A 144,179-nucleotide genomic window follows, 5' to 3' on the forward strand; every position below is an offset into this window, starting at 1 on the left:
GACCATTTTATCAGCTCTGCATTCCATACAATACATCAATCCATTTTCTATACTGCTTATCCTACTGGGTCGCAGGGAAACTGGAGTCTATCCCAGGGGGCATCGGGCACAAGGTGGGGTATACCCTGGACGGGGTGCCAACCCATCACAGGGCACACTCACATACACATTCACACACCCTGCCAATCAGCCTACCATGCATGTCTTCGGACTGGGGGAGGAAGCCGGCGTACCAGGAATAAACCCCCGCAGCACAAGGAGAACATGCAAGCTCCGCACACACGGAGGGAATTGACCCCCAACTCTGGAGGTGTGAGACGAACATGCTAACCACTGTGCGCCCCATACAATATATATTGAATAAAGAATAGAACCTAAAGAATAAACTCTAATCAACTTTATTGTTATTTAGAATAACAATTATAATATTAAATGTTTAATGAGACATAAAATATCACAATAAATGTGTGTGTGTGTGTGTGTGTGTGTGTGTGTGTCTTAACCACTTGCTAGACATTGTGTACTTTTTTATGTCGTAGAAAATTTGCACCTACAATCAGGAGTGACAGTAGTATCACAGACAGGCCATGGTAATATCTACTTCACAATAAGTTGTGAAGTAAATTTTCTAATTGGTGAAAGGCGCTTATACCTCTTTTTTACTTTCCATATTAAAAATTTTACACTTTACAAAACAGTGGGTTGGATTAAATATTATTTTATTTATTTATTTATTTATTTTCAATAACATTAAATATTCTTTAAAATACACAAAAATAGTGAGTATGGTACATATGTATAAACATCTAATATAGCCTAATGAGATTTTTTTAAAAGTTATTTTTACTTTTTTATTAAAATTAAAAGTTGAACGTAATACCCAGTTTCCTTTTTAAAATACATAAGCAATGAATATTTAAAAAATTATGTATAATTTTTTTTTGCCAATTTTTGCCAAGATTTTAATTTTTCATTACCATTACAAAAAAGTCATTCGAACCGTGGATGAGGTTTTAATTTTTACATTTATGTATAAAATAATCATATTGCTTACAAAAAAAAATCCTTATTTTTTTCCCCACATTTAATCGTGCAAAAGTCAAAATTAGCGACAACTTCCCTGCAGAATCCGGGCGTCGCTTCTGCGAGATTTGATTGGCTCAACTGGCCTGTCCATCATTTTATACATGCCCCTGATTTAAATAAGGGGGCGTGGTTATTGTGCTTCATGCTACTAAAAGTTCTCAACATGGCGTCGCAGAGCATCGACGGAGTGAATACGATGGAAAACGCGAGTGCAATTTCATCTCATCCCGGTTTTAGCAGCGAGAAATATTCTTTACTGGTCGTTGTCGGGGAACACACCGCTGCCGGCTCTGTGGAGTATCTAGTTTCGGAGATTGAACGAGGTAAAGTTTGTGTTTTTTCCTGATAAATCGTTGCAGTGAATCAGGAGGCAGCAGGGCTTCCTTCGTATTTAGGGTCTGATCCGATTTACAGATGATGAATAGTGAAGAGTTTAAGCTCACTTTAAGATAAAATCGGCTACATTTTCCACTTATAATAGGATGTGACAGCTTTTTCGCTGCACACAAACATCCTTTAACAATAACAAGAGTTCTGTGATCACTGGCTGAATCTGAAATGCTTCTTTACTTTAGTCTAGGGCACGAAAGAAGAAGCACTCCCTCATGGCACACTATGTAGTGCACATACTGTATACATCCTACGCCCTAGTGAGTGGGGAGCTGTAGACATAATCCATTAGTTTTCGTAGAATATAGTAGTCATTGTTTTTAGCTTATGTGGTGTATTTGGGATTTAGCCCATGGTAAGAAATCAAGTGCACTGGCTGGACTTCTCTATTTCAGAATAGATTGAATGAAGTGACTTGACTTCAAGTGAATGAAGTGATATTTGTCAGTGTAAAATGTACCTGATTTTACGGTAGGCTTTTTTTTTAAAGGATGTTTTAAGCTGTCCCTGAAATCAAACTTGCTGTTTCAGAGCTTTTTGTGCCTGTCCCTTCATGTTATGGACACCAAATATGATGGTGCATTTAGGAACAACACATGGTTTTGCTGTGTGTCTTCTCCCACATCATTCCCTTTTCCAGCCATCACTTGCTGGAGAATAAAGAGTTGGAGGTAGTCTCTCTTTATCTACCACTCTGACACATCACATGTCTCTTGGTGATGGCCCTGTGGCTGTTTGTCACCACACTGCTGATGCTCGACCTTGGCTCAAACATGTACAGCCTAACTCCAAAAACATCTCATCATCTAGGATATCATCCTGGTTTGAGTATACGGGCGTGGGTGAAGGTGGCGATGAGAAATCCTGCAAAGCTGAAAAAAGACTTGTTAATCTTGTCGTGGTTCTCCATATTTAGCTAGTTCATTAAACTGTCAGGATTATTTAAATTCATCGCAGGGTATGAAGTATCTCAAATGTTATTGGCTGTTGTGACAACAAGCACTTCAGCACCCTATCACTCTGACTTCCTGTTTCAACTGGAAATGTTGATCAAATCATGGCTCTCAAACCACTTTAAACAGTTTGTATGAGTATTGTATGTAATGTATGTATATGAGCACTTGTCTTCAAACACTGGGGCTAATTTTCCTTTTATAGACCCTTTTAAGGATGCTAGAAAATATATCTAGGCCTAATGGCACACAGTGTACATCTGCAACCATAAGTTATATATGCAGTGCATCAATTTACACTCTCAGATCTGACAGGAAACTGCTGAGTCGACGTGTCCTCTCCATGACTGCACAGTTCTAATAATGAACAGCAGAAACGCTGAAGCTGGGCCACTTGAAAATAATTATAACCATGTGGTAGAACACGGCCTTCGTACAGAACAATTCTGAAATGCAATCATACCATTTCTGTGGTTTGTGTTATTTTCTAGTGAAATTGGCTGGAAATAAATCATTTAAACCACTGCAACCCTCACCAGGATAAACAAGATGAGGACAGTTAATGAATGAAGGCAGTGAACATTCACACTAGCAGGTGATGGATTGTCTGTTGCTTGTTGTTTGCTTCTCTGGGCGTGGCCTGTCCAGTGTCTTTTATTTTGTGATCGTTGTGGCCAAAAATGTTTGATTTTGCTGCGACTTTTTTCAAAAATTGTAATGCAATTTGCAGATCATTTTGTGCTTTCTTTTTGCGGAAAGCTACTTGAATTGGTGAAATTGCAGTTGCACGAAATGGTCTTTCGCAGTGATGTTTGGTAAATGAGGTCTTTTAGCTGTACTCATGTTTGATGCACGTGAATCGAAGAGGGCTTTGACTGAAGTGTCTTGTGATGGCACATGACGCTTCTTGGCCTGAATCTGTGGAATGTTTTTATTTTTATATATATATATATAATTTGTGTTGTCTGTCTGTTTTTGAAATATTGCGGCGTTTCTGAAGTCCCAATGCTTTGCCGAGTTTTCTTCCATACTGTTTCTGACGAGGGGAACTAAATCATCAGATCACATGCTCTGCAGAATTGGTTTGAGGATTCGTTTGAGCTGATTGTTTAGATTTAATGCTTTACAGCATCATATCTACCTGAGCAATAATGTTACTGTTGCTGAAATCATGCATGTACATGGAATGTAATAACTCATGGTGAGGTAGTTGACTAGTTAACTGCACTAATACAGACTAAAGAAAATGAATGAGTTCGTGATTGTTATCCTCTTTCTAACAAAGTTTATGACCTTGAAAAAGTCATCATTTTATTGGTGAATGTTTTGGCTATGAGATGTAGTGTTCTGTCTTCCTGTCTCTCTAAATAAATAAAACAAATTCTGTCTGTTTAACTGCGTGTAGACTGTGTATTATAAACATGATTTATATGACTGCTTTGCATCAGCCTTTATTTTTCATCAGTTCATGTGCATCACACCACTGTGAAATCTGTGAAGTTTGAACATGCATCAAGCTCTGAATTTCTTTTGCCTAACCCGAGAAGCTAGTGAACAGTGGTGAAATAATGTCATTTACTGTTTTTAAAATCTTATTACATGAGCTGGAGTGATTATTCTACACTCATGTTAAATATATAAAGGGAGGGAGGGAGGCAGAGAGAGGAAAAGGGGGGGAAATGATGGAGAGCAAGTGAGAGACGAGGGTGAGCTGTAAAGATGGAAAGGAAAAGAGATTAAAGAAATGGAGGAAGAGGCAGAGTGAAAGAAGATGGAGCCGGAGAGATTAGAGGGAAGAGAAAGGGCAATGAGAGATGGCTATAGAGGAAAAGAGGAGGGGGAGATAATCACAAAGATATGCAGAGAGAAGGGAGTGAGAGGAATGGGAGAGAAGAAGAAAACGATTGGAGGAAAGCAAGAGAAAGGGATGGAGAGGGATTGAGGGGAAAAGATTGGGGGAAAGGGAAGAGAGATTTGAGAGGGTAGGATAGAAAGATGGAAGGAGGAGAGAGGAATGGGAGAGAAGAAGAAAACGATTGGAGGAAAGCAAGAGAAAGGGATGGAGAGGGATTGAGGGGGAAAGATTGGGGGAAAGGGAAGAGAGATTTGAGAGGGTAGGATAGAAAGATGGAAGGAGGAGAGAGAAATGGGAGAGAAGAGACAGGTAAGGAGAGGGAGAGATATTTGGAGGAGAGCTGTTGCTATAAATACTGCAGCTGGTTTGCGTCATTCTGGCTGATGTGAACGAGAGAACACTACTTTGTCCTCCATGTTTAGTGAAGCTCCGCCTCCCGCACTACACCCTGCTCTTGAGACGAGTACCACATTCAGGCGTTCTGAATTATAAATTGGGACCATTTCCTCAACTGGTGCTGGGGAGTTTGTTTGCCACTGATTTTGTTTTCAGGGTACTTTAATGGGGAGGTAACGTCTGTAAGGGTTCTACAAAGACAACACCACCTTTTGTGACCTCACTAGGTCAGTGTGTACGAGTGCTCCAATACTGCAGGGGGCGCTATTGAAATGGTGTGAATTGCTTGGCTGTGCCTCTTTTGTAGTGACCCGTCACCGGCTTGGTTTATAGTGTGTTCATCCACAGACTTCACCCAGCTGCCGTGTGTGACATGGAACCAAAGTCTCCACATGATGGCTGTTTACGTGTACATGATTAAGTCACGTTGTTGAACAATTACGGCGTCTTGTTTACGCAGATACGTCATATTGTGGCATATTACTTGCACAATAATGTCATTTTGTTTACTCAATTGTCATTTGTTTACACAGTTACATAATTGTTTATGTAGTTGTCATATTTTTACACACGTACAGTGTATTGTTTACACATTTACAATGATATTGTTCACACAGTAACATCACAATTTTTTTGCGATAACATCGTCTTGTTGGTGGAAGATCTCCAAACGAAGCGTGCGGGGGTGTTAAGGGTGCAACGTGCAGGGGATTCGGCTTCCTCATTGTGCTTCTTTTATCAGCTCAAAGTCCAGCAGCATGTGTAAAGAGGAAGCTGTGTGTGTGTGTGTTAGCATGGCTGTGTATCACACCTCAGTCATGTCTTCAGATTATTGTACATCGTCTCTGTCGTGCCCATTCCTTCCTCCATCCTCTGATTCTCAGTTTTTATCTCTCGAGACCCATGTAACTGGCAGTAAGACACCTCTTCTTTATTTGTTTGTTTATTTGTTTATTTATTTATTTATTTATTTATTTATCTTAACACACTGACCACCATTTCCTCCTTTTCCTGGTCAGACGACTCTGTTGCACAGATCACAAACCGAAATCAGTCACTGGCATGTGACTGCAAGTGCACAGCAGGACTGCAAGATTTTTAAAAATAAATAAATAATACTTTCCTGAAAGAAAATTATAGGAAGCCTGCTTTCATGCTTTGCATGGCTGACTCTTTAAAGCCATCTGAGGTTTTCAGCGGCATGCTCGAGAAAAAGGATGAAGGTGAACTGGCTGGGCTGTTAGCTTGTTTCGCTCAGCTGTGTGTTTGCATTGTGAAAACGGATGCTAATGAGCAGTGGCGTCTCATTTGTGCAGCACCCAGGCTACAATTCTTCCTCTGGTTTCAGAATCAGTTGCTGTTGGTGTTTTTAATTGAATCCTTTCGCTTCTCTACCTTCCTCCTCCATGGACTGTTCATCTTTTTTTCCTTCTTACCGATTTTGTTTATTGTTCTACCTTTTTCTTATTTACTGTTTGGTTCTGCTGTGTTTTATAACGATTCAGGTTCTCTTACAGCTTCAGTGATCTGAATGTCAGCTTGTTCTATTCATATATTTATGGTAAAAATATTATGAAATTAATTCTTTGAGTGGCCTCTACTTGAGTCTCAGGGGAAGTGGGTGTGGCTTCTGTGCCAAAGAAGGGGGTGTGGCCTTTGTATGTGATGAAGGCGTGGCCACTGTCATTCCCAGTGAAGTAGGCACAGCATCTGTGCTGGTCAATTCTAGTTGATGAGGTGTGTCGACTATAGCTGTACCTCCTAATGAAGGAGGCATGGCCTCTGTCTTTCATTCCTAGTAAAGGAGGCGTGGTCTCTAGCTGTCAGTTATAATGAAAGGAGGTATGGTGTCTGTGCTCATCAGTGAGCGTGAAAAAGGTGTGGCTCCTGTGCCTGTCCGATATAATAACGGAGGCGTAGCTGTCCTCTCGCTGGGGTCCTACTGAAAGATGTGGTTTGTCTTTAATTCCCAATAATGAAGGTGTGGTCTGTGTGCTTCAGTCTCAAAGATGAATTCATGGCCGCTCTGCCTGTCCGTATTAATGAACGGAGGTGTGGCCCCTGTGCTGATTTAAGGATTTGTGTCCTCTGTAGCTGTCAGTTCCCGTGAAGGAGGCGTGTTCTTTGTGCAGATCAAAATCCTAATGATTGAGGCGTGTCATGTGCCAGTCAGAGTGAAGGAGGCATGGCCTATGGGCCTGTCGTCGCAATGAAGGAGGCTTGGTCTCTGTGCCAGTCATTCCCAGAAGAGGAGGTTAGCCCCAGTGTTTGAGGACAAGTGCTCATATTTTTTGAGTTTTATACAGACACTGGTATGTAGATGTGGTATAAGTAAAATAACCATGCTGAAGTGTTGTGGTGGTCTTTAGTTCTGTCAGATGATGTGACATTTTTCCAATATAGCGCAACATCGTTTGTTTTACAGTACAATAAACTTTTATCAAAGTTCAGCTCTTTTCACATCTTGAAAAATTGTTTATTCGCATTAATCCAGACAGATGCCATCTAAATGCATTCTGCATGATTCTCAGTATTCTGCAGGTTTGCTTTCATTCAGCTTGGGAATGAAACAAGTAACTTTATCCTTTGGGAAGCGTTTTGTCTGTTTTCTCCGGAGTCGCTCTGAATTGCTGGTTGTCCAGCCGCAGCCTGGTGGTCGAGTGTGTGTACAGACAGTCAGGTTCAGGCTGACTTATTTATTTATTTTATTTTTATTTTTTAAAAAGACTTATCTTCTGTGCATTGCTGTGTTGGAAATCAGCAGAACTCCTCTTGTTGTTGCTTCTCTCACCACTGAGACAGCAGGTGACCTCATCAGGAAGTGAATAAATAGAAAATTCTGTCACTGTTGCGGGGTGTGTTTGCCAGACACGACTTTGCTGAATACTTTCAATCAAACTGCCCTATATCTGGCAAAGCTGACTGGTTTAAAAAACTGAGGTCAAGTCTGTGTTTGTCCCATGTAGACTGAAGCCTCCACATTCACACGTTGGGGAACTGTTTTCAAAGATTTTCCACAAACGGCATTGGAAATAAATTTAAATGCGAGTTAACGTGTCTGTGTCTTCTATATTAGTTATATTTGTGTCTAGGGCGGGTTTAACTCACATTGCCTTGCAGTAACTCGGTGCAGAAAGTTTTACAGCACATCGCTGTTGCTTTCTGGATGACTTGATTTAGTTTTTAATAATGGCAACTCTGACAGAAGTGCAGCTGCTAACGTGCTTGTGCTAATATGTTGGCGTTTCTGTAGCAATGGCTCATGCACAGGGACTTGTACCGCAGACGCAACACACACACCTTTTAAAAGCATGTTTAATCGTTTACATGTCAGTAAACTGAGATTTTTGCAGATCGTGTATGGTGAAAATAGGATGCATTTCCTGATTAATATTATGCTTTCTTTGAGGAAATTGTTGACTCACTTAGCTTTGCTGTGCTTTATTAGCATAATCAAGTATGCTTGATTTTGTTTTTCTGAGCTACACATGTTTAAACATGGATGTTTGGAATTAAATATTAGTGTTTTTCCCTCCTCAGTGAACAGTTTCTCAGTCCTACACAAAAGCGGTTTAAGAGCGGTGGTTATAATGGCGGTCTTTGTGCTTTGAGACCCCTGGTTAACTCATTTATACAGCTTCTGCTTTATTCAGAGGACAAATGTTTACTGTGGAGGATAAAAGCTCTGTGATTATGGCTGTGTGCTCCACCCGCTACCCTGCCAATGTAATTACTCTGCACTCCGAGGTCACATTGACAATTACATTTCATTATTGCATGCTGAGAGCCAAGGGCCACGGTCTGGCAGGATATAGAAACGTCCAAAACACGAGTCCACAGCGTCCTGGAGCTAATTTTACCCAGCCGAAAGATGAGCATACTGTACCTTTTTCCTCTTCTGAGAGGAAAGAAATCCATCAACACTGAGAAGTGCAAGCTTTTTAATATTGGTGGGTTATTTTTTATAACAACACATTTATCAGTGTGATGGACTTCATTTATTTTCTCAGGTTCTGTTTTTCCTCTCGGTTCCTTCCTTGAATCGTGTGTTTATAGGAGATGCACTGATCCACTGACAAAAATATTCATGTTCTATAAATAACCTTAGCATATCCAGTAGCTAGGTTTTGATGTATTAAATAAGGAATAAAATACTCGGTGTCATCTTCAAGGAAAACCATCAACGACAGGAAGATATTGTTACCTCCCCAAAGTTATTTTCCCATTACAGCATGTCCTGAAGTGTCTTATTCCTCTTTTAAAAAAAATTGCCAACAATTATTCTTTTTTTTAACAAATGACATCATACATTTTATCCGTATATAGTTGCATTTAATATTAACAAGTTAATTTGTGTTCTCACATGCGGTATAGCAGCTATAAACAGTTATTCCCTCACCAATCTCTCCAGCTAAATTCCAGCTTTGACACTGGAGACTCCTTCCATAAAGGTTTCATCAACGTCTACTTACAGAACAAGTCACCACCTCAACGTATTTATTCAAATCTTTTTATTGACATGCTGCCTGTAATAAAGTGTCCTCTCGGTAATAAAATGAACACACCGTTGAGTTTGAAATTTTCACTGCTTCATGTTATCGGAGTATGAATTTATTTACAGAATTTTCATGATTTTGTGTAAATTATAAAGTGAGGTCCTCATCCTCTAGCTGTCATAATAGCGTTTATCATTTAACCACTTTTTAAATATTTTCCTTGTGATGCATCCTGTAGCTACTAAATATTTGAAGCTTTTTCAATTCATTCGCCGTTTTGTATTTACTACTTCAGTAAATGAGTCTCTTAATGTGCATGTAAAGATGAGCAAGCACAGTGCTGGTACACGCTTTCCAATGCAAGAGCCAAACATTTGCTGAAAATTAGAGATGTCTGTCTGGACAGGACTGAAATAAACATGAGGTATTTTGGGAATTTCTTCACAGCAACACTGCAGATCTGGACGAAAATAAAATGACACATTAGTAGATGGGAAGATTTGTGCCTCAGTATGAGAGTACCCCATGGCCAAATCTTCAACCTTAATAAAAGGCGCATGAAGTGTGTCGCAGCCGTTCTTCTGCTCTGTTTGGGACACGCCCGGCCCTATATTTGGTGTTTCTGCATGTGAAGGCTGCTCTGTCTGTGGGAAAGTGAACTTTGAGCGTGAATAATTGACCTCGGCATGCTTGATGTGCTCTAACAGACCTGTCTCTGTCTCTCTCTTATCTCTGTTCTTGATGTAGGGATTCGCTCCTGGGATGTTGACCTGTCCTCCTGTAATTTGGATGAGCAGCTCAAACTCTTCGTCTCCAGACACTCCGCTTTCTTCTCCGAGGAACTCAAAGGTACGAGCTAAACCATGTGACTTGACAACTATGCCCCCCCCCCCTTGTGTCTATGTAGGGGTACGCCGCCAAGAGTTATCACTTAAATATGCTTAATCATAATGTCTTGAGCCAATTGCGTTGACGCAGCGTCCTTGCTTTTTGTAGCAGTAAATGGAGAATGTCTCGAGTTTCACTTTTCTGTGAAATAAAATCTATCAATGTTTGTCTTTGCTAACATTAGACAAGAATGTGGTTAATATCAGTTAACTAGGGGTGTGTTTAAAAAAAATAAATAAATAAAATTTTTTATAAAGGTTAAAAAAAAAAAAAAAGATAAAAATGGCACATGAGACAAAAAAAAGCTGAACTTTTGACAGAAGAGGATTAATTGAGTGGACATGTCAAATCTAACACTTTACCATTCAGCTTATTTGCAATTATAATTAGAAAGCTATGTAAATGCTCCTGTTCTCCTGTGCCAGTGCAAACGTGTTTAAATGGCGGAGTAGAGAACTGAGTGATTTGTGAGAGGATTATATCCAAAATGTACTGCGTTTTGATCCTTGCTTGGGGAGACTAAACGTTATTCCTTTGGCAGGTGTGGTAATAACTTCTTCGTCTGACTATAGTTTTAAATTATTAGATTTAACCTGAGTCCTGAGTGGTTTTGTTTTAATTATAATTTATACTGTGTTTAATGTTGTTCATGTAAGAAGCCTGGGCTGCTTGTGGTGGTGTCACAATGACGACTCCACCCTTGTCTTGAATTTTTTTGTTTCCACCAAAACGAACCGTTTCTTGACCACCAAATACAAGACCAAGAACAACAAAATTGGACTTGCGTCCTTGTGATGTATGTTCGTGGCAAGTAGCCTTGTGAGAATGAACATGCAAGGACTCAAGTGTTTCTCAGGGGTAGTCTATGCTTTGATTCAGGTCCCCCCCCCTAACCCCCCCCCACAAGCCAGTGCTGGACAAAAAAACCCCAAGATGAACAAGTACATATTCTGAATCATTTACAAACCATAGCACCATTGGCCAAAAACAGTTTAGTGCTAGTTATCAAAGCAGGGTTGTATATCTAACGGGCCTCGTCTTTATGAAACATCAGAATGAACTTTGTGTTTGTACCAAGCATGCAAAGATTTGACCACTTTATTACAAATCTCTTGCCTCATTACATGTCCGTATAGGATTTACCGCACTGTTTAATGTTGCTGGTGTAAAAACCAGGAAGCGGTGTTGTCAAAGGCTTGGAGCCGGAACAATTTTGTTGCCATGGCAATTGGTAATTGGCATAACCATTATTAAAATAAGAACAATGTGGCTTAATATGATTGAAAATGACCATTTTATTGGTGTGATGCTAGCAAAACTTTAACTTTGCTCTTTAATCTCTGATGGTTTTGTGTTTTGAAGAATGTGATGTTGAAATGGTTCTTAGAGCCAGAAGGAAAATTTGCACAGCCTTCCATGGGGTGTTATTTTTACACTGCACTTCAGTCATCACCCACAGTTGATGTAATGGTTAGATTTTAGACAGCAGGAAATGTGGGTACTTTTTACAAAAGTCTTGTTTTTCCCCTGGTTCCCTGATGCAACCCTGCGATGGTTTTAATGGCGAAATGCGAAGACTATGACTAGAACTGGATGAACTTGTTAATTGGGTTGCATCATGTTTCAGAATATGGGGATTTATCATGGCTTCTTCCTAGGTTGCTAGGTTGAAATGGGGATGGGCGATACATCAAAAATGTATAACAATACTGGATAACATGTCTATGATGTGCTGTGTATCATGATATACACTGTAGGTTTTCTAACAACCTGCCAGCACAACAGTAGTGTTGGAGGAATAATAATAATAATAATAATAATAATAATAATAATAATAGTAAAAAATGATAATCCTGTGGAAAATTGTTAATTTTTTTTTATTACTACAAATACCTATATAAAATTACAGTAAAGGAGGGAAAATCTGTAGAAACTGTTACTGTTTTGCAATTTTTAGGATTTAGTGCAAAATAACCTCAACCAACTGCTTCCAATAAGTTTGGGGGTGTGTGTGTGTGTGGTATTGCGCGCTAGGGATGTCACGATACCAAAAATCTAGCTGACAGGACACGGGCTGAATGGCGATGCATGGTGGCCCATTAGGAAGTAGTTTATAACATTGCAATGCGTTAACGTCTTTAACAAATAACTGTCTATCGCAAACATTACATGGAGCATAACGTTAGCTGGTTTCACGGCCACAATGCCAGGTGCCTCAAACAAACATAATATAGGACCATCTTATAGGTGCTTCGCCAAATTCCAGGCGTTTCCTCGCTTTGTTTGAAATGAACGATAGCATCGGTTGCACACTGGAAACCGATACTAGCTTTCCTCTCAACGAGTCGGGGCGGGGCTTAAGCTTGTTAAGTGGAGCTAAGCTTGTTAAGCTAAGCTAAACTTCTGTAGTTTTTCCTGTGTGCTTGTAGGCATTCCTCTTCTTCACCACTTGTGGACTGCCTAAAACACTTGTGCATATTTGCTGCCCCCTTCAGGTCTGGAAGAATCGCAACCTCATTACTTTCGTTACAAACGGTGCTAATGCTACTGCAAAAAAACAAGTACAGTCACGTTTTAAGAATGTTGGTACCGAAGTATTCGTTCTCGTGACATCCCTAATATATGCAGTATCTCACAAAAGTGAGTACTCCCCTCACAGTTTTGTAAATATTTGATTATATCGTTTCATGTGTCGACACTGAAGAAATGACACTTTGCTACAATGTAAAGTAGTGAGTGTACAGCTTGTGTAACAGTGTAAATTTGTTGTCCCCTCAAAATAACTCAACACACAGCCATTTATATCTTAATCGCTGGCAACAAAAGTGAGTACACTAAGTGAAAATGTCCAAATTGGGCCCGAAGTGTCAATATTTTGTGTGGCCACCATTATTTTCCAGCACTGCCTTAACCCTCTTGGGCATGGAGTTCACCACATTTTACAAAAATGAGAGGGGTGTACTCACTTTTGTGAGATACTGTGTATGTATGTGTGTGAGTGATAGATATATAGGGATGCAACAACTAATCGATCACTAAAATAATCGAATTTCATGATGGGTTAGTTGGGTCTGTGATGTCACTGTGGCTAGCCCCCGTCAGTGACGTCACTTCACAATGGTGAAAAACGCATTTCTATGAATAAAACACATCTGAAAAACAGCGGAGGTCACAGAATGTGCTGCTGCTGCGGGAAAAGTGCGCGATCCACATCATCCAAAACATGAGTATTTTATATTAAGCGCGTCAAACCTGTAAGTGTATTAACGTGGCTTGTGTGGGATGCTGTGACAGATGCGTGTGCTGTTTAATGTGTTCCACTCATGTTTTCTTCAGCTCAGTAATGACATTTTTACCTTTATATCCTTATCTGTAAATGTTAGAAATTCACGCCAGTATTTCCATTTTACATAAAGTCTCGTCCTGACAGCAAGCGAGTCTCCATTAAACCTCACTGAATGAGTCCACACATGCGTGTCAAACAGCGTGCCATAGAAAGGAAACGCAATAACTGTCTAAAATATACATTTTGATCAAATATGATGTTTGACGCTGTATTTAGCGATATTTGTGTTTGTGCGCAGTAACCATAATGGGGTTTTAACCTGTCATTGTATATAAATGTAAGATGTGTGTTATATTAAAATAACATGTTACTGTGTTCAGATGAGTGAATGTGTTACTGCAGAACATTCAACCTCTTATCAGTTATCACTTAGTTTGTGCTTTTGTTTTTCTTTTTCTTTTTTATAGTATTTTAATATAGTGATTTTAGCGTCTGCTTTAAAGCTTGTGGACAATCAGTTTTGCTTTTTTTTCTTGTTCTTCTACTTCTAATTATTTATTTTATTTTTTAAACCCTTTGTACATGATCCACATAGATAAATTTAATACACTTTTTTTCATAGCATTCAATTTGCGCAATGTTTTGAAGGACAACATCGGCAGAATGTAAAATAGCTTTCACATTTTTTTTTTTTTCTTTTTAAAAAAAAATAATAAATACAGCAAATAAAAATGGGCCTTTTAATCCCACTAACCGATTAATCTGAGAAATAATCTACGGATTATCAAAATAATCATTATTTGCAGGCCTAATTTTTTTTTTTTTTTTTTTTTTTTTTTTTTTTTTTTTGATACTGTGATCCCTCTGAAATGTTTATTGTGACACAATTTCACACTATTTATCTTGTCTTCATCGGGAAAACGCGTGAAGTGGATGGGAAAGGTTGAGAAGTACGAGGCATGGTTTGGAAGACTGGAATGGAATTCTAGACGAGACCGGAAGAGAAGATCTGAGCAGCTGATGGTGCAGCTGTTCTTCCCCACCTTTAAATCACCATCTAATGCTGGATTGTGAACACGTGGCACACGACTCAAATTCTCCATCATGATGAGATGACCGATTATCAGCTGCTAAAGGAAGGAGGATGTTGGAGAGCAAAATAATAAAAGTCCCCATACAAAGTGCAGAAAGACAACATCCACTGCAGCATTCATACTGATGCCCTGTTCACCTGTTATTAACATCAGTCTCAACTGATCTGATCACAAGTGAACAGCTGAAATGCATAGCCGTGTACACCTGGCATTTTTAATGTGTCTCCAGTGGCCGCTTTTGATCGGATTTCATGCGTCGTTTCCATTGGAGGAAGGGTGTCTCACATTTGTCAGTCTTCCGCTCAGTCTTGTTTTCCGGCAGAAATGTCCTGTGAATCCTATCTCATTTACCGTTTACAGGCTGTTTTAAACTTTTAGATCACGTGGTCTGTTGACAAAACTAATAAATGATCAGGAGCTGAGACTAAAGAAGCTATGAAAGCAGCTGCTTTCGTGTGTATACCGTTCAGTGCGATTTTCAGATGGTCTCGCAATGATTATGTATTTTTTGGGTAGGACAATGATGCAGATCAGGTTCTTTCCTTACTGTCCAGGATGTATTGAGACGCTTTTGTGTTCACACTGAAAATTATATATGTGGTCCTGTGCATCCCAGTCCAACTCTGAAGGTGGTTTGAGTGATTGGATCACTACACGTCTCTGACACGCATTGCAACTTGTTCACACCTGTACTTGGTGTCGATGGGGCAATATTCACTTGTGTAACAAAGACACCCATAAAAATCTAACAAAAACAATACCAATCATTGAGGCAGAACTGTTCACATCCATCATGTCATCTTCTACCAGGTGTGACATGAATGTCAAATCTAGAGTCGTTCTCAGACTTCAGGACAGTACAGAAAATCCAACATTTTTCACTTTTTCAAAGTGATATCTCAAAGTGATATAACTCAAGCTATACACGTCACATTTCTTGTTTAGGAATAAACTGGGGGCGGGGGGGGTGCTGTTATATGAATTGTTGATTTATTTTCCTATAAGTGAAGTCTTTTTATTTGTTGTTCCTTTTGTACCACAATTTTCCAATGATTAGTTTTTACTTATTAAGGAATGACCTGTTGTACTCGTGGAACATCCACAAGGATTTAGTTGGCATTCTCTCACAACTCGCGCTCTCTCACTCTCTCTCTCACACACACACACACACACACACACACAGACACACACACACACACTCGCACAAAGTTGAAGATGAGACCAAACAAATATGCAGCTTTCGCAAAGTCCTGAAGATTTACCACAGCTGTTCCTCTGGCTGTTACAAAGAGCTGACACTGGAGACTCCATACATACAGGCCCTTGTGAACAAGCTGTTATAGAAACATATATTAGAATGTGTGCTTTTAAATTTAATTGATACCTTTTGACCAATCAGATTGCAGGATAGAATGTGGTAGAAAGGTATAAATATAATCTTAAATGACCTAACAACCGCAAATTAATGAATTAATTATTTATTTTGCTTTTAAAGCAGTGCGGACTTGAAGAAAGGGCCTTAATTCTGGTTCACTGACTCAAAAGTGAAATAGTCCTAAAAAGATGTCATGCATTAAATCATGTACTATGCAGTGGTTTAACCGGTTTATTACTATTAATGGAGAAATTAAGAAATTTTTACATTTGCATAGTTAACCAAGCTGCAGGGAAATGCTGCTCTCCTCTCACCTGTGAAATGTAGCAATGTTTTTTTTTCATTCAAATATTAACACTGAGTAACCTTCACTTTGTGTGTGTCTTTCAGGGATGAGTCATATGATTTCCACTTCAAGCAACAGAACAGGGTTCTTTTAGCTTACAGCTATTGACCTTTTACTTATAATAAGATCAGCTGGTAGGATTCCCTTCTGTGGCTAGACATGCCAATTACTGTTGGGTTATGTCTCAAATTGTGCATTATCAATAGTGCACAAATGGTCATTAGCTTCGCCCACAGGGTCAATTAACTGAAACCTAATTAATCAGGCTGAAAAGTCATAGTTAATGTAATGTGACCTGTAGAATATAAACATGCAAAATGGAAATGATGGAACATCAAATGGTGCAATTTTAATACTCTAAGTGGCTACTTTAAACTTTTTGCATTTAGAGGATAGCATTTTTCTGGTACAGAGCTAGCTTTCTGGACAAGAAACATGCTACTTATCCAGTCGCTAGCTAATACTAACTAGCCAGTGTTGGAAACTCAAAAACGAAGACCAGGAGACTCGCTAAAGCTTCAGCAGGATTCTTTGTTGTAGAACATCAGGAGAATCAGTCTACAGGTCAGAACGTGCTTTCTTGTGCTACAGTCAAGTCTAAAACAAACTTTACATTGTAGTTTTAAAGCTATTTAGAGGACGGTCCTTCCATGAAAAGACAAAGAACTCAGTTGATTACTGTAAACAAAGTGTACAAAGGAAGTTAGCAGTTGTAGGAACCCTCCCCAGACCATGGAGTTTCACCAGCCCTTAATCCAGTCATCATAACTATATCACTGTCTATTTGATTACCATACAGCTAAAAGAAGGTCCACATCTAAGACCTTATATTTACATTTGACTCTGACAATGATTACATCATGAACGATGGTCGTCAATTCAGTGACTGAGACAGAGGCACCAAGAGCCAATACATACCAAAGGTGATGGCTTCAGTAAGCCATTCTAGTTTGACTCGCACAAAGGTGAACAGGATCTGGCTGAGATCTCCACTTAGCAACTCTGTTTAAGAGTGTAATACAGCTGATTCTTTTGCTTCTCTAAACTTGTGTGTCTGATACACGCACAGTTACATAGTTAGTTTTTTACGCTGGTCCAACACTGCTTGTAGAAAACGAATTGAGCTAGTCGTGGATTGTCTCTAGTTAAGGGATGAACATCGTCACACATTTTATTACGCTTCACGTCGCTGCCTGGTCTCTACCACACCTGCGTCATTTCACATCTCATCACCTTTTTTTGTGCAAAGGAAGTTTTTAAATATTTCTTTAGATCCATCCTGAAAACAATTAAAACGGCTTTTCTTTAAAAAGTGTATAGAGTTTCAGAGTAAAATAAGTAGGTGGTGCTTTGTCAAAATTATTTAATTCAAAAGAAAAATTCTGTATGGTATAAAGAAATTTGGCAATTAAAACTACACCAAAGGGAAAATGTTTAACTGTAGAGTTTTAGCTTGAGTTGTGTAAATATTAAAATTTGAAGAATAAAATAAGTTTTGACACCCTTAATTATTAAATGATGGATGGCTTACTAGACTACATTATTCATTGCACTATATTATTCATTTATATTTTTTAGAGCTTTTGTGGTTGGAATGCGTCCTCAGACACACTCTCTGTGTGTGTGTGTGTGTGTGTGTGTGTGTGTGTGTGTGTGTGTGTGTGTGTGGACACTGTCCTAGTCACTTCCAGGCAGGAGGCTGAGTAACAGACGAGCAGCTGCTGAGGAATGCATAACGTCAGAGACATTACTTACTCTCCACTCTGCACACACCATCTGTCTCTCTGTCTTTCATTTACTCTCTCTTCCATGAACCTGCATTGTTCCTTTTTTTACACACAGTCTTGCTTGCATTTTTTTTTTTGTGTTTATTTCAAGGCAGTTATATCAATTGCTTCAGATCCTTTGTCAATATTTTAATATGTAGTGTGGTGTGTGGGTTTTTTTTTTTTTTTTTTTTTTTTTTTTTTTTGGTCTGCCAAACTGAACTATAAATTCTCACCTGGTCTACAAAATTCTTAGTATGTACGTGTGCTGGTATGGCTAAATCAGCCATAAATTACCAAGCATTTTGCCAGCACAGCTGATTTACATTTAGCCACGCCCTTAAAACTCCATAAATGGTCAAACATCAAAATGGCGATTAAGTGTGTTATGCTGTCCTGTAGTGCAGCGTGAGCAGCAGTTTGAAACCGTGTGTTGGTCTGTCTTCACGTGTCTCAGAGGAAACGTGTGTTAACCTTCTCTTTCCCTTGTTGGGAGCTATTCTATGAATTGGCCAGTACCAAATTATGGAGAAAATGAGGAATTTTTGTTTTAAATCAAATAATCAGAATGAAAGCTAAAGCGTTTCTGTAAACATGGGCTATGGCAAGCCAAGTGTAACTGCACACACTTCTACAGCATATAGAACCATTTCTGTTTTAAGGTTACTGCAAAGAGTACATTACTTTTAAGGTTTTTGTAATTAGCCAGAGTGCATATTAGCCAGAGGGACTCGAACTCACTCTGGTGTATAGAAATGGGCAAACATGCCTTTCCTCCTTCTCCCCCAACCCCCTGCAAATCCCAATAATCCCCCCCCAAAAAATCTTTCCTGTGTTCCAAGAGGTGAACTTGTCTCACAGGCTTTCATTTTTCTAATCCACCCATTTATTGGTTTACGGTCAGACCCTGTTGGAAAACTCAATAAAAAAAATTAAATATTCAGCAGACATCAATAGATAATCACTCGGAGCCTAGTCATGAGTCTCTGTGTGAGTGTGCTGACTGTGTTTATTGAGCTGGCATTAGCAGTGTATACACTGATGCACTACACACAGCTAATCACAGTGCCCTAATATGGACTTTTAAGTGTCTGTTCATTCATTCCCTTGTTTATTCAGTTTAATCTTTTATCACTTAATTCACTCCTACTTTTGAACTCCTGCTTATTTTTGGCTATGTGTGTGTTAGTTGGAGTGTCCTGTTCCACGTTGGAGGTTGGTCGCCCTTGTAAAAACTTCCTGTGCTGCTTAATAAAAACAGCTGTGACTGCATTTTTCCCACCATTACATCCAATATTAATGCTGTTATAGGAACTTAATCAGTGACCGGCTGGTGTGATGAAGCAGAGTTAATGTTACTGCCTTCCTATGACATGTCCCAAAGTTGTTTTTTTTATTCCTCTTGTATCTCAGCGATTACAGTTTTATAGCAATTAAAGAACAGCATGTCGTTCTTTTTTTTTTTCCCGTTAATAGTTGCATTTAATGTTGTGGAACATCTGCTAAATAGGTTCTTATTTACATTATAGCAGCCGTAAACAATCTTTTTTTTTTTCACCAACCTTTCTTCTTTTTTCTCTTTTGAAGTTAAGACATTCATGCAGTTATTCATTTTAGCGAGAAATCGAAAACTAAAACTTCACTGTTTCACCAATTTATAAAACGAATCAATGCTGTGACAACAGTCAAGCACTGGGGTATGAATTGTCATAATAAATATGCACATAATCCATAAATACTTCCTATTTCATATAAAAAGCCTCATCATAAGCCTAATATTGTACTTGGCACTTTTTAACAAAGATTTTTTCTGTGTTTGGCTAATACTAAAATCCATAAACTAGACATTAACAATGAAAACCTGCTGTCTTTGTTTTCTAAAATGTGTTTACTGGAGACAAATTGCATTGATCAGCAGAATCCGCATGAGAATATGCCATGCATGCAGATAAAGTCCTACAAATATGGGTTCATTTGATCCGACACCTTAATAAAGCTGACTCCTTTTATACTAATTCACTGACTTTAATGGTAAACACCTTATGAACTTGATTATATTTGCATTGTAGCATAGGTTGTCTGTTTTTTTTTTTTCTTCTCTCTCTTTTTTTAAATTTTATTGAATATGAAGTATTCGAACGAAGAAAGCACTAAACCACAGCCAACATGTTAGTTATTTTATTTATTTACATATAAATAAATAAAATAACTGGGGCATGCTGGCTGTAGTTTTGTGCTTTCCTCGTTCGAGTACTTCATATTCAAAAGAAAGAAAGAAAACCCCACATTTAAATAGTTGAGATCTCAGTCACACTTTTAATCCAGGCATCTAAAAAGTAAACTTTTTTTTTTTTTTTTTTTCTTTGGTAAGAAATTCATTCCAGGCTTAAATACATGACACGTTTCTGACTCGCACAGTTGTTGTAACAGCAGAGTGTCTGTGTACAGGAAGGATGAAGTTCCTTCCTATCATGTCTGCTGTCATGTTCAAGGTTACATTCAACAGTTCAAGATCACTTTTTTTCACACTGGCAAACAGCAAAGTGACAGCTGACTGACTGACTTTATTTTCAGTGGACAGGACTCGGGTGAATTGAAAAGACCAATCATAAATGTGTTAGCGAGCATGTTTACAAATGTTTGTTTCCTCGGAAACCGGGGCTAAAATGTCAAAACTAATACAATTCAAGTCAAAAGTATGTGAGGCTATTTAACTGCACACTTTAAAAAAATAATAATAATTGAATGCGGATTACCCAACATAAAAGTCCCTGTGAATGAGCTGTTACTGTAGAAACGATAACGTATTAGAATGAGTGTGTTAATATAAACTTGCCATTTGTAGTCGCACTACTGTCAGAGGTGCTGTTCTAGAAAATTTGACAGAGCTTTGGTATAAAATGGGCTGTAATAGAAGAATTTCAGTGTTTCAGTTTTGCCTGCTGCATTAAGGCAGAACATGGACAGCATTATTACTTTCCATTTCAGCATTTTGCCTCTAGGTAACATAGATCTCATCAATGCAAATGTTCAGCATCAAGAACTGTTTACTTGCATCCGTTAGAACCTTAGGAGGCTGGTTAAATAGGGGAAATGGTGCTACCGTGTAAAGCTCTAGTGTGTTTCTGCAAGCACTCTTGTGCATTCCTGAAGTGGTTTGTTTCACAGCAATAGAGGGGACAAAATTACAATCTAAACACAATCATGGTCAAAATCGGTCCTCCACAAGCGGGTTATTCAGGACACAGCTTGGCTTAATTTTCTGCTTCCAGTAATATAAATATAGTCTCTTTTTTCCCTCTGACATAAAAGTGATGTTCCTTTTCTATACTTGAATAGTTCATTTCATTTAGTAATGAAATAAATATATTATGTTTATAGTACTGGAAGCATTTATGTGCTCGCATAGTTATTTAAAAAAAAATAAAAAATTCTTTATGCTAATTTCAGGGAGGGTTGTTGCATGTTATAAGTAAGGCTACAACTAAGGTTTTTGTTAATCAGTTAATCGACGAATTCCCCCACCCTAACCCTACTCTCTCTGTCCAGGCCAGAGGACACTGCAGCACAGTGGAGATGTTCTGGAGACCCAGGTGGTTGTGAATCCATCCCACAGTTTGGTGTGTTCAGAGGTCAGACATCACCAGTGCTGTGTTTTGTTTAATTATGAGGTTTTCTTAACTAACAAGCATTACAAAACTGCTTTGCTTAAAATAGTTTGATAGATCACTTAATTAATCCCTGAAGGAAATTCACAAAATAGTGGTGTCCTTTTGATTTGATCTGCAATAACTCAGATATTTTTCACTTCCTTACCAGTGTAAAGTGTTCAGCTAATTGAAGTGTAAACGTAATTTTTCCGCATCCTCTTGACATTCTCAGTCCAACTCCATTTGGTGGAGGTCTGGGAAAACGTTCAGATATCGCTGTGACTGAATTCTGGGGGGGACGGCAAAAATAAATCTGACTTTAACGACAATAAAACGACTTTTTTAAAATTATTATTTATTTACTTTCAAACCTTGCCTGGGCATCCGCCTGCAAAGATCACATTGTATAATGACATAACAAGCATAGTGGTAAAACAGCCTGATTAAAGTTGTCTAAAACACGGTGTGCGATTTGATCAAGTTGTTGGATGTGCTGGAGCAAAACTGACACAACCCTCAGTTTTTAATCGGCTAGTGTGTGTCAATGTCCTGCACCATCAACTCATTTATCAAAATGGAGATCTTTAAAATATTTGAACTTCTGGTTGAGATGCAAGCATTACACAAACATCTTTCAGTTCAGGAAATTCTGTTTTCAGGACCTCTTATGTAGAAAATGTCAATTTCACCATGTGAAGAGTTTTTCCAGGCCATCACACAATTATTTAAAATATTCATAATGTAACATTTTTGTGTGGTAATACTTTGTATGGTAAGTTAACCTCTATTGGTTTCCTGTTTTGTTTTGCTTCTTCCATTTCAAAGGTCCGTCGGCTTATTACCGACGTGTCTCGTCACAAGCTGCTGATTCTCGCCGGACAGTGTGTGGAAGACTCTGGTGACCTTGTATTACAAACTGGGTGCTTTTCACTTAATGACTTCATCCAGATATTTGCTCATGAAGAGGTGAGGAACTGGAAATAATATCCATTTTGTAATACCCCACTGATTTCTGTGTCAAAATTGCCACGCAGCATAACATTTTTATTTTTAATTCTAATGCAGATAGGTGAGATGTTAAGCTCTGCAGACCCTACACACAAAGCAAGCCTCACACTGAGTTGCCCTGTATCTGGATCATGGAAGAGCTCTATGTTGGAAAAGCACAATTTGCAAGACTTTATTGAAATCAAGACCAACCCGCCACCAGTGCTACCCGAGATGGAAGGTCTGCAGGAGTTTACGGAGTATCTTTCTGAGTCTCTCGAACCTCGGTTGGCTTTTGAGCTCCTTGAGCCTCCTAGCACGGTTGGCTTTCTAAAACTGTCGCGTCCTTGCTGCTATGTGTTTCCTGGTGGTAGAGGGGATTCTGCCTTCTTTGCCGTGAATGGTTTTAACGTCTTGGTCAACGGTGGGTCTAATCCACGCTCATGTTTTTGGAAACTGGTGAGACATTTGGACAGAGTGGACTCCATACTGATGACGCACATTGGTGCAGATAACTTGCCGGGTATGAACAGCTTCCTCCGGAGAAAAATGGCAGAGCAAGAAGAAGAGGATTCGGCTGGCTCTCAGAGCAATGAAGATTGGCAAAGGAACTTAATATCTCCAGAAATCGGGGTTGTGTTCCTTAATGCTCCAGAAAGACTTAAGACACTCCTATGTGATCCTAAGGTCTTGCGTGGCTGTGATCAGGTTTCACTTACACTACAACATCTAGACAGGTTATCTATCTCTCCAGAATCCCTCAGTCGTCCTAACAGTCCAAATGTTGAACCGCTGATCCTCTTTCAGAAGATGGGAGTTGGTCGTTTGGAACTGTATGTTCTTAATCCAGTCAAAGGTAGTAAAGAACTAGAAACGTTTATGCAAAAGTGGCCCAGTAGTGCCTCTGGTGTGAAGGGTTCAGAGATTCCTTTACCCTGCCTGGTTTCAATATGTGCACTGTTGGTATGGCATCCTGCTAGCCCTCAGGAAAAAATTGTTCGTGCTCTCTTCCCTGGTTGCACACCACAGGCAAAGATATTTGATGGGTTGGAGAGGTTGAAACATCTAGACTTCCTTAAGCACCCAGTGGTGAGTTTAAAGGATCTTGAATCATCAAAACCTGATAAGCAACCAAAGCGAACAGAGAGCAAAGAGAGTCTTAAGTCTCTCACCAAAGACTCAAGACCCGGAAGTGCCTACCTCACCAAAGACAAGGTAAGCAGAATTGACGTAAAGAAACAAGACACTAAACTCAAAGCCAAATCTATAAGTGAAACAGGCCAAAAAGAGAGTAAAGAAGTGGAAGAAAAAGCAAAGCCCAAAGATGAGGTGAAACAGAGAATCTCTAAGCCTGAAAAGCAATTGGCTAAAAAGGAGCCTGTTAAAGAAGAGAAAAAAGAAGTGAAGAAGAAAGAGGAACGACCCTCTACAAGTCTTTCTAAGAAAGACGAAAATGTTGAGAAAAAGAAGGAACCCATGAAGAAAGAGTTGGGATCCAAACCTAAAAAAGATATTAAACCTGAAATAAAGAAAGAGATTAAGAAGGAGGTTAAACCAGAAGAGAAGAAAATGACTACTAAACCAGTTGTTAAGGATGCAAAGAAAACCCCTGGAGGCGTGTCCGCAGATGCGAGGAAACAATCAGGCAGGAATGGGTCATTAAAGAAAGACTTGACAATCACTAAAAAGGAAAGTTTATCTAAAGGGATGAAGTCAAAAGCAGAGAATAATGAAGGGCACAATCTGAAACCAAACTCTGATCAACAGTTGTCTGAGGATATTGGTGCAGACTTTGAGAAGTTAAAACTAGAAAATCGAGTATTGGATGAGGAAGGGAATTGTTTAGGTTCTGTCGTTAAAGGCACTGAGCAAGCTGAGAAAGATCAACATCAGTTGAATGGAGCACAAAGTGGAACAAACTTGTCGGAAACTCCAGAGAAATTTCGATGTACAGAGACATTGTCTGCCTCTCATTCTGCACTGGGAACTCCTTCACCACTTGCAAAGACTCCAAAAAGTGAGAAGAGTGTCAATTTTGAGCTCACACCAATGGAGAACAGGTTAATAGATGGAGTCCTTGAAACAGGGTCTCTAGCAAACTGTGCAGGACAGGCGTCTTTCTGTCAATATCCTGAAAATGATCAAGGCATTGGTCCTGAAGATACTCATGAGGCAATTAGTTCAAAAAGTCATGTGACTGCCAACTCCACATCATTTAAGGACATACTCCCAGATGCCTCCTCCACAGTCACGTCCCTGCTTGCTGAGGAAGGTTCTCCACACTCAACTGAAGTTGATAATTCTTTATCAGTTTCTTTCGACCAAGTAGTCCCCCCTGTTGGACAAACTGAAGACAGTGTATACACCAATGGACATTTGGTGGAAAGTGACTCAAAAGCGCATATGTCGTTACCTTTAAGGACATTCCATAATAGTGACAAGAACTATAACGGGCCTGAGACACATCTCTCTGGCCCGCAAGGTCTTCTCCCTGATATGCCACCTCATGATGTCGATCTTTGTTTGGTATCTCCATGTGAATTTGAGCATCACAAATCTCCAGACAACCAAACAGGGTTAACTTGCCCAGGCGCCCACAACTTCTTGCCTGAGAGTGACAAGTCTCAAGAGCCTGCTAAATCACTTTCGCAGTGTAACAGTAACAGTGTTTGCTATTCTGCACAAGGCCAAGAGACCACGCCAACCTCCATCAGCGACTCCCTTCCTACAGTCTCAGACTCTGATGTCCCGCCAGCTACCGGAGAGTGTCCTTCAATTAGTGAAGATTTGGATTCTGATGAGGAGTCTGCTGACCTCTTCCAACCCCATCATCCACATGATCATCCCAGCAGTCACTCATTCCACATGGATGTGGCACATTCTTCTCCAGATCCCCCTCCACCACCAATGAAGGACTTGCCCCCCCTCCCACCCCAGCCTGGCGCCTGTATGGTTGACCCTGAAGCCGATTCGCTAGGCAAGTCTTCAAAGAATGTAGCTGCAAAGGCCAAAAAACCAGCAACTTCTGGCACACAGAAGATGGCAGCTGCAAATACCTCAGCACAAAGTAGCAAGACAAAGGCCGGTTCTCAGGCAACAGCAAGTGGTACAATTAGGTCTTCATCAAGCTTGGATGCAAAGTCAGCTTCTCGTAGTACCATTGGTAACACAAGACCAATGTCAGGAAGTTCTAAACCACAATCAGGTGTGCACAACTCTGATTTTATTTTACAGTATGGGTCAGGTTTTTGAATGGTAATCTTATAGGCCCGTCCTGGAGGTTCTCCAGCTTCCCTGCAGAGTTTTAAGCTTTCTGTTCTTCTTCTAATTCTTTAAGCACTTCCCCTTACACTAATCTCTGGGAGAAATGGTGGCTCAGATGTGTTAAGGCTCTGGGCTATTGATCAGAAGGTTGTGAATTTGAATCCCAACACTACCAATTTGCCACAGTTGGGTCCTTGAGCGAGGCCCTTAACCCAAAGATGTATCCTGTCTCAGTTGTAAGTTGCTTTTTATGAAAGTGTTAACCAATATAAATTAACAAACGAGGGTTTGATAATCAGATGAGCCAAATCAGGTGTTGGGAGTACAGAGAAACTTGAAACTCTGTGGGGCAGTGGATGTCCAGGAAAGTAAGCAATCTAATCGTAGAACTTCATCAATTTCTTTAAAAGACCCAATCAACCCAAAATATCATTAGCATCTCCTCTCTTTGCAGGTACAGTGGGTAACAAGTCAAATGCTGCATCAGTTTGTCTGGACCTAGCATACCTACCCTCTGGCTTTGCGGCATCTACGGTTGACGTGGAGTTTTTCCGCCATGTGCGCTCATCCTGCTATATAATAAGTGGGGAAGAATCGTACAAGGACTCTGTCATGAAGCCCATTCTTGAATCTCTGTTAGAAGGCAAGGTGGCTTGGCCAGACATACAGGTCAGTTATAATTCAACTTATGCTAATGTGTCTTCATTTTATTTCAGGCATGTTTCTAAAAAAAACAGAATCATAAAACTCAGTCCATTTGCAAATTTTATCACTACATCCAACCATGTTTATGGCATGTTTATCAGCCTTGCCTTGGGGGAGCTAAAATTCATTTTGCTAGCTTGACCAGTCTCACTAGCAAAATGTCTAGCTAGCATTAGCATGTAGCCTATTAAACTTCATATTTAGGTTTTGTAACTTATTTGTTTTGTGTCCAGTAACAAAGAAATCAAGGAGTTCCTTTGTATGATATTTAAGAGCGAATTATTGAAACTTTTCCTGCTTTGGTTTGTTGATTAATCACTTTTAACCCACTCATGTGGCTGAACATGGAAAGTTGGGCTTTTGCCAATTTATTGAATCTTATTGTAGCTTCTCCTCTTTTTCAGGTCACTCTGATCCCCACTTTTGATTCACTGACGATGCACGACTGGTACCAAGAGACACATGAAAGACAAAAAGAGCTAGCGATAACTGTGTTGGGGAGCAACAGTACTGTGGCCATGCAGGATGAAACATTCCCTGCCTGCAAAGTGGAGTTTTGAGCGGGAAGTGTGGGGGGAAATCTTACAAAGAAATCACTCCAGTTTTAATCACTTGAGCACTTAGGCCAATTCAGCTGTAACTTTCATAGAAATTTTTGTTCAAAGCTTAGTAGCAGTTATGTAACAGCTCAGATATCTATTAATTAGTACTGAGCTCTGTGAATTAGCTTAAAAAAAAAAAAACTGTGAATCTCCATTAATGAAGATTTACAGAAGTTAATGGTAGTATGTAATGGATCTTGTGTGAACAAAAAGAGTAAACAAAAGTTTGGGTTTTTTGTTTGTTTGTATGTTTTTTGTTTTGTTTTGTTTTTTGTGTTGGTGGCAGTTATTGTTTTAACAGTCCCAAGCTGTATAGACTTTATAGATCACAATTATATGTTTATTTCCCTCATTACTACAGTCTGTTGCATGGTTGCACAGTTTGGATTTTCAGCACAAATGGGGAAACACAAAACACAGTGGACTTTGTGATGCACAGGAGGAGGCTAGATGGTCATTGCACCGGTCCCACAGGGTTATTTTTATTATCTCTAAATGACAAATGTTTTGCTTTGGCTGTTGGTTATAATCAAGCATGTAATTTTTTCATGTTACCCATTTCCTGAACCGAATGATTGATTTACTGTGTAGAGATGAGATCACGATTGCATGTTTGAACAATTTTGATGTCAGTATTTCTTTTATTTTTTTATTATTTTTTTTTAGTTTTTTAGTTTTCACATTTGCTGTTGATGTTGATCATGCATCACACAATCGCCAGTGTTCAGCAACTACTTGTTTTCTGCAGCTGTGGATTTATGCTGTGTTCGACTAAAGCTTGTAACTTGTCATTTGCAACCTCACACCAGGAAAAAACAAAGAAAATGCCCCTTAACTCGCAAGTCCTACTTTCAAAGTCAGGAAGGTCTCCTGAACTCAGCAGATGACGTCATGTCAACAGTAAATAAAAATAATTCTTTAAAATTACTTTAGATTAATCAACATGGACAACTTGGTTAACTGTAAGTGACCATGCAGTTTGCTGTTTTGAGGAAGTAAATACTACATAAGCTGATGAGCAATTTTCTGTTAGCTGGTTAGATTGTTGTTAACAAAACATGTCCATGTTTTATCCCTGATCTCTAGCCGGAATGCAACAAGCTTAAATATTACGCAATTCCGACTTCAGTCTTCCCATTTCCGAGTTCGGTCGAACGCAACGTAAGTGTAGTCCAGGATTAATTTGATGTAGTGACGGTACACTGTGAGCCAATTGTTTTATGAAACCATTATGTACATGTTTTTTATTTTTGCAATTCAGAAACATGTTCTGTATGTTTTGATGCATGGTAACGAAACACTAACCCAAGGATTCTTTCATTACTGTTTCCTGGATTAAAAATTCCAGATTTTGGTTCAGAAATAGTATGGGAAAGTTGCTTGAAGTTTTTTCAACATCCTTAAAAGGTTTCTTTTCTCCAAAAATAAAATGTAATAAAAAGCTAATGTGAACAACAAATTGGCAATGCAGTCACAGTTTTGCTGAGTTACGGTAAACACCCGACTCAGCTCGACTAGTTTGCGATCTAGGAGATGATGAGTGAGTATTGATGGTTGTATTAACATAAAAGTTGAAGCTTTCCAAGCTGATCTGTTTCAGCAGGTTATACAGAGGAAGAGTCAAGAGAACTGGACAGACTAAAGGATTAAAGTGCTGTTATATAGCTTTCTCTTTCAGCAGGTGAATGTGGAAATAGACCAACATGTAGTCTAATTGAAGGATTAAACCAAGACTCAGAATTTCATTGTAAAATAAGCCTTTGACACCAGGATTTATCAGGTGTTAATTATAAAGATTAATATGAATGTCGTTCGGTGTGAATTTGTCTTCAATTCAGAAAAGAATAAAACAAATAACACAATGCCACATAATAGTTGAGAATTGCAGATTTTGCAGTGTTAATCAAAAACTAATTTGGAGATTAAACTAATTACTTAAGTGTAGAGGGGTTTTTTTTTGTGCTAGTGTACCATTTGGCACACCACGGAGAAAAGGTGGTACACTGTAAAAGATCATTGTATGGCTGTCTGATTATGGCTAACGGAGGACTAAGGAATGTGGATACATTGAGCTTTCTAAGTAGTACACTTTTAGAGGAGACACTTACAAATCTGACAGCTTGATTATTTTTTTTTCTTCTTCTTTACACCTTCCACCCCCCACCCCTCAAAGCGTGTGATGTTAGTTAAGTCCACAAGCCTTAAACACTATCAACTCCAATTTGGCTGAACAAATCAAATGCTTCAGATTGATGATTTGCATATTTGCAAACTGGGTCATGTGAGTGAAAATCCATTTGCATTAAAGCAGTCTGCACTATTTAAACTTATGCTCTTGTATCTCCTTTTTTTAAAAAAAATACAATTTCTTCACCCTAATCTTGTCATTATCACATCAGATGTAGTTATTGTGTGTTCAAGGGAAATCAAAGGAACTAAACTTTACAGCTGTCAACTCCAAGCCCAGGATTAGCCTAGGTCAACACCCTATCTTAAGGGGAACGAGTCAGTGAGTGAAGATTGAGACCAAAAACCATGCAATCCTTTTCGAGGGTAAGTTTTTACATCATTTATTTGGTTTTTGGACAAGGCATTTCGGTCTCCACGTATGTTGTTTGGACTCTCGGCTGAGACAGTAATTTGGACTAATCATTTAGTGAGACCAATACACAAGATTGAGACCGTTCCAAGTACAAATGTCAAATGTCTGTGACTGGTCCAAGACCAGGACTAGCCGTGTTCAAGTCGATACAAGAGTCTTCGGGGGGCTGAGACCAAGACCATATTTAACGAGACCAATAGCCAAGATTGAGACAAATTCAAGTACTAATACCATTTATTCCAAGCCAACTCAGAAAATGTCTTCCAACGGACGCAAGTCCTACAGCCCTATCTATAACAATACAGTAACATCTCCAAAATGTACATACATGGAGAGTTAGATACATATATCAATAAAGGTTTGCAAAGTTTTTCAGTAGATCAGTTACTAATGGTTTTAGAAATAGGTTTACCAACAATAAATTCAAAACCAGTCAGTAAATAATTCTGATGAAGATGGGAAGATGATTAACACATGTTGTACACGGAACAGATTTAGTCTGCAGCTGAACAGCTACAAGGTGGCCAATAAGGTAGGCGTGTGTAATAAAATGCAAGGTGATTAAATTATTGTGGTCACATTTAGCCCTTTTTAAACTTTCTTTTTAGTAACATTTTTATGTGGTTTCTTTGCTTCACTTTGGTCTTAAAAGGATAACAGGGTTGAGGCTTTTTAACATTGAATTCGCATTAGGGAGTTAAGTTATTAGAATGTCCTTAATTCCCTAATGCTAATTCTATTTAAATTTACTTTCAGTCTATATTTTGGGTAATAGATTGCGTCATTCCGATTCGTCCCAAAGTTCTGGTCAGGTGTTTACATACTTTTGGTCATATAGTGTACATTATAGCAGATATAAACAGTTGTTTCCTCATCAACTTCTCTTTCTTTCTCTTGAAAAAAACAACAGCTTGTCATGTTACAGAGACACTGCAATATACTGCTACAAAGCACTGACACTACAGACCCTTTCAATAAATGTTATATAAACATCTCCTAACAGAAAATTTCACCAAATCAACGGTTATAGATTTTCTTTGTTAAATGTTTTATCCTTAGTTTATGTGGAGTGTCTGCCGTACAAGTCCCTGCAAAAGAACTGTTACTATAAACATCATAACATGATAGAAGGAGTGCATTAATATACACCTGTGATTTGTTTCAGCCAGAAACACTGTCAGAGCTGTGCTGTAATAGAAAAACAATCCACACCTTCTGATCTGGAAATTTAAAAGGTGCTGTGGTATAAAATGGTTTCATTTATTTTGTCTGATTTAGAAAACATTCAAATGCTTCATAGTCTTTAGCACTATAACATTTTGCCCTGTGAGGGATCATGAAGTCATTTTTCTCCACTCTTTAGCCCACTTGAGCCCTCTGGTGGACAGAAACAGTTGTTCAGGGGAGCATTTTTGCTCTCAGAGACTTTAGATTTCCTTTGTTGACTCCACATCTCCATATAAAGCTCACTCCCATAACTTTATAAGTGTTGTTTGGTTTGAATAGTGGTTCACAGCCACCTGGTCTGAGACACATCTGTCCGACACATTCCAGCATTTCCTTGCTTCCACAAACTCAACGACTCAGGAAGTGTCTGTTAGTGTTCGAGCTGATGAGCTAATGAGCTGCACAAGGGGACACCAGCATCGTGACAGATGACTGTTCATAAGCGATTTAATTAATATTAGTAATATGAATTAATTTTTGAGCACTTCTAGCTTTGAATTTTGGTGAAAAGAGGACTGCATTCAAGAAAAATCCCCAAGCCCACGGTAAAATCTGGTGCTGGATTATCACTGCTTTAGGTCTGTTTTGCAACTGTTGGTCCATGAACTCTTGTGAAGAGCATCATGAATTCTGCAAAGTATCAGGACATGTTAACCAAACCCTGGTTACCTCTGTCAAGAGGATAATACTCTGCTTTAGATGGGGCTTTCAAAAATCAAATCAAATCAAATTCAAAACATAAAATAAAATATAATTAAGATAAAATTATAATCACAAAAAAGAAAGAATATAATACAATAGAGAATAAAACTAGAATATATGAATACATTTTTTTTTTTACAATTATATATAGTAAGATTACAAAACTGAAAAGAAAAATGTACAATTATAATATACTAAAATGGGGTTGAAAAACTGTACATGTGCAAATGAGGCGTGCAGATTTTAATGAGTGCAAAGTACGATGTGAGTGAATGTAAAGATGTTAAAATGTAATAACAGGCAAGATGAGGTAGGGGATGTTGTTTGTGTGATAATGAAGAAGATAATGACCCCAAGCATACACTGAAATCAATCCAGAAAATATTCCTGTGTTTTGCAGTGATTTTCAGTCTCAGGATTTGAAACCTCTTTAAAAACCTGTAGCCTAAATAGAAGAAGATGTCTGCAAAAGATGAAAATGTTTTGCTTGAAGGGGGGTCCATATCCTCGTTAGTCATTAAAGGAAGAGACACATGGTCATGGTATTGTCACTGTTACAGATTTAACCAAGTACTGTGTCTGTATATTAATTAATCTAAAGTCAATACTGCTACAAACTAATTTAAAAGTACATAAGGGACATTTTACACTGTGCATTTCACAGTTTGCACAGCCATGTTGTTGTCAATGCCACTCTGTAAACAGGGAAGGAATTGTTGAGAAGTTGATGAGTTGAAATTACAGATTGAGGGGCCTTTTTTTGTTTTAAAGTGAGGAATTACAAGTTGTAACTTTGCCTTGCACGTAGCATCAGAACAGACAACACGTTGGACATCGATGCAGATGGAGTACAGCAGCTGAAGACCACACTGAGTTCCAGTCAGAGAACAGGAACCTGGGTTCAATCTGGGTACAGTATGCACAGGCTCACCCAAACTGGATAGTTTTAGATTGAAAAAGATCCCTTTTTTCCCCATTATAGTTTCTTCAGTTATGTAATGAGTATTATTATTATATTTCTATTAAATTACAATCCTGGAGTTGAGTTATTCTTCTTCATATAAACTAAAAGTTCTATCTGCTCTCTTCCACATACATGAGTTCACAGAGGCTCAGCTGACTAGGGTCAGACAGAGAGTAACACCATCAGTTTTGCTCTCTTGGACTCCGGGCCACTGATGATTGTAGCATCATGGCATCACAATATTCTAAGGATTAATTGAACAATGCACAGATGTTTTTTTTTTTTTTCGACAATAGTGGATTAATAAAAAGAAAGTGTTGGAGAGGGGTTTCATCATTTTATCCTTTTATTAGTCTGTATTTCACTCAAAAGGCAAAGAGGATCACTGTCCAATCACAGGCCTCCACGGAAAGGGGGGGCGTGGTTAAGTCACAGGACAGACCTGAATATCAAACATAACGTTTCAGTTTCGTTTCCTCACTCGAGCTGTGAGACTTTATTTCGGTCTTTAATCTCTCTCGGTTCTGAACTTTCACTGAGGTTGGAGTATTATACATTTCTAATGATATATTTAGTTTTACTCACTATCGCAGCTCAATACTAGAGTAGCAAGTTCCTGAATAGATTTGCTTTTATTTACTTTACTGCATGGTTTAAACGTTGTTAATGTTTTTTTTTTCCTTCTGCAGTTTCTAGAAGAGTTGATGTACATATTTGCTCATCATGAATAGTAGGTCAGGTTTTGCACAACTTCTGAATCAAGCAAAAGAAACAAACGAGAAGCCAACACCAAGCTTTAGTTTATCAGGTATGATTTTTATTTGTTCTACACTATATTTCATAAGTTTAGCTACTTGAATTTATCTTTTAAAGAGATCCGGCTATAATAATCACCTACAACTGTATATTGAACATTTCTTCTTATTATGTGCAGTGCTTTATTATTTCTTATTATAATAAACAATATGAAAAAATATCATGTGGTAAAAAATCATCTTCATATATATATATATATTTTTAACTAAACATAAACCCTAAGGACCAGTGTCCTAAAGAACTATTGACACCCTTCTTAAAAATGAACAACAATGACTGTATGTACTAAATATAACACAATAATAAAAAAAATTTCTACATATATACACATATTTTCAGAAACGCATATGGAAACACTGTTGATGCCCTTATGGACAACAATATAAACACTTTTGGCATGTTTGGAAAAAAAAAAAGAAAGAAGTTAATCGTGATAGAAGTTCTGCCCATACCTGCACTCTTTTTCTGTGATTAAAAAACTATCCAGGTGCAAGTGTATTATTATCCAGACCAAGTATAATAATGTAGCGGTGTTCCAAGTGTACCTATATTTAGTATAAATGCACTGGGACGCTTCCCTGTTTGTATCAATCTGCTCCTATGTGCTCTCCATGCAAAATTTGAATTCTACCTACAATCCCACTGAAACAGTTACTACAGTATAGTTAGTGACATCATGAGCAGATATGGCAAACGATACATTTTCATGAATATAACTTCTGACGCTCGGCATTTAAAGAGGAAATGGAAGAAGGACAGCCAATTTCACCGAATACCTTTTAACAGGCATTGTGAGCTAGCTAACCATCTAGCCAAAGGGCGGTCAGTGAGCGTGGCTTCTTTGCGGTCTATTTCCACTAGTGGAACAAAAATAAACAAATTATTTGGACACTGTGTCAGAAATGTCACTTACTCAATATTAATTTCTTATTGACAAAACTGTTAAAACTGATCAAAGCAATATCACACTCGCAACCGTGGTGTTGTAATGAATATGTACTGAATATGAAGCTGTGATTACCTGCAGCCTTGTGTCAATGGTCGAATCACACTCCTGCTGATATTCAGTTAAAATCACAATTTTATTCGTGATATATTGCTCAAATAAGATACATAAAAGTAAAATAATCACATGGATACTTTTGTTTACACTTTTGTTGCAACATCACCAAATACAGCACAGCAAAATACACCTAAATATCTATTCAAACACATGGCATATAGAAATAGTTTCTTAATTTAATTACTGATATTTAACATTTTTTTATGATTATTTTAAGTATAAATTGATGAAACAGAATTATTGTTACTGCCCCAGAGTTCATTATTTTCCTCTAACAGCACTTCTTAAAGTGTTTTATTACTCTTATTTTGCTAAAGATTACAACTTTTATTAATAAAAGGACGATACATCATACTCTTTATCCAGTTATAGATACTTTTAATGTTGTTGAACGTCCACAATAAAAGTTCATGTTAGTTCCTATTCTCACTTATGTTATAGCAGCTATAAAGATTAATTCCCTCACCGTCCTCTCTTTTTTTTTTTATCTCTCTTGAAGTTGATAACTTGTTATATAGTGCTGACTCTGACTCCTTCCATAAATATTAAACAAACTTTTCTTACAGAAAACTTCACCATATGAATGTTTACACATTTGTTTGTCATTGCATTTATGTGATGCATGTACTGTACAAGTCCCTGTGAATGGACTGATACTGTAGAAATGAGTGCATTAACATAACACTGCGATTTAAAGCTGCACTATGGTCAGAGCTGCTTTTATAGAAAATAATCAACAAATTCTGACCAATCAAAATCCAGAATTTAACAGTACTGGGGTATAAATAATTTTATTTACTGGTTATTACTTAATATGACTGAATAAATTACAGTGGTAGCAGGAGCAGTTGTAGGTAGCCTCCATTTTGTTTTCTGTCTAAATATTTAGATTTAATAAAAGAATTATAATTTATATTTTAATTTTTTTGTCCACCCCAGTGTGAAATTTTTGATGTCATGTTAATCTTTCAACATTTTTGTGTGTATGCTGTTACTTATCGACACTGTAGTGGAGCCGAACACAGGACTTTTTACTATCGGAAAACCAACAGATGATAAGCCCCAGGAGAAAAATAAGGACGGCACTCCCAAAGGCATAAACAAAGACAGAGTTGTGGGCAAAGGTAAGACATAAAATAGTCTTGTTTTGTTCCAAAGGTTTATTTATCTGATGGAAACTTGGCTTAAAGCATACAATGTGGAAAAAAAATTTTGTGAAGCACAGTCACTTTTACCATCCTGATTATTTTTTTATAACAGCACATCTTGAAGTGCTTTATTCCACTTCTACTACAGCAATTTGCCAACAGTTACACTTTTTAGTAATTAAAGAATGGCACTGTACATTTTTATCAGTTTATAGTTACGTTCAATTTTGTGGAATGTCCAAGAAACATGTTAGTTCCTGTCTGACGTACATTATAGCAGCTATAAACAGATATTCCCTCACCAGACTCTTTCTTTTCTCTCTCTTTTGAAGTTAACTTTAAAGTGACAGTTTAAAACTTAATGTTACAGCTTTATCTCCATCTGTTACAAAGATCTGACACTGGAGACTCCTTCCATAAATGTTAAATAAACATCCAGCCAAACTTTTTTGTGTTAAATAACACATTTTAAAATCAGTTTATTATTAGACTTCGGTTATGTTATGTGGCCTGTCCCTGTAAATGAGTTGTTACTATAAAAACAATAAAGTCTTATTAACGTCAAGAGAGAGACAAAGAGAGCCTGGTAAGGAAATGACTGTTTATAGCTGTTATAATTTCAGGGAGAACAGCAACTAACTTGTTTCATAGACTATACTGGAATTGTGCTGGAACACAAACTTCTTATCACTAGCCCAGAGCATTGACCACTTAGCCCCATCTGCCTCTGTTGGTGTATTTAAATGTAATTATAAACATAAAAAAATACAATTTATCATTCTGGAATAAAAATTTTTCATTGTTGGGAAATTACTGTGGTGTAAGAGAAATAAAACACTTCAGAACAAGCTGTTATAGGATCATAATCAACGTAACAGTAACTTCACTTTGTCACATTGCGCCATTGTTGATTATTTTCCTATAACCATATGCCCTGTCATTTGTTTGTTTCTTACATATTGTATTACTAATTCACTTTGCAGATTCGTGGCCAGCTTTTAATCTACTCGAGACTCCATGGAGATCAGTGAACTGGACCTCTGAGTCAGTATAACAGCAGCTTTACTACATACTCATGTCAAATACAGTGCATCTGGAAAGTATTCACAGCGCTTCACTTTTTCCACATTTTGTTATGTTGCAGCCTTATTCCAGAATGGATTAAATTCATTATTTTCCTCAAAATTCTACAAACAATACCCCATAATGACAACGTGAGAGAAGTTTGTGTGAAATCTTTGCAAATTTATTAAAAATATTTGCACCCTGTGTCCACTGATCATCCTTGAGATGTTTCTACAACTTGATTGGAGTCCACCTGTGGTAAATTCAGTTGATTGGACATGATTTGGAAAGGCACACACCTGTCTATATAAGGTCCCACAGTTAACAATGCATGTCAGAGCACAAACCAAGCCATGAAGTCCAAGGAATTGTCTGTAGACCTCCGAGACAGGATTGTATCGAGGCACAGATCTGGGGAAGGGTACAGAAACATTTTTGCAGCTTTGAAGGTCCCAATGAGCACAGTGGCCTCCATCATCGTAAATGGAAGGAGTTTGGAACCAGCAGGACTCTTCCTCGAGCTGGCCGCCTGGCCAAACTGAGCGATCGGGGGAGAAGTGCCTTAGTCAGGGAGGTGACCAAAAACCCGATGGTCACTGACAGAGCTCCAGCATGTCTCTGTGGAGAGAGGAGAACCTTCCAGAAGAACAACCATCTCTGCAGCACTCCACCAATTAGGCCTGTATTGGAGAGTGTCCAGAAGGTAGTCACCCCTCAGTAAAAGGCACATGACAGCCCACCTGGGGTTTACCAAAAGGCACCTGAAGGTCTCTCAGACTAAGACCTAGACAAAGATTGTACTCTTTGGCCTGAATGGCAAGCATCATGTCTGGAAGAAACCACTCATCACCTGGCCAATACCATCCCTACAGTGAAGCATGGTGGTGGCAGCATCATGCTGTGGGAATGTTTTTAGGCGGCAGGAACTGGGAGACTAGTCAGGATCAAGGGAAAGATGGATGAAGCAATGTACAGAGACATCCTTGATGAAAACCTGCTCCAGCACACTCTGGACCTCAGACTGGGGCGAAGGTTCATCTTGCAACAGGACAACGACCCTAAGCACACAGCCAAAAAGGAGTGGCTACCGGACAACTCTGTGAATGTCCTTGAGTGGCCCAGCCAGAGCCCAGACTTGAACCCGATTGAACATCTCTGAGATCTGAAAATGGCTGTGCACCGACGCTCCCCATCCAACCTGATGGAGCTTGAGAGGTCCTGCAAAGAAGAATGGGAGAAACTTCCCAAAAATAGGTGTGCCAAGCTTGTAGCATCATACTCAAAAAGATTTGAGGCTGTAATTGGTACCAAAGGTGCTTCAACAAAGTATCGAGCAAAGGCTGTGAATACCTGTGTAGATGTGCTTTTTTGTTTTTTATTTTTAATAAATTTGCAAAGATTTCAAACAAACTTATTTCACGTTGTCATTATTGGGTATTGTTTTTAGAATTTTGAGGAAAATAATGAATTTAATCCATTTTGGAATAAGGCTGTAACATAACAAAATGTGGAAAAATTGAAGCGCTGTGAATACTTTCGGGATGCACTGTATTTGTGTACACAGAATGTTTAAAAGGTGTTCTGTATTGTGCAATTAGATCCAGGAAGGAACTGATGGAGATGGTCGAGTCATACAAACCGGCCAGTGGGGCTGTGTCTGAGGCCAGAGTCCTGCTTCTGGGTCCCGTTGGTGCGGGAAAGTCCAGTTTCATTAGCTCTGTGCAGTCAGTCTTTTCTGGACGTGTCCTTAACCGGGCCATGGTGGGCTCATCTACTTCTGCAAGCTTCACAAAAAAGGTATAGAAGTCAAGAAAACTGTATCATGGAAGTGTGCTTATTAGAGCTAATCTGAGAATTGTCAGTACACTAGGGATTGTGATACAGGTAGACAAAAACAGAGCAGAATAATGGATAATTTAAAAAAAAAAAAAGGTTTTGTCATGTCCATTTATTAATCCATTTATAGATATGTTTAATGTTGTGTTATATCTGCAAAACAAGTTATTTCCTGTTCTCCTTTACATTATAGCACCTATAAACAGTCGTTCCCTCACCATATTCTCTTTTTTCTCTTGAAGTTAATAAGACAAAAAAAATGCTAAGCTTGCTGTGTTAATGAGAAGCTGCAAAGTGTAAAGTCCTGATGACTTTCCTGTGTTGGAATAGTTACAGCTTTATCTCTGACTGTTACAAAGCTCTGACACTGGAGACACCTTTCGTAGATGTTAAATGTCTCCTTACCAGCAATTGCTTATACTTTTTAATCTGTTTATGTGGCATATCCCTGTGAATGAGCTGTTACTACAGAAACAATAACGCATTAGAACGAGCGCATTAATATAAATCTGTGATTTGCAGCTGCACTACTGTCAGAACTGCTGTAATAGAAAATTAATCAACGCCTTCTGACCAATTAGAACCCAGAATTCAAAAGCTCTCTGGTATATTTATTGCATGAAAATTGTTAAAATAAAATGTCCTATCTCGCAGCTTCAGTCATTCCCCATCAGACGGAGTGGAGAGAATTCAGACCCCACAGCTCTGGTCCTGTGTGATATTATGGGGATTGGAGACGGAGACTCGACGGGACTGAGCCTTTATGATGCGCTGTGCGTTATTAAAGGACATGTGATAGAGGGACATCAGGTATGACTTTTAAAACTGTATCGAATAATTGCGCACTGGGTTGTGATGATATATCAGTGTAATGGTATACAGTGATAATGGAATCTTAAATAGTTATACTTTTAACACGTTGGAACATGTACAGATAATGTAGAAAGATGTCGCACATACAGCATCATTCCCAGTGAGCAAAGTGTGGCCTCTGTGTGTGTCAGTTCCATTTAAGGAGCCATGGCTTTTGTGTATATCAGTCCTATTGAAGGAGGTGTGGCCTTTGTGTGTATCAGTCCTAGTGAAGGAAGGATGAGTTGTCTCCCAAATGACATACTATACTCTATGCACTTATACTATGCATTATGTCCTTTGCGATCAAGAATATGAATTTTAGAAGGGTAGTATTGTCTCAACACTAATGTTTTTTTACTAAACAGAAGTATAAGCAGTCGATGGCAAATGACGTCAAACACACGTAATGCGACGCCACTAGCTTTAGAGTAAATGAAAATGAATTTCTTCATTTTATTGTTTATGTCAGTGTTACCTTTTACCATTTGTAAGATGTCTTGTGTCGTTGGTCATCTTCAGTTTTTTTTCTCATCCACCTGGAAGCCCCTCCCTTCATCCGCTATGTAAACATAGCTACTTACCGTTAAATGCATGAAGTGTCCAGACTTCGTTTTTTCAGGTTGAATAAGTGAATCATCTGGGTACTTGAAGTGCACTTCTTCTTGTTGGAATTTTCAGTGTGAACACACTACTCCCACTATTTATACTACAAAATGGTGTAGAATAGTGCATAAGTATGCGATTTGGTATGCACTTTTGGCTCTGTGTGTGTCAGTTCTATTGAAGGAGGTGTGGCCCTGTGCGTGTTAGTTTTACTGCAGGAGGAATGGCCTGTGTGTTTCATTTCCAGTGAAAGAGGTGTGACCTCAGTGTGTGTGTCAGTTTCATTAAATGAGAAGTGTCTTCTGTTTTTTAGTAGTCCCCATTAAGGAAGTATGGCTTTTGTGTCTGTCAGTTCCAGTGAAGGCTGTGACGCATTTGGTACTGTGCTGCAACCGCTGTTCATCAAATAAAATAAGTGAAATAAAACTCTGTTAACAAATGAGCTTTACGGACAACCAACAACACACACGTCTCTGTATTTCCAAATATCTTACTTTTGTATATATATATATATATATCAACTATACTAAGTGTCACATCAGTGGCCTGGCCTGTGTTATTACAGGAATCCTATTTTCCTGAACCAATTCCAAATTCCAGCAAAAAAAATAGGTAAATCTAGTGCTAGTGTTTATAATCTTTTTATTCGTCGCAGTTCAGTGCAGAAGAGCCAGTCAGATCTGACATGGGCTTCATAAAGAAACCGAGCCTCAAAGACAAGATTCACTGTGTGGTGTTTGTGGTGGATGCGTCAAAAATCAACACCTACGCCAAAGGACTGAGCACCACGTTCCAGCAGCTCCGAGAAAACATCAGCAGCCTGGGTGAGGATTTCATCGCCTAAATCAGCAAACATTTTTTCATAAATCTCAGATCAACAAACATGTAGTAATAACCCAGACATGAGGGTTAGACTAAAAAGATTCACTGGTAAACCTATTCTTGATGTTCCTGCTTTATAGCACCGCACTGCTGAATTTGTGATTTTGATTGTTAAGACGGTGTTGATTAATTTACTATAACAGCATCTCTGACAGTAGTGCAGGTTTTTCTAATAGCTACGATATTATATAGTAACAGACTCATACAGCAGACACGCCACATAAATGTATTTTTTTAAAAACGTGTGTAATGGTTGATATGGTGACGTTTTCTCTAAGGAGGTGTTTATTTAACATTTATGGAAGGAGTCTCTAGTGTTAGCACTTTGTAACAGTCAGAAGTAAAGCTGTAACAACAGCTTAAGATAGGTCAAGCTTTTCTGCCATCTTCAGGACAGAGGAGTGTATGCTTCATTTTCTAGGTAACATGACAAGCTTTGTTGTTTTTTTTTGGTCTTAATAACTGGAAGAGAGAAAAAAAGAGAGCTGAAAGAAAAACAACAATAAATGTAACTAAACGTGGATAAAAAATCATGCTGTGTTCTTTAAAAAAATATCAATTTTTAGTATAGGCAAATTGCTGTGGTATAAGAGGAATAAAACATTTCGGGACAGGCTGTTTTAGGAATGTAATCAACTTCGGGGTGGTAATAATAACTCCACTTCATCACACCACCCTGCTGCTGATTATTTACCTCTAACAGCATGCCCCCAAGTGTTTTAGCCTTTACTTAAGGGAAATTGCATTCCATAAAGGGAATATAAATCCCATTAGCATACACATGAACATAAACAACAACTCTGTCTTTATTGCAGGTGTGCACCAGGTAGCGCTGCTGACTCACGTGGATGAAGTGTGCACAGTCACATGTCGAGATGCCAGCCAGGTGTACATAAGCCGCAATGTTCAGCAGCTGGTATGTGCACAATAGTGTGTGTGTGTGTGTGTGTGTGTGTGTGTTTCTAGATTTCATATCATGTATGTGTCAGCATCCCTGCTCTGTGCTGTAATGTGTAGATGGTGAAGGCCGGAGAACTTCTTGGAATGGCCACATCCTATATCATACCTGTGAGAAACTACTCCTCCCAGCTGGACCTTGATGAGAGCACAGACATCTTACTGCTCAAAGCTGTCGATCACATCCTGCAGTACGCTGATCTGTATTTCCGGGACAGTGCTGTGGATTATAAAGTTACCAACTAGAAATGCAGAATTCAATGCATTGATACGCCGTTTATTTCTTATTTTTTCTTCTTCAAAGTAGTTACTGTTATCTAGTTGACTAATAGCTAATGTTATAGTTGGGGTCTATTCTGTGCAATATATAATTTTGTGTATTTCAGTTTAAAAATCACATATACAAAAAATGTCTGAAGGTGAATTGGTGAAGCTAAATTGCCTATAGGTGTGAGTAAGTGTGTGAATGAGTGTGTACTAGACATCCCAACCACTCTGTATTCCTGTCTCACACCCAGTGTTTCCAGGATAAGCCAAAAATGATTTTTTTAAAAATGGAAACTGAGATAAATAGTTAGATAGATAGAAAGATAAATTAGAGTTTCCCAACCTTTTCTCAGTCATGGCACCCTTTGAAAATTAAAAAAACATTTGTAGCACCCTACACAAACACTAATGCTAGACAGCGTTAACCCTGATTTATATTTGACGCGTCTGCAATAGCGTGAGGGAGCACACGGCAAAAATGACGTCATCGCGGAGTGGGCGATCGAGCGCATTGAGTGCGTGAGGCTTCATTCCACGTGGTAGTTGGCACGCCATTTTTTGAAACTTGCCGTGTGGCACCAAATCTGGAAATGAATGACTTTGAGGTGACTCTTGCCGAAAGATACGATTGTACAGGCATCTCTATGATCCATCCATGCGGGACCAAAGAGATAGAGATGATCCATCCATGCGGGACCAAAGAGATAGAGATGATCCATCCATGCGGGACCATAGAGATAGAGATGATCCATCCATGCGGGACCAAAGAGATAGAGATGATCCATCCATGCGGGACCATAGAGATAGCCAGATGGCACAAAAATCATGGAAAGGTTTTTAAAAATAGTGATTTTGATTTGCTTTGTACATACTGCTGAAAGAGTAAAGCCAAAGCTGAAAGTGTATTTGGGGTGCACCATGGTTTCATTCATCAGTGTCTTCACAAATAAACACAGTCACTACACAGTCAGACAGTGATTAAACCTCATTCTCTTGTCTTTATACATAGAGAATTTACACTGATAGGTGAACACACAGAGTGATCATTCTATAATAACTTTCTTTTGTCTCTATACCTAAAGAAACATTTACACTGATGGGTGAACAATCACCTGATTTTGTAAATGTGAGAAATGACATTTGCAGGAAGCTCCCACTTTTTGCTGATGTCTACAGTAATTTCTAACATTTACAAAATGGGCCTACAATAAATAATAAGTCTATTTAATGAAAGCAAAGGTCCATGTTTAATAAAAATCTTAATGAAATTAATAAAAATAAAAATCGAGGTTATTCAATTTAGTTTTATACATGTTCTTATATTTAGAGCTGTATTTTGTTGTAATGTGACAAGTGATAATCTCAAGGTTTACTGAGTTTTATATGATTCTTATATGAGTCTTTGCTCTTTTTTGCATACTGTAGTTTTTTGTGAAGTTTACTGAAAACAAACATCAACAACAACAAACACAACAATTCCTCCTCAGCATTCAGCATCTCCACGCGAGACTCCTTGTTTTTAAGCGTTGCTATAGTTGTCCCTTCGAACTACTTCTTCTCTCAGCTACTTTCTGTTGGTTTATAGGACGATTACTCCGAGTCGCCCCCTTTCGTTTCAAAGAATATTACAACCTCGAGCGCGTCAATCGTAAACGTCTGGTCCGTTTGTGGAGGTGCGCGCGCAGTCAGTGGTGGCTCGCGCTGCGGAGCCAGGCGGAAGTATAAACAAGGCTTTAGCTACATGAGGATGAAGTTAATAAGTTTTCTTTTAGGAAATCTGTCCATATTCTTTTGCACTACACACGCATCGTCACGCGCTAATTATTAGGATAAAACACACGCACACTGATGTTGATGTGCTGCTGACAGGTCAGCGAGGGGGAGGGAATTATTATTATATTTTTGATATATATTTTTTTATTATTATTGTTATGCGTGTGTGTGTCTGTCTTATTGTTTATGTGTCTGTGTTATTATTTCAGACATCAGATATTTGTTATATATATTAAATGTTTTATACACATTTGAACCTTTTAGAAATGTTTGAAGGATTGTTACACCCGCCCGTGCTCTCTCTCCCCCGCACCCCCCAATAATGTTTAAATTCTTTTATTTAGATTACTTTCTAACTTTGTCTTGATTTCAATCTAAGACTGACTTTGTAATAGATTTCTGAGTAGGTTTTTAGTTTAAACCGAAGAAAAGAGGTGACTGTGGGCTTATCTAAAATACAGCACCAACCAAGAAATTAACATTAGAATCGCTAAACACATCAAAAATATTTCAACGTAAACATGTTTAATGTCTTTCAGAGAGGAGATTTCCTGTAAACGAAGTTTTCCATCTTTCTTTAAAATGCTAGAACTTTACTTCAGTTGGAAAAACATGAAATACGAAGCATAATTTATTATATAATAGAACTAAATGTGGTCATTTGAAGGGCTTGCCCAGGCTGATACAGATTTACTGCAAGGAAATAAAAAAGACATCAATTTTAATAAATAAAAAATGAAAATAGATGATGCGTTGGCCGGGAATCGAACCCGGGTCAACTGCTTGGAAGGCAGCTATGCTAACCACTATACCACCAACGCTTACAGGAAGCGTACCCTGATACTTTTATAAAAATGAAACTCTTCACACTTGAATGTAAAATGTTACTAAATAACGTCGGATGTTCCTTTTCTGTTCAATCTGCCGCAGTGTTAAACTTTTACAACTTAAACTTCCCCCCAAAAAAGTAACGATTTCGGACGCACCCCTCTACATCGAATGATGTTGACGTCATCACGTACACCCACCCGTATCGTGTGATGTTACGCCAAAACGTCACGGCGTATAGCTCGTGTTTTTTTGCCAAGATGGCGGCGGTGTGTCCGACTGAATGGGCGACGCGAGGTGTAAAACTGTAAAAAAAGATGTTCGCCGCACGTTTACAGGATCCTTCTTTTTAATGTATTCTCATTGAAACCGTGAAAAAAACTGAAATCAACTAGGATGGTTATATCATGACACAGAGCAAAAAGAAGAAACGGGTGAATCGCAGTCTCCTGCTGGCCAAGAAAATCATCATCAAGGATGGCGGAACGGTGAGTTCACTAAATAATACAAAAATAAACTCAGTATAATATCTCACGACACAGAGTCTCGTCTTTCTACTTATTTATTTAATTGTTAAACGATACATACCTGTCGCACTCTGAATGTTATCAGCTTAAGAAGTTAGTAATGGCAACTTCCTCTGTTTTGGCAAAGCAGCATCGTTCACCTGTACTGCTAATTCATTAAAATGAACGACGTTACATATTTTTTATTATATACATTGTAAATACTGTCGTCATATTACTGTCAATAGTAATCATATTAGTGCTATTATTTTAGTATTTATTGCATTAGTATAATCACACAATGATAAGCATAAATGTATTAGTAATAAAACAGGCTGTAGTTATACGTGAAGATATTTTCAAATGCACACTATGGATCTACATATTACTACCCACTATAACAGGCCACTATAATAGGAACACCTATGTGACAATCCCAGGAGATGAGCAGTTTTGTAAATATTTAACCATACTGTCTGGCACCAACAACCATTTTATCCCCATTCTGAGAACCCCATATTTGAACATTAACTGAAGCTCTTGACCTGTGTCTGCCTGATTTTCTACTTTGAGCTGCTGCTACATGATTTGCTGATTAGATCATTTCATGAATGAACAGGTGCACAGGTGTTCTTATTAAAGTGGCCAGTGAGTGTATATATACAGCTAACAAAGCAAAACAGTAATGTGTTCTAAAATAAAAATATCTACAATAAAAATAAACACAAAAAGACCCTCAATACTCTCAAAATATATATACAGTTGCAATCAAAATTATTCAACCCCATTGCAAATCCAGTTTATACTTTCAGCTGTTTGCAATGAACAAATCAAAGAAATCAAAGCAATTGAAATAGTTCAACACAAGTATCCTTCAAGTGGTTTCCTCAAATTCAACTGAAATGCAACTTATAATGACTTGTCCAGTTTCAAAATTATTCAACCCCCTGAGTAGAATCCCTTACAACAGCACAAATATGCAAAACGGTTGTTGTCTCAAGCACACCGTATGCAACTAATTGAGGGCTTCATTAGTTGCACCAGGTGTGCTTGAGCTGGAACACATGAAATACCTGAAATGGCTTGGGGCAGAAATACAAGATATATCTGGATGGGGCGGAAAAACTAAGCTATCTGTGGTTGCAACCAGATTTCTGAGAAGGCAAGTTGTGAAAAACCCTCGAGTGACTGCAAATGACCTGCAGCAAGACATGGTGGCAACAGGCATGGAGGTGACAGTTCGCGCAGTAAGGAGCGTACTAAATGCAGAAGGTTGCCATGCCAGATCTCCAAGACGTACACCACTACTGACCCAAAAGCACAAGAAAAGCATGAGTCAAAATCATATGAATAAGCCACAAAAGTTTTGGGATTCTGTTCTGTGGACTGATGAAACAAAACGAACATTTTGGCACCATGACTCATTGGTATGTCTGGAAAAAGAAGAATTAAGAAAAAACACAATGTTCACAGTCAAGCATGGTGGTGGCTCGGTGATGCTCTGGGGCTGCTTTGCATCCTCTGGCACTGGAAACCTGCAGCGTGTGGAAGGCAAAATGGATTCATTTGATGTATCAGGAAATCCCAGGAGAAAACGTCATGACGTCTGTGAGGAAGCTGAAGCTTGGGCGTCAGTGGACCTTCCAACAGGACAAGGATCCCTAGCATACCTCAAATTCCACCAAGGCTTGGTTGCAGAAGAAGTCCTGGAAGATTCTACAGGGCCATCACAGTCACCTGACTTGTACCCCATAGAAAATCTCTGGTGGGGTTTGAAGAAGGCGGTTACAGCACACAAACTCAAGAATATTACTGAAGTGGAGGACGTTGCTTATGAGGAATGGGCTAAGATTCCTCAGGAACGCTGCCAGAAGCTGGTGTCTGGCTTCGCATCTCGTTTGCAGCAGGTCATAACAGCAAAAGCGTGCTCTACTAAATACTAAAGATGCTTGCCATGAAGGGGTTGAATAATTTTGAAACTGGAGCAGTCATAAGTTTCAGTTGAATTTGGGGAAACCACTCGAAGCATTTGTTATGTTGAACTATTTTAATTGCTTTTGTTTGATTTGTTCATTGCAAACAGCTGAAAGTCCTGTAAATTTTGACAATAAACCTGTAATTTGCAATCAGGGTTGAATAATGTTGATTGCAACAGTGTATATATACAAAAAAAATCTTAACATTTGTTACAGGCACTGGTAAACCTATACATGACACTAGTGAGATTGTGATATTAAACAATCTGTTTAAGTTCCTGCTTTTTGACACTAGCGCAATCGGTGAAACTCAGCACCATGAACTTGGATGGAAAAACATTTTTCATTTGAGTATTGCAAATGAAATGAAAGTGATGAAGATGTGCTTATGAAATAATGTGACTGCATTCTAGGCTAACTGTCAAAATAAATCATAGTTTTTATGATGCAATAATGCAGAAAAAAATGATAAAGCAAGTTGAGTGATGAAGCAGAGTTACTGTTACCACCTTGAAGCTGATTAATTTACCAGAAACTACACATTTGGAAGGGTTTATCCTTAATAAACCATAGCAAAATTGCCAATTATGGCAAGTTATTTCCTCTTATCACTTATGTTACAGCAGCTATAAACAGTCATTCCCACACCAGTCTCTCTCTCTCTTTCTCTCTCTCTCTCTCTCTCTCTTTTTACAAATGAATAAGACAACAGCAGCTTGTTTTACAGAGAATAATATTAGGGGATAATGCTTGCATTACTTGGGCAACATTTGGCTGCTTTGCAAAAGTAATAATAACTTCAGTGTTGCTTAATTGGTTTTGATGGTTTCCAAAGGTGCAACAAATAAAAAAAAAACAGAAACATTTTAATTCACATTTTCATGCATGATTGTTTGGGAGCTCTCATATAAGTAATCCATAGTGACTTGAACCTTATAAAGACATTTTGCAAATCATCCAAGGACCTTCACCAGTTACTGAATGGTGGGAAAATAGCCACTGTTTAAAACAGTGCATGTAAGTCACTCTGGTGAATATTTCACGATGGCATGTTAGTAGATAGATTGTCTCAGAGATGATTTATTTCATCATACCCATTTACACGGTTTAAAATTTTGGTCCTTGGTCTTAGACTTAATCCGTGGATCCAAATTCAATTGGGATTCAATTCACCATTGGTCGTTTTTGGTGGTTTGTTCCTCAAGGATGCCAAATCTGTCCTCAAGGACTGGCTTTTCACCTACCATTCATTTATTCTTTCTTTTTTTTTTTTTTTACATCTCTATTTTTTTGGACTGAAAATATTTGTGGTCATGTTTTTCCCCTATTTCCAGCCTTATCCGCTCCTTTTTCAAACCTGTTTATTTTTGTGTAGTGAATGTCGTGATCAGATGAATTTGACCTCATGTTCAGATGAAATGGTTGTTTTGTTTCACACACATACATGCCTGTGTGTATATGATGTAACTCTGATTCAGTTTTGTTGTCTCATGGATATCTACAGGTTTCTGTGTGAGTGTGTCACTAGTACTAAATTTCCTCCTGAGCTTTCAGATATGATATCCTTCCTTCCATTTTTTCTTCAGAACGTCAGGAACTTTTTCTCTGTACTTTATGCACACACATGATAGAACTATAGCTAATGTATGTTTAGTCAGAGGCGGCATAACATTTATAGATAGGGGTTGTCAGCTGGTATATTGCAAAGAATTTGAGCAGAGCAGACCAAGTAATTGGGAAAAAATAGCGTAGAAGTGCTGACAAAACACAAAAAAAAAAAAAATTTTTTTTAAAACCGTGTAGTTTGCGACTCCAGAACCAGGTCATCTTCTGTAGTAGATCCACTATTGTAACCAGTCACCTGCACTAATGTCAATTATTTATCTAAAAACTTTTTTCACTTTTATACAAAATTTAATTATCACCTTAGATCACACTTTTAAAAAACTGTTTATACTTTGCAGTTGGAGAATCAGAGAATCTTTGTTTAGCTTTTCACCTACCATTCATTTATTCTTTGTTTTTTGTATTTAAAATATTTCTTGGGACGTCATGGTCATCACACTGTTCTGAGATATCTTTTTTGATAGTTTTTTAAAATTATTATTATTCCTTTGACTAAATTTAATTATAAACTGATTGGGATCAGCTTTTAAAATGTTGTACTTAATCATAACATCTCTGAGGAAAGATTGTCCAATGAGGTCCAAAAAAAGAAAAATCTCAGTAGTGTGTCCATGTGCAGAGCTGCTTTGCCAAAACTAGCCTGGTGTTTGGTTTAGTTATGGTCAGTAATACCAGGGATGCTCCTATTGATAATCATATTCTATGACTCGATCGGTAGTCTCTAAATTTGGCCGATGTCACGGACCCATCACAATTTGATGACGTAAAACACATGATGACGTTAAACTTTAGCGCTGCAGTCATGTCATCAGCAGTGTGGAATTATCATGAGGTCTCAAGAAATAATGGAAAATTTGCCATATGGCATGTATTTTTAAAATGTTCATTATAAAATGAATATTTGTTGTGTTTATCTATTTGATTCTCAGTTAAAACAACAATCTACAACATTACTGTAAATAATATATCCAAGGCAACATCTGTGGTATTACTTTATCTAGGGTAAAGAAAATTAACAGTGACTGTCAACAGAAAGCTTACATATCACTTATATAAAGCTCGAACGATCAGGATTAGTATCAGCTAATTGTGATGACAAGAAATTGGTATCAGTAATACTGTGGTGTTCTGTGTGTTTGATATCCGTCATAGAAGATAAAGTTACAGGGTTTTCCCTAGGTTTTCAGAAGGTTTAGGTGCCATCTGGGTTATTTTAATTTGGTGTTGTTTTTTCATGTTGTTTTTGACCCTTATCCTTACCATATTTGTGAAAGAAAGATAGGAACACTTATTGTACTTAGTCAAAAGTCTAATAATTTCACCAAAAGACATGTTTAAGTTTTAATGAAAATATATGTGGATTACCTTAAGTTGTACACTTAGGAAGAATAAACATGTTGAAATACACATGTAATTTTTATTTGTATTTTTTTTTTTAAATGTATCCAAAGGACAAGATGAAGACAAACAGAGAATTTCTATCAGCCCTCATTGTTGAGGCTTGTAACTTGCTTATCCAAGTCGATGGTTGTAACTACCAACCGAAGTTGACAGTACAGAGAAATAGCCAATCAGCTGTTTAATTATCTTGGCGATGAGCATCAGTTGCACACCAATCACACAAACATTCATCCAAACACTGGTTGGCAGCTCATTCCTGTTGCCGGCTAACCTTTCCGTTTAAGGTCAAGCCACCTCTCAGTTTTTTTGGGGGTGGTTAGCACATGGAACATAGAAATGGATTAAACACAGTCAAACAGGTTTCAGTGCTGTCTCGTCCCTGTGCTGGGAAACAGAGTATAGGTGTAGTAAATGCACATTGCCTTTTCAGCCGTAACCATGTTATTTTACAGCCTGCCAGAAACGAGGTGGTGGTCTCTGTAGATAAAGCAGACTTGTTGCAAACTCGAGTTTGTTTCCTTTTACATACAGCTGCTGTGGTGATTATCTTCACTTCTGTTAATTCTGTCAGGGCTCTCTCTCTCTCTCTCTCTCTCTCTCTCTCTCTCTCTCACACACACACACACACACACACACACGTTTATAAAACTTCAGAGGACCTTCAAACTAGATTAACTGGATAATTTTCAACGTAGAAATGTATTACAACCTAGAAATATTTGTGCACCCTCACAAGCACTTTTATTATTATTGAACCGCACACCACTGTTGAATTCTCGATTCTGATTGGTCAAAAGGTTTTGATTAATTTTCTAGGACATCGCTGACTGTAGTTCCAGTCTTAATTCAAATCACAGGTTAATATTAATGCGCTTGTTCTAATACGTTATTGTTTATATATAAACAGCTCAGCAATACTTGGAATGCAGTATACTCTACAATAATGTATTTTAAAATATGTGTAATCACCGATATGGTGAATTTTTGCAAGATGTTCATTTAAAAATTGATAGAATGAGTCTCACGAGGTGTCAGAGGTGAAGCGGTAACTTTAAGTTTTCTGACATCTTTAGAATGGAGTTGCTTTACGCTTTGTGTTATTCACTTTATGAATGGGGGAAAAAAGGAGAGGCTGGTTTATAACTATATTTGAGAAGCGGAACTTGTTTCTGGACGGTCCACAACATTGATGTGACTATAAATGGATAAATAGTATGATGTATCATTGTTTAATCAATAAAAATATAATCATTGGCAAATTGCTGTGTTATAAGTGGAATAAAACACATGAGAACCTGCTTTTATCTGAAATGAATCAAGTTTGTAGTAGTAACAATTAACCCAGTTGTTGGTTATTTTCCTATAACAGCACACCCTGAAATGTTTTCTTTTTTTTGCTACCAGGTATTTAACAGTTGTATGTGTGTCTCCTCACAGCCGCAGGGTTTTGGGTCCCCCAGTGTTTACCATGCTGTCATAGTCATATTTTTGGAGTTCTTCGCTTGGGGATTGTTGACTGCACCCACACTAGTGGTAAGTCAGGATGTGGTACTTATGTTTTTTATCATAGTGACTATAAAATATATCTGAACTTAAGTGATCTATGAAAATAAATATTATGCATAATAGTCAAACTATTAAAAACATTTCAGTGGAGTTGGGCATACAGCTTTATTTAAAAATGTGAAATGTAATTACTTTGTTCTGGAAATGACTTAATCACCCAAAACAAAAAAACCTGCTGTGAAAGAAAAATATATTTTTTTAATGAAAAAATGGTTTGGTGACAATTTCTACAAAAAATGTTCTTTTACTTTTTATATTAAATCTATCTTTTGTTTGTGTGTGTGTGTTGCAGTTTAAAAGATAAAGATTAACATCAGCTACTTCTAGACAGTAAATATTTATTTTAAAAAATGAAAAATATTATCTTTTTATTTATTTATTTTTTAAATATTTATTTATATTTATTTTTTATATTTATTTATTAAAGCATCTGCTAAATGAATAAATGTAATTTATTATATATTATAAATAAAAAGATATATTATCAGTTATATCACCCATTGCTTTGGTATTTCTGAAGTTTGGTTCCAGAAAACAAAGGCGATGCAACATTAACTCAGTAGAAAATAAAAGTAAACCAAATAGCAAACAAATCAAAAGAATGAATTTTATTCTGATTCAGATTAAGCAAAAGTTCTAAAGGGTGTCAAAGTGCTCTTGAAATGCAAACAGCTCTTGGTGTTGGTTTGGTTTTTGTACCCGACTGTATTTTCTTGTAAAACCCCATACTGTGCTAAATCATAATCCGTGTTGATCCATATTATTGTTTTTGATTGTCCAGGTTCTTCATGAAACCTTTCCGAAGCACACGTTTTTGATGAATGGCCTCATACAGGGAGTAAAGGTGCAGTATTTAATCTGTTGATTGACTGATTGATTAATGGACTGTAAATAAAACATGACTGGAGTAGTAAACACTTGATTCTTGATGATCACAGGGTTTGCTGTCGTTTCTGAGCGCCCCTCTGATCGGCGCTCTGTCTGATGTCTGGGGCAGGAAGTCATTTCTCCTCCTCACCGTTTTCTTCACATGTGCTCCCATCCCTCTGATGAGGATTAGCCCATGGTATGTCGGCAGCGTTCACTACTATTTCCACTCTGTTTCAGTCCCAGTACTGTTTCATGGCCCTTCCCATTTATTTAACATCAGCATAGACTTCAAAATTATTTAGATATAATGTAGTTGAAAAAATGGGCATATGAAGCTGTTTTATAAGTGCAAACACATTCAACAAATTATTTAGGTAGGATTAGAAGGTTCACTCCAAGTCAGAATTATAGTAATTACAAGATGACGACTTGGACATTAACCTCAGAGCTGGTTATCTCTTCAAACTGGGAAATCCGTCATTTCTATGGTAACATTGACACTTAACTAGCAGTTAGCTAAGCCATATTTTAAGGTCTTTCAGTGGTTCAATTAAGTCAAATCCTATTATTATGCTCTTAATGTCCTTTTTTAGGAGTATTTGTTTACAACATGACATCACACACTATGGGGTTTTGAACTTCCAAAAGTTTTCTTCGTCTCCAACTACTAATTATGATTTTAGTATCTACAAGTTTATAATTATTGTTATTTAGACATGACTTTAGTGTATTATTAACTACCAAGCCAGATATTAAAAAAATCTTTTTGACTCTGTTAAAGAGTGAATATCATGATCGTGCTTCAGTCACGTTTATTTATACCACAGAGATGTTAAATTCTCAAATCTGATTGGTCAGAAGGTATTTATTTATTTCACAGAAACAATAATACGTAATTGTTTCTGTAGTAACAGCTCAGTCACAGGGACTTGTACATCTGATGGTCCACATAAACCGAATGATTAATGCTGCATTCGACTTAGAAATCCCAGTCTCCAACCAGGAAAAGCCAAAGAAACACCCCCTCAACTTAAGGTAGTCTTCTGAACTATGAGCTCTTCCAAGTTTTTGGAATGATGTTAAAACGACATGACTCTGCAAAGCATCAGAAGTAAACAAAGTAGAACTTCTTACCTTTAAATGAGTTATACTGTGTATATACAAGTATATACTGTGTATACATTTGCTTTAGATTAATCAACATACAGACATATTCACTTGTTAAATCTATAGACTGACTAAACAGTTAGCTGTTTTGAGGAGGTAAATCCATATCACTCATCATACTTAGCTGGCTAATTTGTTGCTGATAAAAGATGAACATAGAGGCGTCCATGTTTTTTCCCCCACTTTGTATGTTGAAAGCGTTGAGGTAAAAAAGAAATGAAGTCATTCTGGCCTGCAAATTATCACTTATGAGGTAAGCCAAATACGGCATAAAAATGTATGTAATCATTGATATGGCCATGTTTTCTGTAAGGTGATTATTTACCATTTATGAAAGGAGTCTCCAGTATCAGTGCTTTGTAACCGTCAGAGGTAAAGCTGTAACTTTTAGTTTTCCCACATCTCCAGGACACTGCAGTTTATACTTTGCAGTGTCCCGGTAACTTGACAAGAAGAATAAAACCTTTTGGGTGGTAACAGTAACTCCATTTCATCACACCACCTGTCACTGTTTATTTTTCAATAAGCACACAACACGCTACACTTTCCTAGGTACCCTAATGTCTCATTTTTAATCATTGTAACTGATGAGATGTTAATGTCCTTTTACTTTCTTTTTTTGTACCAGTTGTTTAATTTTTCATCTTTTTCTTCATTGGACATCAGTGTTTAACTTCTCATACTGTATTCTGTATTACTGTATTATTAAAAATGATTTTAAGTATTGCAACATGATCTCTTTGATATCAGTGACTGGCACACTGTGGTGATGTTGAGAAGCCATGCATTAAGATCAGTACGGGAGCAAATTTCTTTGCGAATGAGTGATTTTAATTTGAAGATTCAGATTTAATTAGACATGGATTCATGTTTGGTTGTACTGTAATCCTGACCTTTGCTTCTGTTTCAGGTGGTATTTTGCGGTTATTTCTGTGTCGGGGGTGTTTGCTGTGACGTTCTCAGTGGTTTTTGCATATGTGGCCGACATCACACAGGAGCATGAACGCAGCATGGCATACGGCCTGGTGTGTACCATTATTACAAATATTCATGTTAAATATACAGTGGGAATGAATGGAAATAAAATTTGTTCTGTAATATATTGTTTGTTATGCCAGACTGCATTTACTGATACTATGTTAATTTAAAAAAAAATTTTTTAGTGAGCCAGTTATACAGAAATCTGTTAGTATTTAACTAGTATTCCAGCTCCAGTGTATGCCATATTAAGTGTAAATAAGCTATATATCTGCTTATTCATTTAGCCTCCCAGGACTTTTACTATATTTCCATATATTTTATCTTTGTTTGTTTGTTTTCTAATGTAATAGTTCCTACTTTTATGTTGTCTTCCAATGGTTCCCATTAGGTTTCAGCCACTTTTGCGGCAAGCCTGGTGACCAGCCCAGCCATTGGTGCCTACCTCAGCCGAGCGTACGGAGACAGTCTAGTAGTAGTTTTAGCATCAGCGATCGCCATGCTGGACATCTGCTTCATCCTGGTGGCTGTTCCTGAATCGCTACCGGAGAAAATGAGACCGGCGTCATGGGGAGCGCCGATCTCCTGGGAACAGGCCGACCCCTTTGCAGTGAGTGTGCTTTTCTGTGTTGTAATTTGTCGTGCTTTAAGGGTTTCGGGGATTTTGAGGATTTTGCAGCAGAGTAGAATGGACATTTTGTTGGTATAGTTCATTTGGTGTGGTCGCAGGAAAATTTTAAACTGCTTGGAGGAAGAACATATGTGCGCAAAGGACCACAACACAGTTCTAGATGAATGGGTGGATGGCTTTACAGATGGATGAACGGATGTTTGGGTGGACAAATAAATGGTTGGTTGGACAGCTGGACGGACGAATGGTTAGATGGATGGTAGATAAATGTATTTTTGTTTGGATGGACTGATTAATAAATGTAGAGTGGATGGACAAATGAATGGATAGTTAGACTGACATAAAAAGGGATGTTTGGAGGGACCGATGCATGGATGGTTGGACAAACTGATGGATGATTGTTGAGTGGATGGTTGGATATAGATTCATCCATATGATTGGATGGATGAATGGTCGGATGGATGAATGATTAAATAAATGGTTTTTGGAAGCAATAATATACAGATGGCAGAATGGATGGTTGAACTGACAGCTGAATGGATGGTTGGACAAATGAATCTACAGATTAATGGTTTGTTGGATAGATAGACAGATAAATGGACAGTTGGATGGATCAACGGATGTGTGGATCATTGGATGGACAAACGGATAGATATGAGGCTGGTTGGACGTATGGCTGAATTCATTGTTGAACCGACAGATGAATGAATAGTTGGATGAATGGGTAGTTGGACAAATGGATGGTCAGATGAATGGGTGGCTGGACAGACTGATGAATAAATGGATGGTCGGATGGACAGACCAATGAACGTATGGTTGGAGGGACCGACAGGGCAGATGGACAGATGGATGGATAGGATGAATACATAAATAAATTGATGATTAGGATGGCTGGACGACTTGGTAGATTGACACATGGTGGAGACAAAAGAATGAATGGATGTTTGATAGAAGGATGGATGGACTGATAATGGATAGAGCCTAGGTTGAACAGGCAGATGTAAGAATGACATATAATGACGATATATAACTAGATAGAAATGTATATAAATTGTGGTTGGTTAGTTAGACAGACAGACAGATGGATGGATGGACGAATCCTTGTGCATGAAGTACAGATATAAAGGTAGTAAAATAGAAGATAAATACACTCTAACATAAGTGATCAATTGAGTCTATAGAGTTGTACTGTATTGTTGTGCAATACACATTCTAAAATAGCTCTAATGCTGGATAATGGGAACAGTGATGTATTGCGTATTCAAGATCTTGAAATATCACACGCTCACTGAACATCCATCTGTTCTCCGTGAGTCACAATTAGCAGGTTTCAGCTCTCTGTGAGAGTAGAGCATGTTCAGCACAGTGGCTGTGTTAGTGTTATTGTTCTCTGTATAAAGAGAGATCAGCACAGAACGCAGTGTGAACAGGGGTATGCACAGGACTCGACTCTTACATCCCGATTTCCTCTAGAATATTATTAAAGCTGCCACTTCTGTGTGGACAGACTCAAGAAGTGGTAAAAAGTCTAGGAGAAACGAGATTTACAAGACCTGCATTAAAATATTATATGTAAGGAATGAAACAGCTGCTGTAATAGTGATGTGATGAAGTGAAGTAACTTTTACCACCACAAAGTTACTGTTATTCTAGAAACAATAACATATCATTCTGTTTCTATGTTACTTTCCTTACTCTGTGCAGCACTTTGGTCAGCTTTGCTGTGTGAAACGTGCTATATAAATAAATTTTACTTACTTACTTACTATCATGAGCGCATTAATATACACCTGTGATTTGCAGCAGCACAATGGTCAGAGCTGCTGTTATAGAAAATTAATTAACACCTGCCAATTTGAGAACTGTGTTATAAGCTCAGACATTTTTCCTGTGTTTGAGTCAAAGTAGTTCAGTAAGGTGTAGTGAATGTAGTGTAGAGTGATTATTTATTATTCTAGATTGGGAATGCTGTTCAGAGGGCTCATTGGCAAGAGGTACCGCACAATGATCTGTCTTTTCTGTTTAGTGCCAAAGAAACCTCCAAGAACCAAAACGTCCAGTACATACTTCTCTCTCTCTCTCTCTCTCTCTCTCTCTCTCTCCCTCTCTCTCTCTCTCTCTCTCTCTCTCTCTCTCTCTCTCTCTCTCTCTCTCTATATATATCTAGTCGCTGAAGAAGGTGGGTCAGGACTCGACAGTGCTCCTCATCTGTATTACAGTATTCCTGTCGTACCTCCCCGAGGCTGGCCAGTACTCCAGCTTCTTTCTCTACCTGCGACAGGTCTGATTATGAAATCATTATTGTTATATGCATGTCATAAGTAAGGAATAAAACACTCTATGCCATGCTGTTACAGGAAAATCATTAATGACAGGCCGGTGTGATGAAACTGAGTTAATGTTAACACCCTGAAGTTAATTTTTTCTATTTTCCCTATGGCTTTTTTTCCCTCTTATATTATACCATTTGATCATTAATCACTCAATCAGTTATTAATCACTTACTTTTATACGTAATTATATTTATAATTACATTTATTATATATAGTATTTGCTGCCAAAATCCAGCCAATAATGTTATTTACATTCTCTGGTCTACTCTGCCTATGCGTTTAACCAGAAACATGTATTTCATTTTTAAACATTTTCTAAAAATCATTCTATTTTGCGGTGTTTTTTTTTTTCCCCTCTTGTAGAATCATTGGATTTTTCTGTCTGTAAACAAACACAAGATATTTATTACAGCCTTTCTCTTCTATAAGCCACATTCAAGATAATTAATTGATTTATTGTCAATTAATTTATAACTATAATTGACTGAGATTTTTTGTAGTCCTTCTTAAATGCACTTTTTTTTTTTGCAATTAAAAACTAAAATGCATTTTTTCTGAGGTTTACTTTTGGGAAATGTTTAAAAATAGTTTAATTTGTAACCGTTATAAAGGCTAAATGGCAGTGCAGTCATGTAATCACACTAATGCTGTTTAAATTAATGTTTTGTAGCATTAGTGTTTGAATAAAGAATTAATTGTTAATTTTTTCTACAGATAATGGGCTTTTCATCAGAAAGTGTTGCTGCATTCATAGCTGTACTAGGATTACTTTCAATTGTTGCACAGGTTTGTGCTTTTAATTATTCCTTTTTTATACTCAACATATTTTTTTGAAGAATTAAAGCTCTGTGTGTTTGTGTTTAAAGCTCTGTGTGTTTTTGTTTTCTCCCCTTCAGACTGTAGTGTTAAGTTTACTGATGCGTTCCATCGGGAACAAGAACACGATCTTGCTGGGTTTGGGGTTCCAGATCCTACAGCTGGCATGGTATGGGTTCGGTTCAGAGCCGTGGTGAGTGAGAGGGTGGGGCTTATGGTCATGTGACTTTACAGAAGGGATTTTTGAGATGTAATTTTGAGTGTTTTTTTTTTTTTTTTTACATCGTTCTTCTTTGTCTTGTTAGGATGATGTGGGCTGCAGGTGCTGTAGCGGCCATGTCCAGCATCACCTTCCCTGCTGTTAGTGCACTAGTGTCCCGCACTGCAGACCCAGACCAGCAAGGTGAGACTATTGCTCTTAGATTTATCAGTATGGCAAAATGACAGTACATTTTATAGACCTAGGGAAACGATTACAATTTTTATCACTAGTAAATTAAGAATCTTTTATAGAGTCCTCGTGTTGTACAGACATGTCTGGCTTTTTAAGCTGAATTTTATTGAATGTTTTGATTAATATCTGTATTTTCAATGAAATTTGCCATTGTAGCTGGTATGGCAGCAAACTCTAATACAAACAAACACAGCACATTTATATAGGGCTTGTGAATATCATAATAAAACAGTAAAAAAAAAAATTTAATGCAGCTTTCCATGTTTCGACAAAGTGAAAACTCCTGTCTTGAAGATGTCGGAAAACTTAACGTTATAACTTTTACGAACAATTCATCACATAAAACGATTCCAAACTATTTTTAATCGGTTTATGTGGAGCGTCCGCCAAACATGTCCCCCGGCTGTTACTATAGAAACGATAGCGTATTAGAACGAGCTGCTCTAGAAGATTAATCAACACCTTCTGACCAATCCGAATCCAGAATTCAACAGTGTTGTCATACGGGTAATGTTTGGAGGTTTAACGTGTGTGTGTGTGTTTACGTACAGGTGTGGGTCAGGGAATGATAACGGGGATCCGTGGTCTGTGTAATGGACTCGGTCCAGCTCTCTACGGCTTCATCTTCTACATCTTTCACGTGGAGCTGGATGAGGTTCCTGATGGAGGTGAAGATGTTGAGCGTCACACTCAGCTCCACCAGCAGGTCAGCCACTTCACACACTTTACACACTCCCTCACATCTGAAACTCATCTCTGTTCTGTTCTGTTCTGTCTGGATTAAAGTCTAATAAACTAATGAGCAGTTACATCAATTGCATAATATAATATGAAGCACATTTTATGATTATACAGTTATGATTATTCCATGACTGGAACACTTTTAAACTTACACCTTTTAATCATTTATTTATTTATTTATTACTATGCTGATTTTCTCACTCCGTCTCCTTCCAGAGTGCTATAATTCCTGGTCCTCCATTTCTTTTCGGAGCGTGCTCGGTGCTACTGGCACTGCTTGTGGCTTTGTTCATCCCTGAACACACACAGGTGGGTAGCCGAGCGGGCAGCTGGAAGAAACACGCCTCGGCTCACGGGCACCAGCACAGCGCTCAGCCTCCAGAAGCCAAGGAGCCACTGCTGCAGGACACCAACGTGTGAAAGAAAACCCTGAACCAGAGATGTGACAAATGCCAATCTATATCAAACCCAGAGCTTTTTAAAAAACATGAACAAACAAACATCAAAAAAACCCAAAAAAAACTTTAAAAAACAAAAACTGTGTACATAGAGGAACATATGTTTAATGACGGTTCTGTCCAGTGGCACCGTTGCAGTGGCTTGTATTTATTCATTTTATAGTTCTTTATCTTTTGCTGTTTTTTTTTTTTTTTTCGTTTCTTTTTTTCTTCTTCTTAAAATTGCATTCCCATTTAAAACAGGGCTCACTCAGGGACCCGAAGCTCGGTCAGGAGCATTTCTGAACGCAGCATGCTAACCCATACTCGCCCCACATTAATGGAATAGTTCAGTGAAGGAAAAAAAAAGTCACAAGTACCCAGTGTTTCTCTCCGTGCGCTTTTGCACCCATTAGTCTGTTTATGGAGTTTGAATCAGAGTGTAATTGATTCTTTTGGTTCATTTGCTATTCGGTTTGGTTTGCACATAATTAAATGAACCAAATAGCAGAAAAAATGCTGTCTGAAATGTAAGTAGGGCTGAGAACATCCTCATAAAACCCTTTCACTTGTCCTTTAGGAAATACCATGATGGAAAATGAAACCATTATGAAATCCGTGTATAAATCACAAAAATCGCCTGAGCATGGCCAACACGGAGCCAGTGCTGAATAAATTATTCGATAATTATACAGCAAAAATAACCAATATAATATATTTCTCTTTTTGTTTGTTTCGTCAGTCTTACAGTTCTGTCCTTTTGGCTCAGACTAGCAGCTCACATCTATAGAAAAAAAAAAATAGCTGCAACCCAAAATCAGCATGTTTCATTCAGAATCGAATCGCTTTCTCACTCAAGTTCAGCTGGAAGTGGACTGAACATCCCGCTTAAACGCTCGGACAGAGCGATCGCCGTGTTCTCACCTGCCTAAAGAACCGCACCGAGGGGAGAATGCACTAAACATTGCATATATGAAATATGTCATTGTTTAGGTGTCTTGAACTTTCCATCATTCCAGATTCATTAGTCATTTTGCACATCTGTCCTGTTTATTGTCAGGGGAAAAAGAAGGCTGTTTTTGTGTATTTTTGAGTGCTACCTTGTCCTCTTAAAATGTACCCCACATTAAAAAAACGCACAACAGTTGGCAGGTTAAAGATGACCGGAATCAAACTGTCTTAAACCATGTCTAGGTGTGGTTTGAGGCGAATATTTACGCACGAGGTTTTTGGAGGCGATTCATTAAATGATTGCTACATTATCCTTTTAAACTCGAGCAACAAACACGTCTTCTCTGATCGACTACATTAGATGTTAGATTTATTTTTGGGGGTTTCTTTTGGGACAAATATTTCCTTTAATGCGTGGTCAACAGATGAGCCATTTTGATGCCTATATATTTCCTTACACGGCTTTTCCAGCTTGGCTTCAGTGTGAAACAGAAGTTTCTGCATCTTCAGTTTCATTTTACAGATCCATTATCTACACAGATGATGTGTAGTAGACATACCACTTCAGAGTTATTGGTGCCTTCACTCACTACCCCCTAACCCCGAATCCCACACACACTGCATGTTTTGTTTCTCCTGTTATAATCTTGATTGAACTCACCCAGTGATGAGAACAGTTCAGTGTATCAGAGCAGGAAATACTAGCATGCAGAGCTTTAGGAATGTTCTGGACGGGACCGGTGTGTGTGTGTGTATGTAGGAAGTGTGCGCATTTAGAAGGAGCAGGAGCTCGGTGAGGAGAGGAACTTCAGTGGCCTTGTATACTTTTCAGGTCTTTTTTTATTTTATTTTATTTTTTTTTATTTTTTTTTTAATAGACAAAACCATTTTGACCAAATAAAGCAGAAGTTTTTATTGAATGATGACGTGTGAATTAGCCATGTTCTGGTTATTTATGATTTCCGCATGCTTTTTTCTATGTTCTCTCGTCATGTTTTGCTGCCTTTTTATTATTAATTTTAACATACAGTAAAACTGTAAACAGCTAAGCGTGTAAATATGACACGACGTATACTAAAACATTTCAATAAAAGTATTTTTGACATTCAAAGTTGAATTTGCTAATGATGTGGGGGTTTTTTTTGCTAATGATGATTGATTGTTTTTGCCTCTCAGTCCTAGTGAAGAAGGCATGGCCTATGTGTAAGTCCCATTAAAGGAGACATGGCTTCTGACTGTCAGTCCTATTGAAGCAGGTGTAGCCTGTGTGTCAGTCCCAGTGATGGAATCATGGCTTCTGACACTCACTCCTAATGAAGGAGACATCGCCTCTGTGTCTATTTCAATGAAAGAGGTGTGGCCTGTGTGTCTGTCAGTCTGAGTGAAGGTAGGGCCTGTGTATCAGTCCCAGTAAGGGAGGCTTGGCATATGGCAGATACTCCTGATATTGGAAGTATGGCTATTGGCCAACACTCCTAATGAAGGAGGCCTATGTGTCTGTCACACTAAAGGATGCGTTCAAGCCATGTCGGAATTAACGTAATTACTAGATGACAACCCGGTTCTACTCTGAGCTGTTCATGTCCTCGGACTTAAATGGATTTGTGAGATGCTGTAGACAACTGCAAAATTACATTAAACTATTGTTTTTCATTTATTTTCAGATTGATCTTTCATTATTAAGACATTAATAATTGTGCAATTTATTGTATAGAAATTATTACACAGAAATATGAGCTAACTACTTAACTACATTTTAGAAAATTCCAAGTTTTCCAAGTCGTAGAAAGCGTAAGAACTCGTAAGTACAAGATGGATTCTCTTAATTATGGTAATTACCGCATGGTGTGAACGCAGCTTCGGTTCCCAGTGAAGGTGTGACCTGTGTCACTCCATATGAAGGCGGCGTGGCTTCTGGGTTACACTCCCACTGAAGGTAGCGTGGCCTTTGCCAGTTCCAGTAAAAGCGCTGTAGCTTCTGGCGATCACTGCAATTAAAGGAGGCATAAGGTGTGCTCGACTTCGGGTGTAGCTGGATATAACCGATCGGCGAGAGTTTCAGCTTGCAGTCGGGGGAGGAGCTGAAAATGGTGCCGGCGAGTCAGACACTTTCTGCTTCCCGTAGTGAAGCTCGCGCGGTGTTTGCTGTCTTTACTGCAGAGGAAGTGGATTAGATGTACTATTTCTCAGATAAACAGACGTCTGAATTTTACATGTAGTAACCAGAAACACTTTTTATTGAATAGGTTAATACACTGCCTGTATGTACAAGAACATAAGACTGTATTATTAAAAAAAAACAAAAAAAACAAAAAAAACAAAGTTGGTCTGTATTTATTTTTTTTTTTTGCAGTTTTATTTTGATAGACATGACACAATATAAGATTAAGATTACATGAAAAGGGTTTTTACTCTTATGAAAATGTGGATTTGTGAGCCTTAGTGGAACTGAAGGTGTCGGAATGAACATAAAGCTTGTCATAGTTGTTGTCTGGCCAATTGTGAAATAGCCGTGTCGTCATCAGAGCTCGTGATGCGCTGGCTGAGGGAGCCGGCTGCTCTCGTATCGCTATCGCTGTACTTCGATGACATACGTCACAGTGACGTGGCATCAGCGCCGTCTCAAGTCGTCCGCCGGTCGGTCAGGGCGATACAGCATGAAGTCGAACACACCTGTAGCCTCTGCTTTAGCCCCAATGAATTAGGTGTGATGTCAGTAAAGGAGGCGTGGCCTGTTTTCCTAATACAGTTTTAAATGATAATTTAATGCAGTATTGGCTGCTTTAAATGCTTCCTCTGGACAACAGATTCCTCAAACAGTTGTTAAAATGGTTTTTAAAAAATATTTATTAAATCAAGGATCTAAGTACATCACTGTTTTACTGTGTATATACACAAACTTATGGCGATTCTCCTGTAGACTTTATATACAACTTATTAATATACAATCACAACAGCACACTCATGCTGATGTAAAACTCATGACTCACCAGTAGAAAATAGGCATGTTCCGATATTAACCTTTCATACTATTTTGTCTACCATGTCTCCTCCACTCTACAGCACTGTATGACATGAGATGTTCCTTCAAATTTGCTGCTTTAAATGACTAAGAAGAAAAATCCACTTTCTAGACAGCCTGCATAGATTAATGAAAATCTGATTATCGGCACACGCCTACTGGAAATGCATTATACCAAACACGTTTAATTCTCATTGCGATCTGGATGGTCTTTCTTCCGTCCATTTGCTCACAGCACGTCAGTTGTGTTCATCTACTCGCATATTTTTAGCACCATAGATAATTCAGCACCTATAAAGCTTTTTATTCAAACAAAAAATTACTGTGTGCACAACCACTCAACGGTTAAAAAAACAGTGTTTAATAAATAATTTGAGAAGCATAATACACTTAACACATGACACAGATGTGTAGAAGCTCCGAGATTCGAAGATGATCATCCTGGGAAATACGCTGATAGAGCTGTGGGTTTTGCACCGGCCATGTTCGAGGAGGGTTTAGCAATTTCTGCAAACAGATACAGAGCAGGTTAGGTGTTTATTGTTTGCTGATTCGCTTAAAAAGCAGTGTTATGTTTTTGTCTGATATCTTCACCTTTGTTCAGGTGCATGCTGGGTACCAGGCCACGTAGAGGGATGCTCTCATCTCGTCTCTCAAAGTATTTTGAGTCCAACCCGAGTGGCTCCCCGCTATCAGACATGGAAAACAGCATTAACGCATGTGCAGTCTGGTTACACGGTTTTGGTCAGAATGTTACTGCTTTCAAACTATAAAGAGTATTAAGAGGACTATCTGGTGTTAAATGACAACAAAACAGCAACAGTCTGGTGTGAGAATCGTTTTCTGAACCTGTCACAAAGCTAAACACTGGATTTGTTGAATGCTGTGAATAATTGTGGATTATGAATAAGAATGTATTGTTACACACCGCGAGCTGACTAGATCAGGTCTGGGATTACCCTTTCTAAAAACCTGCTCCCAATTAAGGGTTTTTTTTTTTTTTTTGCCTCTAAAGATGACACAATCTGTTTTTCTTTTCTGATACCAATATCAGCCAATATCCATAACCCATCCATGATTTTTTTTCTTTTTAAAATCTTTAAAATGCTTTTTTCGAATTTTGACTTGGAAAAATAAATAAATCACTAAGTAGTGGAGGCAGTGTGTTTTCAGGTCTGTCTGAGATTCTAATTAGTGCGATATCTCAAGAACGAGTGGTTGAATGCTTCTAGGATTTATAAGGAATTATCACTGTAACCAGCACATGAACTATCAAATTTTGGAACTGGGCCAAACAGACTCAAGGTCATGTGGTGTGTTGAGATCAGGATCTTTCAACACAGAGTTCAGCTTGTTTCTATTTGGAAACAGGAACAGATCGAATTCATCCTTTTTTTTTGTCCGATATCCAAGCTGCTGTCAGAGCGATACCTATCCTGGGTATCGGATCAGTGCCATCTGTAGTTGCTACAAAATCTTACTATATGTACAGGGTTGGGTAAAAAAAAAAAAAAAAAAAAAAAAAAAAAAAACACATCAATGAAAACACACACAGAAAACAACCTGGTATGCTGGACCCAACTAAATCACATTTGAGGTATTAAAAGGGATATAGGTGTGCTGTATGCTCAGCCAATCACGTTACCTGCGTAGTTTATATTCATCATGCCACAGAGGTCCCCCATCCTTACGTCACTTAATAAATCCAAGATAACGTAAACCAAATACCATGCAGGCTAACAACTGATTCTAAGCACTGGATAAATTTAGCCAGATTGTGTTATCTGAGATAACTATATCGAGTGACGTACCTACCAACGTGTGAAACCGAGATCAGCGATATTAGCAATGGTACGAATGGTACGAAGACCTGGAGAGGATATTAAGAGTGTTTTTATCCAATATAGAGTCAGGTTTATGTTGCATAAACCGCTCCTGTGCAGGTTTGAGCTTATGGAATTACAGCTATGAAGTACGGACCAATCCAGAATTATGTTGAGTCACTGATCCCAGGTTTAGATTCTGATTTATCGGGTTTAACTCCACAAGGGTAAGTGATGAAGAAAAAACAGGGTTTTTTTCGGTAGTGAACATGTGAGAAACTAACAGATGACTCACTTCTCCTTATTAGAGGATGACTGTGGTGCTGTTGGGTTTCCAGTCCCTTCTACTGGAGACATGCTGGCTTTGGCACTCATCGGGTTAAACTGGACCTGTGAGTGAGTACCGAGCACAAATACATCAGTTTATAATCACAGCACTGAAGGTGTTGATTGATTAATTAATTACATGTTTATTTTAATGTGCTTGTTCTAATACGTTATCGTTACTATAGTAACAGAGGGACTCGTCAGGCAGATGCTCCACATAAGCAGATTAAAAAGACCTGTGTAATCGTTGACTTGGTGAATCAATGACATGGGGAGGCGTTTATACTGTGTTTTCTCTGGAACACGACAAGCTGTTTTTGTCATTAACTTAAAAAGAGGGAGCGAGGAAATGTCTGTTTATACCTGCAGACCTCTTGTATGCTATAGCAGGTATAAAACAGTCATTCCTTCACCAGTCTCTCTCTTTTCAGGATCTAACTTGTCTCGCAGATGTTTCACAGCAGTAAGTGTAACTATAAAAGGATTCAAAATGTATGAAAGTCATTCTTTAATAAATTGAAAATTGTAATCACTTTGAAATTACTGTGATTTAAGAGGGATAAAACACTTCAGGATGTTATAGGAAAATAATCTTTATAAACTTCATACCACCCTGTGACTGATTATTTTTCAATAAAAGCATGACATGGAATGGTTTATTTATTTCATGGTGAACTACTGACTCAAGTGCATGCAAACTACAAAGAAAGTGCGTGCCAATCGTTGGTGGATGAAAGAAAGATTGTGAAAACAGATAAAAGGATGGAAGAGAAAAAAGGAGCCTGCCTTTGGTCCTGGGTTGGGATTGTGTAAAGTGAGGACGGAACGCGGCCCGGTGCTCACACACGACAGAGGGAACGAGTGCTTGGAGTTTAACGTGGAGGTCACAGGATATGGCTGACCCAGAGAGGAGAAAGTCTTACTATCAAGCTAGAGAAAGAAGAAAAGGATATCAGGTAGCACACACACACATCTAATAAAGTCACAGCCACATGTGACTTTATTCATGACAAACTGATTAATGAGATGAACAGAAATCAGACAGAGTGTGTGTGTGTGTGTGTGTGTGTGTTAGTGTTACCATGTTGTGAGAAGCAGGTGCATGTCTCAGTCCAGCACCAGGCTGTGGTGTCTCAAACACACCAACAGTGTCCTGCTTTCTGGACAGCTGGTTTTCATTCAGCTGCTTATTCAGCCACGTTATCACTGCAGGTTAACAGAAAAAAAAACACTTGATAGTTCAACAGGTCAAATGTTATGAAGCACGTGATGGTACACCGACACTTCACACCACAATTAGTGAACCTATTTGAATCAGTCAGACTTGCGTGCATTTCAAGCACTGATTGGTTTAATTCTAGCGAGTCAAATTCAAAATAAAGGCCAATGACCTCTAATAACCTATAAATGTGATTCATACATTCATTCTGCTTGAATGAAAGTGTTTGCAAAAGGTCAATTATTTTCTTGATGTACACAATGAATATTTTAAATATATGTTCTGTATCAATCCTGCTTTCAATTCTCAGAGGTGCTGGGAGTCAATCCCAAAGAGTTGATCAGGCACAGAAAACTAAAGATTTGAAGTCGACTACATACTGAAAGCTATTTGCATCGTGCAGACACTGAAACGAATTGAATTTAGCATCCAAGTGTTTCATTTAGGAACATATTGCAAAGTTGTGTAGTAGTGTTAGCTGACTGAAATGCTGGGGGAAATATGTAAGTAATTCAGTGATTTATTGAAAAAAAATCGTTAGATTAATTGACTACAAAAAATAATTATCACTAAGAACACAAAGAGAAAAACCATCATGCACACGGATGCATACCATTTTCGTTAGTTTTCAGCACCTCTCTGCTCTCGTCCAGTTTTTTAACTGTGGCCTCCAACTGCTCTTTTAACTTCGATACCTGTAAGAACAGGGAAACTAAAGCAATCAGATTTGTAGTTGCAAAATCAAACGTGCTAATGAAATCCCACAATGCACTGCAATAGGTGATTCGAGCAAATAAAGAAATCACAGATATGACAAAACAATTTTTGTTTTGAACATTTTGGCTTTGTGAAACACCTCAAACATGTCAAATTAAATTGTTCCAATTAATGGCATATTTTTTCCAGATCAAGTAGTGGACAAAAGTAAAAAAGCCGGGCGAGTATCCTCCAAGTGTGGTGATTCCATCATTTTTACCAGGGCTTGTATAAAAACGTTAAACATACATTGGTAGAGTTTTAAGTCACGGGCATGATGTCGAAACATTTGCCATTCACTGAAAGTCAAGTAAAGACAAAAGCACTGGCGAAAACATTACTAACTTGATATATGGGGGGGGGGCATAGGGTCAGTTAATATTGACGAGTTCAAAACACCTGCGCAACCTTTGGCTCATCTGCTCATCTTCCCTAAAGAACAAATTCAGATTATTGATAGAAAAAACTGTTCACCTCGTCCTCTTTGAGCCTCAGTCTGTGCTGTGTGTCCTGCAGCTCCCTCTGCTCCCTCTGCAGTCTTTCCGTCGTCTCCTGCAGCACTTTCTCCTGAGACACAGTCACCGTGTTCTTCACCTTAATCTTCCCCACCAGAGCCTTCAGATCGCCCTGCAGCTTTTTAATGATGCCATTTGCCTGAAGCACACCCATGGCTCAGGTCAGTACTTCAAGCATTTCCATTAATATTAATATCAAGTTGAACAATCAGCTTCTCAGATTTACTAATAAATCAAACTGATCATGCCAACCGGACTAATTCAGAAACCTGGAGAGGGCATTAAAAGATTTCTTTCAAAATCAGCTATTAACTGCTCATCTAAATGGTTCTGATAAAGCATAGAACATTAACTGTAATATTGGAGTGTGTATTTATCATACAGTCCAAACCTGATACACAGCCAATTCACACAGACGTACATATCTTTACTCAGACCCATAACATTTATGTATTAGTATCTTTATGAATAAATATCTGCTCAATTAATATACTTGGACAATTTGTCAAATCCAACCACACTAAAGTTACATGTAACTACCATTAATAAACTGAGACACCATCAATTGCTGATCAATTAAATCCTGCAGAAAATAAGCCTGGTATCACTTTATAAATCTCTGACAAACCTTTATGAGCTCCTCAGATAAAGATTTCACTGTTGACTCCAACTTCCCAATCTGTAGCTGTTTACTCTCAACAGTTTCATCAACGGAGGTCTAACCAGGACAAAAAAGAAAGTAGTGAATATATATTATACCACAGCACTTATGATTCTTCACTCCGACTGTACAGAAAGGGTTGATTAATTTTCTATAAACAACAGCTCTGACAATAGTGCAGGTGTATATTAATGCGCTCGTTCTCATTCAAAATGTGTTGATACGGTCAAGAATTTTTGTGGGGAGAAATGTGTTTATTTAACATTTATGGAAGAAGTCTCCAGTGTCAGAGCTTCAGAGCAGTCAGACATTTCAGAACAGAAGATTTTACGCTTTGTGGTTTCTCAGTAGCATACTTTTTTGTTTGGTTTTTTTTTTTTGCTTTTCATTAACTTTATAAAAATAAATTAATAAAAAATTTAAAAAAAAAAGAAAAAAATGAAAAGAGACTGATGAAGGAAAGACTGTTTATAGCTGCTATAACGCAAGTGAGAACTTTTTTGAAGACATTGCACAGCTTTGTGATGGTAACATTAACTCTGCTTCATCACACCACCTAACTGTTGATAATTCTACTTAACAGCATGACACTCAGTAATTTTTATTCTGTACTCAATAAACTTTTATATTTATAGTGTCTTATATGGAATAAAATCCCAAGATGATGTGAAGGAATTCCAACGATCGTGAAATAAAATATATGATATACCATTATGTACCATAATTTTTGGTCATTTTGATAAAAAGGTGCCAATCATTTTTGCGGGCTCTATATGCATCTACAAAATATTATAGATATTGTATTAAATGTTAAAAACAAAGAAAAAAATATCACGTTACCTTTTGCTGCTGCGTGGCCTCGAGCACCTCTTTGGTTCGGAGTACGAGTTGATCTTTGTCTTTAATCTCCTGCTCAAACACGGCTACTCGAGTCTGCAGCTGATTAACTAGTCGCTCTTTTTCATGACATTCTGCATCGAGGGTGCTGTTTTCCCTCCGGAGAGACGCCACCTGCTGCTTTGCCCTCTGAGACTCCTGCAGAGAAAACAATACAAAAAACACAATTAGACAATGCAGAGCAGCTCTAACACTCTACAGAGATTTATACAAAGAATAAAAACACTCATAGCACTTTTCCACCAGGGCTGGAGTCGGAGCCCAATCTCAAACCGGCTGCGCTTTTCCACACAAAAACCCCTGAACCTGGACCTGAAATGGTACCCAATTCCTGGACCGGAACTGGCCCTGAAACCTTGCTGGTCTCGAACTAGGGCACCTGACGTTTTTAGGTAGAGCTTTTTCACTACAGACCGCAGTTTGAATGGCACCATTTTAAAAAGCTTTATTCAGAGTTGCGGTAAACATTAACAACTAGAGATTAAACATATCGGTTCAACAGTGGTCAGCAGAAGAGACCAACGCTCTCCTTGCCATCCGGTCGACGAGAGAAATTCAAGACAAAAAGTAGCATCAGAAAAAAGCGTATATGAGGAGATAGCAGAGGAAATGGCCACCTTAGGATTTAGCCGTTCCACTGATCAAGTGGTCAACCAATTTAAAAAAAATTTAATAAGGAATACAGGGGCCAAAAAAAAGAGATGAACATTGTTGATGACGTAGTGGGTTCAGCTCGCTTGTCAGTGTAAACGAGGGCGGGTTCGAGTGAGTGCCACCCTCTGGCCGAGCACCGGCTCCAGCTCCTCCACCAGCCCTGGTGTCATACTGTTACAGAAAAATAATCAAGGACGGTGTGGTGTGACGTAGTGGAGTTACTGTTACCACCCTGAAGTTGATTATTTTCCTATAACAGTGCATTCTGAAGTGTTTAATTTCGCTTATACCAAAGCAATTTGCTGACTATTACAATTTTTCTTTAGTTAAAAAAAAAAAAAAAAAAAAAAAGTAAAGAATATCAAATGTTTAACCATTTATAGTAACATTTATATTGTGGAACATCCATGAAACAAGTTAGTTCCTGTTCTCACTTACTAGCAGCTATAAACAACCATTTGCTCACCAGTTAATACTACAAAAAAAACGTAAACTCCACCCCATGTCAGACAATTAAAGTTACAGCTTTAACTCTGACTGTTACAGAGCTGACACTGGAGACACCTTCCATAAATGTTAAACACATTTGTCCTGACAGAAAACTTCACTATATCAACTATTATACACAGTTTTTAATAGGTTTATGTGGAGCATCTGTCTGTGAACGAGCCGTTACTTTACAAGTCCCTGTGAATGAGCCGTTACTATAGAAACGATAACGTATTAGAATGGATGCATTATTGTCAGAGCTGCTGTTAAAGCACATTAATCACCATCAACAGCACTATGGTATGAAATAAAATCTAAACATAAATAAACCTCACCTCCTCGAGGCCGAGCAGTTTGGCCTTCAGGTCTCGGATAGTGGAGTCGCTTTTGTACTTTTTCTCTGTGAGCTCCCTGTTGGAGGTCTCCAGTTCAGAGAGTCGGGTTTGAAGCTGCTGAGTGCTGCGCTGATGAGTCGCCTCCAGCTCACGCCTCAGCTGTTCATTCTGCTGCTGCAGCCTGGTCTGGATCTGTACATGTACAAATACACTGAGGTTATAGGTGTATTAAAATATGGTCCAACAGTGACACTACTAAGAACAGGACGTCTCTCTAAAATTGATGAGAAAATCAGGAGAAAACTGGTCAGGGAGACTGCAAAGAGGCCTACTGCAGCAGTACTGTTTGCTCCAAACATATGATAATCTCCCAAATTCCTTATATTTTTGGGCTGTGGGTAGGGTGGCAAGATGGAGCACTTTTTTAAATCAAAAAATAAATAAATAAATAAATAAATAAACATCCAATCTCCCAAACCCTTGTGGAATAATGTGTTAGGTCTGATGAGACCAAAGTTGAACTTCTTGGCCATAATACTAAAAGACGTTTGGCATTAAAAAAAAATTTTTCTTTAATAATTAATTAAAACATAACTAGAAGAACACCATCCCTACAGTGAAGCATGGTGGCGGCAGCATCATACTTTGGTGCTGTTTGTCTTCAGCTGGAGCTGGGGCTTTAATCAGGATGGATGGAATAAATAATAGATCCAAATATTAGTCAATTTTGGTGCAAGACCTTAAAGCTTCTGCTAAAACACATAAGATAAAGAGGAACTTCACCTTTCAGCATGACAAGCAAACCTCCAAATCAACAAAGGAATGACTTCACCAAAACAAGATCAAGGTTTTGGAATAGCCCAGTCAGAGTCCAGACCTAAATCCAATCAAAGATCTGTGAGGTGACCTAAAGAGGGCTGTGCACAGGAGATGCCAAACCAATCTGACAGAGCTAGAATGCTTCTGCAAGGAAGAATGGCAAAATATTGCTATGTCAAGAAATGCCAAACTGACTGACTCTTACCCAAAAAGATCGAATTCTGTGATAAAATCTAAAGGTGCTTGAACTAAGTTTTAGTTAGGGGTGTGCACACTTCTACAACCAGGTTATCATACTTTTTTTCCCTGTAAAATTTTTCTTATTGTTTTTCACTTTAATTAATAGGTTAAACTCTCACAATAAAGGTGTGAAAGTTTCCGACATGATTTATCTTGGTTTCATTTTTTTTTTTTTTTTACATCACCTGTCATTTTTACAGAGGTGTGTAGACTTTTTTACATCGCAACAACCTGTCATTTTTACAGAGGTGTGTAGACTTTTTTACATCGCAACAACCTGTCATTTTTACAGAGGTGTGTAGACTTTTTTACATCCACTGTACATTGGTTTGTCCATCTCTCCCACACTACTACCTGCACTCCCACACATCTTTAACACATCCCTCAGTTCTGGGTCCACTGCTCTTTTCTATTTATACTACGTCTCTGCGGCCTATGACTGAGTCTCATGGCTTCTCATATCACTGCTATGCTGATGACACACAGCTCTATTTGTCCTTCCAGCCTGATGATCGATCCATCTCAGCACGCATTTCTGCCTGCCTGTCTGACATCTCAAACTGGAGGAAGGAACACCACCTTAAGCTCAACTTGGCGAAAACTGAGCTTCTGCCCCTCAAATCAACCACAACCTCACCGTACAGCTCGGCTCAAACACACACAAGCCAACCAGGACAGCCAGAAACGTTGGGGTGACTTTCGATGACAACTTGACCTTTACAGACCACATTTCAACAGCTGCACGATCTTGTAGGTTCAATCTGTACAACATCAAGAAAATCAGACCCTATCTCACCGAACAGGCTACACAGCTACTAGTCCAGGCTCGTTATCTCAAAACTGGACTACTGGAACTCACTGCTCCCAGGCCTCCCACCCAGCTCCATCAAACCCCTTCAGATGATTCAGAATGCAGCAGCACACCATGTCTTCAATCAGCCCAAAAGAACCCATGTCACACACCCCTTAGAGCTGCACGATTATGGCCAAAATGATAATCACGATTATTTATCACAATTATTCATTGATTTTAGGGACAACATATTTTTATGCACATTTAATAAACAGACCACTGCTTTCACCTCCATGTTGTGCTACATTCCTGCTAATATACAAATCTTTGCATCAAATTAGACTGGTCCTTAAAGTACCTCATCTTGTAGAAGCAAATTATAAATAAAATTGTACCCAAAATATAGGATAATTAAAATAAAAATGCTATCAACCAAACGAAAATATGCAACCAGATATAAACTATTCAGGCGTCTGCAGAAAAGGCAAAAAGTGTTTACAGATGGAGAGACGCAGACAAATCACCCAATAGAGCGGCGCATGTCATTCTGTACCGGAACCTGGAAGTTATCATCACACTGGTTCCCTCGACAAAAACCCAATAGCATTTTCACATAGGCATTTGGATTATCGCAAAAAAATAAAAATGTAACATTTTTCCTAAGACAAGCTTTGTTTTATAATTTTTACCTCCAGAGCTTTTTCACGCTCTGCTGTGAGGTCTTGCGTATGTCTGCTGGACAAAGTCGTCGTTTGTGATGTCCATTCAGAGCGCAGTTTGTCCAGCTCCCGGCTCTTCTCAGACAACGTCTAAAACAACACCAAAGGTCTGTTTAGAAAGTTGAATCAAAGTGATACTTCTGTCTTTCTTTCTTGTTTTTTTAATTCCAAGCTATATAGCCAGTTGTACCTGCTGTGCATAGTTTAGCTGCCTAGTCAGATCCTCTTCGGTCTTCTTTAGTTTTTGTTGGAGTTGCTCCTTTTCCTCCTGAGAAAAACAACATTTACTCATTAACCTTCCATTTACTCATTAACCTTCCGTTTCCTCAGAGTTTACAGTGGTGTAGCTCAACTGAAGAACAGACACCAACATTATGGAATTTAGGACTGTTTATAAAAAAAAAAAAAGAAAAGAAAAAAAAAGAAGAAGACTAAAATACAATACATCATCAAATACAATATATCATCACATCAAATGACAAAATAGTGAAGGTGTTGTATGTCTTCAACTGTTGTTTGTTTTTTTTAAACAAACATTGATATTAACACTAAGCCCTGGACAATATGATGCCATATCAATACAGCGATAAATTGTGCCACAATACCCTTTTCTTCACAATATCTTTTATAACATCTTTATTGGTTCTTTAATATGTTACAAACTTTCCAAATACATTTTTACAGTTTTGTGGGCGTGGCTAAACGTAAATCAGCTGTGTTGCGAACCTGCTTGGATATTTATTGCTGATTTGCGTTTATCAACATAAAGACATGGCATGTTTAGCTTTCTTTGTGCGTCTCTCTTCCTCTACTACGTGTTGAAGATTTCTCAGAAGAGAGCCAGCTCCAATGCAGGGAGTGACAGAGTGGGTGAATGGGAATTACACCATCACATTTGAAGAATATAAACGAGAGAATGTCTGCATACAACACTTAGCTTTATCCTAGATTCATACTTTGTAGACTGTTTGTTTAATGTTATTTTTTTAGCATACACTACTATATGCCAGCCCTTGTAGAGCCCTGCCTCCTTATGCTAGTTTCGTAAAATTGTGTATACAATTTTACACTCTGTACATACGGGATAATAGTGCCCTTTACAGGTAAATCTTTAAAAATAGATAAATAAGTAAATAAATAAATAAATGGGAAAAGTCTCCCCCCCAATTTAATTTAAAAAGTGGGACTTTAATATATTCTAGATTCAAGCCCATTTCATATTTAAAGACTTTTTTTGTTATAATCTTGATTACGGCTTACAGCTCATGGAAATCAAAAATCCAGTATCTCAAAATATAAGAATAAAGAATTTATAATACAGAAATGTCAACCTGAGAAGAGCTCTGATCTGCTAATAAACACCTACAAAGGTGTTTCCTGAGGCTTTAATCTCGGTGAAGATGAAAGTACTTTATGGAGATGCTGATTTCCATTTCCAGCAGGACTTAGCACCTGCCCACAGTGCCAAGACTTCTAGTAACTGACCATGGTATTACTGTGCTTGATTGGCCAGTCAACTTGCCTGACCTGAACTCCATAGAGAATCTGAGTGACACCAGACCTAACAATAAAGACGAGCTGAAGGCTGCTATCAAAGTAACCTGGGCTTCCAGAAGACCTCAGCACAGCCACAGGCTGATTGCCTCCGTGCCACACCGCATTCATGCAGTAATTCATGCAAAAGGATTAAAGCCCCGACCAAGTATTGAGTACATAAATTAACATACTCTTCAGAAGTTTGACATTTCTGTGTTATAAATTCTTTATTCTAATATTTTAATACTGGATTTTTTATTTCCATGAGCTATAAGCCGTAATCATCAAGATTTTAACAAAAAAGGCTTGCAATATTTCACTTTATGTGTAATGAATATGGAATATATGAAACTCCACTTTTTGACTGAAATTATGGGGGGCGGGGGTGACCTTTTCCACGATATTTTAATTTTTTGAGATGCACCTGTATATATGCCTGGACACTGTATGGGGTGCCATTTCTTTTAGCGATTATGTTTTTGTTTTGATGAGGAGAAAGGGAAGATCTTTTTTCCTTTTGTTTTATTAGGGACAATGAAAATACTTTAAAACATTTTCAGTTGTTTATTATTTTGCCATTACTCACTCTGATGCTAATTCTCCAGCAGCTTATATTCCTTTATTCTTTAATACAGGGACATCAAAATAACAACTCTGGTGTCTGTTCTCTTCCAACTTATTTTACATCCTTCGCTTCATACTGGCACAACAAACTTGGTGTTCACTTGGTTTTTTTTTTCAATAGTAATACATTTTTATTACAAGAATTGTAAATAAATATTTGCCTACATGTGGGACAACAGTTCAGGACACAATGAAAGAAGATATTTACGCTTCTCCTCATCTCCTGTACCTTCATCGCTGCCAAACAGGTAGCCAGATATTTCTTTATTTCCACATCTGAGCCAGGGAGCAGTTTGAGAGACAGGTGTGTGAGGTGCTTGAAGGCGTTGGTCTCCACAATGTTCAGATTAGCGATGCCATGGTTTAGTGCAGACGACGGGGAGGTAAGCTGCAGTAGGAACCTACAAGAAAAAAAATAAATAAACAATACAGTTCTTACTAATCTTTTGCCTAAGGTAGAAACTGGAGTATGTGTATATACACACAGGGTTTTATGGCAACCACCAGGCGTTTGGAAGAAAAAACGCTGCTGCTTGTTTGTTTTAGTTATGATGTAGTAGCAGTGTACTCAAATGCTAAAATGTGGAGCTCCTACGCAAAATACATAAAGCTTGGCTGGTCTGCACTCTGCATTATCATGTGCAGGTGGCTTTAACACCATACAGAATCAAGGCATCATTTTGAGAAACGTCCGGTCACCTCGGATTTTCTTTGCTCTGCTCGGAGATGCACTGCTCCAACAAGTCTATGAACTTCTGAGGGAATGCGGTGAAGTCTATCAGGAGACCCTGCTGGACTTTTAGGCTGTTTCAATTATAAAAAGAAAAGCAGGTCTATTTGAAATATTGTCATCACACAGAGTCAATACAAAAGTTGTACAGCTGCAATTTTCTGACTATTCTTCTACAAATTCACACAGCCTTAAAGCCAAAAGAGTGCAAAAACATTTTCTGAACAAAATCAGCATACCTTTGAAAATCCTCCTCTGATATGACGAGATTATACAGGAAGTAGAGATCAGCATCATCAGTCAGCCTCACAACCAAATCCTAGAAAATAAAAATACATTTAAAAAAAAAAAATTTTTAAAGTCAAGATTTTTAGATTAACTTCAAGAGAAAGGAAAGGGTTTTTTTTAGCTGCTATAACACAAGTGAGAACAGGAACTAACTTGTTTCATAGGATTTTCAATTTTCATAGGAAAATTGCTGTGGTATAAGCTGAATAAAACACTTCAGGACGTTGTGTTACAAGAAAAGAGTCAACTTTAGTGTGGTAAAAATAATTCTGCTTCATCACACCACCATGTGAGTGATTCATTTTCTATAACAGCATGACAGCGAGTGTTTTATTCCTTACATACAATAGACATGATCCAAACACTGTGTAATTTGATTTAGAAACACATACCCGTCTGTGGATGGGGTTTGAAACGAGCTGTAGTTCAATACTGACTCTGATAACTGCTCGCCTACAAGAAATAATTCAAACGATTAACAACACAAATGCCAGAGATTCATAAAGAACAAAAAGGGGACAGAAATTCGAGATGGCTGCACACTACAAGCAGTAAATCCTACTGATCTTACGACAGTTTCCTTTTACAACTTCCATAGAAATAAAATTGTATAATTTACTTTTTAGAACTGATTTTTTAAAAACATTTATTTATGCACTTTAATTATAAATAATAATAATAATAATAATTATATATATATATATATATATATATATATATATATATATATATATATATATATATATATAATATATATATTTTTTTAATACCTTGATCACAATTTAAACATAAATATACATCCTTTTATTTTATATATTTCCCCCAAGGTTAAATTCTACATTATTCTATTCTATACTGAATAATATAGCACTAGAAATCTTATTTACTAAACTGCAATGTTATCCATGCCCATGTCTTTCCATAGATGACGTAATGATTTGTATTTCCGGAATTTTGTAGGTTTAATGACGTCATGTTGACCATACTTAACGATTTCAGAAATGTAAAATAACTCATTGATTCAATTATAATTGGTCTCAAATATACTCACTATAACATTGTGTCATATTTATGAAAAATTATGCATCAGACATGTGAATTAAATGTTACGTTAAACATTAAATAAGTATTACATTTTAGCCAAATATTAAAAATTTTGTGTTAATATGCAAATAGTTAAAGACTTCATTTGCATATGTAACGGTTTTTAAAACACTTGTGGTACAAAAAAATGAAGTTATCGTTTAAAAGGTGTGGCCTCAAAATAATAAACATTTAATACTCTTTATTTTAATCCGGACCGCCCGCGAACAGCTGCGCTAATTGTTTAGTTCGTTGTTAGCGAGAGTTAGCATTAGCATAAACATGGCATTGGCATCAACATCGACATAGCATTAGCATTAGCATTAGCATGAACATGGCAGCAAGAAAAAAACAGATTTGTTTACCTGTCATCGCAGTCTTTACACTTCACGTGCACTTGCAACGTCTTGTTAAAAAGCAACTCCGTCATTTCTGTTTTGCATCAAAAAATAAAAAACAATAAAATATTTACCAACGTGTTTCTGGTTCAACTTTAAGCAACAGATTTTAAGCAGCAACGGTAGATTTCGAGTTTGGCGCTTCGCCTCCCGCTAATGGCCGCTAAAGCCGGAAATGATGATACTGTCAACATGAACATGGAAGTGTTCCAATCCGCTTTCTATTGTCCTAGAACACTTCGCTCTGCTAATTCCTATTATAAAGCAGAGTACGCGATTTGAGCCACATATTCTGACTAGTGTTATACTGAAATACTCGTATTATATGTGTGGGGAAAATATGTTATCGGTACTTTTTCAATTAACCAGGCTATCCTGACTAGTAGCTATATATGCTATACGTGCTATATGGATATAATTGAGCAAAAACAGAACAGTGAGGTTGTAGTGAGGCAGCTTTGTGAACTGACGACTAAAAGGCTAAATTAATTAATTCTATATATATTACACACATGCATACTCAGGTATAGCCAGTGTTCTAAAATGTACTAGATAGTACCTAGTGCAGTAGGTAACATAACTCCAGTATAATTGAAACATAAACTAGAGTTCTGTGTACGAATCTATAAGAGCTCGAGAATTAAAAAAAACGAAGTCGTTTATCTACACATACAGGCGATAGTATTTCATAATTCATTAATTGTTTTTTTTTAAGTAATAATAAATACATAAATAAAATCCCAGGAGAAGGGGTTGGACAAACCAAATTGTGATTGGTGGAACGTCAGGGGTCAAAGGTGACACACATAGAGGCGGCGCAGGAAGAAGTTTGAACATGGCGGTGAGTAGCATGTTCGCTTTCTATTTTTGTTCAAGTTGCGTTTAACTGTGTAAACGTTCTGCATTTATAAACCAAGACTGTGGTAAAGGAAAACAAAAATACGTATGTTTAATCAAAAAATTTTAATTTAATGTTACGCTACTTGTTTTTAAATTTAAAGACGTTAAGCCAATTTAGTATGTTAGCCAACTAGCTAACAGTGTATTGTGTGTAACTGTAATGTTATTTTTTTAAATCACGTTTTTCTTTTTTAAGCACATTTACTGTGCTTCTTCCTAGAACATGAATTGGTTTGGTATTTAAATACTTGTAAGTTTTGAGAATGTTAAGTGAAGATGCTGTATTTTAAAAAAAATTAAGATCCACTTAATAAGCCAACCGGTCACGATTTTTAATCGATGCACGATAAGTATAAGGGGTTTTATTATTATTTGTGACGTTTCTTACAAATTGATGATGATATTATTATTATTATTATTATTATTATTATTATTACTATTATTATTAATAATATAATAATTATTGTTAAGTTCTCAGGGCTCTGAGCGTGGGCGGCTGGTATAAATGTGCTAGCAGGGCTTTTAAAGATAAGAAGAAATTGGTGTAAGGTTTATGTTTTGGCTCCACGTCAGATTATTTGCTGTTAAATATCTTAAAGTGGATTGTTTTGGACGCTTATGGAACTGACCTCAACTTTACCACTGGCTGGGGCTGATTTCTTTCTAACACAGACTGTAGGTTCATCAGTGACAGTTGTGTCATGCTTGGTGTTATTGATGCAGCAGCAACTTCATTTCACACTTCACAGAGCACAGATTGCAGTCATTAATTCATGAACTATGTCCAGATTACTGTCATGTCATGTTGACTGTCAGTACTGTGACAGCTACACTGCGATTACATCACATAGTATCGTATGTCAGTATCTTTTTTAAGTAAGAGAAAATAAGTGGCACTGAGTTATGACTATTGTATCAATGTGACCCTAAGATTATGATAACATTTTGTTGATTTGATGAGACTTCTGCTTCGGTGCTGTTACAGGATAAAGAGAAGAAGAAGAAAGAGAGTATATTTGACTTGTCAAAGTACATCGACAAAACCATCAGAGTTAAATTCCAAGGTGGACGTGAAGGTACATGATTAATGTTAGCTATTACATCTTCTTTCATTTTTATCATGATTTCTTATGTGAATAACAAATCCAAATGTTATTTATTAATTTATCATTTCATTTATTGCACATATGCACAAGACTATTTGCGGCCAGTTTTCCTAAAACCTAAACGGCTTAAAGGGACCAATGTGACAAGTGTTACACACTCAGTTTCCAGTTGTTTTACTGCTTAATAGCAAACCTTTTTAATTCAAATCCTCTTCCGCTGCACAGCGAGTGGCGTCCTGAAAGGGTTCGATCCTCTGCTGAACCTGGTGCTAGACGGTACAATTGAGTACATGCGTGGTAAGTATTTATGCGCATCCAGGCTCTCGGATAACATTCCTCTATTAGCTTAAAGAAATATATTGGTAAAACCAAATTTTACATTTCCAGTAAACAAAGCTAGCAAGACAAAGTTGGGTTTTTTTTGTTGTTTATTTGTTTGTTTGTTTGTAAACTGAAAACTATGGTGGCCTGTAAGTTCGCAATATATTAACAAACCATAAACCCAAAAGGAAATTCAGAAACGCATCAACAATTTCTCTAAACAGAAAGAGTGGTCCTTAATGAAAATCACATGCTCATATTGCTGACACAAGGGAATAAATTTCACCTTGTCGGTCTGTTACAGTCCCTCCAGGATTTTGCGATTGCAGAAATTAATGCAAAATCAAGGAAACTGTGCAACATTTGGAGGAGCTTGCAATTGTCAGGCATGACACGTAATGTGACGTAATCGCAACACGCATTCAGCCAAAGCTCTCTTCACTTAACGTGCCTCGAACGAGCACAGCTAAATGGCCTCATTTACCAACTAATTCACTGCGAAAGACCGTGAAAAACACGTTCATGGTATTGCAATTTTTCCAATTCAAGTGATTTTCCACAAAAAAACACAAACTCTGCAAGTTGCATTGCAATTTTTTTTTTTTTTGGGGGGGGGAGCTGCAGCAGCAAAATAAAGCAATTTTTGGTCACAACAAGAACAAAAAAACTCTGAAATCTTGAACTGACTATTTGGCTAGCTTCATGAAATCAATGGGGTTTGTTGTTTTTTGGTTTGTTGTTCAGTTTTTGGTTTTGATAATGTGTTTAGTGCTTACGGGCCACCGCAGAAAAGTCATCTGCTACAAGTGACTCCTCCATAAACTTATATTAGAGGTTGTAGGGCAGGTTTTTGGGATAATATAAAATATAATGTATAATATTGTTGATGTACAATATCACTCATTGTGGAAACCGACTTTGAACTGCATTCATAGAATAATTTAGAAAGATTTTTACCTCTTCATGGAGTGTTTTAGAAAGATTAGAGAGAGGGGGAAAAAAAACAATAAAACAAATTAGTTAGCATCATTAGGGCTGTGTGTGTGTGTGTGTGTGTGTGTGTGTGTGTGTGTGTGTGTGTGTGTGTGTTTTCCACACGTGCAGACCCAGATGATCAGTATAAACTGACTGAGGACACCAGGCAGCTCGGCCTTGTCGTGTGTCGAGGGACGGCTGTTGTCCTCATCTGTCCTCAAGACGGCATGGAGGCCATCCCCAACCCCTTCGTACAGCAGCAGGACGGCTAACGCACTCACCCCCTCTGTCTCTAACACACACATACGGAGGGATTATGTCTGTTTTCTACAAGAAGTTTCGGTTGAGCAAATGTTTGTGTTGCGTCCAAATTTGTGGATGTCGGATGCCATCAGGTGTAACGTGGTTTTTTTCCCCCCTGGTTGTAACTTTGCTCAGGAGATCTTTTTAGTTTGTTTTCTAGATATGGGTTTGAATTAAACTGTATGGAGTCACGTGATCTCGTTATGTATGACTGCACATTGTGCTAACTTTATTTTTACTCATTATTTTAATATTATAATTAAATTGGACGTTCGTAAGATTTCTGGAGTTCGTGCTTTCTCATTTTGCTCACCATCTTTTTGCCAGATGAAATAAAACTACTATAAAGTGTTTTGCAAGAACATAACCAGGTGTAATCATGGCACCTTCATGTTATTTCACATGTTCACACATTACACAGATCTCACACATGAAACGGGTGTGATCTTCTTCATGCACGAGGGGGTAGACAGTGTGTATCGAATTAAGAAGCGTGTTCCAAATATTTGGAGAATAAAATCCAACCTCTTTTATGATACTCGGTAATAAAGTTTGAGACGCAGCCTGTCATTTAGCTGGTTAAAAGAAGTCTTAAGCTCTTAAAAGCTTTGCAAAAAAATAGGCATTAAAATAACTGAGGTATTAATAAAGTAAACTTTTTAGGCATTTGTTAAATCCACTCCACCCCTGTGTGTGTGTACATGCATGTATTTATCCCTTTGTGAGGACCAGAAAGGATTAAACGTCCTCGTAATGTTCGTGTAGTAAAGTGTCCTACTACAAAGAGGACTGTGTGATCAAGTGTCCTCACAATCACACAGTCCTCAATTGGGATGTAACTGAGTGTGAATACATTATTTTGGAATGAACACAGAAGTGTCAGTGTTCGTATTTAATGTACCCTTAAAAAAAGAGAGGATATTTTAGGCCACTTGGGTATTATACTCAGAATGTTCCAAGTCCATTTTCCCCAGTTCTGCTCTAAACACATTCCAGTACATCAGCTCAGAAAAAGATAGATGTCCAGAGCAAGACCATGTTTGTATGGCTAGTCTCTGAATTTGATACACATTATCAATATTTGCATGAATTATTTCTGCTCGACAAGCTATTAAAAACAAATTTTGACAGGTCAGCTAATCTTGTTCATGTTTGGTTTATTGAAATCAATGGAATTACATTATAAATCTAAACTTAAAAAGTTGTTGAAACATGTTTTTATGACCCAAAAGCTACAGATCTAAAATCAAGTTTCATCATGTAGAAAATACATCAAAGGGAATTCTGTTTGCTGCCAACTGTGCACTGCCTTATTATTGTAACATCAGAGTGAATCAGTGAACTCGGGCACAACAGATGTTAGTCAAGTTCCCGACTTGGAAGTCCAAGTTGAATGACTTCCGCATGCCAGGGGTCGGGATTTTCCAAGTTGTGAGTAAAATGGATTGCAGCGTCAATCTGAATACAGATATGTGGAGCAATAAATAGATACTGAGAGTTCGTGTTGCTGCATCACAGCTCCAGGTTCCCAGGTTTGACCCTGAGCTCGGGTTACTATCTGCATGGAGTTTTACATGTTCTCCCTGGATACAGTGATCAGGATACAGTGAGTGAGTGAGATATACTGTGCAGGGTGTCCAAAAAGTCTCCATACATAGTGGACTATGTTTGCCAGCACCATGTAGGTTGTGTTTTCCTCAGTGGATGTTTGTGGACGTCCATTTCTCAGTCGGTCCGCACCACTGTTTTTGAATTGGTTAATAAGTTTGGCAGCAGTGTTCTTTGTGTGATGTATTATATATATATATATATATATATATATATATATATATATATATATATATAAACTAAGTATGAAACATTTTGGAAGACATTTTGATAAAAAGTGTTAATTTCCCCCTATGCATGGAGACTTTTTGAACACCTGTAGTTACTTACACCTCTAGTACTCAAAAATAAATAGGGGGAGAGGGGAATGCAGTTTTTTTTTTTTTTTTTTTTTTAAACAAAATCATGGGAATATTTCCTTTTGGTTACTGAAGTTAAGGTTAAGTTTCATGGTTAGGCATAGCATTAATGAAATACAGTAATTGTTATGTTAATGGAAGGTCCTCACAAGGATAGTACTAAGATTAGTGGGTGTATCTAGTTTAAAGCTGTAACATGCCTCTGTTGCTTTAGTTGAGCTTCAGATGAGCTGAGCAGGTTTCTGTAGGCGCTCGGGCTGCAGGGAGGAGGATGCTGGATATCTGATATTCTTGATTGTCTCACTTAGTTACACACCCAAAAGAGGGGCTGAACTTAAAGGAGCGGTTTTAGAGTTTCACCACTCTTTTGTTTTTGTTTTTTTGTTTTGTTTTGTTTTGTTTTTTTTAAGCAAGAGGTGCCAACTTCACTCTCGCGCATGAGCCAATGGTGAGTAATGATAATTTCTCTGAAGGTCTCTAATTAAAAAAACAAACAAATTTCACCTTTGAATATCAGTCTGTTTAAAGTATTCACTTCAAAAAGTGTTTCTTTTAGATTTCTGTAGATAGTGTGCAACAGATTTCAGCTGTGTTAAATCTCATAAGAGTGATTTTATTGTTAGGAACATTTCTCCACTCATCTCATGGTGTTTCTACACTGCAAAATATGTCATCTTAGCAAATGAAACCATTTGGAATAGTGTTGAATTTATCTGGTACAGTATTTCCTTTTATAAGATTATTGCTATTACAAACTTAATTTCTGGAAATAAATACTTAAATTAGAGACAAACTTAAGTTAGTAAAAAATTCAAGAAATAGGTTGAAAAGTTTTAATCCTCTTATATTTGGTTAACTGTGTAATCTTATCATAGAAAATACTAGCTGTATTTGACTATACAAGATATTTTCACGCAGTGTACTCATTTCTCCAAAATGTCACGCTCGTTTGATGACACAGATATCCTGTATCCTGCTTAGAACAAGAACACTGTTTCAGGGGACAACAATTCACATGTCCCACACAATAAATGAACCGAATTTAACGACTTAAACACATTCCTCACTCTTCTAACAATAAACATTTACATATTAGTTTCACTGTAGTTAATAGATAATATACTTTAAGAGGAATAATGGAATAACAAGCTAAGATTTTAAACATATGGGTATTTATTTTCTGTTTTTAATGCTTATGATTAAAAGTTAATACAAATGGCACAATTTCAAGTATTATATTGCTTTTGATGATGCATAACAATCCAAAATATGGTGTAGAGCCTGAATACAAAAAGTTATTGGTACAGTTGACAGTGAATAAACAAAAATACTAAATTTATAATCAGAACAAAATAACAAAAAAAAGGTCACATTTTCTATGAAGGTTGTAGTTATAATGAGCTATGAACACATTCATATCACATCATAATGCAATCACAAGGCATTATTTATCTTTACTGTGCATTATGGAATGTAAACATGATATATTATAAGTAGTGTTCATAACACATTATAACACCAATAACTAAGAAACCAAGCACCTTTGTACAGAACATCACAAGACCTGTCTTGTTTATTCGTTTCACAAATTAATAGTAAAAAAAGAGATTATTCATGTAATCTAAGCCTAATAGTGCATTATAAACACTTCTATAAACTGTAATGTCTTTTCATAAATAATTATAATAATGTCAAATGCCTTATGAATGCATTATATCTAATGTTATTATACATATGGCCTTTGTAGAAAATCTTACATTTTTTTTTCTGCTAAACTGTGAGGCTCTGCGTACATTTGCAATTGTTTTTTCCTGTTAATACACAGATCACTACAACTAGATGCATTTTAAAGTCATTCTCTCCACCCAGTAATTCCTAAATTATTCAACATTATGTGAGACATGATATGTCATGGAGCAGGTGCCATCACAGACTTGTATGTTTTTCTGCTTACTCCAAATGTAGTCAGTGAAATGAGACGTTTGCTGTCTGATGTTTCCTGCTGTAGTTTAAGAGGCTATTGGAACGGAATGCTAATGAGTAATGCTAATGAGTAATAGCGTCCAAAAATCTTTTGTGTAAATATCCACCTGAGACCCGCATCCAGGTGTTCAGTGATGACAAACAGGCTTAGTGATGTGATTTAGGACATACTATAAGCTAAACTTCACAGTGTAGCTAAACGCTGGATTGTTTATTTGCAGCCATCTTGAACAACCGAATCGCTTATTTTTCTTAGCGCTATTTCATATCGTTTCACTCCCTACAAGACTGAAGGTGGAATTGTAGCAGAAAGTTGGAAAGGATGAAGATGAAAACTTTAACTTCGAAATATTGATGTTCACTTCTAATAATATATTTTTTTTAATGAAGGATTTTGTTTGATGTGATTATATAAAGGTTTGGGTGTTTTTTTACATTTATGGAAGGAGTCTCCAGTCTCTAGGCGCTTTGTAATCAGAGGTGAAACTGTAACTTTTTCTTTTCTTCCTTTAAAAAAAAAAAAAAGTTTTCCGACATCTTCAGGACAGAGGAGTATACACCTTGCGGTTTTTCGGTAACATGACAAGCTGTGACTTTCTTTGTATTATTAACTTCAAAAGAGATTTTCAAAAAGAGGCTGGTGAGAGAATGACTGTTTATAGCTATATACCTTATATAAAGTAAGTGAGAACAGGAACTTGTTTCACAATATTAAATGTAACAAAGGATAAAAAAGTATGATGTGTCATTCTTTAATAAATAATAAATTAACAATAACTCTGCACCATGCTGCGGTCGTTTTATTCTTCTCTAAGCAAATGTGTCTTGCCTGATTAATTACATTTTGAATAAGGAGAACATTGTGTACATTTAATTTTGTACTGAATCACTCCTTCAGGATGAATATTTGGAGGTTGCTACAGTGACATGGAGCTGATAGTATCAGTGATTTCTAGGGTGTGTGAGCAGGCAGCATAACAATGCAGTAAAGATCAGGATGAAACTGAAGCACACTGAACCTTATTTGTGTTCCAGGTCTCAGAGGTTCAGATTTCTGTAGACTAATAAAGAAATGAAGCAGCAGCAGAGTAAGTGGCCTGAGGGTGATCCTCCTCCCGCTCCATCCTCCACCGTGTGCAGATACATTATACTCTGCACCATCTTGGCGTTTCTCATCATCTGTACGTTTGTGGGGGTTGTGATGGGTGAGTGATGCAGTGCATACAAGTTTGCTATTGACCTGTATGTAGATGTTCTGGAAACTTCAGTTGGCATCTCATATGAACAGTTTAGCCAAAAATGAAATGTACAGAACGCACCTCTTTTTAACTCAGAGATAGTCAATCAGCTACATGTTTGCATTATGAAGTTTGTTTCTTTAGTTTTGTACTAGAGCTACAAAAATGACATACAGGAATTAGAACCTTAATGTTATCTGAATTACTTTTAATGTTCAACTCCTCCTTCAGAGTTTAGGCCACACCAAACTAACTAAGTCTGACCAGTGTTGCTAACATAGTGTTGCTAGATTTGGCCTTTTTTTTTTTTATTACTGCTGCTGTCTATACAAATCAAATTGAGAGATCAGGTTCACTCCTCTCACTATCAGTATGTAAAGCCTGACTGAGATGTACTTGTGCAAGCCGTTATTTCCATCAACCAATCACTGATCACCATCGTTCCCACTGACCAATCACTAATCACCATCGTTTCCAACAACAAATCATTGATCACCATCATTCCCAACGACCAATCACTGATCACCATCGTTCCCAATATCCAATCGCTGATCACCATCATTCCCAACGACCAATCACTGATCACCGTCGTTCCCAATGATCAGTCGTGGATCACTGTTGTTCCCAATGACCAATCACCACTGATTGTCCACCTGCACACTTCTTTGTTCTTAGTTGTAAACTCTCGTCTTTTCCATATTCACATGAATAAAAGTAAGTTATTCCATCTGTAACCATTTTCTCTGTGTTCTTGATAGAAATACAGAAGCATGACTTCTCTGTGTCGTCATAAAATCTTCCTTCTTTGTGGTTCGATATACAAATGATCATGATAATTCAAAGAATATGCAAATTAGTCTATGACATCACTGCTGACTTTTAGCGATTTTCCCTTGAAAATAAGTTTGACACCAAATTAATTATGTTCTGAGGAAGAAACCATTGTTATGCTACTGTTTTTATTTCTTTGACATCCTGTTGTCCATGTTTTTTTTTAAATAATATTGTGTCAGAACATCAACAGGTCACTGTGTAATTATTTACACATACACAATTAGTGCACAATGCTAAACTGCTTGTTTTATTCTTCTATTAATGGTTAGCAATATTGACCTTCTAGCTCCAGTGCAAAACATTTGGATTAAAGAGAGAAAAAAAAATCTACATTTCATTTTTGGCTGGATTATTCCTTTAAGTGATGAGTAATGCAAAGGATAGTAGGTGATTAATTGTTCTGTTTATCACGTTAAGCGTACACGGTACAGAAGGAGCATTACTTCATGGACACGGTGGAGTTAAAAGGCCTGCAGTACAAAGCTGACCTCAAGGATAAAATGTCTGCATTTTTTTTAATCCTTACAGCCACTTTGGAAACAAAGGTAGGAGCAGGGCAAAGAAAAAAGGCTGAAAACGTAAAGGTTCTTATTTAATCTGGTTATTTTGAATGTCTTACAGTAGAAAGTCTGGTCAACTGGACTTTAGTTTTAACCTTAAAGATGTTCCACCACGTTTCTGAGGGGTTTTATTGATGTGAAAATGACAAGGCTATGTAAGGAATAAAACACTCAAGAAATAAAACACACAGGGACATGCTGGTAAAGGAAAATAATGATGTTACTCTTATCACCTCAAAGTGTTCCTTTTATAACACAGCAAAAGACTAACACTAAACATTTTTTAATTATTAAAACATGACATCATACTTTTTATCTGTTTGTAGTTACATTTAATGTTGTGGAACGTCTTTGAAACAAGTTATGACTTGCATTATAGCGGCTATAAACAGTTTTCCCTCACCAGCCTCTCTTTTTTCTTTCTCTTGAAGTTAATAAGACAAAATAAAACAGCTTGTCACATTACCTAGAAGATTGAAAATTGTAAATGAATTTTGTGGAACATCTGAAAAATTAAAGCAACACCTTCTGACCAATCAGAATGCAGCATTTAAAGTAGCTGCATTGAAAAACAAGATGCCTTATCAATCAGTGTTGTGTGTATAATGACTTTTCTGGTTTTTTATTATATTCACAGTTAAAATACTGGATCATTTGCTATCACCATTCAATAACATCATTAAAATCATTTCCTTAGAGCTGTGTGCAAAAGTTTGCATACCCTTAATTCAAAAACCAACAAAATATTATTTTGTCAGTCTTCCTGAATCTCGAGTAGGCCTAACACAAATGTATCCAAAAGTATAGGTTCAAATATTATTAGCAAAATAATTGAAATATTTCTGAATGTGATGTATTCAGAATACAAATAGAGATGTTTATTCCACTCAGGATTGCCTCCTGCAGTTTTATTTTCATTGAACCCCACCAACCCCACCCACACCCCCACCCCCTGCAAAAACACTGATTTCTGACTGACTCTAGACACAAATAAATTAACTACAGCAGGGGTTCACTTCTTTTTTTCCCTTTTTTTAAGCTTAATAAAGAGAACCGCTCATCCGAAAATTATTTGCTGTAATATTAAGTATATTGTAATCTGGGTTTAATCAGAAAACACCATGAAATAATGAGTAGATTTGGAGATAAAATGCTTTAACAAAAAAAACTAAGAGGGCACAGACATTTGCACCTTCATGTACTACTGCTAGATATGCAAAGTAAAGTGTTGTTCATGCATAATATGCAATTTTATTATAAAATACATTCTGAATCCTTTTTCACTTTTTCTGCAGATGCAGAATATTTTCCTTGCATCGTCGATTGTACCCCATTTTGTCTCCTGCCGTATCGTTGCGTACGGGTAGGCATGATACACAAAGTCTATTTCCAGAACTTTCTATAACTGACATTTGAGAATCGTCCTTTATTTTATCCTGCATGCTACTGTGTGTTTCAGGAACATCAGTAATAACGTGATGGCGACACTTTATCTGGTGTTCAGAGTGGCCAAATTTCAAGAACAATTTACAGAGTACACAGACCGTTTCCTCCAGGAGCAGATTCAGTACGGCTTTCAGGCTTTAGTCAGTCCGAACCCGCTGACCGTTCCTGAGTTTGGAGAAATTCAGAGCATTGTCCTTCTTGGTAAAGGCAACTCAGCGACAATTAACCTTTATACATCTGTGTTTAGTTTCTCTTAAACTACAGCGATTTGCAAATGATTACATTCCTTTATTTATTAACAATGTACGTTTTATGCATTTATAGTTACATTTAATGTAGACAGGTTACTTCCTGTTCTCACTTACATTATAGCAGCTATAAACAGTCGTTCCTTCTCTTTTCCCCCCTCTCTCTTCAAAAAACGCAGCTTGTCATAATACAGAGAAACCACAATGGTAAACTCCTCTCTCCTGAAGATGTAGGAAAACTGAAAGTTACAGCTTTACCTCTGACTGGTACAAAGCGCTGACTCTGGAGGCTACTTCCATAATTAGTAAATTAATGTCTCTTTCCAGGAAACTTCACCAAACACATTTTTAAACAGTTTATTTGGAGTGTAGACCATACAAGTCCCAGTGAATGAGCTGTTAGAACCGATAAGAACGAGCGCATTAATATAAACCTGAATCTTGTTATAGGCAGAACTAATGTCAGAGCAGCTATTACAGACAATTAATCAACCCCTTCTGAACAAACTTGAGAATTCAACAGTAGTATAAGTAAGGCATAGAATTTATGATGACACAGGAGGCGAGACCATATATATTTATTTCTCATATATTTTATTATTTTCTGCTTTTCTGTTCTCAGGTGCTAGCAAAAAGTCTTTCTATGTAATCAACGCTAATGCAAGTAAGAATGGATTTCATTATATTGTTCCTCAACTTTCTTCTAAAGGCAGTTTGTAATTATTTTATGTGTTTCTAAACCTGGCAGCTTTCACACTAAAATGTAATTAATTTTATAGCGTGAAAATGAGCCAAAGAAGAATGTACTCTTTGCAATCGCTGCTGTCTATTTGAGAAAGCAAAAATTGTTGTTCTATCTGGGGTCATCAACAATACTTTAATCTTATAACGTCACAGTAGCACTTCAGGAACTGTGTCTAGTTCAGGAACTGAACCAATATCTGCAACTTAATATAAAGTTTCACATCAGGAACACAAATATTGTGCAAATATTTCTTAGTCCTATTGGCTAAATTACTTTCCTTCTCATTTGCATGAAGGTAAACTCTGCCAAAAGTTTTCACATCAGTTGCCCCGCCCACTTCACCGTTCTAAGGTCATGTCACCTGATTGCTGTAAAATGATAACTCTCATCACAAATGCATGATTCTTATTCACTTTGTAGTGCTGGTCCAACACACATTTAAAAAACAATGATTTGCTCTTCTGGCTAATTTCTTCATAACAGCCTTTTGATTGCATTTTTCTGGCCCGGAAATTAGCTCCACCCCCAGCTAGAACAGAGGTGCCCTAAAAAAGCCATCTTACAAATCATATATACTTTAAACAGAGGAGGTGGAGCTAATCTGTAAAGGCTAGTCAGTGTTTACTCTGGAGTTCACCTCACATGCAGCAGAGGGCACTAAAATTGCAAACTTCTCCTTTAAGGTTAATGACAAAGGTGTAACTTTAAAGTGGCAATGTTATACCATGTCTTATAAGAACTATATGTACAGCATGACAATTTTCTTAATACCAGGCAGATGTCCTGATGCCACATTCACCTGTGCCAGTGGGGAGTGTTTGACTAAACCTAATCCCGAGTGTGACTCCGTGTCGGATTGTGCTGATGAATCAGATGAGGCATACTGCTGTGAGCGTTTTCTCCCTCTATAACACCAACATATTATCATTTTATCAGGTCAGATCAACTGCTTCAAGTGAACCGCATTTCTTCATAATGATCATGAGTTTGTCTCTATTCATCACCGTACATTTGTTTATTCACCAAGTATTCACATTTCCTGTCCTTGTGATAATATTGATTATATTTGTAATATTGATGTACTTAGCTAAGTGTATAAACAAATAGGCCATTCAACTTAGTCACAGACAATCCCTACTCAATTCATTCAAATTAAATATATATATATACAGTCATGTGAAAAAGTTTTCATACCCAAAGTACAAAATGAAGGAGACAGGAAGTTTGATTTATAGCAACCCGACATTTAGTGTGTTCTGTTTCAGATATGTTTAAGTTTTATGACGAGTCAAACTGTGTATGTTATGATATCAAGAAGAAAATCTATATTTTATTTGTTCAAACGTTTGCATCTTATAAAAATTTTTTTTTTATAACTTGTAGACCCATCCTCTGCCTTTTTAATTGCTTTCATATCATCTTCATTCATATGAGTTTGTTTTATTTTTGTGTTGTCTTATTGCAGAATTCACCTACATGTTCATTTTTACAAAAACAAAAAATACAGGATATTCCAAAAACGTTATTGAAGAAAAAGGGTTGTTTTTTTCACTTGATTGTATCTGTTTCATACATAAAATCATACTTTGAGAAATATTTAATCAGTCCTAAATAATTTTTATGGGAATCCATGTGAATCTGTGTTGAGTAGCGTGTGGCAGGAAGCTGGTGGTGGACAGTCGGGTTGTTGGGGGTCAAAATGCCGGTCGTGGTGATTTGCCCTGGCAGGTGAGTCTGAGACTCCACGGCCGTCACACCTGCGGAGCCTCCATCGTCAACCGCCGCTGGTTGGTCAGCGCTGCACACTGCTTTGAGAGGTGAGTACTCAACCGATCAACAGCTAAACTTCTTAATAGCTAAATTCTTTAACCCATTAAATAATAAACCCCTTAAACAGTAAACCACTCAACAACTACACTGCTAACACCTTAACCACTAAACCACAGAACCAGCAAACCCCTCAACCACTGAACCCCACAATTACTGAACCACTCAACCACTGAACCATTCAACCACTAAACTATTAACAAGCCCTTCAACTACTAACCCCATCAAGGGCTAAACCACTGAAATACTAAACCCGTAAACCACTCAACTGCTACACTCTCAACTACTAAACCACCAAATTACTAACCCCCTCAACCAACAAACCATAAAACCACTAAATCACTTATCCACTAAGCCAATATGCCATTAAACCACTCACCTCTCAAGAAGTAAATCAGTGAACTACGAAACCCCTCAACTACTAACCCATAGGACTACTAAACCTCTCATTCTTTAAATTACTAAACCACTCAACCACTGAACCATTAAACTATTGAAGCCCTCAACCACTAGACTCTTCAACCACAAAACTACTTATCCCCTAAACCACTAAACTCCTCAAACACTATACCACTCAACGTCTCAATCACTAAACCCAGGATAATGACTATAGACAGACTTACATACATTATTTATTGGAACTATATAAACACAACAAAGCACATTAATTCAGTAAATGCTAATAGATTTGTTATAGATTTAGATATGTTAGGTTTGTGTTTGATAAACCAGTTAAACAATCAAACCCTAAACCACTAAACTACACATTCCTTACTTTTTTTTATTCTTTAAAAGTCATATTAAATGAGTCTCTCCTATTCCCTGCAGCAGTAAAAACCCGAGGGACTGGACGGTGCTGGTCGGAGCGAACTTAGTGAGTGGTGTGGAGAAAGGAGCAGTCACAGTGAACATCAAGTCTCTGATTGTCTCTCCACATTATAACCCCATGAATTCGGACAATGACGTGACCGTGCTGGAGCTGGAGAAGCCGCTGATTTTCACTCCTTTCGTCCAGCCCATCTGCATCCCATCCTCGTCTCACGTCTTCAGTCCTGGACAAGACTGCATCGTCTCTGGTTGGGGAGCCATCAAACAGGACAGCAGTGAGTGGAGATGAGGGGTGATAAATATAACCTGCTCACAGAAGGTCCACTACCTGTTAGAGTGGATTCACGGTGGAACCATGTGCACAATGTATATGACATAAGCATGCCATCCATTATCATAGCTTTTGGTAAACCAACATCAAAAATATAAAGCAGATGAGATTAAGCACAATATAACAGTGATGGTGTGAGGGTTCTGTAATTTGGTTAGGAAACGTGCACAAATATAGTTTCTAGCAGGGTTTAGCCTGCTTATAGACAAAACAAGGTAGAAATCCTGTTTTGTTTTTTTTAAACAAATATTTGAGCATATATTACAGGCTGCAGTTATAAATAATGTTGTTTTTTTGTTGTTATTTCCGCCAATATACCATGTCGCGAATTGTATAAATATTACAGATTTCCATATTCTAATGTTACATGTTATGTTATGTTATGTCCTAATGTTCAATGTTAAAGAGATAGCAAGTTAGCAAATAATGGGCTAACTACTTAAATATAATACAAATACATCAAGACAATGGAATGGAATAATTCGGCAAATGAGGTGAGTTTAAGTTAAACACCAGCCATGTTAAGCCGAAGAGGCGTATAACTGACCAAAAAATTATATGTAGCCTTTCTTTTAACTTCTTTGTCTCAGTGTACTGCTTAGGAACATACCTAAGATAGCTAGCTAACTGATTAGCTTAGCTAACATCAAATTTACCTCACAAGTAGCCAGATTAAAGACCTAGCTAGTTAGTTATTCAGTAGTAAACTAATTAATGTTAGGCTAACTATTACCATACAAGGCCCAGAGTTTGCTAGAAAGATCTGTAATCTTAGGCTCAGAATTTATATAGTCATGGTATAATTTTTCAAGCTAGCTCTAGCTCATGTTAGCTAAACAGTTGTAGTGATGTCACAGGTTCAGGTTTGCCACTGGCTAATCAGATTTAACCAAAGCTGCACTCTTCTTGAACCAATTAGCTAAATCAAAAGGTGATAATCTGTTAGAATATCACTGAAGTTAAACTCTGCAGGAGTATTATGTGTTCCATGTGATACATAATTCTTCCCTGAACTCAAAAAACGTATCATCTTAAACTTTAACTTAAACTCTTCACTGTGCGCAATAATCATCTAACTAGCTAGCTCTTTAACCTGGTTACTTGGTGAGGTAAAATTGATGTTAACTAAGAGATAACATTGCATTGAAATTTATATTATAACTTGCTTTCTATGTTGTAGTCACTGTATTTTAACCTTCATTGTGGCTGTGTGTTTGTGAGTAGGCAAGGTGCCTCCTACACTCCAAAAAGCCTCGGTGAAGATAATTGATTCAAAAGTGTGTAACAGTTCGACCGTATACAGAGGAGCCATCACCAACAACATGATGTGCGCTGGCTTCCTGCAGGGAAAAGTCGATTCCTGCCAGGTTTCTCTTTATTATTGTCCATATTTATGGTATAGTTCAAGTGTATATATATATATATATATATATATATATATATATATATATATATTTGTAAAGCTCCAGTTACTTATATCTTGTTGATTAAAAAGGTCTGGAATGATGATGACCGTTACATTGCAATGCATAACCATTAGTGCTTAGTTTATGTCTATAAATAAGAAATTCAAAGTGATTGTTTCGTTCCATAATGGTGCATCACAGTAGCACTTTTGATTAGTGGCACAGACTCTGAACAGATGAGACATCAGTTCTGAAATTGATTCGTAGTATAAACGCATACTACTATGTCTGATCATCTTTAAACATTCTGCTTCAGTCACTTTTCCGTCTGTGAAAACGCTTTTCTTTCTGAAGTAATGTCTTTGGCTTATAGATACTCTCTGATCTGATGAGCTGCCTTCAGCTAAATAATTGACATAAATGCATGTGATTGGCTGTAGAGGACCTGATACAGAAGCCATGCTGGTTCATGTTTAGAAAAATAGTCACTGAATTACAGGCACATTTCCCCCCCTACTTTGTTTTTCTTCCAATTTCTCAGTTTGGTCCACCAGTCCACCTCTGCTCTAGATCATACTGAATGTCTTTTATTCAAGTTATACCTATTGTTTTTATTTTACTATATTTCACTACATTATTTATAGTTCATTCTGAAGTTATATTCGCACTGTTTTGTTTGAAACAGCATCAATTTATCCCCACAGGGAGACTCGGGAGGTCCTCTGGTGTGTGAAAGCAGCCCTGGCCGCTACTTCCTGGCGGGTATAGTGAGCTGGGGAATGGGCTGTGCACAGATCAATAAACCTGGAGTGTATTCTCAGGTCACTGTGCTCCGCAACTGGATCCTGAGCCATGCTGAGCCCAGTAACAGTCAGGACAGACCCACGATTCTCAGCGCAACAAACACTGCAGTCCTTCGTGCTAAGGCCGTCACATCAACTCCTGTGGTGACTGGTAGCAATACCAGTACTGGTAGGAATTTGTTGATAAACTAGTTACATCATTATGTTATACTACATATCATTGCATTAAAAACGTGCCACAATGCTGATAAATTCTGGATTCTGTTTGGTCAGAAGGTGTTGATTCATTTTCTGTACATTATTTATATGAAATATTAGTTTCTGCATTAACAACTTATAGTAACGAGGGACTTATATTTGTAATGTGTATAATCACTGGTATGGTGACATTTATTTAAGTGTATTTAGATGTTTATTTAACGTTTATGGAAGGAGTCTCCAGTGTCTGCGCTTTGTAACAGTCAAAGGTAAAACTGTAACTGTAAAGTTTACACTTTTCTATGTCAAGATGCATGTTTTTTTTTGTCTTAACAATAAAGAGAGGCTGGTGAGGGAATGACTGTTTATACTATAACGTAAGTGAGAACAGGAGCAAACTTGCTTTGTGGATGTTCCACAACCTTAAATATAAACAGGAAAAGATATGAAATACAGTATAACTTCTTGCTAATTATTATAGGAAAATAATTAACTTTTGGGTGGCAATGGTGCTGGTTGTGAGGTTGCAACAATTCTTTAAAATAAAAAAAAGATATTCAATTTCAATAAAATTTTATTTGTATAGCACTTTTAACAGTGGACATTGCATCACAAAGCAACTTTACTGAAATATATAAATTCAGCATATACATGTTTTTATATAAAAATTTATCCCTAATATTTTTACATTTAAAAATGTATAACTTTATCCCTAATGAGCGAGCCAGAGACGACGGTGGCTAGGAAAACCTCCCTGAGATGATAATATACAGTACGGTAATATACGGTACATATAAAGTACACCTGTTTGCATGTTATTACTTTCAGCAAAATGTGTTTGGCTATTATTATGACCAAGTAATTATTGCAGAAATCCAGACAATTATGAAGAATTAACAAACTTTTTGTTGCCACTGTATTTCTACACAGTTTTAACAAACAATTTAAGGCTGAGTGGTGGCATGGTGTTACTGCAGGTAGTGTTCCAGCCTCACAGCTTCAGGGTCCCTGGCTCGATCCTGAGCTTGGGTTACTGCCTGTGCAGTTTTTGTGCATGTTTTCCATTTTCCTCCCACCACCACCAAAAACAAAACAAAACATGCCAGTAAGTGGATTGGCTAAGATAAAGTGTGGAATGAATGTGTGTGTATTCCAGGATTCCAGTCTATTGATCCACTGCAACCCTGACCAGGATAAAGCACTTACTCAAAGTGAATGAGTGGATTTCAGGCTAAACAAATATCCTTTTTTAGGAGCTGTAAACTGCAGTGGAAACTTTAACTGTGGTGCAGGATTGTGTATCAGCAAGATCAACCCCGAGTGTGACAGAGTGGCTGACTGCTCTAACGAAGCCGATGAGAAGAACTGCGGTCAGTTTTATATTATGGACAAGAAAAGCACTTCTTATATACATTTATATAAAATAATGAGTCAAAAGTACACAGTGAGACCCATTGAAAATCAGTTGTTCAACACATAATAAACACGTGAGATTCCTCTCTCCAGACTGTGGCCAGCGACCTGAATTCAGCCAGAGAATTGTAGGAGGTGTGAGTGCCCGTCGAGGGGAGTGGCCATGGGTGGCAAGTCTGCAGTTCCAGCGTTTACATCGTTGTGGTGCCACCCTTATACACTGCAAATGGCTCATTACGGCTGCTCACTGCTTCAGCAGGTACACAACGAGGATTAAAGAAAGAAACACTCCATACAACACTCATTTCATATGACTTACCTAAACTGCACTGATCTATAAGTTAAAGTCTTTAGGATTTTGAGAATACTTCCGTCACTGATGGTCAGGTTTTCCTTCTTAGAAACTGCAGTGCTTTGTTCTTCCCCCAAAAAGGTGTAATTTCTCTAATATGGGTTTAGTATTAATGGGCTCGTCAGAGATAACAAACTGTTTCTAGGGTTTAGAAATCGTGCGCTAAAAAGACTTACACCCCATCGCTGGTGAATTCTGGATTCTGATTGATCAGAAGGTGTTGACTAATTTTCTATTACAGCAGCTCTGACAATAGTGCAGTTGCAAATCACAGGTTTATTTTAATGTGCTAGGTCTAATATGGCAGCTTTCTATAGTAACAGCTCTTTCACAGGGATGTATGGCGAACCCTCAACATAAACAGATTTTTTAAAAATGTGTAATCGTTAATATGGTGAAGTGCTCTGTAAGGAAACTTTTTTTTTGTAATATTTTTGGAAGGAGTCTCCAGTGTCAACACTTTGTAACAATCAGAGATAAAGCTGTAACTTTGTTTTTTTCCCCGACATCAAGACTTTCTCGGTAACACGAGAAGCTGCATTTTTTTGTCTTATTAATTTCAAGAGAGAGAGAAAAAAGAGAGGCTGATGAGCGAGCAAAGAAAGTGGTTTCCCAGACTTTCCACAATATTAAATGTAAAACTGTGAGTATCACTGCCTCATGGCTCCAGGGTCCCTGGTTTGATTCTGAGCTCAGTATATGTATTGTATTCGACAAACAACAGAGACAATGGGTTAACTATTGACTGGCTAGGCAGAAGGGCATATTTGCATAAAACAGGAAGCATATCAATGTAATAGACGAACAACTCCATATATGTTATTCAGGAAATCATAGGAATAAGGGCAAATGGTATTCTGGAAGGTATGTACATGCGCGCAAATGGTATTTGGGGAGATAAAGGAATGCATGGAAATGGTGAGGGGCTTTATCTGTCCAAAACTGGTTTTGTGCAGTGGTGGAAGAGTTAATCAAAGAGGAAAGGAACAAAGAGGACAAAAGTGTTAAGAAAAGCACAAAGTATTAACAAGGGGACAGAGAGGGAACAGTGTTCCCAGTAAACTTCTCACTTCGGGTTACTTTTTGTATTTTTTTTTATTATTTTTTTTACATATAATTAAATGTGAATTGTCCTCTGATCCCTTGCAATGCCACCATGAACCTCTAGGGATTCATGAAGCCCAGGTTGGAAAACCTCGGGTTAGATTATTAATATATAATATATTTTAATAAACATGCCTTTAATATTCTCTATTGCGCCTCAACATACTTTTTTTTTTATTGCATGGTAGGAACTGTGGTGTCCTCAGGAATCAATTCTTGGTTCGTTTTTTTTTTTTTTTTGGTTTAGATTTGTCTTTAATTGATGAGATTATACTGTAAATGAATGTACATTGTCATAGTTATGCTTCAGATACTACAGTACATTCTGGTAGATGTATGAAGTCTGAATACAAAATCGTTTTGTTTGGTAAAACATGTGCTTAGTCTTTATGTTACTCAGGGTTATGTTCTTGGTCAATTTTGTTTTCTCTACATTATTATAGCTGTTTTTTAAACACATTGTGTTGTTTATCAGAAAGGAGTCAAACCCCAGTGGCTGGACGGTGAGTTTAGGCTCGGTGCTCCGGTCCGGATTGGGAGCTTTGGTCATCCCAGTGCAGAGGATCATCCAGCATCCTGCCTTCAACAGCAGCAATATGGATTTTGATGTGGCTCTGGTACTGCTCTCGATCCCGGCACCGAGCTCCTACACCATCCAGACGCTGTGTTTACCCTCCCCGACACACAGCTTCTTCAAGGGCACAGAGTGTTACATCACTGGGTGGGGCTCAATGAGGGAGGATGGTAAGAAATTTTCTGCAGTTTTACTGAATGTGACTGTACTGTAGGTATAACATTGAAGAGGTTTTATTAACAGATGAGTGCAGGGTCAGCCATTATACAGCGCCCCTGGAGCAGAGAAGGATAAGGGCCTTGCTCAAGGGCCCAACAGTGGCAGCTTGGCAGTGAAACCCCGACCAGTAACCCAGAGCCTTAACCGTCAAGCCACCACTGCCCCAAAAATACAGTGATATCCCTATTGAAAACATGATCTAAATATAATAAATCAATGCAAAAATAAAGCAAACTCCACAATATTTAGAGGAGCTTGCAATTTTTCAAAATTACCACAGATTTGGGCCAAGAATTCACATGACGTCTTCACAACATGCATTCAGCCAAAGCCTTCTTCGATTCATGTGCATTGAACATAAGTACAGCTAAAAGGCCTCATTTACCAATAAACATCACTGTGAAAGACCGTGCAAAACTATTTCGTGCAGTGGCAATTTCGCAAGATCAAGTTGTGCTCTGCAAAATAAGCACAGCAAAATCAAGCATTTTTGGCAGCAACAATCACAAATAACTCTGCAAAATCCTGTACAGAGTAAGAGATGTTATTTTTATTCACCTAGCATCACCGGTAGATATTTTTCTCGCCTAGCTAGTGTTTGCTGCTAGCAGTGAACTCCTTGTTCTGAGGTTTATGTTCAAGATGTAAGAAGATCTCTTGATATATTCAGAGAGCACAGTTTGCAGTCTGCTTTGCTGTGATTGCCATCATTCATCCTGAAATACGTCCAGATCGCTTTCATTCCGTGTCACCTGTTCAGTAATGCAACAACATACACTAGGTTTACGTCACACAGAATCGGATGTTGGTGCACCTATCAACAACCTACTGACTGTTTGGTGCAAAATTACTTCTTTTTTTTGTTGCAATTTAATCATTGTATTTCTCTTTGTCATGCAGGAAAGTTAACTAATCAGTTGCAAAGAGCTCAGGTTGGTATAATAGACCAATCTGAGTGTCAGCAGTCTTACGGCAGAAAACTGACTGCCAACATGATGTGTGCTGGATCCATGGAAGGTGGCATTGACACCTGTCTGGTGAGACACGACTGATTAACCATTAGTTCTCATTTTCATCTTTCACATGACCTAAAAAAATGTCAAACATTTGGAGTTTGATGAAACCGCATGTCTAATAGTGTCTAAATGCCATACACTGATAAACACATGGATAACTGAACACTGATAAACGCAGGTCTGCTCTTTTATCTGCAGGGAGATTCTGGAGGACCGTTAGCATGCCGCGAACCCCGGGGCCGGTGGTTCATAGCTGGGGTGACCAGTTGGGGTCGAGGCTGCGCTCGAAACAGATTCCCCGGGGTTTACACGCGTGTCACTGCCATCAGGGAATGGATATCAACATACCTCCCATTTTAAAGATGCATGTCTTCTTACAGACTATTACTTGTGCATACTTACTTGAAAAGTTGCATATTTATTTTGTGTATTTATTATTGTTTATGCCAAAATTTAAACTTTTGATTCTACTGGAGCTTGAGAACATTAAACATTGACCTCATGTGGTGAGTTGTATTTCTCTTATTTTAATAATGAGCCCATTAGCCAAGTCCAACTAAGCATGAAATGAATAGTAGATTTGTTTAGTCTGATTCGGTTTTACACTGCACAGATTTAAACACATGAAAAGAACAAGCCAGGAGGTTTCAACTTTCCAGATAATGACCCCAAAAACAGTGAAATCAGGACACAAAATCAGTTTTGTGAGGCCCCTATTGAAAACGTGATTTATAAGTCATGTGTTAAAATAAAACTATACATTAACTCCCTATGTTTAAGCTTTTTTCTTTTTTTTAAGCTGTAGATTTGCTGTTTACTATTACCTGGACATCACTAAATTTTGTCTACTTAAAAAAATATATGTACTTCATTTGTGCAAATGAAATTCATACATGGGGGAATTTTATCTTAAAGTTTGTATTGTAACATTTGGAATAGAAGTGCTACCGTAAAAACTCTAATAAACAGACAAATTACAATTAGGATAATAGAAGTGTGTACATTGCTTTGCTGTATAAAGCTTACCATCTGGTGAATGCTGACAAAGTTATTGACATATGAAAGTAGTCTGATCATGATAAAGTAATATTAAGCACTTGTATAAACCACTGAAAGGTTTCAGAAGTGAATGACTAATAATTACACAGACTGTAAATCCCGAGGCAGTCTGTGCTGTCATTTGAAAGGTTAAATGAGGCAAAACAACACTGTTCCCAGAAATCTGACATGCTTCGTACACAATGTAAGCTGCTTTTATTGCAGGATCCATGGTGAAGTGATCAGTGTTTAAACAAACCCACTTTTGTAGTCAGGAGATTGTGTGACAAACTAGAATCTGCCTGTGACAATTGCATTTTGTTTCAGTGCAGGTAAGAAAGTAGGGCTGCGTGGCACGTCCTCGTGAAGAGGCTATAGTTATGAAAAGAGAGACGGTCCTGAATTGTCCGTGGTGAAAGGAAGTAGGTTTGTGGAGCGGCGGATGGGAAGACGAGACGACTCTGATCCCGGCGGGAGAGTGTAGCGTCCACACGAGGACAAGTCCAACTAAAGAAGTGCCACTGTGCACACAGGCTTGATCTGACTAACAATCCACACAGTCACGACCAATCAAAAAACAGCACTGTCTAAACATGATCACACGCTTACAACAGGATTTTAAACATTAATCAAACTCGATTCATTCCATTTCTAGACTTACAACATTTTATGGTTTGAAGCTTATTATAGTGATTCTATAAAATCAAGCAAAATGTCCACCAATCATTAACAGAATGAAGAAAAATGTCCTGAAAGATGTTCCAAGTCTAAAACTTATGGCCTATTCGTTCCTCTGATAGCTTTCAGCCGTCAGGTTATTGCGTTTTCAGCCCAAAGCCTCTTTATCCAGGGATACGAGTCATGGCGAGGCAGAACAAGCTGGAACGCATACATCACATACGCGCTCGTTCCCGCTGAAGTCTCGAGTTGTAGGCACGAGAAACTGTGTTCCAGGCGTCCATATACCGGTCCATGCACATGGCAATGCATTTCTGCAATTAATCATCAATAAATCAGTAATTGAATTAATTCATAAATGAATAAATTAACATGCATACATATAAATTTACATACTAACAAATATTTGTCTGAGCAAATGTATGTATGTCAGTATGATTGTATGTACATACTATATACATACTAACATTTATAAATCCTAACATACTAACACCTTATGTATGTTAGTTTGTATACATTTACATGTATGAATACTAACATACATACTACCCTAATTCCATACTAACACACACACACATACAGTCATGTGAAAATATAAGTACACCCCATGGAAATTGTTTATTTGGACAAGCAAACATTTGATCATCTTTGAAACAGTGCCTATTAAAAATGTTGATATACTTGAACAAACCCACAAGGAGTTTTTTCAGTCATTTATTCAACAGAAATATTAATAGATTTGATATTCTTCTGTGGTAAAGGAAGTACACCCTTGGCCTCAGAAGCTAGTATTGTCCCCTTTAGCAGAAATAACTTCTTGTTGGCATTTTGCTTAATTGTCCATCAGGCTTGCTGGAATTTTTGACAATTCTTCCATGCAATACTCTTTCAGTTGCAAGATGTTTGAGGGTTTTCTTGCATGTACTGTCCGTTTCAAATCCTCCCATAACATTTCAATGGGATTCAAATCTGGGCTTTGACTAGGCCATTCCATAAACCTCCATTTCCTCTTATTGAGCCATTCCTTGGTGGATTTGCTGGTGTGTTTAGGATCATTATCCTGTTGAGAGGTCCACTTTTGGTTCAACTTCTGGAAAAATGGCTTCGAAATTATCTTCAAGCACTCTTTGATATGATGCAGAATTCATAGTTGAATGGCTGTCCAGTCCCTGAGGCAGCAAAGCAACCCCAAACCATAACATTTCCGGTCCTGGACTAACTGGCAGTCGTTTGAAATCTGCATCATTTGTAGATTTTCCTTACAGTGGAATGGGGTATTTCAAATTATTTGAGTTTTCTGCAACAAATGATTATTTTTATAAATGGATTAATCAGCCGATTAATTTTTCCTTCGATTAATCGGATTTTAAAAAAAACAACTTTCAATACCCTTTTTGCATTTGTTTAAAATAAAATCCACAGACTGTTACAAATATAAACTTCAGACTAAAACTTTAGATTAACACAACAAATACACACACACGTGCGTCTCAAAAATTAGAATATCGTGGAAAAGCTCTTTTTTTCGTAATTTAATTCAAAAAGTGGAAGTTTCATATATTCTACATTTATTACATAAAGTGAAATATTTCAAACCTTTCTGTGTTTTAATCTTGATGATTACGGCTTACACCTCATGTATATCCAAAATCCAGTATCTCAAAACATTGGAATAAATAATTTGTAATACAGAAATGTCGACCTGAGAAAATCTTTATTCAGCTAATAAACACCTGCAAAGGTTTCCTGAGCCTTTAATCTCTCAGTCTAGTTCAGTACACACAACCACAATCATGGTGAAGATGAAAGTAAATTTTGCATTTCATTTGGAAATCAAGATTCCAGAGTCTGGAGGAAGAGTGGAAAGACACAGAATCCAAGCTGCTTGAAGTCCAGTGTGAAGTTTTACATTACGTGTATTTGACGTCACGTGCCATCGACTGGCTTATACTAAGTTAGTAATAAACCGCTCGTGTTCCATTTGAGACGATACCACCCTCCTAAAATTCATACACTAGACGGCAAAGCGCATAGCATAAATGTATAGTATGTCATTTGGGAGCAAACTTTGGTCTGTACTCTCCGATGCGTGTTTTCGGAAGAGAAGTAACGCTATGAGTAAATGTGCCGCGCGCAAACCAACAGAATTGATTCTGAATATTGATTTTATCGATTAGTTGTTGCAGCTCTAATTTAGAGATCTTTTTAAATCCCTTGCCAGACTCATAGGCATCCACAACCTTTTTTTCTGAAGGCCTTACAGAACTCTTTATATCTTGGCATGATGACACCACATACCTCAAAAACAAAGGGAACACCAGACACTAGATACGAGAGTGGTATAAATAAGATGTGCTCCACCTGCACTCACTAAGCAGGTTCTAATCACTGGCTCACAATCTTCAACACATGATTCTAATTTGATAGATTTGAAGATGTGATAAATGTAGGGGTGTACTTTTTTTTTTTTTTCCATGTGACTGATCAAATGTTTGCTTGTCCAACTATGTAAAATAAAAAATTCCATGAGTTGCACTTATTTTTTCACATGACTATATACACTAACATTCTTACATACATGCAAGCATTGTCTCTAAGTTCCAGTGAAGGGAAAATGTAATGTTACAGCATACAAGACATTCTATACAATTGTGTGTTTGGGGAAGACCCACATATGAGTGTGATGTCAAAACATACTTTTGGCTACACAGTGTACATTCTAACATGTACGTATATACAGGACTGTATATACATACTAGAATATGTTATGTTACAATGTACACCATTTAGCTCTGAAACTACTGGAAAGGCAAGTCCAATTCTTTTGTTTTTGCTATACAAATGTTTAGTCTCTAGAGAGTTTAGTTTGGAGATTAATGAAATTGGTCTATAAGATTCCAATATTTTTGATAGTTGAAAAATGGAACAAAACGTGCCATGTGCTAAGTTTTTTTAACCCATCTCGATGTAAATATCAGGAAATGAACGCTGAAATGACGATCTGTCGTCTCACATTCATCTTTTGATCTCAAACCTAAATGTCTTCAATGTATAACAAAAACAGTATTGGCCTTGCTGTTCCAACACTTTCAGAGGGGACTGTATGGGTGTGATGGTCAGGTGTCCACAAACTTGTGTAAAAGTGGCAGTGTAGATGTTTTAAGCATGTATGCTTAGCAAGTAAAGTTAAAACTACGGGTTGTACCTGTTCTGAATTGTCCAGTGAGTTGCCCGGTTTGCCGATGCACTTCTTAAAGCATTTATCTGTCATCCTCTGAAATATATATATATTTTTCAAAACAGCAATCAATGTTTTCACCCTGAAAATGTATATAAAGTAAAAATGACCATAGAACTGATTATATATATATATATATATATATATATATATATATATATATATATATATAAAATAGAGAGATTCTATTTTATTATCATATTATATAAAGACAAAAATAAAACATTATGTATTTTCAAATAAATACACACCTAATAAACATTAATATAACGGTGGTGAATCATTTTAAAACTGGAATAGGACTTTCAGTTATATAATAAAAATGATTTAATGTCGTCGATCTCTCGAATTTTATTAAGGTTTTTATTATTTGTGTGTTGATGGTTTGATCCTGACTAATGCTTTCAGCATGCAGCTATAAACATACTAATACACACAAGTTCATTCATTACTCACGTGCTAAAAACATCTAGAACATTTGAAGCATGTTTAAAATTAATTATGTACATTTTTTTTTTTTTTTACCCCCAGGATGTTTTGCTAGGTAATTAGGCAGCTAAGCTAGCAGTTATGTTATACCGACCTGCAGCAGCTCCTGAGCGTTAGCCACCGCTATCTGCACCTTCACCTGCTCCATAATGGCGCCCGTGTCCATCTTCCCAGATCCTGATCCGGAGGAAAAATCTGACCCAAAACTATCCATCTTTTTCAGTTAAATTTATATAAATAAATAACGTGTAATATACGAAGCTATAGCTACTGTTTAGCCGGTGCTCTACAGACTTCACACATGTGAACGTTTCCTCAATGACCTTGAGGTGCACGGGAAGTACTACTGACATTATTTCCTAGTTGCTATGGATGATGGGAAATGAAGTCATTATGTGCTACATGAAAGGCAAGCACAATTATTATTATTTTTTTTTAAATAAACACAGTCCAAATATTAAGCCAATCAAATAAGCTTTTTTTTTTATTCCTGAACCTTCTATTCACAGAATCCAAACCAATTAACCTGTATTAGTCATATACAAATATATTTTCCTTGTTCTATTCAGTTCACCGTGGCATTGTTTATACAAGTTTTAGGTTACTGAGCATTAAATAAAATTCTACTTAATTGAAGAGGCCTATCTGTTCGACCGATAATTATACTACTTTAATAATAACAACAGTTGTAACAACTAGGCTGTAACAGTAGTTGATGTACAAGTTAAGGACTCTCTGGCTATTTATCACGGACCGCAGAGAGAGCTGAATGTTATTCGTGTTCATACTGTGAATCAAACATCATTAAACTTTTTTTTTCAGTGAACTTCTAAACTAATAAGTTTATCTCAGCAGTGATCGTAGCAAGTTATAGAAATAAACAACATTGCACCAGTAACACAACCCACTATAGAAATAGTTATTTAAAAACAACAACAAAATAAACTAATGATAGCCATTAGCAAATAATTTGACGGAAATGGTTTAAATTTGAGGTAAATGGTTAAAAAAATATATAATAATAATAATAATAATAATAATAATAATAATAATAATAATAATAATAATGATTTGTTTGCTTGTTTGTATGTTCTACCCTGCTTCGGGTGTTTCCTCTGTGTACTCAGGTTTTTCCCCCTTAGTCCAAATACATACACTGTAGGCTGAATGGTATGTCCACAAAGTGTCCATAGTGTGTGAATGTGTGTGTGATTGTGCCCTGGGATGGATTGGCAGCCCATCCAGGGTGTACCCCACTTAGTGCCCCATGCCCCCTGGGATAGGCTCCAGGTTCCCCATGACCCAGTAAGGATAAGTGGTACAGAAAATGGTTGGATGGATGGATGGATGGAGTAACAATATATTTTGTTTATGTTTTAGGCTCAAAACAGCAGGGGGAGGTATAGTACCACACATTTTAGGCCTACAACTAATTTGAACCATGGAAGAAAGGAGAAAAGCAGTTAAATAATGAGCATCTAACAACTATAGATATATTTTTAAATATCATTAGCTTTTTGCCGGTTATTCACAGTGTGATTCAGTCGTCAGATGGACTCTGTTAAAGTTTTTAATCTAAATGAGAATTGTAATATTTTTGTCTCAGATATTTAAATTTGTTGAAACATGGATGTTTGTGAAGGTATGCTGAAGGTATTTATATATTTCTGGTTTATTAATATTATTATATCACATATTATACCTGCTGGATTCTGATTGTTCAGAAGGTGTTAATTAATTTTCTATTACAGCAGCTCTGACAATAGTGCAGCTGCAAATCACCGATTTATATTAATGCACTCGTTCTAAAATGTTATTGTTTATATATTAACAGCTCATTCACAGTGACTCCACATAAATATATTTAAAGAATAACTGGTATTGTGGACTTTTCTAAGGAGACATTTATTTTTATTAGCATGTATGGAAGGAGTCTCCAGTGTCAGTGCTTTGTAACAATCAGCGGTAAAGCTGTAACGTTACATTTTGTTCAGGACAGAAGAGTTTACATTTTGCTACATTTTTCTGTAAAATGATAAGTTTTCATTCTTATTATCTTCAAGAGAGAGATATAAGAGAGACTGGTCAGGGAACAACTTCTTTATATATATATATATATATATATATATATATATATATATATATATATATATATATATATATATATAGCTACTATAACATAAGTCCGAACAGGAACTAACTTGTTTTACAGACATTCCACAAAATTAAATGTAACTATATGTAAATGAGGGTTAAAAAAAAAAAAAATACATGTCATTCTTTAATAAATAAAAAGGTGTAATAATTGGCAAATTGCTGTAATATTGGAGCAATGACAAGTGAGCAAAAGCAAAGAAGCCAGAAAGATAAAGTTAGAAGCAGTCTCACTCAGATTGGGAAATTTTCCAGCACAAGAGCCCATACACATGTAAAATCTGTGTGTATTAATTTTTTAAAAAAGCAGAAAAATCTGAAAACCAAACCAAAGCAACCTACATCATTGGATTACTTTTTTACATAAATGATGGATAGCCATAACGGCTTTGTTCAGTAGTGTTGATAATCTCATTATTGAGACATGCAGATGCACGTTACAGCTGCTGTAGGGTCTCATACATGTCCTGAGGCTGTAATTTTCTGTCTGTTACTCAGTCTGTCATATAATGTTAACTTCCATTATGGCCTTAATGACATAAACATAAAATTACAGTACAAAGAATGTGGAAAGATTATAGAAGATTTTTTTAATGATTAAAATGTACAGTTCATGAGTTTTGGGGAACTGAAGGTAAACAATTATTTACACACTAACACTCATGACTAATTAGTCACACTAATTTCTCTTTGTGAATCATAATCCTCCAGAACCCGATACCGTTCACTAGTTCACTGATTAAATCCTCGTTTGTGGTCTGTGTAATGAATACTAAATAAGCAAAATGCCAGATCATGATAAAAGACTTGCTTCCGCGAGCCAAATAGTGAGTCATGTCTACCTGTCTCTCTCTCTACCCCGTGTGTCTGTCTGTCTGTCTGGCTGGCTGGCTCTCTCTCTCCCTCTGAAAGCTGAAAGCTGAGTAAGATCTAACAATGTTCAGAAGTGGCTGTGGAGTGATGGTTGTCTTTGGTGGAAATATGATCACTCTTTCACATTCCCTAATTCATTAGGGACAAATTTATCAATTTAAAATTTAGACTGGTAATGTATATATTTCTGTAAAACTGATTTGTGACAATGTCAACTGGAAAAAACACTATACAAATAGAACTGAATTAAATTGAACTGAATTGAAATGAATATTACAGTGTGAATCTCATCTTTCTTTGAGTTCAGTTGCAAGGAGACTGATTTCACATTGCTAAAACACACACACACACACACACACACACACACACACACACACACACACACACACACACACATTTTGCAGCAATTTTCACAATTTAAATAAACAAAAAACAATGTCACATGGAAAAAGTAAGTACACCCCTACATTTATCACACCTTCAAATCCATAAAATTAGAATCAGGTGTTGAAGATTGGGTGCCAGTGATTAGAACCTGCTTAGTGAGTGCAGGTGGAACCTGTCTTATTTATACTCCTCTCATATCTAGTGTCTGGTGTTCCCTTTGTTATTGAGGTATGTGGTGTCATCATGCCAAGATCTAAAGAGTTCTGTAAGGCCTTCAGAAAAAGGTTGTGGATGCCTGTGAGTCTGGCAAGGGATTTAAAAAGATCTCCAAATTATTTGAAATACATAATTCCACTGTAAGGAAAATCATCTACAAATGGCGCAGATTTCAACAACTGCCAATTTGTCCAGGACTGGCTGTCCCACCAAATTCAGCCCAAAAGCAGACCGTCTGATGTAAAAAGAAGTCTGCAAGAACCCCAGAATTTCATCACAGGATCTGCTGGTGGGTCATGCAACTGTTGGTGTCAAAGTGCATGCTTCTACAATCAGAAAGAGATTGCACAAATTTGACCTGCATGGGTGGCGTGTCAGGAAAAAAGCCTTTGCAAGGCTACAGTTTAACAATGAGCATATAGGCAAAGACCAGGCCTCTTGGAATAATGTGCTCGGGACAGATGAATCAAAGATAGAGTTGTTTGGCCACAGTAACAGTAGATATATTTGGTGCTGACCAAAGACAGCTTTTCAGGAGAAGCACCTCATACCAACTGTGAAGCACAGTGGTGGAAATGTTATTTTTTGGGTCTTGCTTCACTGCCTCAGGGACTGGACAGCCTGCAATCATTGATTCAACCATGAATTCTGCATCATATCAAAGAGTGCTTGAAGATAATTTCGAAACCATCTGTCCAAAAGTTGAAGTTGAACCTAAAGTGGACCTTTCAACAGGATAATGATCCTAAACACACCAACAAATCCACCAAGGAATGGCTCAATAAGAGGAAATGGAGGTTTATGGAATGGCCTAGTCAAAGCCCGGATTTGAATCCCATTGAAATGTTATGGGAGGATTTGAAACAGACAGTACATGCAAGAAAACCCTCAAACATCTTGCAACTGAAAGAATATTGCATGGAAGAATTGTCAAAAAAAGCCGGGGCGGCTGTGGCTCAGGTTTTAGAGTGGGTTGTCCACTAATCGTAAGGTTGGTGGTTCAATTCCGGGCCAATTCTTGGGCAAGACACTGAACCCCAAGTTGCTCCCGACGGCAAGTTAGCGCCTTGCATGGCAGCTCTGCTACCATTGGTGTGTGAGTGTGTGTGTAAATGGGTGAATAAGACACAGTGTAAAGCACTTTGGATAAAAGCGCAATATACAGTGCATCTGGAAAGTATTCACAGCGCTTCACTTTTTCCATATTTTGTTATGTTACAGCCTTATTCCAAAATGGATTAAATTCATTATTTTCCTCAAAATTCTACAAACAATACCCCATAATGACAACGTGAAAGAAGTTTGTTTGAAATCTTTGCAAATTTATTAAAAAACAAAACAAAACAAAAAAGCACATGTACAAGCACAGGTATTCACAGCCTTTGCTCGATACTTTGTTGAAGCACCTTTGGTACCAATTACAGCCTCAAGTCTTTTTGAGTATGATGCTACAAGATTGGCACACCTATTTTTGGGAAGTTTCTCCCATTCGTGTATATACAATGTACATAAGTATTCACAGCCTTTGCCATGACACTCAGAATTGAGCTCAGATGCATCCTGTTTCCACTGATCAGCCTTGAGATGTTTCTACAACTTGATTGGAGTCCACCTGTGGTAAATTCAGTTGATTGGACATGATTTGGAAAGGCACACACCTGTCTATATAAGGTCCCACAGTTAACAATGCATGTCAGAGCACAAACCAAGCCATGAAGTCCAAGGAATTGTCTGTAGACCTCCGAGACAGGATTGTATCGAGGCACAGATCTGGGGAAGGGTACAGAAACATTTTTGCAGCTTTGAACGTCCCAATGAGCACAGTGGCCTCCATCATCGTAAATGGAAGGAGTTTGGAACCAGCAGGACTCTTCCTAGAGCTGGCCACCCGGCCAATTAAGCGATCGGTGGAGAAGGGCCTTTGTCAGGGAGGTGACCAAAAACCCAATGGTCACTGACAGAGCTCCAGCATGTCTCTGTGGAGAGAGGAGAACCTTCCAGAAGAACAATCATCTCTGCAGCACTCCACCAATTAGGCCTGTATGGTTGAGTGGCCAGATGGAAGCCACTCCTCAGTGAAAGGCACATGACAGCCCGCCTGGGGTTTGCCAAAAGGCACCTGAAGGACTCTCAGACCAAAGATTGAACAAAGATTGAACTTTTTGGCCTGAATGGCAAGCACCATGTCTGGAGGAAACCAGGCACCAGTCATCACCTGGCCAATACCATCCCTACAGTGAAGCATGGTGCTGGCAGCATCATGCTGTGGGGATGTTTTTCAGTGGCAGGAACTGGGAGACTAGTCAGGATCGAGGGAAAGATGAATACAGCAATGTACAGAGACATCCTTGATGAAAACCTGCTCCAGAGCGCTCTGGACCTCAGACTGGGGCGAAGGTTCATCTTCCACCAGGACAACAACCCTAAGCACACAGCCAAGATAAAAAGGAGTGGCTACAGGACAACTCTGTGAATGTCCTTAAGTGGCCCAGCCAGAGCCCAGACTTGAACCCGATTGAACATCTCTGTAGAGATCTGAAAATGGCTGTGCACCGACGCTCCCCATCCAACCTGATGGAGCTTGAGAGGTCCTGCAAAGAAGAATGGGAGAAACTTCCCAAAAATAGGTGTGCCAAGCTTGTAGCATCATACTCAAAAAGACTTGAGGCTGTAATTGGTACCAAAGGTGCTTCAACAAAGTATTGAGCAAAGGCTGTCAATACTTATGTACATGTGCTTTTTTTGTGCTTTTTTTGTTTTGTTTTGTTTTTTTAATAAATTTGAAAAGATTTCAAACAAACTTCTTTCACGTTGTCATTAGGGGGTATTGTTTGTAGAATTTTGAGGAAAATGATGAATTGAATCCATTTTGGAATAAGGCTGTAACATAACAAAATGTGGAAAAAGTGAAGCACTGTGAATATTTTCCGGATGTACTATAAGTGCACCATTTACCATTTACCAAAAATTCCAGCAAGCCTGGTGGACAATTATGCAAAACACCTACAAGAAGTTATTTCTGCTAAAGGAGGCAATACTAGCATCTGAGGCCAAGGGTGTTCTTACTTTTTCCACAGAAGAATATCACATCTAATGATATTTCTGTTGAATAAGTGATTGCAAAAGCTCGTTTTCCTTGTGGTTTTGTCAAAAGTATATCAACTTCATTAAAAAGCACTGTTTCAAAGATGATCAAATGTTTGCTTGTCCAAATATGTAAAACAACAACAACAACAATTTACATGGGGTGTACTTATTTTTTTCACATGACTGCATATTTAATATATATACAGTACTGTGCAAGTACAGCAAAAGTGCATAAGGCACATGCAAAGAAATGCTGTAGAGCAAAGATGCCTTCAAAAATAAAGAAATGATATGTTTCTGCATTAAAAAAAATACTATAAAGAGCAGTAAACAGTAATAAATGAAACAAAGGCAATATTTGGTGTGCCGAACCTTTGCTTAAAAAAATTGTAATCTCAGGTAGAATTAGTGCAGTTTTATAAGGAAATGCTGTAAATTTTATTGAGAATCTTGCAGAAGCAGACACGGATCTTCTGGAGACTTTGACTGTTGCACTTGCTTCTTATTTTTGCAGCAAAACCCAGCAGCCTTCATTGTGTTTTTTGTCTGAAAAGTGGTTTCTTACATAATATGCAAACATTTTTCTGTAACATTTCATTTTGTCCTGGAAAACTAATGTTTGGAAATCTAAAAAGTTTTTGTGCTGACTCGATAACGTAGAAGTTATAAACAAAAAATCTATAACAATGTTTGTACTAGAAAAAGGGGGTGCCTTAGACTTTTGCACAGAACTGTGTGTGTGTGTGTGTGTGTGTGTGTGTGTGTGTGTGTATATATATATATAATGCGAAAATACAATAAACAATAAATAATAATAATCCTTTTAAGGCTGTGGGCAGGGTGATCGAGTCCACGGTTTCTTTGTTGTGATTGGCTGTAGTTTTGCATATTCATAAAGGGGAGGAGCTAAAGGAGGCGCTCTTGGAGGAACACAGCTGTGCGCGCAGAGGAACTGACACTCTTCTTCAGCCGAGACAGGAACTGTGTCCTTCTCCTTCCACACCAGGAAGAGTCATGTTCGCAGAAAACACGACGCTAAACCTGTAAATATTTCTACTGCGACTGTAAAAGTTTGACCGCGACGAGAAGAAACAAGGTAAGATAAAGCGGTGAGAAATGGGAAAGCTCGGCGTGTGTGTGTGTGTGTGTGTGTGTTCATTAAGGACAGAGTTTTAGCCCCTTGTGTTATTCATATTAGCTGATTTATTTAAATGTATAAAGCGTAATGTTATTTCTTAATGTTAAAAAAAATATATTATTATTATTATTATTATTATTATTATTATTATTATTATTATTATTATTCACCAATTATATACACTTTACAAACTGCAGTTTCACTGCAGACAGGTGATAAGAAATGTCCTGAAAGCAGGAATGAATCATGATTCTGGAATCATAAACCTGAACTGGTGAATAAGAGAGGTGTGTGTGTGTGTGTGAGAACGAGAGAGAGAGTTTATATCTTGATGGAGACCAAATATCCCCATAAGTATAGGAATATCTGATCATTTTAACCTTGTGGGGACATTTAGGTGGTCCCCACAAGGATGTTTTTTTTTCTTTAAATAAATATTTAAAACAAAAAGAGACAAAAAGTTTCATTTTCATTACTGAGATTAAGTTTAGGGTTAGATTTCGATACATGCATAGTATTAATTAGCTGCAGTGATAATTATGTCAATGGAAGGTCCTCACAAGGATAGGAAGACAAACTTGCGCGTGTGTGTAATTGCAGGTGCACACACCCAATTATTCTGCTATTTGACGTTTATGCAAAAGTATGCTAAATGTTTTCCACAGAACAGATCACACTCCAGTTTGGTTTCATTTTTGTTACATTTGCACCAAAGGCTTCCGTCTTAAAATTTTCCCACCTGAGATAAGTGTATTCATTTCACAACAGTGAAAAGCCAAGCCAAGAGAGAGACACATGATCCTGCCTTCAAATTGATCCAAACTAAAGAACTGTAGAGGCTAGCTGTCCTCATGCTGTCTTCCAAACATACACTCTAGCGATCATAAATTCTGCCTTAAAATGACATCTCTTTTTAAATGGAACAAATGTTTTAAATTGTCTAAGAAAATATGTAATACTGTGCCTGTATTCAAATATTAGTCTCATTATTTTAACTTGTACAATAATGTAGAGCTGAACTTTCCACCCACAGAACACATTATGGTGGAGTTAGAGTTGTATAACTATTAACTATAAGAATCCAATAAAAATATAGCAGCTTTAATAATTAATAAAATATTGCAAATAATAACCCACTTGACTTTGCTTCATGACCTCCAGTTTGAGAACCATTAGTATAACCTATTAACAGCTCACACAGATCAATACTCTACAACCAGATTCTCTGATAGTATATTGAAAGTATTGCTGTTCTATTTACTTGTCGTTTGTTTGTTTTAGAATTTATTCAGAGATGTCTGTGAGTAGCCACGAAAACCGCAAATCCAGGTCGAGCTCCGGCTCCATGAACATCCACCTGTTCCACAAAACATCACATGCTGACAGTCTGCTTACTCAATTGAATCTTCTGCGCAAACGCTGTGTCTTCACGGATGTTGTGCTCCGGGCCGGAAATCGAGGTTTCCCGTGTCATCGGGCCGTCCTAGCCTCCTGTAGCCGCTACTTTGAAGCCATGTTTAACGGCGGACTCAAAGAGTCCCGAGACGCGGAAGTCAACTTCCACGACTCGTTGCACCCGGAGGTCCTGGAGCTCCTCTTGGACTACGCATACTCCGCCCGCATCATCATCAATGAGGAGAATGCTGAGTCATTGCTTGAGGCCGGAGACATGCTGCAGTTCCACGACATCCGAGATGCCTCGGCAGAGTTCCTAGAGAAGAACTTGCACCCGTCGAACTGCCTTGGGATGATGCTCCTCTCTGATGCACATCAATGCCAAAGGCTTTACGAGCTCTCCTGGCGCATGTGCCTGGCGAATTTCGCTACCCTTTACCGCACCGAGGACTTTCTGAACCTCCCGAAATTTCAAGTACAGGAGCTGATCTTCAGTGAGGAGCTCGAGGTGGAGGATGAGAGCGTAGTGTATGAGGCAGTTATAGACTGGGTGAAAGCTGATATTGGAAGGAGAATCTCCGACTTGCCTGAGCTATTGCGCTGTGTCCGTTTAGCGCTTCTTCCAGAGACCTACCTGCTCAAAAGCGTTGTCACTGAAGAACTCATCATGGGAGATAAAGTGTGTCGAGAGATTGTCGAAGATGCCGTAAGATGCAAGATGAAGATCCTCCAGAATGATGGTGTGGTCACTGGTTTCTGTGCTCGACCCAGGAAAGTCAGCCAAGCGCTACTTCTTCTGGGAGGCCAGACTTTTATGTGTGATAAAGTGTACATGATAGACAACAAAACAAAGGAGATCATGCTCAAAACTGACCTTCCCAGTCCTCGAAAAGAGTGCAGCGCCTGCGCTATTGGCTGTAAAGTTTACGTCACAGGAGGCAGAGGCTCTGAAAATGGTGCTTCTAAAGATGTCTGGGTCTATGATACTTTACATGACGAATGGTCCAAGGCTGCGCCGATGCTTGTAGCCAGATTTGGACATGGCTCGGCCGAACTGGACCATGTCCTGTATGTTGTAGGAGGCCACACTTCTTTGTCAGGCTCATTTCCTGCCTCTCCATCAGTCTCGCTCAAACAGGTAGAACAGTACAGCCCACAATCTAACAAATGGACTCTAGTTGCACCTCTTCGGGAAGGTGTGAGCAATGCTGCGGTCGTAGGAGCTAAAAACAAGCTCTTTGCTTTTGGTGGAACCAGTGTCAACAGGGACAAGTACCCCAAGGTGCAATGTTTTGACCCCTGCGAGAACAGGTGGACGGTGCCAGCCGCTTGTCCTCAGCTTTGGCGTTACACAGCAGCAGCAGCTGTTGGCAATCACATCGTGGTCATCGGCGGAGATACAGAGTTCTCGGCAGGCTCGGCGTATCGGTTCAACAGCGAAACATATCAGTGGACTAAATTCATTGATGTCACAGCCAAAAGGATCAGCTGCCATGCTGTAGCCTCGGGGAACCGACTCTATGTGGTGGGGGGGTATTGCGGCGCTCAGAGGTGTAAAACTCTGGACTGTTACGACCCCTCGACTGACTCTTGGGAAAGTGTGACTAGCGTCCCGTATTCCCTCATTCCCACTGCGTTTGTTAGCACCTGGAGATACCTGCCATCCTGAACGTGACAACCGGTTTGGTAAGTAGGAGCTCATAGAAATATACAATAATAAATTAAAGCTAAAAAAATGCTGAGATACAAGTTCCTCACCTGGTCTATTAGTCGGTGTTTTTTTTTCATCAGATGTGGCTTGATCAAAAATATCATGTGTAAAAAAAATGATAATAATAAATGCTGCTTAGTGAATGATTTCTAGCCCTAATGAGTGCTGTTTGCTGTCAAATAAAAAGGAGAACTCAGTTAATAGCATCTAAAAGAATGAAACAGGGGCTAATTACAGAGCAGAGACTTCAATCAGTTAAAGCAGAGTAAAGCTCAGGTCCACGCTTGCTGTCCTTTACTTCACGAGTCTTCTAACCACTCTGCATTCATTCCCAGAGGACATTTTCTTGTATAATTTTATCTTACAATTTGAATAGGGATATAAATTTTTTATATACACTTCACATTGTGTTTTGCATGAGGTGAGATGCTACTGTGAAAGAGGAGAAAACAAAAGCCATATTGTTAGAACAAGTTTTCCAGTCAGGGATCTCTCTCTCTAAAATAAATATTTTATTTACACTTAGAAACATCCTGAACAAATTTGCTCACTTGTTTGAAAGCGTAAACAAACCTCAACAAACTTTGCTCCTATGCAAGAAGCTCCAAATAAGGTTGTGTTATAACAGGAAGACATGGAAATCACAGTACGACCGAAAACAGCGGCTGGTTTGGCTTTGAAATTCAAACTTATAAACTGGAGCAGCTAGAATTAGCATGTTTACTTGGAAGAGGATTCAAGAGAGTGTCCGGAATCATCAGCTGTGTTGCCAGAGTGAAAACACATGCTTCTGTGTCTCAATGTGAATTTTATTTTCACTAAAAAGGTCTCTAGGTCATTTATTTCCACTCACAAATCTGTTCGAGAAGGAGGCTAGTTGTCTTTTCCTGGTATTAGTATTAAGTTGAAAAGTGGGATTGTTTTGGGAAAGAGGATATTGGAATACATCAGTTACATTGGCAGAACAAGTTTCAGTCCCAGCCTTTATTCTGTCAGAGTATAGATAAAAATCTTACTTACATATGTAAACAAACCTAGAGCTTTTGTGTAAAGACCAGTTCACACTGGATGTGCTTCTGAAGCATTTTTTGATACAAGTGAGATGTGTTTCATGCTTGGCACTAAACAAAAACAATTGTCACACGGATTAATTTGTTATTTAATATTTGTTAACTAAAAGACTAAAACATATAAGAATATTTAAAAAAAAAAAAAAAAGCACACTGGACATTCCACATCCACAGGAGTGGTGCTACATGAGAAAAAACTACAAGCGACACAAGTGACTTGTCACTTGCTAGTGCTTTGTTGAAAATTCATCCATACCTCCATTTTCCATACTGCTTATCCTACACAGGGTCGGGGGTGGGAGCCTATCCCAGGAAACTCCTGACACAAGGCAGGGGACACACTAGATGGGGTGCCAACCCATCACAGGGCACAACCACACACTCATTCACACACCTAATTTGGAAATGACAATCAGTTTACAGCGCACGTCTTTGAACTGGGGGAGGAAGCTGGAGTACCCAGAGGAAACCCCCGAAGCTTGGGGAGAACATGCAAACTCCACTCACACAGGCAGGGGTAGAGCCCCCAACCCTGGAGGTGTGAGGCAAACATGTTAACCAATAAACCAAGGATTATAGGCTGTTGTTCCTATTGTGTGGTAACTACAGCTGGCCTGACTCATTGACACAGTTGAAAGGCATTGTTGTTCTTGACAAAAATGAAGCCTGTTGTTTTTCCAGTAGCACATGCAGTGTGGGTTGAATGGATGATGAAGGCTTGTGTACATTTGGAGTTCTCTAAACAAAGAAGCAGTAAATAACTGATTGTTAACAGGAAATTTATCAATTAAAAAAAATATAGCACAAATTAAAAAAAAAAAAAAGCCTTTAATGAATTGTACACAGAAACTTGTTAGAGAAGGTGGCTGGTTATCATTTCCTAATATTAGCAAGTTCTCCAGGTGGGATTGTACTGGGAAAGAAGATTCAAGAGAACGTCAGAATACTTCAGCCATATTGCTAAAACTGTTTCTTCTTTGCTCTGTCTAAATAAGGGTTTTATTTTTTACATGTAAATAGTCCTGACCAAAAGTACTGCTTACTGTTTCTGTTTAAGACCCTGTAAACCATGGCCGGTTAACAAGAAGGCGTCAAAACTGTAACACAACCAAAAACAGCTGTTTGTTCACTGTTAAAACCTCACAAACATGGCTGAGAAGACAGCTGATTGTTGCCCTAGAATAAACAAAAATAGTTTCGTTTTCTTTTGTTTTTTTTTCTGACATTTAGAAGAGATGTCCTGGAAAAGAAGGTTCAAGAGAATGTCCAAAAACTTTGGCCATATTGCCAGAAATGTTCTTTACTTTGAATTTTACTTGCACTCAGCACCAAATGTGAACATACATTGCAAAGTAGTATGAGGAAAAAAACAGGAGCTTGTACATCATTCAAAGTCAGAAACCTGCCAGTCAGAGGATGGATGCTTGTCTTTTCCTGGAATAAGAATTTATTTTTTTGAGAGTTAATGCTGGGGGGAAAAGGATTCAAGCTAACATTCAGAAATGCCACACTGGCAAAACAGCTCTTCTCATAGAAAACTCTCAATAATCTAGTTCTCACAGGAAGTCTACAAAATTGTCCACGTTTTCAGCTTTCCTGAAGTGTATGCTCACACACTTTATAGTGAGCCCTCACGCTGTCTTTTGTCCCTCAGCTGTAAACAGATGGACAGGGTGGAGACGTGCTGAAGGGCCTTGAATTCTCAAGCCTGCAGATCGCATTTTTATTGTGCTGTTGCTTTAAAGCCTGCTAATTTGGTGTTGATTTTTTGCACATCATACTTATTCTGTAACACCAGAGGAGAAAGGCACGCAGGCTTAGGGAGGAAGAAACTATATTTTACTCCGGCCAGAAGCTCCAAACTAAAAATACCTGCTGCTCTCGAAGCTTGAGGGGAAAATACGAAAATACTCTCCTACGAGAGTAAACAGGTCTGTTCATGTTGGCTGGAAATGTCATACCTGTTTCATGAAAGTGTACACAAATAAAATTCTCAGAAGTGTATGTTCACACATGCGTCAGTCACCGAAAATGTAAAAACGACCCAACGCCCAGTGAATTTTCTGTGAAGTGTGACACATTCCTAGCTTTTATTAGAGTTGATCCAAGTTTAAAACAAAAAAATGTATTAAAAAATTTATCTTCGCACACATCGAGTCATTTATACACTCAGTTCTGTACTGCTAGGCTACTGCTAACCTGCTAAGCAATGCTAACCATCAGATAACCTACTAGTTGTGTTTTACTTTAGATGCTAACATCTGCTAATATTTCTCAAATGGTGTTAAATAACTTTGCTAAAATTATACTTTCTTTTTACACTAAGGGGAAATATGACTAGAATCTGTTGTACAATATGGTGATATAAACAAACACATTTTAATGCTAATTACTTTACTTTTTCTATTTGGAGTCAATATTTAATAGTTCATTTTTAATACAAAGCCCCAGCAGGCATCCTTTAACCAGTACACTGGAATAGAAAGCAGTACCAGGGAAAACAGCGTTAAAAGAAGCCGTCTGTTTGTTCTGTGACACACCTGAACCAAGTCAAAGGTCACGTGGCTCATTTCAGCTGCTGTCCTGCACGAAGCACTTACTCAGTACTTATGTTTTATTAATGCACTTTTTTTAAAGCCACCCGAGAAGGACAACTGAAAGAGGGCTTTTATTCTCACATCTGTGCACGTACTATGTGCGCACACACACACACACACACACACACACACACACACACACACACACACACACACACACACACACACACACACACACACAGAGTGTCCTGAGCCTGAGGCTGAAGCACAAGTAGATTTGCATAAAGATTTTACTCCCGTTGCGTTTCAGCCAGAAAATGTGACACAGTGACCCATTTGACTACCCGTCATAAATATTCACTGGCCATAATTAATCATAATTACACATTATCCATACATTTACATTAGGGATATAACCAACAATGGAAGGTTCATCTGGTTAAGATTAGAGGTGTGCATCAGGACTTGCATCCTGAGAGAGGAAGGTTTTTACTTTCTTACTTTATTTTTATGTGGGCACAAGGGACAAGCAGTCAGATAAAAAACTTGCTGGATAAATAAAGACAGTGTTGTATGAAGCATTCATTCATCCTTAGTAACTGCCTGGTCAGGGTCACTGTGGTTTAAGTTAGGCTACTAGTTTGTTTATATTTTGTGAACTATATCTATCTGTCTATCTATACTGTATGTATGAATGTATGTGTGTGTGTGTGTGTGTGTGTATATATATATATATATATATATATATATATATATATATATATATATATATATATATATATATAGCAAGCAGGTACAAAGAAGAATTATATCTCTAGTTGAGTGATGAGGAACTGTCAGAGCCAGAATTCACACACCATGCATTTCACATTAACATAAATACATTTTCTCCACCTTGGACTGCATTTTTTGTAAAGCTTCATTTTCTCTCATGGCTTATTGCTTTAACTTATAAAACAAAGGTCTGGATGAGTGACTAACATGACTCACTCAAGTGAACGGCGGCGAGAGTTACCTTTTAATGTTTAACTGTTAATGATTGGCTTATTAGCCATAAGCCAATCATTAACAGTTAAACATTAAAAGGTAACTCGCCGCCGTTCACTTGAGTGAGTCATGTTAGTCACTCATCCAGACCTTTTGTGAATGAGGAATTTTATATAACTAATCATTACAACTTTAGGTGAATAAGTCCTAAATTTATACATTAAAATAGCTCACGACTCAACCTAAACAGGATCTTTTGTCTGCGAATGGCTTTTCACAACCATTGTTTTAGCTCAGTAAGGACAGCTCAGACCTCCTGACACACGGTACTTTAAACAAGATTGTCCAAGCTAATGCAAATTCATGAAGCAGCTCTATGACAGTGATGGATGGATGCGAGCCGCTTGCATGCTGTAATTACACCTGCTTCATTATGAAGCAGCACGGCTTGTGTGTGTGTTGGGGAGCAGATGTGATCAGCATGGCTCAAATGAGCAGCCTGACAACCGTTACGTGACGTTTATTGAGTTTATTGACGCTGGCGTCCACACTCCACACCCCTTGTGTCCCCTGAGACCTGAGGTGTGATGGGGCAAAACTCTGCTCACAACAAATGAAATCTCATATTTCTCTTACATCATATGTCATGTTAGTATATAGACATGTGCTGATAATTGATTATCCAATATATCACCAATAAATCATCTAATAAAATGAGAGTGGAGTGTCTATGTAGCTGCATTTTTAGGCAGAATTTGAGCTTCCAACGTAAACATGGTCCCATCTGGAAGGCAGCATAATAAACCATAATAAAGTTTAAAATATACGGTAGTTAAAACTGTCTCTCTGTCAAACGTGCTAAAATATTAGGTGATTATCATGATAATAGTAGAAAAATGTACTACTGTGTCTGCTAGAATGGTTTTATTACAAAAGGCAAGAGAACCAACAACTACTGTTAGCATGAACTTGATTAGCTAATCACCATAAGACATTATAAAACCACCGAGATGGAGTTATCTTGCTTTGTATTTAATATTATAAACACAGTAATTAAAAAAAAAACATATCTATGCTAACTGTGTCAAGGCTAGTGAATTATATGCCCATATTTATTACCATGATTAGTTTATCAAAGCCATGTTACATTAGCTATGTTACATAGCTAACATAGCCAAACAAGCTAGCTAATGCCTGAAACTATTTTATTGTTAATTAAAACAGTAGCCAAGTTTGCTAGCTGTCTAGTTAACAAAACAGTTTACCTAGTGTAAGCTAACCTTAGCTAGCTAAATATTTAACTTTTATTTAGCTTATGTTAAAATTAATTTTAACCACTAGCCATGTTTACTGTCAAGCTAATTTCTCTGACTGACATTGGATAGCAAGCTAGCCAGTATTAGGTGAATTATTATTTTGTATAATTACAATCCATGTTTTATGCTAATCACTACATCTAGCGAAAAAAAAAAATGAAAAAGGCTGGTGACCAAGTTAGGGACTGGCTGTCTGAGTTTAACTTGTCACTCAGTCGAGTTGTCTAAATTCTAGTGAAATTTGGTGAGGAAATACATCCTGCTAATTTCAGCGAAACTAAAGCTTTACATTGTTGTGTGTTATGAGTAAATGCTAAAACCTGAGCTAACTCATGATGCTGGTGCTCCACACACACAGTCACAGGAAGCCTCCCAGCCATGACCTGAAGAACTGGAATCTCTGGTTTTAGGCCGGAAATCAGGCCAAAGGTTGTACATCAAGCTGCAGGAGTTAAAACGTGCACGCACACACACACACACACACACACACACACACACACACACACACACACAAACTGACATTCTGCAACACACACACTGGTTCACTGCCACAGCGGCTGTTTCATTCCACACTGCTTCTTATATTAAGACGCTTGGCGTGTGTGGAAGGAGTCCAACTGTTTAAAATAATCTGCACATGTGGAGTAAAGAAGCTCATGGATACTTTAATAGCACTCGCAGCTCTTATGTGTCAGGAATTTAGCACAGCTCATCAAGTGCTGTGCACAAGTCATACTGTTTTACTAAAAAATTTACTTTAAAAATAATAATAAAGGGACTTGAGTCGGTTTGTCTGTTCCAGTTGAAGAGGCGTGGCCTGTATGTGTCAGTCTCTGTGAAGGAGGTGTGGCCTGTGTGTCAGTCTCAGTGAAAGAAGCGTATCCTCTGTGTGTATGTCAGTCTCAGTGAAGGAGGTGTGGCCTGTATGTCAGTCTCAGTGAAGAAGGTGTGGCCTGTATGTCAGTCTCAGTGAGGAGGTGTGGCCTGTGTGTGTGTGTCAGTCTCGGTGAATAGAATTCAAAATTCAATAGAAAATTGATGTAGTAATTAAATTGACGAAACCCACAAAAGAACAAAAACTTTTTCTTTCTTTTTTTTTTTTTTTTTTTAAATCCAAAATCTTTGATATTATGTAATGCCATTTTCTGTAACAGTCAGCTGGAAGGAGGTGAATATCCATATATAATTATCAAATTACTATTATGTTGTTTCATCAAAAGGCTAAGAATAGGACAAATCCAAATTAGCTGTAAACATTAATAATAATTTGGTGAGAGATTTACTCCTAAACCTAATTATGAATTAATGGCATTAAATGTATCCCTGTCAGAGAAAGGGTTTATGGTCATAAGTGTAGCAGATGGGCCATTATTGGATTTAAACCATGCAGCTGAAGAGTTTTCTATCTATGTTTTCTATTTTTATATATTTATATCTGTATATCTTTGCTTATGCTCCTTCTCTTATACAAACAGAGTGATGGCAGTCAGATGTTGACCTTTCTTTCTTTCTTTCTTTCTTTCTTTCTTTCTTTAACCATAGTATTATATTGGTATTGGACATTGTGAGACTTTCAGGGGTTTCAGGACCAAAGTCAACATGGTATTGTAACAACTCTAGTTTGCACTGAATCATATTATGTTGCATCATATGTCATCAAAAATATCTCAAAATCATATTGTATTGAATTGCTGGTAGCTTTAATTCTTTAATCAGATCAATGCAGGGTTTTTGTCCCAGAAGGGGACACACACTCCTAAATGTTGGACATTGTTGTCTTTAATGCTGTTGCTTTATTAACCATGTCTCTATGATGAAATGTTGTCATAGCAGAATGTTGTTGTTGTTTTTTTTAAAAATTGACTAACTCGGTTCTATTTTTCCACATTCACAGATATCCATCTCAGATTTGTGTGTCTGTGTGTGAAATTCTATCCTGTTTAGGCACATGCACAACAAAGATTTTTGTGGCTTTTGCAAAAACGCTGTGTCTGAACCCTTGTTTACAAGCAGATAGATAATGACACAGTGTGGCATTAGCAGTGGGATCAGGCTTCTAGAAGCTTCTGGAGGTTTATTATAGCCTCTGGTCCTGACAGCTCAGCTAATGAAGCCTCATTTGAGCAGTTAAGTGTTTCCCGCTGGTGCCACGTGAAGCTGCTGGAGTTATGGCTGTCTGTTCTGCACGACTGCTGAATATGCAGACTGAACATGACTGAATTGATTAACGCCGTTCTTTAATAGCACCTCGAGTATAAGAATATCAAACGCCAAAAATGCTTAGAAATCAATTTAGCATACATGCAGTATAATTAGTAAGCATCATATTATACAGAAAATGCAGTGTCATCTTGTCTGAAACCAGAGCTGTAATAAACCTGTTAATATCAGACCGAAACACACTGTAATAAAAATACATTCTCATTAAATATAGCCGAAAGTGATTTATCTAAGGAATAAAACACTCCGTGTTGTACTGTTAAATAATCAACACTGGGGTGGTGTGATGAAGTAGAGTTACCACCCCAAAGTTGATTATTTTCCTATGACACCATGTCCCTACATGCTTTATTCCTTTTACACCACTGCAATTTGCAGACGAATGCAACGTATCTGTTACTTTTTATCAGTTTATAGTTAGATTTAATGTCCACGAACCAAGTTAGTTTCCTTATGTTATAGCAGCTATAAACAGTCGTTCCCTCACCAGCCTCTATTTTTTTCTCTATCTTTAAGTTAATAATACAAATAAAACGCAGCTTGTCAACTTCCCAAGTGTAAATTGCTCTGTCCTGAAGATGTTAGAAAACTTAAAGTTACACCTTTACCTCTACAAATCACTGACACTGGACATACATGTTATATTTTAATGAATGTGTCCTTACATAAAAATAAAAAAAAAACTTCCCCGTATTAGAGATTACACACATTTAAAAAAAAAATCTGTTTATGTGGAGCATCTGCTGTGAAGTACCCGTGAATGAGATGTTACTATAAAAATGGCCATGTATTATTATTATTATCATTATTATTATTATTATTATTATTATTATTATTATTATTATTATTATTATTATAAACCTTTGATTAATCAACACATCGTGACCGATCAGAATCCAGAATTCAACAGCGCTGTGATATAAATTATACAGAAATGTGTGTAAGGAGTTTAAACGAATTATGACCTGATCTGGTTTTGTCACATGTGCTGGATTTTTATAGGAATGCAACAGCTTTTCTGAGTTCATGACTTAAATAACCCACATGTCTCCCTCTCTCCCTCTCTCTCTCTTTTTGTCTTTGTAGATGTCCAGTGTCGTGAGGAATGCAGGGGAATGTGTCCTCTCGTTGGCTGAGGAATGCAGGGGGTGGGGGGAAAGAAAACACAGAAAAAGAAAGAACGAATGAAAGGAAGGAAGAAAGACAGACAGAAGCCTGCTGAGGAATAAAAGAAAGGTACAAGAAAGGAGCACTTGCCAATTCGCAAAGGAAAAAGTAGAGAGTTCGGCATGTAGGCGATAAATCAAGAGTGGACTTTTTCTTCAACTCTAAATTAAATCTGAAAGACTGTAAGCTCTGCACACACACATCAAACCCTGCCCTGTTATTCCCTCTTTTTTCACCTCCTTTGATTTTCAAGGAGGGTTTTGGTTTTCACTCTGAGAATTTGACGCTAAAACGAACTGGAGAAACACTGTGTTAGATGTTGGTTTAACCTCGAAGGTTCGGGATTTAGCCTGAAACAACACACTGGTTATCAGGACGAGGAAGCTGCGGCTCAGCTCGGTGTTTAAAACACAACTCGCTGTCAGCTGGCTGAGTTAATGAGTGATGTATTAAAACTGTCGCGCCCTGTGCGGATCTTTTTTGTTGTTGAGAAAGGAGATATAAATGCCTGGATACACAACACATACACGTTTAATTATCCTGGCTGTCGTATATTTAACATATTGCTAAATATTGTGTGTTCAGGGAGCTCGATGAATCATATGAAGGCTCCTCTTCGCACCGTTTTTGTGTGGATCAAACGACTTTCAGACTACTTTTAAAACTGAATATTTAACTTTTGTGTTTGATAAGCTGACCGTAGGAAAAATGTACTACTTTATTGTCATTTTTTTTGTCACTTGCATATTGTTGTAGCATTGTTTGTCCATTATTGTACTATACATAATGTAGCCTACAATTAATATAGATTTTGTATATGTTAATGTAGCTTTTTATGTTATTTTTATGTTAATGGTTTAACACTGTCAGATAGAATGAATGATTTTCTCCCATCTGTCGTTTCAGATAAAATCTACACTAGAGCTGGGTGATATGATTATATAATATCGATATTGCGTAGAGACACCAGTTTAGCTAAAATTGACGCTAAAACATCCCATAACTTACGCAGACATAAGCTACTGAATATTTTGGCTGATTTCAGGTTTAAAAAAAACATTTATTAAATTAAGGCTACCCTATTTTTATACCAATAAAGCTAAAAAGACAAATTTATATAATGTCAAAAAAATTACTTATGTTTTTCTGCTTTCGTAAGAAATGCTGTTCCAAAAACGAATCATCGTGAACCGTATTAAGTATCGTGATGTGATATTTGTGCCATGTCACCTAGCCCTAATCTGCACTGTGCTATAAATCATCCTTTTGTGAACTTCTGCTATCTTAAGATGTTTTTTACTCTAATGTTCATAAATGTTACTGGCTTAAACTTGTTCCTCAGTAAAGAGACATTGTTGGCAATATAAAAAAACAAACTGTCTTCGTTTCTGTCCTGTGTGTGACATCATTTAAGCTGTTGGATTCTTTAGGTGTCCATCATATCCTGTGGTGACTCACTGACTGAGGGGTTTAACACTCCCTAATTTAACACATCTGACTCAACAAGCCCTTCAGGAGTGCAATTTGTTGTTTTAAAAAAGAATACCTCCGAGCTAAATGCTCAAGTCACGTCTAGTTCGTGTTCTTGCTGGAAAGTCCGTCCAAATGCTAGAACCAGAGCTGATTTAAACGATCATACGCAAAGGTGTAGTCAATGACTGAACTGTAAATGTGTTTCTGTTTGTAAAGGAAAATGGCCAGGGTTAAAGTTTGTGCAGAGGTGCCAATATTTACAGTTTAGCCGTAGCATTTGGAGCAGTGGGGTGGCGACGCTACCTGTTGTCAGTGGTATGTATTATGAAAGGATGCTAATAAATGAACAGTAATCAGTGACTGGGTGGCGTGATGAAGCGGGGTTACAAGACAGTTTAATTCCTGCAATATGCCAACGATTACAATTTTTATTTATTAAAGGATGAAAACTTGTATTGTTTATCTGTTTATAATTGAATCGAATGTTAGGGAATGTCTGTGAAACAAGTTAGTTTCTGTTCTCGCTTATGTTATAGCAGCATTAAACATTTGTTCGCCTCTCTTTTCTCTCTCGTGAAATGATTAAGAATGCAGGTTCTCATGTTGCCAAAAAAGTCTTAAACTCCTCTGTCCTGAAGATATCGGAAAGCTTAAAATGAAGACTGTTACAAAGCGCTGACACCGGAGACTGCTTCTATAAATGTTAAATAAATGTGTTCTTACACATTAAAAAAAAAAATCATTTATATGGAGCAGCTGCCTTACAATGCACCAAGTTGTTACTTTAGAAAGAATACCGTACACGGTTATGTCATGTGACAAGAATATGACAGTTGCACTACTGTTATAGAAAATTAATCAACACCTTCTGACCAATCAGAATGCAGAATTCAACAGCACTGTGGTATAAAGCTTGTGAATCAGTCCCTAGTACAACACTGCTGGTCATGTGCCTACTGGGGAGGTGAATACTCCTCTCAGGTGCTGTGTGCTTGACACATTCATCGCTCCAGGGCTGAAGGTGTGCTGCATGCTTTTCAAATCACTCAGAGAGATGATGAGCAGGTTGTAAAAAAAAAAAAAAAAAAAAACCCAGGAGGTGTCCGGGATTAAAAAATAAATGCCACTTAGATTTACTACACATGAAATTAAATCCAAGAGAGTGTACAGATTGAAAAGGAGCAGTTTTATAAACATTACATACTCTTCAGAGCCACAGCAACAGAGTGGTTGGCCTCATGCCCAGCACAAATCCCATGAGAAGTGTGTGTGAGTGCGTGTGTGGATATGTGTGTGCGTGTGCGTGTGTGTCCAGACCACTTAGGAGAGACGCCAGATGGAAAACCCGCCCAAAAACAGCTGGGTGCTCTCTCATGGGACAAACAACCGTTGGAGCGAGAACTGAAAGAAATGTCATTTAAAAATATTTCATTATTTTTGCAGGGTTTATTGTAACTGTACTGTGAGTGAAAAGATTCTGAAATTCATTATATATATATATATATATATATATATATATATATATATATATATATATATATATATATATATATTTCTCTATAAGCCTTGAGGTTTGGATGTGTATGACTTCATTCATTTTGGGTCAAAACTTTACAACTGGAGAGTCTCTACACGCACACATGCACACACACGCACACACACACACACACACACACACACACACAGTATCCAAACAGGCACGAGATGAAACATCTTCCTCTCAAAGGGTTCCAAATGTGTGTGTGTGTGTTGGTATAAAAGAGTTGGCTGCTGAAAAGCTCCATTGTCATGCAAAAAGAAAAACGGAAAAGAAATCAAGCAGATTCTGCCTGTGACACAATTACAGCGGCACGCATAAATAGTTGTTTGAAGCCTGGCAAAAAGCAGCAAAGAGACAAAAAGACAGGAGGAGGAGGACGAGGAGGAGGTGGTAGTTTGCATCTGGTTGCAGAAAAGGGGCAGTGAGGTGGAAAGCGGTCCACTGCTTCTGCAACATGACACAAAGTCCTAAATTAGAGCAGATTAACCTCCTTTCCGTTCTTCCCTGTCAAGGATGTAAAGAAAGAAAGAAAGCAAATAGTAGCTCAGCACTGTGAAGTAAGATCTATGGCTTTATCTATTCTGTATATTTTGAGTCATTTCATAACTCTATATCATACTGCTGTAGGAAAATAATCAACCATGGGTCGGTATGATGAAGCTGAATTACTGTTCCCACCATAAAGGTGGTTATTCTTCTATAACAGCACATCTTGGAGTGTTTTATTCCACTTATACCACAGCAAATTGCAAATACGCACACTATTAAAGGATGACACATCATACTTTTATCCGCTTATATAGCAGCTGTAAACAGTCGATCCCTCACCAGCCTTTCTGGTAACAGCTTGTCATGTTAGCAAGAAAGTGCAAAGGATAAACTCCTGTGTCCTAAAGCTGTCGGGAGAGAAAATAAATAAACAAATAAAGTTACAGCTTTACCTCTGAGTGTGCTGACACTGGAGACACCGTCCACAAATGTTAATAATAATAATAAACATGAAATTAACAATAAATAAATAATGAAATAAACATTTCCTTAACCAAAACTTCACTATATCACTTACTGATTACACACACGTCATTTTAATTAGTTTATGTGGCGCGTCCGCCGTACATGAGCTGTGCATGAAACAATAATGTATTAGCATGAGTGCATTGATATAAAACTCTGATTTTCAGCACTTCTGTAAGAACTCATAGGAAATTGACCAACAACTTCTGACCAATTAGAATCCAGAATTCAACAGTGCATTGGGGTAATATATTCTAAAGATGACTATTTTAAGCAGTCCAGAAGCATTTTAAACAAAGAGTTTGAGGATCAGTAAGAACTGTGGGATTTCCTTCAGCTTTAAATTAGCCTAAAAAGAGTAAAAAGGCACTTGCCCGCATGCTGCCTATAACTGAACTATAACACTATTGCGCATGTTAAAAATCACAAAATATTTTCGAAATAATGAGCAGCACATGTCTACTGGGTGGTTTTGTTTTCTTTGTAATGAGTGTCAATCAGTACATTTACATGGACAACAATAATCCGATATTACCCCGATTAAGACGATACTCTGATTAAGACACTAGCATGTAAACAGCGATTATTGATGACCTTAATCCGACTAAAGTCATACTCGAAGTAAACACAAATTGAATTAAGACATGTGGAGTATTCCTGTCTTAGTCGCATTATCGACGTGTATTACAGACATGTACACACCTTAATCACACTATTAACATCGTGTGAGAGTTTTCACTGCATTTTGCGACAGGACACGTACACACACGGCAGTGATCAACCGTTTGACGGCAAACAAGAGAGCACGGCTGCGTCCCAAACCAGGTATTTAACTGCTGTATAGTAAGAGAAATACATGTATCTCAGCTACTATATAGTAGGCAAGTACGTGGTTTCGGACGCAGCGCACGGCTTTAAGCAGTCGTCTATTTACACGTATAGCATGACTAATAATTAACCGCACTTGAAGCGTTCAGGAAATTAAAAATAAAAACACCCAAAACTGTATACGGTCCCATAACGAAGACCAACTTATGTCGATACGTGAAATTCTGGAGGGACGTCGGACGGCGTGGCGTGGGGACGTAATGACGTGTGCTGTTAATCGATCTGTGTTATGATCTATAACATAAAACGGGAACATGAAAGGAGTATTCTAAAAGCGTCTCATGTAAACACCTTAATCACAATATTGTCTTTATTCAGAATAAGGCCAGTGATTACATTACTGCTGTCCATGTGATCTTGCACTTGTTATATGTTTTAATTTGTGTGTGCAAGTGAAGCATAATCTTCATTTAGTTTGTGTCTGTAGCCAAAAATGTTATTATTAGGTAGATAGGCATGATGGGTAAAATGGACTGAGTACTGAGAATTAACGAGAAGTGAACAAAATATAGAAGCAGCTGCTGAGTCAGAGACAAAAACCTGTTTTGTGCAACATGTACAGTAAGTAGCTACTAAAATACTCTTGTGTTGTGCTGTTCTAGGAAAATAATCAATGACAGAGTGATGTGATAAACAGAGGTACTGTTTCCACAACGAAGGTTTTTTTTTTTCTCTATAACAGCACATTCTGAAGTGTTTTGTTCCTCTTGTATGTTTTTTCCCCCAAGTGACTCCTCTTCATGTTTGTGTCTTTTCAAACTGTCCTGAAGCAGAATATATTCTATGTCATGACACATGACATTGTCCCAACCCGAGACATACTCCAATAGCTGTACATCTGTTTTACAGAAGAAAAATAAGGACATAGGGCTAGGGTTCTAAATGCTAAATGTTGTCCTAAATGCTCACCACATCAGCCGCCTCCAACTTGTCTAGTTGTGTGTGTATAGAAGTGTGTGGTTCCACCTGAAGAATGCTTACACAGGAGCTGATTTACATACAGTGGTTTCCCAAACAAGGCAATTAATGTGTGTGGAAAGATCTGGGGGATAAAAAGAGCCACTGTTTTGTCACACAGGGCATTTCTCTGTGACCACAGATGCTTTCGGATATCTAAGTTGAACCTGCGGTGTCTGGGGACATGACCGTAATTAGATATGAGGACACAGACGTCTGGATCTCGCCAGTTTCATACAGTGTTTTTTCATTGTTTTTAATTCTACATTGAAAAAGCTAAATGTACTGATAATGTGGCAGCAGAATGTAGTTTATGTCGTCTGTGCTGCATGGAAAAACTTTCCATTACAAGACTACAAATCAGCAGTCTCTGATTACATCTCTGATTACCTCAGAGGAGCTGAGGAGGTTGTTATAAATGAGTTATTGTAAATTATGCGACTGAGATATTCATTATTTTATATATTCACATAAAAAAATTCTCTCTGAACAAGCTTAAGTACAATGAACATTCTATTCTAGGGGAAAAAAGATGTTATGTACAGTAATTAATAACAAAGTGCTTTAGTGTGTTCATTTGAAAGTAAAATGGATGAGCCACAGCTTTTCACCCCCTAAGAACACACAACTGGAAATTGGTGGTTTATAAAAACCACCAATTTCTAGCCAGATCAGCTTGCTAGATGTAGTAACATTAGCTGATCAGGTAAGAATACAACAAACAAACTGCTTAAGTCAGCTATAAAAAAAACAACACAACTATTTAATATTCAGAAATTCGAAATATTAAGAATTCAGAAATCAGCAATTAACTTTACTGGGGTAAAGTACTTATAAAGTGTTTATCTCAGTAAAATGAAAGTCTAACTGGGGCAGTTTATGGAAGAAAGCAAGGATAACATAATGGAGATTAGAAATTAGAATTCAGCATTGTGGTATATTAATGTGCACCTATTATGGTTTTTCAAATATCACCTTTCATGTAGTGTGTTCTAGAGCTGTCGGTGAATGTAAAAAGTCTGCAAAGTTTCAAAAATCAAAGCGCACGACGAGTGGCTCCCAAAAGAAGGAACCGATTCTGAACAGCTGAAACGAGTCGTTAGTAATCCCAGACCTTTCTTCCTGTACTAACCTACATAGGTTTGTAACAAAAAGTCCCGCTTCTGGACTTCATTTGTTTTCCCTTTTCCACACACGCTGACAACTGTAGACCAGTCACAACAGACTGGGACATCTGACCAATCAGAGCAGAGTATGCTCTCTGAAAGGAGGAGTTTAGAATGAAAACAACCAAACAGAACACCCCTCATCTTGGAATTACTATTTGTAAACTCGAGATGGTTCAGCAAGTGACCTCAAATCAACATGGTTACTTATGGCTTCAACGGTCATTATTTTTAATGATTGGTACTGTAAATGTTTGCCTTTGGTTTCGATTAATCAGCATACACACATATTTGCTTGTTAAATCTATAACAATGACTACATCACTCATCACAGCCAGCTGGCTAGCTTGATGAACATGAAGGAGTCCGTGGTTGTTTGTTTGTTTTCTTCACAACTTTGTGGTTCACGCAAAATTCTTGAAAAGAACTGAGAAAAATTGAGGTAATACAGAGTTCTGAGGTAAGTTGAATGCAGCATAATTCGATTAAATTCAATTCAATTCAGTTTTATTTGTATAGCGTGTTTTACAATTGACATTGCCACAAAAGCAGCTTTACAGAAATATATAAATTTCCAATCCAAATTTTAAATTGATAAATTTGTCCCTAAAGAGCAAGCCAGAGGCAACAGCGACAGTCACAAGGAAAAACTCCCTGAGATGATATGAGGAAGAAACCTTGAGAGGAACCAGACTCAAAAGAGAACCCGTCTTCATCTGGGTAACACCGGATAGTGTGATTATAAATAAATCCCTTCTATAACTGTGTGCTACATGATAAAACAAAAGTGCAGCTGTGTAAGTCTATTCTGCTGAACTCATGCACTGTCTACTGATGGAGACCCAGGTGCAAAAAAGACACCGCATCAAAACTGCCCGCATCAGTTGCAGTCCAATGCCATCTCCACGGCAACATGTGTGGAGCATCATCCAAAGTCTTCACAGGCGTTGGCGTCATCTGGAATCTTCGTGGAGGCTGGTTCTGAGCTGGAGCTGGCACATTCACTGATTACCTCGGGATGCCCATCCTAATAAACAGGAAACAAACGGAGAAGGATTAGTGTGGCTGCTGTTCTTTGAATTTCAGACAGAGATAACCATCATTTTATCAGAGATCACTGCATAACAAGGTTATGAGATAGGTTATGTGAATGCCAGGTTAAAGAAATGTGTTTTTAATCTAGATTTTAACTGAGAGAGTGTGTCTGAACCCCGAACATTATCAGGAAGGCTTTTTATTCCAGAGTCTAGGAGTTAAATGTGAAAAAGCTCTACCTCCGTTAGTAGACTTTGATATCCTCGGTATGACCAAAAGTCCAGAGTTTTGCAACCTTAAAGAGTATGTAGGATTGTAACGTGATAGAAAATTGGTTAAATATAAAGGATCTTGGCTGTTGGGAGTATTGGTGAGTAGCAGTATTTTATAATCGATACAGAACTTAACAGGTAACCAGTGAGATGATAAAATTGGGGCAGTGTGTTCATATTTTCGTGATCTGGTAAGAACTCTAGCAGCTGCATTTTGGACTAACTGTAGCTTATTTATTGAGGATGCAGGACAACTATCTAGCAGTGCATTACAATAATCTAGTCCTGAGGTCATGAACACATGAACTAGTTTTTCTGCATCAAAAACAGATAAGATGTTATAGCTTGGCAATATTTCTAAGTTATCTAATATATAATACTCAGGTCTTTAACTGTAGTGGATTAAGTAATGGTATATCCTTATAAATATAGATTGTATTCTAAGAGCTTTTGTGTACAGATTTTTGGTCCAATTAGCAATATGTCTGTTTTATCAGAACTTGGTAAAGGAAAATTACCGGTTATCCAGTCTTTACACATTCTGATAACGTGGAAGATTTAGAAATTTCATCTGGTCTTGTAGAAATATCTAGCTGCATATCATCAGCATAACAGTGGAAATTAATCCATTGTTTTCTAATAATATTTGCAAGGGGCAGCATGTATAAATAAAACAACAGGGGGCCTAACACCGATCCTTACTGCACACCATACTTTACTGCCGTTACGTTAGAAAGTTCATCATTTATACAAACAAAATGGTAGCAGTCAGACAGGTAGGATCTAAACCATTTTAATGCCTGTCTCTGAATACCAATGTAATCTATCTAAGAGTATGTCATGATCTATGGTGCCGAACGCAGCACTAAGATCAAGTAGAACAAGCAGTGAAATAAAGCCTTGGTCAGAAGCTAGAAGTAAGTCATTTATAATTTTGACAAGTACAGTCTCTGTGCTGTGTTGGGGCCTGAAACCTGACTCTACATAGAAAACATTATTCTGCAAAAAGGGAGAACGCATAAAACAAATCCATTACAAATACCTCTAGTTTATTAAACCTGGATATTTCCTGGTCCTTGTGTGGTTTTGATGTTTGTTTGCACAAAGAAACATAGTCAAAATAATATGTTTACTGCAAATCTACCTTTAGATTTCATCATTTGACCACCATATACAGTATTGTGTGTGTTTGTTCCATGTCCCCTGACTCCCTAACGTTATGCTAAACCTCATTTTTCAAGGATAAATGATGGAGATGCTGTTGTAGGCAGTGGATTGTTTTCCCCTGAGAGAAATGGAAAAAATGCTCATTCCACGTGGTCACATGCCAGTGATCTTACTCACACACATTCCACATGAGATTTGCATCTCTGAAAACACAATGCACACAAAACATTCCCTTCCTATTCCACATAACAACTGCATTTCTGTCAGGGTGAGTAGGAGCTGTCAGCACGAGGAAGGAATGAGGAACACATCACAGGAAGTAAAGTGGAGGCAGAATTCACATTAACGAAACAGTCTGGGTGTGTTGGGTTTGACATTAATTAGAGTGACTCTGGTGAAAAGACGTCACAAGAGAAGTGACATCTGGATTAATAATGGAGTAGCCAGGGTGCAGCACGCCTCGAGGATTGGCCCTCAGATGATCAGCTGAGGATTCCTGGAATGATTCAAATTCAATGCGTGAGAGTGGTTTTCATTGTTTAAAAAAAAGAGAAAAAAAAAAATCATGGCAATAAATGCATGATGTAATAATATTTGTGCCGCTCTGCTTTTTTTCGCTTGTTAAAAAATAAACAAACGGATAAATAAATGAATACATTTTTATTCAAATGAATAAACTAACAAAGGAAAAGATTATAAATTAAACATAATATTTGCACCTCACTGCTTTTGCTTTTAGTAAAAATAAATAAATGTCATTTTAATAAAGATACATGACGATAAATTTAAAATATGATCATGTGCTTGCCTCTCTGCTTTTTCCCCCCTTCGATAATTAAACAAACAAGCAAATGAAATCTTGTTTAAAAAGTACATTTATGGCAGACACCCTCATCCAGAGTGACTTAGGGAAGTGAAAGGATATTACATTGATACAACTGAGCAGTTGAGTGTTAAGCAGGAGCAGCTTAACAGAGCTGGGATTTGAACGCAGGACCTTCTAATCAGTTGTCTAAATGCCTTAACCACAGAGAGACCGTTGACCAGTTTAAATGGTAAAGGATGAAACAATAACACTTTTTATATACACTTTAAATAAAGAATAAACAAACAGAGACACCGACAGATAATAGATAGACCGAGAGATAGACAGAGAGGAACTTTCTGTGGTCATACCCGCAGCGTTGCTCTTATTCCAGTGTACTGTTACACTCGGACGGTCATGTTCCTTTAATAACGGCACTAATAAATGATCAGCTTTATATGAATGTATTTGAATATTAATGTTACATTACATTACAGTGACAAAGTGAACATTAGCTACACTGTGTGTTTATATCACCGAAACAATAGAAGGTCAAAATTTTGTCTCTTTTTTTAAACTGAGACAATTCCAAGAGCCAAATGAAAGTGAAAATTGTACTTCTCTTTTCTTTAAACATTTAATCTATTGTAATTTCAAATTCATTTATTTATTACTCACAGTCTTTTCCTATTGATGATATGTTTTTTTGAAACTGCTAGCTAGCTGAATAGAAACAAGAAAGTAAAACAATTATCACGTTTAGGATTAATGCATTGAATTGAATGTTTTATGTTTGAACATAAAAATGAGACTGTTTGCTAGATTGCATCTTCCTGAAATAGATTTTCTCTGAAACTTTGCAGAAAACAGCAGCAGCTCATAATGGAAAGAATGAGTTTATTAGCCTCAGTGCTGCAGGACCACTATAGATATGCCTTCTTACTAAATATGAATAAACACTGAGATGGGTAAACCACAGGGAGAGCAATTAAAACATCTGACCCATGGAAAAGCGAATAATAATGAACGTTAATGAATAAAAGGCTTTCTCTGGTTTTATGGACAAGTTTGCTTCCATACAATCTGATCTGTAATATAAACTCCTAATGTGCCTTCTAAAGGAAATTCTGTTCCTCATTATAGAAAACACACTCACATAAAAAGCAGCAGCCTGTGACAATGGAAGAAAGAAATGTTGGGGGGGGGGGGGGGGGGGGGGGGGCACGAGAGAGAGAGAGAGAGAGAGAGAGAAGCATGATGTGATTCACCATATGGTGGTCATTTTGTAGATATATAGCCAGCCAGCCAGCCAGATAGATAGAAAGATAGATAGATAGAAACGGTAGATAGATAGATAGATACTGTAGATAGAGATAGATAGATAGAGATAGATAGAAATGGTAGATAGATAGAAACGGTAGAGAGAGACAGATAGATAGATAGAAATGGTAGATAGATAGAAATGGTAGATAGAGATAGACAGATAGATAGATAGAAACGGTAGATAGAGATAGACAGATAGATAGATAGAAAGAAATGGTAGATAGAGATAGATAGATGGATAGATAGATGGATAGATAGATAGATAGAAACGGTAGATAGAGATAGATAGATAGATAGATAGATAGATAGATAGATAGAAAGAAATGGTAGAGATAGATAGATGGATAGATAGATAGATAGATAGATAGAAACGGTAGATAGAGATAGATAGATGGATAGATAGATAGATAGAAACGGTAGATAGAGATAGATAGATAGATAGATAGATAGATAGATAGATAGATAGATAGAAATGGTAGATAGATAGATAGATAGATAGATAGGTAGATAGAAATGGTAGATAGATAGATAGATAGATAGATAGATAGATAGATAGATAGATAGAGATAGAAAGATAGATGAAATTAAATAATACATATGATTTCAAAGTGCAGTCATTCAGCTAAGGGAGAATCAGGTAAAGGGTGTAGAAATTAATTTTCTTTTTATGTGAAACACCTCCCGTCCCCTACCCCCTTTAAGGGACCAAAAGTAATTGGACAAATTAACGATCATATTTTTTTTTACTCAACGACTGCCTGAAGTCTGGAACCCATAGACATCTCCGGAAGCTGGGTTTCTCCCCTGGTGATACTCTGCCAGGCCTCCACTGCAGCAGTCCTGCTTCACTTCCTGCTTGTTTTTGGGACATTTTGCCTTCAGTTTTGCTTTCGGCAAGTTAAGTGCCGCTCAGATGGATTCAGTTCAGGTGACTGACTTGGTCATGACAGAATATTCCACTTGTTTACCTTTAAAAAGTCTTGGGTTGCTTTCAAAGTATGCTCCAGGTCATTGTCCATCCACATTGTGACACGACAGCCAATGGGTTTTGATGCATTTGGCTGAATCTGAGCTGATAATATAGCCCTATACACGTCACAATTCATCCTGCTGCTTTAGTCAGCAGTCACATCAACAATAAATACAAAGGAGCCAGTTCCATTAGCGGCCATACACGTCCACGCCATGAGAGGAGGTGGTATAGTTCAGATGACCAGCAGTTCCTTCTCCATACTCTTCCCTTCCCTTCATTCTGGTACAGGCTGAGCTTCACCTCATCTGTCCATAGGATGTTGTTCCACAACTGTACAGCTATGTGTAGAATATCCTGTTCTCACTTGTAAATAGTCGTTCCCCCACCAGCTTCCATTTTTCTTTCCCAAAGTTAATAAGACAAAAAAACAAACAAAAAAACCCCCACAGCTTATCATCCTCACATGTTAAACAACAAATGTTTACAAACGTGACTAGCCTATTATTTGTGTGTCGCATTTTTCAAACACTCCATTGATGAGAACATTACTGTGAGAACATTTCTTTAGTCTCCTGCAGGAGAAAACACGTAAGCTGCACATTATCAGCATGAGCACGTTACTGATACAGAACAATTCACCAGTGTGTGTCCTTATCACAATCATATCAGACATATTCCATCTATCCATAAACTATGCTTGAACAGCTGACCAAGCATTGCTCCTGACGCTGTTACCATGGAGACAGTACACAAACACACACTTAAGTTTACAACACTTCCTCCTGGATGTAACTGTACAGAAGGCTATTACTGTGTTGTGTAATCTGATTAAAGGTTGAGTGTGTGTGTGTGTGGGTGTTGGGGTGAATGTTTGATGAATATAAAGCAGGTAGATAGACACATGCAGACAGATAGCCAGGTGGATAGATACAGACAGACAGACAGGTAAACAACTGGTGGGCAGACAGCCAGACAGACACATGGATAGATACAGACAGACAGAAAGGAGGACATATCTATCCATCCATAGACAGGTGGATAAACAGGCAACACACTGACAGTCTCAAACAAGTGGATGACAGACAGACGGACAGACCCAGAGTGCTCATGTGTCTGAGACTCTCAGAAGCGTTTCCATGTTCCCACGATATGATACCTCAAGGGAACTGAAAGGGTTCAAAAGGTCATGGTTGGGGGTCACGGGGTTACCAAAGTTCAACCATCAAACCATCTTGAGATGAAAAGGAACACTGACTTTTACCCCATTTCAGCCTGATTAGTTTTTTTTTTTAAACCACATTTTAGTACATATTTTCTTGCTTGTACCCCATTTTATCCTCATTTTAGCCAGATATTTTACTTTCACCCCATTTGAACCTGATTTTTTTCACTTTTCTCTCATTTTCGAGAATTTTTTTTTGTATTTTTCCCCCCACTCCTTTCAGCCAAATATGAATTTTTTCCCCCGTATGAGATACCCTTCGGTCTCACACACATACACACAAAAAAAATCCATGCAAGAGTCTTCTCTTAAGTCTCAAACTGTAAAATGTATGCAATTTTTTTTGGAACCAGGAGCATACTTTGACAAATGCTGTAAACCATAATAAAAGATTAAGCAATAATTCCAAATGTTTAAAAAATGACAGAATAACAGAGACGTGTACCATCATGTTTTATTACTAAAAATGAAAATGTCTCTAAGGTGGTTTTTTTTGTGTGTGTCTTACAGCTATGTTTTTGTGAGTAAAATATAATATGTAGAAAATAATCACAGTGGTCCTGCGTGCTACAAACCTCCTTAAAACATCTGGAAAAAATACAAGCACACAAAACGCCACACTCCTCTTCAAGCTCCCTACTAAAAGTGACTAGTGTAATTGGCAATGAAGACTTTTTTTTTTTTCCTTTGTCACAAAGATGGAAAAAGATATGGTTGAATAAACCGCTTCATCTCCGAATAAAATGAATCACAACTTGGTAAATGAGGATTATATTAAGATTTCAACACAGTGGTAGAGAGAGAGAGAGAGAGAGACCATCTTGACTAAACTGAGATTATTGTTTTGTTACAGTTGAGAGGAAATGATAGACACAGTGCTGTTACAGTCTCGGAGTGAATCTTTGGTTCCTCACTACGGGACAACCTCAGAATAAGGCTTCATTTCTGATTAAAACATATCACACGGGAGAAAGAAAAATGATTGACAGGCTAGGAGGAATTACAGCATGATCAGTTTTTTTTCGACTAAGATTCACGTTCCCTTACTCCAAAAATGTGCGCCGAAGTCCGTTGGACGTCACGTAAGACATCGTAGCATGAAATCTACATCATATGTACAATATTTACACAATAAAACCTCATGCTCGTACAGAGACGCCGCACTCTGCAGTAGTTCAAACAGAAAATATACAAAACTCCTTCCAGAGTGTGTGCTCTGATCACGGGGGAGTTCATCAGTGTGTGTCGAGATGTTCCAATTTTGTGTCCTGTAAGATTCATCTGATATCTGGTTCACATGATGGCATGTGCAAAAAAAAAAAAACAGGCATAGAAACAATCACAACACATTAACTTACCATCTTGCACCATGGCCACAAAAACACTCGGTTCTGATTGGCTAACAGGTGCTGTTGCTTTCCCCACCCCCAAAAGTTCTAAATCAGTGCTTCCTGTAACATTCTGAAACCGTGTTGCACGATAAACCTGACAACATTTATGCATCATTAACAAACAAAATTAATTTATATTACAATTAAACAGCAACCGAATTGCAAATGGTTATAAGATGTAACCAAAGTAACAACAGTACAATCGTAGTGAACTCACTTTCACTGGCCAAAACACACTAGTTTCTGATTGGCTAAGAAGTGCTGTTGTTTAACGAAGATCAGCTTTAAATCAGGGTTCAATCGATTAGAACCCTTTGCTGGGTCCACATCAGCAGAAGACCAGTGCTCTATTTTATGGCCATGGTATAAGAAATTTATTCAAGCAAGAGGAAAAAAAACCCCAAAAAACAACAACAAGAATTTCAGGAAATTACACACTATCCTTCATGTCATGAATTCTTCAGCGTTTGTTATTTTCATCAGGGGTCCATATTGTATTTTTAATTTTCAACAGCATTTCTCTCTCTAGTCAAGCTGATCCGACTCGAGTCGGGATGCCGTTTGTCGCAAATTAAAATAAATAAATACATTAAAAATGTAAAAAGAAAATTTTTTTTAAAAATCAGCTTAGTGAACTCGAGTTTCCTGTTTGACCCAACAATAGCTATAAAAGAAAATATTAATAAAATGTTGTGAAATGCTTAAATACAGATGCTAAATAAGAAAAGTGCACACATGGATTTTTCAGACTAACAAACAAATTCAATTGGAAAATGTAAAACTTGCTCCGATATCGATTCAGCTAATATCAGTATTATATCGGTGCAGTGAGTCTTGATCCTCTTAGAAACAAAACTTCGCTACAATATACAGTATACGCGAGTTTTGAGATTGGCTAGCTGTCGTATATATATATATTTTTCTCACAGTACAAACAACAACGGCGGCGAATCGGATCTAAAAGAAAAAAAAAAAAAGAAGAAGAAAAAGGTCCAAATATAAATTCAGAATTTAAGGATTTTTTTTCCCAGCCTCATTTGCTCAATGCATTCCTAATTATTACTAATAAATCGATTTTACTTGATAGTAGAAAGATTTTAGACGAATCTTAAGGTTATTACCATGGTAGGCTTTAAGACGACTTCTTGGATTTCACTGTTTTATATAATTTAACAGGATGAACACTATGTTGTGCAGGATAAAATCAATAAACTTGATAATCAAACCAAAATGATCCATTAATTCTCTGTGCAACAGTGATCTGAGGTCCGAGCATGATTAACGGCTTCCTTCACAGAAACAGCCCTCAAACATCTGAACATTTGTGCTTTTTTCCCCCTCTTTTGGTTCTGATCTGCGGGGGGTTTTTTTTTCAAGAAATAAGGTTTGGAGTTAAGTGCGCACACAGCTCATCCCTGTTCATTTCAGTCACATCATACTCCTCATG

General features: G+C 37.7%; 9 protein-coding genes and 1 non-coding gene across 18 annotated transcripts in view; 6 read left to right on the forward strand and 4 right to left on the reverse strand.

Moving 5' to 3' along the window:
• Positions 1–1,218: 1,218 nt before the first annotated feature.
• Positions 1,219–29,469, forward strand: map1sa (microtubule-associated protein 1Sa). 3 transcript variants are annotated; one of them, XM_017477825.3, is made up of 7 exons: positions 1,219–1,409; positions 9,924–10,025; positions 21,481–21,563; positions 22,407–22,547; positions 22,647–25,773; positions 26,287–26,501; positions 26,942–29,469. In XM_017477825.3, exons 1-7 carry the CDS (start codon positions 1,229–1,231, stop codon positions 27,095–27,097), a joined length of 4,005 nt encoding a protein of 1,334 aa, XP_017333314.1. In that variant the 5' UTR covers positions 1,219–1,228; the 3' UTR covers positions 27,098–29,469. The 3 variants fall into 3 exon arrangements, with proteins under 3 accessions (XP_017333314.1, XP_017333315.1, XP_017333316.1); XM_017477826.3 differs by having other exon boundaries at positions 26,293–26,501; XM_017477827.3 differs by lacking the exon at positions 21,481–21,563.
• A 3,572-nt stretch (positions 29,470–33,041) lies between these two features.
• Positions 33,042–43,031, forward strand: LOC108270873 (interferon-induced protein 44). The gene is made up of 9 exons (XM_017477835.3): positions 33,042–33,174; positions 33,324–33,442; positions 35,524–35,637; positions 36,645–36,705; positions 38,325–38,523; positions 39,217–39,372; positions 40,676–40,844; positions 41,718–41,818; positions 41,920–43,031. Exons 2-9 carry the CDS (start codon positions 33,358–33,360, stop codon positions 42,103–42,105), a joined length of 1,071 nt encoding a protein of 356 aa, XP_017333324.1. The 5' UTR covers positions 33,042–33,174; positions 33,324–33,357; the 3' UTR covers positions 42,106–43,031.
• Positions 43,032–44,648: 1,617 nt separating this feature from the next.
• Positions 44,649–44,720, reverse strand: trnag-ucc (transfer RNA glycine (anticodon UCC)). The gene has a single exon. It is a non-coding gene; the product is annotated as a tRNA-Gly (tRNA).
• A 252-nt stretch (positions 44,721–44,972) lies between these two features.
• On the forward strand, positions 44,973–62,297 carry mfsd14a1 (major facilitator superfamily domain containing 14A 1). The gene is made up of 12 exons (XM_017477834.3): positions 44,973–45,215; positions 51,674–51,769; positions 52,584–52,646; positions 52,741–52,868; positions 54,750–54,864; positions 55,209–55,427; positions 57,616–57,729; positions 58,496–58,567; positions 58,678–58,790; positions 58,903–59,000; positions 59,603–59,757; positions 60,009–62,297. Exons 1-12 carry the CDS (start codon positions 45,135–45,137, stop codon positions 60,210–60,212), a joined length of 1,458 nt encoding a protein of 485 aa, XP_017333323.1. The 5' UTR covers positions 44,973–45,134; the 3' UTR covers positions 60,213–62,297.
• A 2,243-nt stretch (positions 62,298–64,540) lies between these two features.
• sass6 (SAS-6 centriolar assembly protein) lies at positions 64,541–79,605 on the reverse strand. Of its 2 annotated transcripts, XM_017477831.3 has the most exons (17): positions 79,076–79,599; positions 78,020–78,080; positions 77,579–77,658; positions 77,309–77,413; positions 76,839–77,010; positions 74,640–74,717; positions 74,420–74,539; positions 71,879–72,070; positions 70,344–70,538; positions 69,471–69,560; positions 68,802–68,981; positions 68,185–68,266; positions 67,434–67,558; positions 67,139–67,282; positions 66,321–66,415; positions 64,797–64,891; positions 64,541–64,709 (listed from the first exon to the last, which is right to left on the reverse strand). In XM_017477831.3, exons 1-17 carry the CDS (start codon positions 79,138–79,140, stop codon positions 64,639–64,641), a joined length of 1,950 nt encoding a protein of 649 aa, XP_017333320.1. In that variant the 5' UTR covers positions 79,141–79,599; the 3' UTR covers positions 64,541–64,638. The 2 variants fall into 2 exon arrangements, with proteins under 2 accessions (XP_017333320.1, XP_017333321.1); XM_017477832.3 differs by lacking the exon at positions 67,139–67,282 and having other exon boundaries at positions 79,076–79,605.
• A 328-nt stretch (positions 79,606–79,933) lies between these two features.
• lsm7 (LSM7 homolog, U6 small nuclear RNA and mRNA degradation associated) lies at positions 79,934–82,991 on the forward strand. Its single transcript, NM_001200821.1, is given in 4 exon segments — positions 79,934–79,949; positions 80,994–81,084; positions 81,340–81,411; positions 82,540–82,991. Coding segments are annotated over 4 exon segments (312 nt in total). The 5' UTR covers positions 79,934–79,943; the 3' UTR covers positions 82,683–82,991.
• Positions 82,992–84,929: 1,938 nt separating this feature from the next.
• tmprss9 (transmembrane serine protease 9) lies at positions 84,930–102,315 on the forward strand. Of its 2 annotated transcripts, XM_017477828.3 has the most exons (16): positions 84,930–85,128; positions 87,699–87,868; positions 89,153–89,280; positions 90,591–90,658; positions 90,755–90,942; positions 91,612–91,653; positions 92,509–92,622; positions 93,386–93,551; positions 94,390–94,664; positions 95,945–96,087; positions 96,831–97,098; positions 98,381–98,497; positions 98,634–98,799; positions 100,472–100,740; positions 101,690–101,826; positions 102,004–102,315. In XM_017477828.3, exons 2-16 carry the CDS (start codon positions 87,736–87,738, stop codon positions 102,163–102,165), a joined length of 2,376 nt encoding a protein of 791 aa, XP_017333317.1. In that variant the 5' UTR covers positions 84,930–85,128; positions 87,699–87,735; the 3' UTR covers positions 102,166–102,315. The 2 variants fall into 2 exon arrangements, with proteins under 2 accessions (XP_017333317.1, XP_017333319.1); XM_017477830.3 differs by lacking the exon at positions 91,612–91,653.
• Positions 102,316–103,044: 729 nt separating this feature from the next.
• Positions 103,045–107,593, reverse strand: timm13 (translocase of inner mitochondrial membrane 13 homolog (yeast)). Its single transcript, XM_017477836.3, has 3 exons — positions 107,343–107,593; positions 106,727–106,795; positions 103,045–103,835 (listed from the first exon to the last, which is right to left on the reverse strand). Exons 1-3 carry the CDS (start codon positions 107,460–107,462, stop codon positions 103,737–103,739), a joined length of 288 nt encoding a protein of 95 aa, XP_017333325.1. The 5' UTR covers positions 107,463–107,593; the 3' UTR covers positions 103,045–103,736.
• A 7,301-nt stretch (positions 107,594–114,894) lies between these two features.
• enc3 (ectodermal-neural cortex 3) lies at positions 114,895–129,540 on the forward strand. Its single transcript, XM_017477833.3, has 3 exons — positions 114,895–115,061; positions 116,385–118,184; positions 127,426–129,540. Exon 2 carries the CDS (start codon positions 116,398–116,400, stop codon positions 118,165–118,167), a length of 1,770 nt encoding a protein of 589 aa, XP_017333322.1. The 5' UTR covers positions 114,895–115,061; positions 116,385–116,397; the 3' UTR covers positions 118,168–118,184; positions 127,426–129,540.
• A 5,619-nt stretch (positions 129,541–135,159) lies between these two features.
• Positions 135,160–144,179, reverse strand: part of arhgef18b (rho/rac guanine nucleotide exchange factor (GEF) 18b) — a 75,021-nt gene continuing 66,001 nt past the window's right edge. For 4 of the 5 annotated variants that reach the window (XM_017478385.2, XM_017478382.3, XM_017478381.3 and 1 more), the window contains one exon: positions 141,778–144,179. This exon is cut by the window's right edge and continues 390 nt beyond it. Coding sequence is in view for 1 of the 5 variants with exons in the window: in XM_017478384.3 (XP_017333873.1) it covers positions 135,546–135,571 (26 nt within the window). In the remaining 4 variants the exon portion in view is untranslated. Of the gene's footprint in view, positions 135,572–141,777 lie in introns of those variants that run through there. The other variant, XM_017478384.3, reaches the window with a different exon arrangement.

Source organism: Ictalurus punctatus, chromosome 10 (genome assembly GCF_001660625.3).
Source record: "Ictalurus punctatus breed USDA103 chromosome 10, Coco_2.0, whole genome shotgun sequence".
NCBI classification, from domain to species: domain Eukaryota; kingdom Metazoa; phylum Chordata; class Actinopteri; order Siluriformes; family Ictaluridae; genus Ictalurus; species Ictalurus punctatus.

Coding starts and splice junctions, on each gene's coding strand:
- map1sa (XM_017477825.3), top strand. CDS start 1,229: ATGCTACTAAAAGTTCTCAACATGGCGTCGCAGAGCATCGACGGAGTG. Junction 10,026..21,480: donor CTTCTCCGAGGAACTCAAAG/GTACGAGCTAAA, acceptor CTCTCTGTCCAG/GCCAGAGGACACTGCAGCAC. Junction 25,774..26,286: donor AAGTTCTAAACCACAATCAG/GTGTGCACAACT, acceptor CTCTCTTTGCAG/GTACAGTGGGTAACAAGTCA.
- LOC108270873 (XM_017477835.3), top strand. CDS start 33,358: ATGAATAGTAGGTCAGGTTTTGCACAACTTCTGAATCAAGCAAAAGAA. Junction 33,443..35,523: donor ACCAAGCTTTAGTTTATCAG/GTATGATTTTTA, acceptor TCGACACTGTAG/TGGAGCCGAACACAGGACTT. Junction 41,819..41,919: donor GCCGCAATGTTCAGCAGCTG/GTATGTGCACAA, acceptor TGTAATGTGTAG/ATGGTGAAGGCCGGAGAACT.
- mfsd14a1 (XM_017477834.3), top strand. CDS start 45,135: ATGACACAGAGCAAAAAGAAGAAACGGGTGAATCGCAGTCTCCTGCTG. Junction 54,865..55,208: donor GCAGCATGGCATACGGCCTG/GTGTGTACCATT, acceptor GGTTCCCATTAG/GTTTCAGCCACTTTTGCGGC. Junction 59,758..60,008: donor ACACTCAGCTCCACCAGCAG/GTCAGCCACTTC, acceptor GTCTCCTTCCAG/AGTGCTATAATTCCTGGTCC.
- sass6 (XM_017477831.3), bottom strand. CDS start 79,140: ATGACGGAGTTGCTTTTTAACAAGACGTTGCAAGTGCACGTGAAGTGT. Junction 77,414..77,578: donor TCAGAGGAGGATTTTCAAAG/GTATGCTGATTT, acceptor TAATTGAAACAG/CCTAAAAGTCCAGCAGGGTC. Junction 68,267..68,801: donor TGAGGCTCAAAGAGGACGAG/GTGAACAGTTTT, acceptor CTGTTCTTACAG/GTATCGAAGTTAAAAGAGCA.
- tmprss9 (XM_017477828.3), top strand. CDS start 87,736: ATGAAGCAGCAGCAGAGTAAGTGGCCTGAGGGTGATCCTCCTCCCGCT. Junction 87,869..89,152: donor GTTTGTGGGGGTTGTGATGG/GTGAGTGATGCA, acceptor TATCACGTTAAG/CGTACACGGTACAGAAGGAG. Junction 94,665..95,944: donor AGCCATCAAACAGGACAGCA/GTGAGTGGAGAT, acceptor GTTTGTGAGTAG/GCAAGGTGCCTCCTACACTC.
- timm13 (XM_017477836.3), bottom strand. CDS start 107,462: ATGGATAGTTTTGGGTCAGATTTTTCCTCCGGATCAGGATCTGGGAAG. Junction 106,796..107,342: donor ACGCTCAGGAGCTGCTGCAG/GTCGGTATAACA, acceptor TATATATTTCAG/AGGATGACAGATAAATGCTT. Junction 103,836..106,726: donor CACTGGACAATTCAGAACAG/GTACAACCCGTA, acceptor GATTAATTGCAG/AAATGCATTGCCATGTGCAT.
- enc3 (XM_017477833.3), top strand. CDS start 116,398: ATGTCTGTGAGTAGCCACGAAAACCGCAAATCCAGGTCGAGCTCCGGC.